General features: G+C 45.1%; 1 protein-coding gene across 1 annotated transcript; it reads right to left on the bottom strand.

The window, feature by feature from the left end:
* Positions 1-26419: 26419 nt before the first annotated feature.
* On the bottom strand, positions 26420-116087 carry Gxylt2 (glucoside xylosyltransferase 2). Its single transcript, XM_041643982.1, has 7 exons — positions 115680-116087; positions 88228-88417; positions 71055-71186; positions 41183-41434; positions 39939-40062; positions 32678-32850; positions 26420-26602 (listed from the first exon to the last, which is right to left on the bottom strand). The coding sequence occupies exons 1-7, from the start codon at positions 115958-115960 to the stop codon at positions 26420-26422; spliced, it is 1335 nt and encodes a 444-aa protein (XP_041499916.1). The 5' UTR covers positions 115961-116087.
* Between the last annotated feature and the right edge of the window lie 10358 nt (positions 116088-126445).

The raw sequence follows: 126445 nt of genomic DNA, 5'->3' as shown, positions 1-126445 counted from the left end.
ACCCAGGATTAGCAAGCATTTTACCAACCGAGCCCAGTATGCCTTTTCTTTTTTAAATATACAGTCTACTGACTTCTGTACTGGGGAAGGGGTGTGCCACAGCATACATGGAGAGGTCAGAGGACAACTTTTTTTCTCTTTACCCCTTCCATGGATGAAGCACAGACCCCTGAGTCTTCCTGGTAAATGCCTTTACCTGCTGGGGCCTCTCCCTGCTCCCTATGCATTTTCAAAACAAAGCAGACTTACTATTGCCTGCCTGAACCCAACTTTGATATTTGGTGAGAAGTGCTGACTACAACTGAGTGACCAAAAGCCTGGAAATCTAGAAACTGGATTTTTATCTCATCTCTTCTCCCTGTGTGAGCTTGGGCTAGTAACCTAAACTCAAGAAATTCCCAAGCCTCAGTGTATATATGTAAGCACCCCAGAGCCCTGCACATGCTGTGTAAGGCTCTACCACTGAGCTAAGTCCTCAACCCTTGAAGCCTCGCTTTTCTCATTGTAAGTAAGGTCAAGAAGATGGCTCATAGGTAAAGGCACTTCCTGCCAAGCTAGGCCCTAAGTTGATTTTCTGGGGCCTCGCATGGAAGGTGATAACTGACTCCCACAAGTTGTCCCCTGATACTTAGACATGCCCACTGCTCCAAAGACACAATGGAAAGGAAGGAAGGGAGGGAAAAAGGGAGGGAGGGAGGGCGGAAGGGAGGGAGGAGGGAAGGAAGGTGGCTATGAGGCAATCAACACATTGGCTATGATTCTAAAGTGTTCAGGCAGCTGCTGTTTTATTATCATGGGCATCAGTTCTTACAGGACAAGGAAGGAGAGGGCAGGAATCTGGGAGGGGCTCTTCAGCCCTGACCAAAGGAGACAAAGTATGTAAAAACAGTTCCTTGAACTCAGAACCTAACACATCTGACTATTACCAGCATGAGCTGTTTTATGCTTTTACTTTCAGCTTTTTTTATAATGTAGGACCAGCAAGCTGATGCTTGGAACAAGAGTTTGATCCATGGTACCCATGTGGCAGAAAGAGAGAAGCTAACTCCCTCTGGTTGTCCTCTGACTTCCACGACACACACGCACATACACATACAATAAAATAAAAACGATTGCTTATTCAACCTTCTTTTCCCAAGGCCCACCGACTACATTGTCAAGAAAGAAGGGAAGAAGCCTGTTGCTTGACTTGTCTGAGACAAGAGACAGAATCTGGACACAGCCATTACAAAGTTGATCTTAAACAAGCATTGCTCGAACACTTAACCCTAGGCTGTAGACGCAAGCAAAATACTCCCAAACCCAGAATAATACCCCTGACAATTTTGCCGACAAGTTGTCTCCATCTTTAGGCCACCACTGATCAGAACATGTGTCCAATCTCAAGAAGGTTTTGGGGGAGGATGATGTTGAAACCATTGGTCAGTCGTCCCTGCCATATGCCGTGTGTCCCTGCAGCTCTGAATGGACCGCTAACTCCACAATGAAATTTAACTTCTCCTTTCTGCCACCCTAACTACCATAGAGCTGAGTCTCTGACATCAAAGCATTCTGCGCTGTACAATACAGCTGCCATGAGCCACGGGCAGATATTTAAATCTAAGGAGTCAAACTCAATAAAATTTAAAATTCAGTTCCTGGATTCTTCAATAGAAACCAGTTCCTCAGGAGTTTCAAGCGCTCAGAACCAAAAGTGGCCAGTGGCTCTTGTATTCCACTGTTACAAGGTTACAGGGAGTTCTACTGGAACCTTACTCTGGAGAACAAGCCAGGTCGATTCCTGTCACGCTGCTTTGTCCCTTGTGTCCCTCTCGGTTTGGGTCAAATGGAACATATTTTTGTGGCTCTTCGGAATTCATGCAGCTCTTTCTTTTCTGTGTGCTGAAGATGGAACCCAAGGCCTCTGTCACGCTAGGCAAGCGCTTTCCTGCTGAAATCCACCCCCTCTATTTATTAACCTGCCGCCCCATTCCTTCCTCCTCCTCTCTCCCCTCCTTTCTCTCTCTCCTCTCTCCCTTTCTTCCCCCCTTTCTCCTTCCCTCTCCTGTCCTCATCTTCTCTCTCCAGTCTTCCTCTAGCTCCTTTTTCTCTCCCTCTTCTTTTCCTCCCTCTCTTCACTTCCTCCTCCCTTCCCTCTTTCTTCCTTCCCATCTCTTGTCTGCCTTTTCTCTCCCTTTCTTCCTTCTTCCTCTCTCCACTTGTCTCTTTTCCCCTTCTCATTTTCTCCTCCTCCCTCTTTTTCTCTCCCTTCTGCCCTCCTTCACCTGTCCTATTCTCTCTCTCTCCTTCTTTTCCCTTTTCTCCCCCAAGCACCTCGAATTTTTATGGACAAAATTGCACTCTGTAGACCAGGCTGGCCTGGAACTGGCTATGTAGCCCATACTGACTGCCAGCTCACTACCCCCCTGCCTTCTTAGCCTACTGAGTGTTGAGATTACAGATCTTGATTACCATGCCCAGCCGCCAGGGGCTAATTCTCCAGCTTTCTCCTTTAGGGTTTTCTGTTTAAAGCGCCTCCCCTGCAGTAGTTCACTGTGCAACCTTCCTCATACATACATTTCTAGTCTTGTGTTAAACTCCACTTCCCCCTGTTCCCTTAGGCTGGCCTTGCTGTGTGCACTTCTCTTCTGTCTTGTGTCCTATCTGGAGGTCAGGCTTGCAAAGAGAATAGAGGCAAAGAGGAGCCTGTGTTTCCTTTGGCTCCTACATCCTCCTGGTTTTCTTGACTTGCCAGCTTGCAAACTCCCTGGGAAGAAAGTAGGACCTAGATGTGACTGCCGGTCACAGAATTCCCCAAGATTCTTGGGATCTCGCCTATGTAAGATCTCTCTCTACATTGAATCGATGTGTGTGGTGGAGGGCAAGGGCTGTACCATAGAAGACCCTGGGGACTTCTACCTCGGGGGCTTGATGGCAGAAGTCAGTTGTCACTCATGAGAACATAGGTTAGACTATCCCAGCACTCAAGGAGGCCGAGGCAAGTGGATCTCTGAGTTCAAGACCAGCCTGATCTATGTAGTGAGAGTTCTAGGACAACCAGGACCACACAGAGAGAACCTGTCTCAAAAGTTAACTAAATAAATAATGGTGGGCCTGTAGGGAGTTCACTGAGAGGGCTCCTGTCCTCACCCGGGTCCCTCAGACTTCAACCCCCTTCCACTCCACAACTGATCCTGATCACGAGTCTGCCAGGCAGTGGTGGTGCATGCCTTTACTCCCAGCACTAGGGAGGCAGAGGCAGAAGCAGGCAAAGGATCTTTGAGTTCAAGGCCAGCCTGATCTATAGCGTGAGTTCCTGGACAGTCAAGGCTACACAGAGAAATCCTATCTTTTTTTTTTTTATTTAGATAAACTAAATAAATAATGCTAGGAAAAAATAATAAAATCTTAACCATAAAGAAATGATAAATGTTGCCAGGAGATAATGGTACACACACCTTTACTCTCAGTATTTTAATCCCAGGCAGAGCAGGCAGATCTCTGAGTTCGAGGCCAGCCTGGTCTATAGAGTGAATTCCCGGGCAGCTAGGGGTGTACAGAGAAACCCTGTCTCAAACAAACAAAAAAACACATAAAAAAGATAAATGTTGCCGGGCGATGATGGCGCACGCCTTTAATCCCAGCACTCGGGCGAGGCAGAGGCAGGCAGATCTCTGTGAGTTCGAGACCAGCCTGGTCTACAGAGCTAGTTCCAGGACAGGCTCCAAACCACAGAGAAATCCTGTCTCAAAAAACCAAAAAAAAAAAAAAGTTTGTGAAGATTGATAAGATTATGTTGATTTAACTATCATACAAAAGTCAGGTGCAGTGCCACAGGCCTTTAATCTCAATAATTGCGAGGAAGAGGCTGATGAATCTCTGAGTTCAAGGCCAGCCTGATCCAGTGAGTTTCTGGACAGCAAGATCTAAATAAAGGTTCCCTGTTTCTAAATAAATAAATAAAATGACATGATACATAGATTATACCCATAAATGCATACAATTTTTATATCCTTATGTGTCTGTTAAAAATGAACTAAAATTAAAATGCACTGTATAAAGTCTTAGAAGTCCTGTGATTTCTGTGAAAATTTGCCTTTGAGTCCTTACTTCTATCTCATAAATGATATGAAGACAGAGCTGAGATGGACAAAGCAGACTGATTACAATGTTCTAAATAAGTATGAAGGATACTTCACAAACCCACTGGATTTCCTGTCCTTCCCCCAGACTCTCAAAAGCTGACAGGTTTTAGTGAAAAGACAGGTATCTTAGGATCTGTTGTTGAAGACCCTAGGCTGTGCTCTGTGGTGTCATGACCACCATGGTCATCGCTGGTGCTCACATGTGGTTGCACGTTGAGAATCAATGGACAGACTGGAGAAAGGTCTGTCTTCATTCATCCTGACTGCCATTGTGGAAGTGGACTTCCAGAAGTTTGGAAAAACACAAAACAGGAGGTTGCTGGGAAAGGGCAGCTTTCTATGCAATCAGGACTTCCTCTCTACCCAGCCAGGCATTGCCCCAGTCCCGTCCCTCTTGCCCTTCCTTTTGCCTCTAATTTTCTCTCTGAATCACCCTCCCTGGCTCAGAAGTACACACCTTCATTCTAATTGGCTTGCTAAGGACAACTCAGTGCAGCTCAGTTACAAAGTATCTGATTGGTTGACTCAGGTCAAGCCTACGTACCACTCTACCTAGGCACCAGGCCTTGTATGCTTCTGGCTGTTGCTGGCAGCTAAAGCAGACAGGCCAGGGGTGGAAGTTCCCAGAGAAGGGAGGACGGTAGACTTGAGCACATCTGCAAGTGAGTTTCTACTTTGGATGTCTGAGAACAGCTGGCCTTCCTCAACGTGGGTGGGCCTCCTGCAGCCAGGCTACGGCCTCAATACAGCAAAGTCTTCCTCTTTCCCAAAATGAGAGCAAACATTTTCTATCTGATTGCTTCTGCAGGGGACCTGACTTGTTAAGTCACCCGGTAGATTTTAGGATGGGCAGCATCCATAATCATAAGAGCCAACATACTGACAATCCTTACAATAATTCTCAACCTTTCTTCTCCCTCTCCTTCTTGTCCTCTTACCCTTTCACCTCCACTTCCCCCACCCGTGTGTGTGTGTGTGTGTGTGTGTGTGTGTGTGTGTGTGTGTGTGAGAGAGAGAGAGAGAGAGAGAGAGAGAGAGAAAGTGTACAGCACATACTAGGCCCACACGTGTGGGTGTATAATCCCAGTGCTGGAAAAATGGATAGGAAGATGTTTGGGGCTCACTGGAATCACTGGGTTCAGGTTCAGTGAGAGGCTGTGTCTCCCATACACACACACACACACACACACACACACACACACACACTATTTCTGTTTCTTTGAAAATTCTCAGACATACACATGTAATCATACAGATACACATACACTGTCAGTAATATGATAAAATTGAATGCGCTGGTTTAGACAAAGATCTCAAATCTGACACCTAGGTTTAACTCTCAGGGTCTCACTTCCTGATTATGTGAGCTCAGGTAAATCATTAATGTCTAAAATGCCTGTTTCTTCAGCTTTGACCTGAAGCCAACACAGGTGACTTAACCAGTTAAGCAGGTGACTTGCCTCAGTGACTTTAACCTGGTGTTCTTATTTAGGCTAACTGATAAGAATATCTGTGATTTTGCTTCCTTTGTCTTTTGAATAATTTCAAATGCAAAGAGTTTCAGCACTAATACAAGAACACTTTCTCTGAGCTGCTTAAGACCAGGTGCTTGAGGTTACCACAGGCTCTTGAAACCTTACTGTAAATTCCTACCGCAAAGACAACTTATTACTATCCATTTTATCAAGAAATGAACACTGATATACCTCCATCCAACGTAGTCCTTCATAAAAATGGACCTTGCTCGGCATCATTCAGAAGTGCCTGGCAGGAATGCTGTGAAGAGATGCTGTCATCCCTTTCTACCCTATAGCATGGTAAAGCATCAAGTGTGTCCATCGTTGTGATGTTCACTTTAATGGTGACATCAAGAGAATGCAGCAGATTTTTCCTGCGTGCAATCCCCTTCCCTCACGCCCTGATTGTATATGTTTTCTATAAACTGCAGAGGCAATTTACTGCTAACTCATTGATGGAAATGTAGCCTTCTGCAGTTCTGGGGCAGGGAGAGGGCAGGTCTGTTCACTGCGGTGGAGCTGACTCCTCTGAAAGCTCTTGGGTCAATTTCAGTCCATTGTTCCTTTCAAATAAGGATTCTCTCTGCCTCTGTCTGTCTCTGTCCCTCTGTCTCTCATCTCATCTCATGTAGCTCAGGCTGGCCTCAAAACTCGTGAATGAGAAGATGGCCTGGAATTTCTGATTATTCTGACTCCTCCTCCAAAGCGTGGGAGCACACCACACGCCCTGGTTTGTGGGTTTCGTGAAAGCAAGCATTTCATCAACTGACCTTACCCCTCTTTGGAGTCTTTCCTGAAATTTGTTTTTAAGATTTATTTGTTATGAATACAGTGTTCTGCCTACGTGTATTTCTGCATGCCAGAAGAGAACACCAGATCTCATTCTAGATGGTTGTGAGCCACCATGCGGTTGCTGGGAATTGAACTCAGGACCTCTGGAACAGCAGCCAGTGCTCTTAACCTCTGAGTCATCTCTCCAGCCCCCTCTTTTGGTTCTTTTGGACAATCTTGTGTACCTCAAGCTGGCCTCAAACTTTATACATAGCCCAGGATAACCCTGAACCTCTGATCCTCCTATCTCTATCTTTTTCACAAGCATATTTTCTGCCTGGTTTGGAACCCCTCGCCCTTATTCTTTAAAGAAAAAACATTTAAATTAGTGTGTGTGTGTGAGAATGGTATGCATTGCCACTACACACCTTGGTGTTCAGAGCACTCTTGCAGGCATCAATTCTCTCCTTCCACCGTGTGAGCCCCGGGGTCAAACTCAGATCCTCAGGCTTGGCAGCAAGTGCCTTTACCAGATGAGTAATCGCACCAGCCCCACACTTAGCCTTAAAAGAACACTAGTTGGGGGCTGGGGATATGGTCAGTTGCTAAAACTGAACTGTCGTGGTTGCAGACATGGAAGAAAGGTTGGTGACTGATGTGTGAGAGAAAAGAGGAGACAGTGCAGCTAAGGCATGCCTGTGAAGCCATGCTGAAGAATTTAATTCTCAACTCTCATTGGACATAAAATGAAAAGTTTGTTTATTTAGGTGTGTGTGTATGTGTGTGTGTGTGTGTGTGTAGGAGGAGGAGGAGGAGGTGGCTGCTTGTTGATTCCTGGTTGCCCAGCCCAGAAATAATCACACAGAAACTGTATTAATTAAACACTGCTTGGCTCATTAGGTATAGCTTCTTATTGGCTAACTCTTACATATTAATTTAACCCATTTCTCTTAATCTGTGTATCGCCACAAGGCTGTGGCTTACCGGGAAAAGTACCAGGGTCTATCTTGGCCCCAGGATACATGGTTTCTCTCTGACTCTGCCTTTTTTCTTCCAACATGCTATTTAGTTTTCGCCACCTGCCTAAGTTCTGCCCTATCAACAGGCCAAGGCAGTTTCTTTATTCATTAATGGTAATCACAGTACATAGAGGGGATTTCCCACATCATGTGTGTGTGTTTGAATGAGTGCCTGCACCCAAGCATGCAAATGCAGAGGTCAGAACAGAGCCTGGTGTGTCTTCTTTTCTCGGCCTAGTCACTTGAGACAGGGTTTTTCAGCGAGCCACTGGGCTCAGGGGATACACCTACTCTCCCTCAGAGCAGGGATTACAACTATATGCAACCAAGTCTTCTGGCATGAGTGCTGAAGAATTCGATCTTAGGTCCTCGTAGTGGCAGAGCCAGGGATCTTACCCACTGAGCAGTTCCCAGCCTGCACGCTAGAAAGGGTTTTGTTCTGATTGGTGGGTTGTTTGTTTCTTTGTTTTAGATAAGATCTTACTGTGTAATCTGGTTGACTTTGAACTCATTGAGATCTGCTTGCCTTTGCTTTCTGAGTGCTGGGATTAAAAGACACGTGCCACCACGTCCAGTGACAGTGGAATGTTTTACACAATCAAATGACAGACAGTGATTTATGTTTGTCAAAATTTGCAGTATTAAACCAGGTGGTGGTACCTTTAATCCCAGCACTGGGAGGCAGAGGCAGGTGGATCTCTGTGAGTTCAAGGCCAGCCTTGTCTACAAAGTGAGTTCCAGGACAGCTAGGGCTGTTACACAGAGAAATCCTGTCTCAAGAAAAAAAAAAATCCCAGTGTTCTTATTGAATCTTCTTTTCCTGGACTCCCAAGAGAATATTCATCTTTTATTGTTGTTTTTGTTTTTGGGACAGGGTTTCTCTGTGTGACAACTCTGGCTGTTCTAGAACTCACTTTGTAGACCACAATGGCCTCAAACTCACAGAGATCCACCTGACTCTGCCTCCCGAGTGCTGGGATGAAGGGTGTGCAGCACCACTGCCGGGCTGAGAACACTCATTTTTCAGAGATGCCCAGGTCCTGACACTTCTAAAATCTGCCATTGGTCACACACCAGACTGATAATTCTCAAATTGCAGAGAGATATAGAATTGCTTGGAGAAGATTGAGGAAAGCAAACATTTTGAATCTTAACCCCCAAGATTCTCAGACAAAAGGCCTCAGAACTGAGTAGGATAGAGGATTTCCATTTCAGTAAGTGTCTACATCAGTGAGATGCTAGCTGTTTGAAATAATAATTTAAAAAAATCAAAGGTGTTATCCCTGGCAGATGATAAAACAAAGATTTGAGTAAGTGTTTTCCCTGGGGGCCAAAACTGTGGAACTGTGGGAAGAAAGATTAAGGTTAAGACAGAAAAGCAAGAAGGCCAATAAAGCACCCACTATCAAGGATGTTCCTATTGTTGGCTCTTTAGACTTCTTCCACTGGGGGACTCTGGGGTCAAATTGTGGAGCTGAAAATTCCATTAGCCACCTGCTGAGAGTCAGCCAGGGTATAGGCACACCCACTCCGGTCAGGCTATTTAGAAGAGTATTCCAGGAAATGTTCATATTTTGGCACCTTCAGCATGCCATAAAGCAAGCAGAACAGGTGTGGTGGCAGAGGCTAGCCTTCAGGCAGCCAGGGCTGGGAAGTGGAACAAGAAGTGCTTTGCCTGTGGCTCGTGTCTGTGTGTGCATGTGTGTGTTTGCGCGAGTGTGCGTGAGTGTGTGTGTGTGTATGTGTGTGTGTGTGTGTATGCTGTGGAGAACAGCACAGAGAGCCCAGTGATAGCTGTACACGCAGAAACTGTGAGATAGAGGGCAACTTTAGAAAGTTTCAATCCTTATGTACAACAAACCAACTCCTTTAATTCTTTTGCTTGCTTGTTTATTGTTTGTTTGCTTGGTTTTTCAAGACAGGGTTTGTCTGTGTAGTTCTGACTGTCCTGGACTGGACAGAACTCACTCTGTAAACCAAGCTGGCCTTGAACTTAGAGATCTACCTGCCTCTGCATCCTTGAGTGCTGGGATTAAAGTCGTGTGCTACCACCACCTCACCAATTCTTTCCCTTTTTTTTCAACCTATATTTTTATATAATGCCTGTATGTATGTGAATATCTTCTGAATATGTTGTACCTCTTAGTTCCCCCTGGAGTTACAAATGGTTGTGAGCTGTCATGCGGGTGCTGGGAATCAGAGCAGAGCCATCTCTCTGGCCTCCTAATTAAAACTTGACTTTAAACGTTTTCCCATTTGAACGCTTTTCAGTTTTGTTAACTGTTGCCTACAGTTTCACACATGTGCCAGTTTTTATGATTTTTTAAAAAACTGCTGCCGGGTCCCCGGTGGGCCATGTGACGGCAGGCAGCAGCGGGCTCTGGGAGCAGCCAGTCCCACTGGACAGAGATGACAGCTGTTAGTTCCCGGAGGTCCCTCCTGGTGCAGTTTCCCAGAGGCGAGCGGTTGAGCAGGCTGGTCCCGCCATGCGGGCGGGTGTGAGCAGGCTGTGGGTAGAAGGAAGACACATTGTACAGAATAGAATTGAATATTTATTGCTTAGAGGAAAGAGAGAGTGTGGAGAAAGAAGGAGAAGAGAAGAAAAAGGAAAGAGACAGAGAAGAGGGGATGCGGGGAGACACGTGTGCAAAGAGGGACAGTAAGAGATTCAAGATGGTGGGGAGGGGGGAGCAGGAGTCACTGGGAGTGGGCGTGGCTTGCCTCTTAAAGAGATAAAAACCATAACATTCCCATCTCTTTTTTATAATCAAAAGCAGGAGATTAGATACCACCGTTTGATGGAATTGGGGTGGTGAATTCTCCAGACTGCTTATTTGTGGGTGTCGTCATTTGGGGGGAGACCTGAGAGAAGGCTGGGTGCTGACCACATCCTGGCATAGCTGGTCTCTTTGCTTCTGACCGGTGTTTGTGGCATGAAAATGTCTGGTGTCTCTTATCCTGTTTAAAGTATTGGCAGAACAAAGAACAAAGTTAAATTAAGGGAAAAAAAATTTTTAGGATCAGGGAATTGAGGGGGGTGTGTCTGACCTGTTTAAGGTGGATCGGCTCCCTGGAACTCACAAGAATTCCTTGGGTTTGTGAAAACAGAAGTTTTAGACACATAATGACTGTGGCATAATTTTGTACAATGAAAAGTATTTTTAAGACTATGGAAGGCAGCATAAGAGAGAAAGTTTATTTGAAATTTGTTTGGTGAGGTAACCTGGGAAAACCTCCTAGCAATCAAACTGTCAGAAATCTTTGAGAAGGATAAGATTTTACTTGAGTTACTGATTAAAAAATGACAGAGAACTTACTTGGTTGGGACCCAGAGCTACTCTTTTTTGGATCCTCCATGGTCACTGAAGGTTGCACTTGACCTTTGCTGGTTAGCGCAGGGCCTGCCAGGCTCTAGAAGACCCTGTGGGCTAAGAAATCTGTAGGAAGACAGGCCTAACTTGACATGAGCAGCTAGGCTGTTGATTCCTGCAATTCTGTCCACATCTGGAGATCTTCAGTTTAGGTGAAAAGCAGGTTATCCCAATGGTCAGTGCTCAGCTGTCAAAGCGAACTGCAGAAGGACGTTGTCCTGTGTGCCTGTTTGTCTTCTGTCTTTGGAGAAAATAGAGAGCTTATTGCTAGGAGCCAACCTGTCTCTTTTTGTTATGAAAAGTTTTTAATAATTAAATATTTAAATATCACATTCCCTTGAAAGACCCTACAGGCCCCCTCCTCAAAACCCGCAGCTAGCATGCTCCCAGGGGAACGTCCTGTTTGCTTTAAAAAAAAAAATTCTCTGGATCAGCAGCCAGCCTGCTCCCTTAAGAACATCCCATGTGCCTGAGAGAGCAGGATATCTATGAGATAGAGATAGGAAGACTGCAAGGCAAGATGTCAATAAGATAGGACATCAACAAAGCAGGTTAGCTATAAGATAGGAACAGGATGACTGTTGCCAGGCATCCATGCTGAGAGAGGAAACCATTCATGCCCCCGCCTCATTCCGGTCGACCGATAACCATGCTTTTGCTTCTGTAAACTTGTTTTTGCTGTCCCCTATAAGAAGCCCGCCCTCCAGTTGGCAGGTGCGCAAGTCTTCCGAGAGATCTTGCCGCCCGCAGGTACCTGTGTCTACTCAATAAACCTCTTGCGAATTGCATCCGTGCAGTCTCGGCCTGTTCCTTGGCGTTGGGGAGGTCTCCTCCAGAAAAAAGGTCCTCATCGAGGGTCTTTCACCCTAGATCTCTGAGCAGTTGAGGGCTGTTTATTAGGTATAGGTACAGTATAGAATCTGTCTGGAAGGTTGGGTCTGAGCTTGACTGTACTGGCTCTTAACAGGTAAGATTTACACTCGTAAAAAGACAGAAAGAAGAAAAAGAAACTGCTTGTAATATAAGGTTAATGACAAAACTGACAATAGTAAAAAATAAGCTTAATATATTTTTAAGAGACTTAAAAGTACATACCAGTTTAAAATATGAGACTTATGATTTTGTAGTCTAAAATGAGATGTAATCAACAATTATTATACATAGAAAGTGAACAGGAATTGGGCAACGTGGATGCTTTTGATGGGCCCTATCAAAGGCACGACACTGTGCAAAACACATGTAACAAAGTTAACAAGAGGATTTTAGTGAAAACCTGGGGAAAAGGCAGGGTATACATAAGTAAAACTGGGAGCGCTTGGTCACCTGACCTGGCTCTCAGCCAAGATGGTGGTGACGTTACCTATATAATAAAGTTAACACTGGGGAACCTGGCAGGTAATACCTCAGTAAAGATGGTGGAATTTGGTCACTTGACCTGGCCCTCAGTCAAGATGGCGAAAAAGTCACCTGACCCCAACCAACACGGTGACAACCACCTGTTGTATGAAAAAAGTCACAATTTTGAGCTGTAAGGATTTTAACCCTAAAGAGAGCGACCTAAAGGCGTGATCTGCCCTGTTGCTGAGCTGCCATGCCATACCATAAGCCACAGAGCAGGGGCAAAAGGCTGGAACTGAAAAAACTGCACCATGCCACGGCTGGAATTGAAAAGCCGGCTGGAATTTAAAAAGCCAGGGAGCCGGTTGCTATCCAGAGCCAAAATCATGAAAACCCGCGAAAACAGCAGCACCCAAGGCCTATAACAGAACGTCTTCCAGGAAATAGGCAGGACTTGTGGACAAGGACCGCGAGTGGAGTGTTATGGCCTTGCTGGATCTGGTTGGATGACCCAGAAACCAGAAGGGCCAGGGGCCCGGCCCCTCTCTGAGCGGTGGTTACGATGAGAGAAGAGAAAAAGGAAAGAGAAAAAATGGGGAAAAAAAGGATAAAGAAGCTGGAGAACCCTGGGTCCCCAGTCGAATGCACCGTATGAGGGGTGTGCAGTGCTAACGTGTGGGTGGACTGACCCGGGAGTCAGTCCAAACACGATTCTGGTAAAGGAAAGCAACCATAGCAGAATGGGGAGACTCACCGATTGAAGCCAACCCAGTTCAGGATCCTGACCCTGGCAGAGGAGTTTTGGGTAGGAGCGCCTATCCAAATCCGACGGCACCAATTTTATGATTTTTTTAAAAAATGCTGATGGGTCCCCGGTGGGCCATGTGACGGCAGGCAGCAGTGGGCTCTGGGAGCAGCCAGTCCCACTACGAGCAGTCAGTCCCAGAGAGAGACGACAGCTGTCAGTTCCCAGAGGTCCTGCCTGGTGCAGTTTCCCAGCAGCGAGTGGTTGAGCAGGCTGGTCCCGCCATGCGGGTGGGTGTGAGCAGGCGGCAGGTAGAAGGAAGACACACTATACAGAATAGAATTGAATATTTATTACTTAGAGGAAAGAGAGAGTGTGGGGAAAGGAGAAGAGAAGGAGGAGGAAAGAGACAGAGAAGAGGGGATGCGGGGAGACATGTGCGCAAAGAGGGAACAGTAAGAGATTCAAGATGGTAGGGAGGGGGGAGCAGGAGTCACCGGGAGTGGGTGTGGCTTGCCTCTTAAAGAGACAAAAACCATAACACCAGTGCTATGTACAGATCATGGTGTCCCCCCAAAACCAACTAGGAGACTAAGTCCTATATTTAAAAGCAAAGAGCCTTTATTCTTACACAAGTTTGCAAATGCAGACTCTTCATGTGTCCAATGTTTTAGAGTAGAGAGCCCCAAGCTCAGTTAGGGTTGGGCTTTCATAGCAGCAAAGGTGGGGGTGAGGAATTTCTAAGGTTCAGGACCCCTGATTGGCTAACATTTGTCTAGGGGTGTCCTGGTTTAAAAAAAAAATGATGGGTGTGTGCTGGCAGGTGATCCTATCTACAATGGTTGGAATGTTAGGAATTTCCTTTGGATGGCTTGTTCCTGGGTGGTGCCTTGGGTGGCCTCAGTTTGTGGTCTTTTCTGGAACTAGGTATTGTCTTAGGGTAACCACTGAGACTTAGGCATCTTTTGAGCTTGTCATGGCTGGGTCCTACATCAGCAATAGCAAACCATTCGAGTGTTAGCTATTGCCTATATTACCACACATGTGCCAGCAATAGCAAACCACCAGAGGACCTGTTCTAATACTGATCAAGTTTCAAATACTTGGTATACCCAAAATGCTATAATTTTGTAATTTTTCTTTTAACTCTGTATTCTTGAAAAAATTCCTAATAAGAACTTAAATTGAAAATTCCAGTTTCTAAGGCGGTGAGAGGGCTCAGCATGTCAGGGCATTGCTTCCAAACCTGATTACCTAAATCAGATCCCTGGGGCCCACATAGTGGAAGGAAAAAACTGATTCCTACAAGTTGACCTGTTTTACACAAGTGTACTGTAATACGTCTGTGTGTGTGTGTGTGTGTGTGTGTGTGTGTGTTACACACAGATAAAAATAATTTGTAGAAGAATCCAATTTTCTAACATGTCATTTAACCCAACATGGCAATCCCAGAGAAGGGGAATGTTATGTGTTCAGTAAGAACAGTTGTTCTCACAAGTTCCTTTATAGTCACACTCTCCATATCCTAGATGACATACACACTACAGAAGTGAGGAAGATACATTGACACTCATGACTGCCTACAATTATAGGGGATGTCTAAACTGCTCTTGTCTAACAGATCTGGCTTATAACAAGATACCTCTGTTGTCTATTTGGTAATTCTAGATTACTGAATTATTGCTGGGGAGGTCTCTATGTGGCCAATGGTTCTTCACCATGCAGGGAAAATGAGTTTTTTAATTATTTAAAAACAAACACGAGAAGAATAATTTTCTTGGTGCTTTGGCCCAGCTTGGCAATGTCATTTTGTCATCTGGACATGGAGACAGTTTCTGCAGATGGAAAGATGCTATTGAAAGGACATGAAAATTTGATGGCTGGAATCCTAGAAGGATGTCCAATGGTTTTCAATAAAATATTCATGACAAAGGCATTGAAGAAAGAGATACATTTCCCTTGGCATCATTTGGGCCTTTGAATATACACAGATTTTTTGGGGGGATGGGGGTGGAAGACAGGTACCTTTTCACTTACCAAACCAATCCAAATTTATATTTTGTCTCTTTGTCTCTCTGCCTCTCTGTCTCTCTGTCTCTCTCTCTCTCTGTCTCTCTCTGTCTCTGTCTCTCTCTCTCTCTCTCTCTCTCACACACACACACACACACACACACACCTCCACACTAAATGAGCTATGTTTGCTGTCATTTATTATTTAAATAGTTAATGATGAAATAAATTGGTACCAGGAATAGGGTGGTTTTCAGGAAAAAGCCCTCCATACAGTCATACAGAACAGTCTGTGGAAAGAGTGAAAAATCAAGCAAGCAGAAAATAATTTAAAATGGTCTCTGCCTTAGTCTTATCTTCTTTTTAATTTAATTTTATTTTAAAAAGAAAACAAACTATCTTTTTTTTTTCATTTTACATACCAATCCTAGTTCCCACTCCCTTCCCTCCTCCCATTCTTTCCACCTAATCCCTCCCCACCCCCCACCCCCATCCAGTCCTCAGAGAGGGTAAGGCATATTGCTTTGGGGAAGATAGTTTTATCTTCTTATGGGTAAATAAATCCCTAAGAAATGAAACAACTCAATAAATTTTCAGTGAACAGGACTTTCTACTTCTGCACCACAAAGATATATGCCACCACTGCCCAACTTAGGTAAAACCGTTTTTAAGGGTAACCAAAATCAGTGTTCTGAAGCTTTGTTGATAGGACTGGGTCCCAGATGAGCATGTAGCCAAATAATTTATTTCTTCTATTAACTGTGATGAGGAGTGTGTGTGTTCATCATCGAAGTCCAGGACAGAGAACAGGATAGAACGGATTGTTCCTTTAAGGTGTGTCTACTGGGGAAGGTAGTTAATAAACTAAGTATGACATTAGTGTTGTATTGTTACCATTTCTTTCTTTTGCTTTTTTTTTTTAGACCAAATTATGTAGAACAAAGTATTCTGGAGCTCACAGACATCCACCTGCCTCTGCCTCCTGGGTGCTTGGATTAAAAGTGTGCATCACCACGCCTGGCTTACTGTCATTATTTCATTATTTCAATAGACAGACACGACAATGTTCAGGGTGACACATACAAATGAGTGTACAAGAAGGCCTGGCCATCCTTGGGGGATCACGGGAAGCTGTTAAAAAGAAACGCCTCTTTCATTAAGCTCTGAACAGGGAGGTAAAGGGGATGCTAGATGGAAAGGGCTTGGAGAGAAGAATGGAAGTTAGGGAAGAAGTGGGGAAAGAGCGCTGGGAGGAAACCTGGGGATGAATCGCACAGAGACTGCTTGGGATCTGAAAAGCGGCTTGGGCATTATTCTAAGAGTGAAAACAAGAGGTAAAGGAGCTTCCCAGGGAGGAGTGGGGCTGGGAGGAAATCAGAGCCAAAACAGGCAGGAGGGTGAAAATCTGGATCAGAGGACTTGGATGCAGGGAGTAATAATGTGTGGAAGAGTTGCAGGAAGATAAACAGAGGAAGCTAACTCAGTTGGTTGTTACTCAGGATCTTAATACAACTCTGTGTGTCTCACACACACACGCACTCACAAACACACACACACACACACACACACACACAGACACACACACACGGCATGGTCTCACTAGCTTCAAACTCAAGATCCTCTTACCTCAGCCTCTTGAGAGGCATGCTCTGTGGTGCTTGAACTAGAGTGTAAATTTTTTTTAAAATTTTTATTTTACTTTATGATTTTTTAAAATTCTATTTTAAAAACAATCTTCTTTTACATACCAATCTGAGTTCCCTCCCCCCCTCCTGCTTCCACCATCTCTTCCCCACCCTACCTCCCAAATACCCTTCAGAGAAAGTGAGGCCTCCCATGGGAAGTCAACAAAGTCTGTCATATCACCTGATGCAAGACCAATGCCCTCCTCTCTCTATCTATGCTGAAAAAGGTATAAAAAACATCCTAAGTGAGATAACTCAATCCCAGAAAGACGAAACGGTATGTACTCTTGCATAAAAGGGTATTTATATAAAGCAAAGAATAATCAGTCTATAGTCCACAACCCCAGAGAAGACAGGAAATAAGGAGAACCCTACGAGAGACTGCTGTGGTCTGTACCGTCACTTGTATTTTAAATAAACGCTGATTGACCAGTAGCCAGGCAGGAAGTAGAGGCGGGGCAATGAGAATTATGGGAAGAGGGAGGTTTCAGTCTGCAGTTGTCACCCAGACACACAGGAAGCCAGATACAGAGCAAGTGAGATGTGACTGCCTCAGTGAAAAAGGTAGCAAGCCACGTGGCTAACACAGACAAGTATTATCGGCAAATTATAAGTTATAAGAGTTAATAAGAAGCATGAGCTACTAGGCCAATCAGTTTATAATTAATGTAGACCTCTGTGTGTTTTCTTTGGGGTGAACAACTGTGAGACCGGGAGGGACAGAAACTGCGGCGAACTTCTCGACCAGCGAGGAAGAATGACCACCACACGAGGATTCTTCTCAGATCACGCTTTATTGGAGTGCCTCTTGGTTGATGGGGAGCAGGAAGCGAGATGGGCCGAGAGCGCTAAAGCAGCTACTTATATAGGGAGTAGGCACATGGGTCGCCCTGTGATTGGTTGCCACCATCAGCTGTCACCAGACTGCATCGGGATAGTTCCAAGGGCCCTTATCCACCACGCATGCGGGAAGCAGGGGACACGCAGCTCCCAACGGGACAGGATGTCAGCGCCATCTTGTAATAGCGATTCTGTCCGGCTCCCTGCAAGAAACCTCAGTCAACAAGAGACAGATATGGATCTCCCCAGAAGGGGAAGTAGAATGTATCTTTAACCATTATTGTTTATTGCTTTCTATCCTAGCATCTTTCTTTCTTTCCTTTTTCTTTCCCTCCTTCTTTCTCCTCTTCCCCTCTTTATTTGTGGATCAGAGGCTGGGGATCAAAACCAGGACCTTGAGCATGCTAGGCCAGTGTCCTACCCTGGGTTACACCCCCACCTTCAAGTAGCACTTTATTTAGTATAGTTTCCAAATCCTCCGAATAAGACCTTGGGAAGACATGTCAGACTTGTTCCATGGTCTGAACTTCCATCTCCTTCCTAACTATGTGGCATCATAAAGGAAACATATTCCGAAAAACATCCACTCGTTCAATAAACATCAAGAACCGCGTAGATATTGTCGTTGTTCTACCAGTCTGGGACCTCACACCTTTGCTTTCATCCCCTTAATATTTTAGCCTTACACTACCTTAATATTCACCGACTAAAATGAACTTAAAGACGCTTTCGTGAACTCTCGGATGATGAAAAGTGAGGTGTACACAAGTCAACATCCCATCCCACGCTCTGTAGGTCAGAGGCCTTGGCAGAGCAGCCTTTGTTTGGATTTGGGTTGGTACAATCCAACTGGGTTTATTGTATCACAAGTTCCTACTTCAGTACCCAGGTCCCTGGTTACAGCGTTAGTTAGTGTTTACATAGAAACCAAGTGTTTATCATGTGCCAAGTACTTAATGTACATTTCTTCAGTTATTCCTCAGAACATTACATAATAGGAGAGTCACCTCTTATTCTTTTAACACAAAGAGGCTGGTAAGGTGTAGAGAATTATGGTCTATCAGATGATGGTACCACAATTTAATTTTGAGGGGTTGGAGAAACAGCTCCCTGTTAAGAGCAGGTAGTGCTCTTGCAGAGGACTAAGCTTGGTTCCCAACAACTATACTGGGCTGCTCACAACAGCCTAGAGCTCGAGCTTCAGGGAGTCTGACTCCATCTTCTGGCCTCCTCAGGCACTGTACTCATGTGCACATACCCACAAACGTACACACACAAACACATAGTTAAACAGTTTTTGGTTTATTTTGTTTTGAGACAGGGTTTCTCTATATAACCCTGGCTGTCTAGAACTCACTCAGTAGACCAGGCTGGCCTTGAACTCAGAGATCTGACTGCCTCTGCCTCCTGAGTGCTGGAATCAAAGGCACATGTTACCATGGAAGCAGTGCCTGGTCTACAGAGCTAATTATAGGATAGCCAGGAATACACAGAGAACCCTGTCTAGGGTAGGGGTGGACACTTAAAATATTTAGTCAAATATGAGGGGAAAAATTCAGTAGATAAACTGAACACCTTGTGCTGATTTTAAAAAGAGATGATGGGTAAAATACTTCTATCAGCTTAAAACCTTTGAAGCATTTTGGTTTTTTGTATGTGCTATAGCCAAATAAGTCAAGCACAATTTTGTTAAACACAACAAGGGATTATGGAGAGATCATTCTCATATTCTTTAAACTCTGTTCATTATTCATTGGATAAAAAAGATGACTAAAGAAACAACTTGCTGGGTGGTGGTGGCGCACGCCTTCAATCCCAGCACTCCGGAGGCAGAGGCAGGCGGATCTCTGTGAGTTCGAGGCCGACCTGGTCTACAGAGCTAGTTCCAGGACAGGCTCTACAGCTGCTGAGAAATCCTGTCTCAAGAAACCAAACCAAACCAAACAAAAACTAAAAAAACCAAACAAAAACAACAATAACAACAAAAATCAAATAACTTCTGACACTATTATGCTTATAATGTAAAATTTTTAATGATTTTTAAAAAATAAACTATGCTACTTATTAAATACTCTTTACTAGTTATACATACTTAAGATACACTTTTGGGCTTAACATCTTATAAAGAAAAACATACATACATACATAATTCAAAAGTAATATCAAATAACACATATTTAAAGCTTTTAGTTTAAAAAAGGTAAAATGAGAGATGACATTTAAAAACATGAGATAGTTATTTCATCTTGGTACTTGTCTCCTATTTTACTCATTGTAATAATTTTTTTGTCTTTGGATTATTCTTTTTTTTGGATTATTCTTTTTTAAATGTATTTCTTTGCAAACAAAACGTACAACCATCAGCATTTTCCAATAAAAAAAATGCGCTCAAGGACTCCTTAGGAGCTCTGAACACGGACACGCTTTTTCAGTGACAACACAAGCATGTCAACCCAGAGAAGCAAAACTGCACCTGATTCTCGTATGTTCACACATGTAGTGACACACGAGTTTTCTGTTGAAGACTCAGGAGAATATTTCCAGTTTTGGCCTGTGAAAAACAAAAATGAGAACAAAGCGCCCTCTCATGTCCGAGAAATCTTGTCGGAGTTAGATGGCAGCAGGTTATTAAGAAAGGACCTAAGCGTTGACCATGTAGAATTCTTCAACTCACAGATACAGCCGAAGTTGGCGTCTCTTTTAAAAGGCATGTGATGGCCGGGCAGTGGTGGTGCATGCCTTTAATCCCAGCACTTAGGAGGCAGAGGCAGGCGGATCTCTGTGAGTTCGAGGCCAGCCTGGGCTACAAAAGGAGTTCCAGGACAGCCAAGGCTATACAGAGAAACCCTGTCTTGAAAAACCAAAACCAAAACCAAAAAAAAAAAAAGAGGCATGTGATGTGTGTGCATGGGGCATGAGTACATCCATGCATGTGTAGACTTTAAAAATGCCTGAAAGGTCCCATCTAGATGGACTTCTCTTCTGCCTACAACAGGGGTCCCCAAGTTCTGTCTCTTGATCTACTAAAGTCCAGGTTCTATACTACTCAGATATTTATATCAGAGACAGAAAGAGGAAGGCAAATATAAAAAAAGCAGCAAGAAGCCAGGCAGTGGTGGTGCATGCCTCCCAGCACTTGGGAGGCAGAGGCTGAGCCCAGCCTGGGCTACAAGAGCTAGTTCTAGGACAGGCTCCAAAGCTACAGAGAAACCCTGTCTCTAAAAAACAAAAACAAAAAGGTAGCAAGAAACAAAACCAGAAGAATTACTTTGCTCTGTTCTATGACACAATTACACCAGCAGTGAATTTCTGAACTTGATCATGAAACAATGTCCATTTTGGTTCATCAAACATATGGCATTCATTCTTTATGAGCAAATGCCAAATAATATTTACTATAATTCTACATTTGTGTCACAGGTGTCCTGTTCGCAGAGCAGGCTATGATTTTTAACTTACTGAGTGTTGTTCTTTTTAAAAAAATGCTCCAAGATCCCCGCGGCAGTAGGCAGCAGAAATGCTATAGGTCCCAAATGGTGGCAGCGGGCCATGTGGTGGCAGGCAGCGGGCTCTGGGAGCAGCCAGTCCCAGGCAGAGACAGCTGCTGGTACCAGAGCAATGGCTGGTTCCAGGCAGGGAGACACATGGCAGGCGGGCAGAAGACAGAAACATGGATAGACACGACATGCAGGGTGAGGTTGAATGTTTATTCAGGGGGTTGTGGAGGAGGAAGGGTGAAGGGGGGACGGGGGGGGGGAGAGAGAGAGAGAGAGAGAGAGAGAGAAGAGGAGAAAGAGATAGAGAAGGGGGGAAGAGAGAAGTGGGGAGAGAGGCAGAAGCAAAGCTGCCTCTCCGAGAGGAAGATGGAAAAGAGAACGAGCTCAGGCCGGAAGCTGAAGATCAGCCTGCCTCAGCTGATGGGGAGGGGAATGGGTGTGGCTTGTCTCTTAAAGGGACCAAAACTATAACATTCCCAGGTCTTCCTTATAATAAAAAGCACGTATGTCAAGGAAGCAGAAAAGGAAGGGCCCAAGATGGCGCGGGCAGGTCAGAGGTAATGAAAGTGGGCGCGTGGCTTGTCCCTTAAAGCGACAGGAAAGCACAACACTGAGTCACTCTCATGATAAGTCCCATAGCTCTTTGTTTGGAGCAGTTCTCTCTCTCTCTCTCTCTCTCTCTCTCTCTCTCTCTCTCTCTGTGTGTGTGTGTGTGTGTGTGTGTTGTGTGTGTGTGTGTGTGTGTGTGTGTGTGTGTGTGTGTGTGTATTGTTTTGTTTTTGAGAAAGGGTCTCACCATATAGTCCTGGCTGGTCTGGAACTCACTCTGTAGGCCAGACTGGCCTTAAACTCACAGAGATCCACCTGACTGTCTCTCAAGTGCTTGGATTAAAGACATGTGTTTTGAATTTTTAAAAATTGTAGGTGTGGGTATTTTGCTTGCATGTATGTCTGTGAAACGCGTGTATGCCGGGTGGACATTAGATCCTCCTGGAACTGGAGTTACAAGTGGTTGTAGACCACCACGTAGGTGGTAGAAATTAAAGCCAGGTCCTCTGGAAAGTGCTGTCAGTGCTCTGAACCATGGGGCCATCTCTCCAGTCCCATCTGTCTGGTCCCATTTTTGAGTGAGAAAGGCCTGGCTGACTTGGTACTTACCATGTAGTCCTGGCTGGCCTCTGAGATCAACCATCTTCCCAAACACTGGGATTACAGCCGTGAACCACCAGGCCCAGAGCTACTGCTAGGAGCTACAATTGATTGTTCATGGTTTGGTTTGTTTGCTTCTTTTTGTTTATGGGCACTACAAGTGCAGTTGTAGAACTGCTGGCCAGCCTCTGGGAGTGCATAAATGCCCATTTCAGAAGCAGACAGTGGAAGTGTAGACGGCTCACAGCAGAGCGCTGAATATGAGATCCTAATGTCAAGAAAGGTTGATGTGTAGAGTGTTGTGCCCCAAATGCTAAAATGTAATTGTCAAAGTTGAGGAGACACTCAAAGTGATTTTGTCCACAGCACTTGTTCAAGTATTAGAATTTTCATGTAAGTTACAATTGGAAATAAACAGCAAGAAGTAATGCCAGCCTTTCTACGAACCCTGACATTCAAACCCCACATGCCAAAAGCATGGTCACCACTTGCTATTCGAGAGGGCTCTGACGTTCTCCACAGAACCCATAGCTAAGAGAGAAGGCAGGAGAGGGGAGATGTGGTAGTCTGAGTGAGAACACCCCCATAAACTCATATTTGCATGGTTAGTCCCCAGTTGATGGAAGATGTGTCCTTGTTGGAGGAGGTGTGTCACTGCAGGTGGCCTTTGAGGTTTTGAAAGCTCACACTAGGTCCAGTCTCTCTTTCTGCCTGCTGCCCCAGGATCAGGATGTAAAGCTCTTAGCTACTGCTCCAGCGCCATTCCTGCCTGCTTCCCAACACGATGATAAGGGACTAACCCTCTAAATGTAAGCAAACCCACAATTAAATGCTTTCTTTTATGAGAGTTGCCTTGGTCAAGGTGTCTTTGCACAGCAATACAACTGTGACTAAAGACAAAAGGGGAGAGGAGGAGTAAAAAGGAAAAAAGGACAGACCTGGAGGTGAGAACCAGCCTTAGCTATCCCAGGTATGGATTTAGTGCGGCCTAAGGAGCAGAAAGGCAGCCTGTGACTTCCTAACACAGATCGATCACGTTTTAGAAGTTCATTGAATAAATATGTGTGGCCCTTGGATTTCAAAGGTGTTTGCCAGGAAATACCAAAAGCTGAGAAAGCCCCGCTTTGTATCTTAGTATGGATAATATTTACCACTTTTTGGTACAAAGAGTTGGAAGAGATTTTTTTTTTCTTAAATTCTCCACTAAAAACCTAAAATTTTCGAATACAGCATGGGAATTCCATGGTGAAGGAAAATCACTTTAGGTCTTAAAGTGTCACATGATCATAACTGGTCCTTCTAGAATGTTTTAAGATTCTATCATTGACCTTCGCTGGCAACAGTGTTACAGATTCAGCTGGCATCAAACAGAAGAGCATTTGTGAGTGGACCTGGTTTTCATAAAGTCAAAGGCATTGTTGTATTTTGTATTCAAAGACTTCTCCGAAGACCGGACCAAAGGTTTTTAGATCTGGTAACCAGTGAAAAATCTAAATAGCGCTCTTGGGTTCACTGAATGTTCTGAACAGACAAAAAGCAAGACTGGACTCGAAGCCAGTACTGTATGTGTATATTCTGGCTCTGTCACCAAAACCTAGTTTGTGGGTATTTACTGCGCGACCCACGTGCCCACAGCCGGAAAAAAAAAAAAAACCAAAATAAGTGTCACCAGCAGTGGTGAGGACACAGAACAAGAGTGGAAATGAGAGCTGTACATCCCAGGGTGGTTTCCCTGAGAACCAGGCTGTAGACCAGAGGGGAGAGTGGACGTAGCTTAGCATTCCAGCTCTGCCACTGTGATTACCATAGCTGCATCTTCCCCAACTGCCTTTGTAGCACAGGTTTTCTGCTATCTCCTCAGGACGAGCCATTTCAGCTGATACAGAGACGGAGATAACCTACTGGATTCTGATACACGGGCTACTACATCGCATTAGTAAAAATAATGCTTATTACTTTCCACTTTCTGTCTGCTTTCTGTGTAGGAGGAAGAGAACTCAGGATGTTTATTTTCAATTTCTTCCTCCCTGGGAAACAGGATTCATCTTACACAAACATGTGTTTTATAGAAATGTACTTCTATCAACTATGTCCCTTTTCCCTCCTACTTCGCGGACGTGAGAACAGGCCCCTCCTAGTTCCCTAGGCTGCCCGAGACATCAAAAAGGTTGTTTATGTAAAAGTCATTTGAGATAAATGAAACATTATGCAAAATGTCCCTACCCTGATAGCAACCTTAAGAGCAACTAGGGATTAAGTCAGATCCCTCTTGGGGATAGAATAAGAACTTCCTCTACTGTAGCTAGGTGATAGAATTGCAAAGCCTCTAAGCTAAGCGCTGGCTAATCACAGCGAAAAAGAAAAAAAAAAAAAAAAAAGGTAGAGACCTGAGACTGGCAGGAATTTGAATTTGCTTGCCTGTGAAATCATTTGAAATATTTACTTTGACCACATTAAATCTGAACCTGGAGCTGGGTGTGGGGGCACACACCTATCTATTCAGTACTTAGTTGGAAGTGGAGGCAGGCAGGTTGGGAAATCTTGTCTTAAAAATACAAAAGAAAACAAAGCAAAGGCTGGAGAGATAGTTCAGTGGTTAAGAGCACTTGTTGCTCTTGCAGAAGACCCACGCTCAGTGCCCAGCACCCATGTCAGGAGGCTCACCACTTGTAATTCCAGCTCAAAGGGATTTAATGCCCTCCTGCTCTGGTATCCACAGGCACCTGCACTTACATGCCCGTACACAGACACAGACACACAGTTAAAAATACAATTAAAACGACAACAAGGAAAGCCCCCCCAAAAGCCTGAACTTGTCCTTTGATTTCTACCCACTGCGCAGAAGTTCAGTCAAGTGCTCTTGTCCGTGGAGAAATACAAAATCAGACCTCTTTGCTAAAGAGATCCCTTGGGCTTTCTCTCCGAGGCTTTTGTTGCATAGAAATTTCTCCTTATTGCGCCCTCCTTGGAGCACGGCAATTCTTCTGGGATGCACTCTCAGACACACGCTTCATCTTGAAATGCTGCCCAATTAGCTGGTCTGAAAGCCTCTTCCAGACACAGCGGTGCTGTAATTATCTCGTCTGGCTTTTTAGTCTCCTACGTGAAACCTCAGCACAGAGGCTGGTCTTTACCGAGGTCGCACGTTTTAAATGTGTTACAATGGAAACACAGAAGTCAGGGAAGTCTTAGAGTCTGGAAAGAAATACATTATAATGGTGACAACCTTTTCCAGGGGTTGGTAGGATTACGTCTAATCTAATCTTGACTGTGGTTCACTGACCTTTATTGTCTCCAAGTTTGTCTGTCTCATAACATATTATTATTCTTTTAATTTTTAAAAGCTATTATTTTGTGCACACTGTTTGTGTGCCTATTGGCTGTGGAAGATAAAAGAGGGCGCTGGATCCCCTAGACCTGGAGTTAAGATGGTTGTGAGCCATTATGTGTGGGTACTAAAAATGAAATCCAGGTTCTCTGGAAAAGCATTCAGTGCCCCTGGAACTAGAATTCCAGACAGTTTTGAGCTGCCATGTGGGTGCTGGGAATTGAACCTGGATCCTCAAGGAGAGCAGTCAGTGCTCTTAACCACTGAGCCATCTCTCTAGCCCCCTATTGGTTTTTTTTTTTTTTTTTTGGTTTTTTGAGACAGGGTTTCTCTGTGGCTTTGGAGCCTGTCCTGGAACTAGCTCTTGTAAACCAGGCTAGCCTCGAACTCACAGAAATCCACCTGCCTCTGCCTCCCAAGTGCTGGGATTAAAGGCGTTCGCCACCACCGCCCAGCTACCCCTATTGTTATTTTTAATATTACGTTTCTTTATTTGTGGGTGTGAGTGTGGGCCCCACATGAAGGTCAGGATAACTTGAGTCAATCCTCTTCTTAGAATCCTCTCGATTCGAGGGAATCGGGAACACAGGCAATCAGGCATGGTGGCACATGCTGTTACCACTGAGCCATCCTGCCAGCCCCAACACACATTATTTCTTAATGGGGGTGAGAGAGTAAGTTGCATAGGAAGATTCTAAAAAATATCAGATAATTATCATCCTGTATACACTGACAGGGTCTCATATTTGAGGGCTAGGAAAAGTTCCCTTTTCTTTCTCAATCCAATGAGACAATGTTAAATTCATGATAATAACTTTTTTAAAAAAAGATAAATAGTATTTAAAAATAATAAAGAAAAGCACATTCCCTTTTAGAGATAAACAACTCAAGCACAATGTAACCAGGCATTTAAACCTCAGCAGTCACAGAGCACCAGTAAATATGCCCACACACAAATATCCGGGCAGCATATGATCCATGTCCTCAGTCACAGATGCCAGGCTGACTCAGAGCAAGGGGGGCACTCAGCTCATGGAGTTGGGGCCCATGTGGATGATGACGTGCTTCTCGTAAGCCCTTTTCATCGTTTTCTCAATCTGCTTCAGAAAGACCTGGGGGATCCGTCCACATAGCGTGTGCACTGTCTCCAAAAACTTCAGCTGGAGAGGGTAGTACATGGATTGGAACAGATTGTCTTGAAAGGGAAACTGAATGACAGAAAGAAAGAAAGAGCCTGTGATTCAAGTGCTGATTAAAACCACAAATCACTCTCAGTAAAACACACAACACAGTGCAAAGTGACTAAGTTTTGACCCAGTGGTGCAGCCCCATGGAATCATGTTAACTCTCTGGCCTCTCAGTTCTGTTTTCTCTCTTTCTTTGAAGTCGGGCTTCCTCTAGCTGAGAATGACCTTGACTTTGGAATCCTTCTACCTCCATCTCTAGTGTGTTGGGATTAAGGCATATACCATAGTGCCTAGTTTTCCAGTACTGGAAAACAAACCAAAAAAGATGATTTACTTGTGTTTTCCAAGGCTCTTCAAGTTTGAAGACAATGTAACAATATCTCCCACTAAGGGGAAGACTATATATATATATGATCACCCTTATTACATATATATTATATTTCATATATATATAAATTCCCCCTGATTAGAATGTATACAAGTCTAAAGCAGACAGTCATTTTGAAATCTACTACAACAAACACTGAATTTATTATTTTCAAAAGATTTATTTGTTTTCACTTTATGTGTATGCATGCAAGTATGTGCACTATGTGTATGCCTAGCACCCACAGAGGTCAGAAGAGGGTACTGGATCTCCTGGAACTAGAATTATGCCACCATATTCGAACCTGGGTCCTCTGCAAGATCAGCAAGTGCTCTTAGCCTATGAGCCATATCTCCAGCCCTTATTTATTTATTTATTTATTTATTATCTTTTTGCCATTCAAGAAACTTAATGGCATGTCTGTGGCGGCTACAGAAGGTCAAGAGTTCAGCCACTGCAAGTTAATGTATTGGCCATGAGCTTTCTTTCGCTATTCTAGGCACCAGGTTGGGATACGGCTCACTGGTGGAGCATCTGCTTAGGATTCCAAAGTCCTGAGTTTGAGCCATGGGACAGGGTCAGGCATGGAAGCTGGGGGGAAAAGGAACTAAGAGGCCAAATGTCAGTGATAATTTTGAGTTTTTTAAATTCACTGAGTATTGGACATTTGAAGATTTGTCTTGTTTTAATATCTCTTATTTTTTCATGTGATATATGAATGAGCAGCATTTTCCAAAATCAACCTTTTGGGATACTTAGAAACTAGCATGTGTCAAGCTTTATCACCATCCTATTGAAAGAGAAAGGGCCACGGTAGATCATGTCACAGTTTAACTTTTGCCAATGAAAAGCCTAAGGAACAGAAAGGTTAAAGGGCAGGCCCCTAGCCCCAGAGCAGAGTGGATGGGTATCGGCTTTCCTAGAACACATCTCCCACTCCTTCAAGGTCATCAGAAACGTTGTCTCAGTGCCGTGGATCAGCAAGGTGAAGAGGTAACTCGAGAATGGTCCACACCAGCTCAGGTTTGGGACAGCATTGCTTTCTCTCACAGCCCTCAGACAGCCAACCAGAAGTCCCATGAATTCTATCCGCACAGCCCCTTCTCCCTACCTTTCCACTTCCCCAAATGTCCCCGCTAGCTCAGCTCTTGCCTGTATGGCTGCTCTCAACCTCACAAATGGCCCCATGCCTCACTCTTGCAAGTCTGCAATTAGTTGACATAAGTCACCATAAATCACAGCTGTCACTTTCCTGCCCAGACTTCCCACTGCAGCCCAATTCTCGCCGCAAAAGCTCCAGGAGAGCTGGAACCCTGCTGCACCTGCTCCCCGCCCCCACACTAGCTCTCCACGATGGTTTGAGGTGACTATCCTCGTGTGCTCCGGGCACACCAACTTCATTCCACCTTGGAGAGTCTCCAGATTATGTCGGTAGCATCTTCCCTAGGAATGCCTCCATCCAACCGTGTTTCAGGCTGGCACGGGCCTTCCCTGGAAACCCGAAACATCCCTCTGTAGCCAGTTCTCTGCCCTCCCCATCCTGTTCCTCTTAGATAGGCTCTTTCTTTGATTGCGATGGGAATTTATTATATCATCTGGTTTTCTCTACTAGATCAGAGATTCTTGACCACAGACAGGGCTTGGTGTGTATGCAAGCTTCCATATTCCGGACAACTGGAATTATTCCTACATAAACTAGGCTTTGTAGATGACTGCTGAAAGAATTGCTAAAGAATATCTGCCTGGGAGCCGGGCGGTGGTGGCGCACGCCTTTAATCCCAGCACTTGGGAGGCAGAGGCAGGCGGATCTGTGTGAGTTCGAGACCAGCCTGGTTTACAAGAGCTAGTTCCAGGACAGGCTCCAAAGCCACAGAGAAACCCTGTCTCGAAAAAACAAAACAAACAAACAAACAAAAAAGAATATCTGCCTGATGACCTTTGGGAGGGCCATGATGGGAGCTGTTATTTCTGTCATCCATCACATGAACACATAGACACACAGGGTTAGGCTGTGTGCATACGAGAGAGAAGGAAGACAGCAAGCTAAGAAAAGAAACAGCTATGGAATGTTTGCAATTAAAACATCTACATACTACATGCAGCTGTCAGGTGTGTGATTAAAGTTTAAAGGCCATCATTTTTTTACTCTTCATAACTGTCTCATTAGGAAGCTTTATTTATATAAAAGTATTTATTAACACTTTAAAAAAGTGTGTGTGTGTGTGTGTGTGTGTTTGTGTGTGTGTATGTGCGCGCGCGCGAGCGTGCTTGCGCATGTCCATAGAGGCCAGATGAGGTTACTGAACCCCCTGCAGCTGGAGTTACAGGTGGTCATGAGCCAGCTCACATGAATGCTAGGAACAGAACTTGGGTCTTGAGGAAGAGCAAACGCTCTTAACCACTGAGCCATTTCTCCAGTCCCCAGAAGGTAACCTTCTTATCTTTATTTTATGATGAGGAAATCAAGCGAGGCTCAGTAAGGTAACAGCAGTTAATGACTAAACAGAGAGTAAGAGAAATGGGGTTTGAGCCCAGGTCTGCCCAGGCAGAGCGCCAGCTCTGATCCTTTATCTTACGCTGAGAACATCACAGCCCTGTAGAGAAAGGTAGGCATAGGGGAATGCCGCGTCACAATGGAGTGTCTTCCCTCCCGTGCTGATCTGGAGCCAGTGACTGCCCTGACGGAAATGCCTGAATGAAAACAGTCTTTTGAGGCCAAACTGCAGGACTCCACAGAGTGATTAGGCAGAACTGTTTAAGAAGCAAAGTCATTTGGCTGTCTTTCTGATCCCCTGTGAGAACAAACCAGATGAGTCATAACTTAGCCACGATTGCTCAACTCCAAAGCCGGGCCAGAACACAGGGAAAGTAGAGAGGGCTCCAATCAGCCCACACGGTTGCATGCTTCCTTGACTTCCACCCGTGCTAGGCATGGGTTTCCCCTGGAGGCAGTGTTCGAGTAACCAAGTGTGAGAATGTCACTGAGTGCATATCAGATGTGTAATTTAATCACTTGCCCTTTGAAAACTGAACAGCAAGAAACAGGAGAAGAGGTACTCGCTTAGATACATGTCAAGTGATCCCCTATGGGGAGGACAGTGCTGGGATTTCCCAAGCTGGAATTCTTTAGCAAAATGTTCATCTTGATACAGATGTGGTCCAGCTGGGGGATGGCTTAGTGAGTCACACAGATGCATTGCCAGCAGGGAGATGACTCCGTGGGTAAAGTGCTTTCTGCAAAGTGTGACATCCTATGTCTGGGTCCCCAGAACACGCAGAAAGCCTGGCATGGTAGCCTGTATCTGTGATCCCTGTGTTCTTACGGTAGGATGGGAGACGGAGATGGTAGACTCCCCAGAATCCCAGGGACCAGCTAGCCTGGCACATGAAGCAGTAAACCACTAAGAGCCCCTGCCTGCCCAGGCAGAGGTGAAGAACAACAGCCCGAATTACTCTCTGACCTCCACACATAGCTGTCGTATGTGCGTGTCTAAATCCTGGCACCAGGTTCCCAGATTTTCAAGAACAAATAAAGATATTTAATAAAGTATGTCTCAGGGGCTTGGCAAACGGTTCCTGTCAGGGTGGGAGGTAATCCTTTCGGCACTGTGCACCCTACAGTCATAACTAAGAACCCCTGCTGTCAGAATGCCAGTGTAGCCAGTGGCAGGATAAGAATGAAAAGGCACTGTGTTCTCCCACAACTCTGTTTGTGAATGCTGAAACACAAAGCTCCTACAGAGTCATCATGTTAAAAATTGTTTTGTTGTTGTTGTTTTTCTCTGCGTATCTTTGGCTGTCCTGGAACTTACTCTGTGGCCTAGGTTGACCTTGAACTCAGAGGGATCTGTCTGCCTCTTCCTCCCTAGTGCTGGGTTTAAAGGCATGCACTATGACTCGGTTATGTTGGAAAATTTTACTGATCCTTGCTCTGTCTTCGAGGGTCGGTTTAAGGAGAGCACCCCTTGTATGTACCTGCTATTGGTTTCCTATTAGCAATCGCAATCTCAAGGCAAAAGGTAATGAGCAACACGGAGCTTTCCAAGTTCACATAATCCTGAACTGCTCCTTCACATGTGTCCACCCTTCTCTTCAAGGAAGACAGAGTGGGCTCCATTACCTCCACGCCAACATTGTACATAAAATCATCGCTTATCCACGGGAGATACATATCTACATACTGGGTGGATACCTGAAACCATGATGAGTACCGAGCCCTACAGACCGGATACCCTGTGGTTATGACATGACGAGTAGGTGGGAAATATATACAGTGTGGCTACAGGTACAAAGACATGACTCACATTCCTGCATGACAGAGCAGGATGGCATCCAATCTCGTCATGTTCCTGGGAACAGCACACAATGTACAACTTATGAAGCACGGAATTCTGGAATTTTCCATGTAATATTTTTGGGTCATGGTCACACAGGGTGACTGAAACCATGCAAAGTGAAACCATGGGGCAGGGGCTTTACCTACTGAATGTGATCTTTGAGGCCAACCACATAAGGCTATAGGGCTTGCCTGGCAGACCTGGTGGGAGGGGCTGTTCTTTCAGGGTCAGCCTGCCAGAGGGAGTCACTCTGGGCAAGGGCTCAGACTTTCTGCGCTGGGCAGCCAGATTCACATGCAGCTCTGACTGCCTAGCCTGATGTTCACTTCTGAAGGCCTCCCTGTTCGGGTACCTTGGCTGGGGCACTTTCCTCTACTTGGATTTAGAACCTTCTGTTCCTAACCTTGTCCTCCAGCTCTCCATTCCTGGCTCACGGTTCATGAGGTACAGGAGTGTTTTCCTCAGGGCCTCTTGGCTATGACAAGATTCCTCCATCTAGGTTGTATCCACATGCCCCTAACAAATCTCCTTTGGTGCTAAAAATGGTAAGCATCTCTTTTTGATTGCATTATTAAGTCAATAAGAGATTGGTGGATTGGGAATATAGCTCAGTAGGCAAAGTGTTTGCTATGTAAGCTTAAAGACATGAGTTTGATCCCCAGCACCTACGTAAACTCTGTGTGTGTTGGTGTATACCTGTGATCACAGGACTGGGGAGTTACAGACTGGAGATCTCTGGGTTTACTAGGCAAGCCAGTGAGCTTTGGGTTCTGTCTCAAAATTAGAGGGGCCGGAGGACTGGTTCAGTAGTTAAGGGCACTGGGAATGTGGGCTCAATTCCCAGCATCCACATGGTGTCTCACAACCTTCTGTTATTCCAGTTCCAGGAGCTCCAAAACCCTTTTCTATCCTCCAAGGGTATCAGTCACACATGCGATACATGTATGCTGTCAAAACACCATAGACATAAAATAAAAATAGTTAAAAAAATAAGGTGGAAAGTGATTGAGGAAGGCATTCTGGTCTTCAGACGCACACTCACCCATACATACACATGCAACAGGCACAAACATGTACACATACATACACAAATGAAGGAAAAATAATAAAGGACCAATCGCTGCTTTCAGTGCAACAACTTCTAATTGACCAGCGTGAGACATGATTGCTTAAGAGCTTGGAGCCGGTAACCAGGCAACACACTTAGCTTAAACTAAATAAAACAATCTCACTTTTGTTACATTCTCTTTATCCTGAACTCTTACTCCATAGGATGACAAAAGGCACAGGAGTTCCCCCTGGGAGTGGCTGGCCTTCACAGTACCCACGGATCATAGCGCTTGAAGCACCGAATGCTGGCAAGCAAGTGTCCGCTTTGACGAGCACACTTACATCCCGGATTGCTTCATAGAGGGCTCGGAACGTGGGCTGCTTATCGTCATGGTAGACACCTCGGTTGCCGTGGAGAACAGACACACCTTCCCGCTCAGCCTCTTTGCAATTGCTCCCATACATGCAGTGATCAGGGCGGTAGTTCCACTGGCAGGGGAACACGTAGAGACACTCTGGTGGCGGAGGAAGAGATAGAGCTATGGTCAGTGCCCGCTGTCACCTGTAAGACTGGCGCTTAAAACGTAACATTTATAAGCCACACACTGCACAATTTCAATGCTTTGGAGTGTGGCTGTGAATCCCAGGTCAAATATTCCATGCCACACTTGCTTAAATTCTGAGATCAATGATGGCAGGGACACCCATTATTGATGATAGAGGAAGACAGAACAATACCTAAAATAGGAGTTAAACCAGGGCATCAAACAGCCTAGTGTTCTAGCTTGCTTTCTGTGGCTGTGATAAACACCATGACCAAAACCGGCTTGGAGAGGAAAGGGTTTGTTTCATGTCAACTTCCAGGAGCTCAAGGCAGGAACCTGGAGGCAGGCACTGAAGCGGAGGTCATGGAGGGGTGCTGCTTACTGGCTTGCTCCCTATAGCTTGCCTAGTTTGCTTTCCTAGATAAAGCTGGACCACTTGCACTATATAGGTGGCCTCACCCACAGTGGGCAGGGTCCTCCCACATCAATCATTAATCTAGAAAATGTCCCACAGAGGTGCCCATGGGTCAACATGATGGAGCTAATTCCTCAACTGTGATTTTTCCATAGGCAACTCTAATTTGTGTCAAACTGACAAAAATTAACCAGCACACTTGTATCTGAACCCCAACTTCTCACTTATGAACAGTGAAATCTGGAACCAGTCACTTCTTTACTGATTTTGATTATTAAAAATTTAAAATACTCCAGGCTGAGGATGAGAGGTTGCATAACCTTCATGAAGCCCTAGGTTAAATTCCTAGAACCTCAAGGTAAAAAATACATAGCAAATGTTAACACAAAGCGCCAAGCACACAGGACTGCCCAAGAGTATCAGCAATGATCATTTCTTTGGAAAGGTTTTGTGAGGAGGACAAACTCACAAGATAGGAGAGCGTAGATTAAGATAAAGAGTTCTCTTCAGATTAAAAACAACCCAAATATAAAACTTTCAGTGAGGCTCCACCTCCTGACGGCACCGCTTCCTTCCAAAACATGCTTGGGATTGACTGTCTAGACACAGGAGCCTAGATGGAGCATTTTATGTTCAAATCACAATACTGATGAACACCAGCACACAGTACTGATGTGGGATTCCCCTCTGTATGCTGTGAATATCATTGGTTAATAAAGGAACTGCTTTGGGCCTATAGCAGAGCTATGGGGGGAACAGAGCTAGACAGGGAAAGCTAAACTGAATGCTGGGAGAAAGAAAGACGGAGTCAGAGAGAAGCCATGTAGCCCACCAGAGACAGATGATGGTACTTTACCAGGTAAGCCATAGCCACATGGCAATACATAGATTAACAGAGATGGGTTAAATTAATATGTAAGAGTTAGCCAATAAGAAGCAAGAGCTAATGGGCCAAGCAGTGTTTTAAATAATATAGTTTCTGTGTGATTATTTCAGTTCTGGGCAGCTGGGATGAATAAGTGGTCTCTTACAACACAGTACACCTGTGATCAGTGTTTATGACAACTGTCCCTAGACATGCAGGATCATTCTTTACCATTTTGTGGGTCACAGATCTCTTTGAGAATCTAATGGAAGCTTTAGACCCCAAGTACGCAAAACTGCAACTGGGGGTGGGGGAGAGGGACACAGATCTAAAAGAACATTTGTTTATAAGTTCAGGGTCTTCATGTCTCCTAAATATCAGCTATGTACCCCAGCTGCCAAACCTCGAATACAAAATGGAACTCAGAAGAAATTCAATTCACACCTTAACAGAATTTCCTGGGATGAAAAATGCAAAATATTGCACAGGTAATCATAGAAAGCATTTGTCACCTGTGTCGCTGTAGGACAGTGGTATCCTGTTTTGACAATTTCATTTAAGTGCAGGCTTTAGTTAGGATGCAATTCTGCCAGAAACCGAAGCTTGGAAGAGCCCTCCAGGAAGAAAAGGTCTGATCATATTAGATTTTGAGAAACTGGAACGTGTTTTAGAAGAAGGTAAATCACCTTGGATTTGTTGAAGAAAAGATGTCTTCAATGGGGAAGGACTGTAGAGGAGAAGCTGTCATAAATACACTAGTCTGAAATGGTCAAGACATAGAAATCTGTGTTGGGTTGCAGATAACTAAGTAGCTCATAAAATGTGAGGTGAGGCAGAATCGGAGCCAGAAGTGGAGCAGCTCCCAGAATCTGGGGTGGGGACTAATTGGTGTCATCTTTTCGGCACTGCTGGCTGGATGAACCAGCCATGGATTCAGTTCTTAGGTTTTAGGATTTAGAAACCAGGGAATGGATGGTCTGACTGGTTTAGCAGGGAAACACTGGGGGGCAGGGCTCTTGGACACATGAAATGGGGAAAGAGCTATTTCATCCAGCAATGGAATCTGTTATCAAAAGAAAGGGCAATCAGCAGTAGGAAGATGAAGATAACAGATCTGGTCTGGGGGATAGCTTAGTTGGCGAAGTGCTTGCTGTATGAGCATGATGGCCTGATTTGGGCCCCAGAACACATGTGAAAATAGTCAGGCTTGGTAGCATCTTTGCATTCTGAAGCAGAGAAAGTAGATCCATGCTGTTCATGGACCAACCAGACTAGCCTATGGGGCAAGTTCCAGGCCAGTGAGATCCATGATTGTCCTCTGGCCTCTACATATAACACACATGTACACCTCCTCCTGTACACTCACCCCCACCCTCCAAATACATAGATGTGTCTGTTTATTTGCAGGTTAACTTTGTAAACTTAAACTGTCCGCTTTATGAGCAGGAGGAAGAGGAGCAGAAGGGCTAGGCAGGCATCACTGAGAGGCTGAAGACAGGCTACACAAAGGACCCTGTCCAAAAACAAGTAGATAAATTAAAAAAAAAATTCAAAACACCCTTTCTTGAAGCCCTTGGTCTTTGCTATTCTCTCTCTCAAAGTTATATTAAAAACTGGTTCCCTATGGGTGATATCCCTTAATGACTGATATCTTCAAGACCCACACAGTGCCAGGACTCCCTTGCAGCTCTGATGATTCATATCCAGTTGGTGCTGAAGATTACAGTATGGTTTGTGCCTGATCATTTTAACTTCACAGAAAGATGCGCTTGACACTCAATTGCTACCATCTACCAACGGAGCAGAGACCTTTGCAGCAGGACAGTTGTGTGTGGTTGTTGTGGTGGTGCACACCGGTAATCCCAGCACTCGGGAGGCGGGAACAGGAACATGAACTGACATGGTCTGTGTAGGGAGATGCTTATTTTCTCTGTGTGTGTGAGTGTGTGTGCGCACACACATGCTGAATGAGTGGAGTGAACTTTATGCCTTCCTAGACTGTAAGTATCTCGGTCTTGTCTCTTGCTGGAGACTGCTTTCTGTCCCTAATTCCCTTTTCCCTTAGTTCCCTTGCTGTGATTTTGTTTCTCTTCTGTTGACATCACTCTATTTTTTTGATTCTACCCATTCAACCAACTAACACTTCTGGCGCCTTGTACTGAAACAACAACAAAACCAAAACCATAAACCATGCCCATCTCACATGGACCCTACAATATTCATTCTTGTCTCTGTGCTTTACAGAAATCAGGGCTGGTGAGCTTCCCAGTTCACCGTGTCCAGAAGCGCACCTAATGTGAAGTAATTGATCTGATCACCCTCACAGCACAGTACTCAGGACTTCTTGAGGCTGACTGCTTTGTTGTGGTGTTCATTCAATGTAGCCAAATAGCCAAGGCCAGGGCCCTGGGAGGTCCTGGGAAGGATGAGAGTAAGAACCTAAAATAAGGCCTTCAAAGAGTGTGTGTGGCTATGGGCCCTACTACCTGTGTCCTCCGGAGATCCCGACTCCCTAGTAACATACATTCAGTACCTAGTCTGGCTATGTACGTTCCAGGGACAGGTTAGCTCTTCTCTGCCCCTTAGAGAACTATATATTTCTGTTCTGGTGGGATGCTCTGCCCAAAAAATTAAATCTAGTGTAACTTTGGAAAACACCCAAAGTCAACCTCTGGCTTCTACATGCATGCACCCACACACATGTATCCATGCTACATGAACACACGCACATGTGCATGCACACACACAAATGTGAGGTCAGCCTTTCATTCAAGGAGAAGCTGCTTTTTTCCACATACCAAGAAATGCTCTGTGGGACCAGCTGCCTGCACAGTCCCAAGGGGCTTCAGTTACCTCCACCTGAGTCAGTCTGCAACCGAGCCATGCAATTCCACACCCACACACATTTTACGATCTAATCATGGCAGGAAGTTTAACAACAGATTTTAGCTAATGACTTTTAAATACATATCAGAAAGTAGGTTACTGGCTACAAGAGACTCCCTTCCCTAACACCGCAGTCCTGTGCGGCAGGTTTTATGTGTGTGACTTCATCCATAGCAACCCAGTAAGCCACAACAATAAATGTATTTATCTCCTAGGTTGCTGCCAGTATTGTCACTCTCCTCTTTACAATGCTAAAGGTGACAAATCTTTAAAAACATACAGTTGGCTTTAGGTTGTGGAGAGTTCACATGCAAAATAAATGAGAGGAAAATGTATACGTGATGGCTGTCCTTAGCGGTTCATTAGAGAGAGCTAATGTTTAATACAGTGCCAAGGTAAGTGTAAAATGGGACCAAACAGCCACACAAAGGCCAGCAAATGACCTACCACTGACCCGAAACCTGAGCTCTTGATTGCTTACTAGGCTCTGCTCTGAACCAGGATGTAGAACATAATTATGTCATAGTATCTTCGGGTCAGTGGACCTCAGAAGGAGGCACCCAGGTCATCAAATCCAACTGGGTTTAACACCAATGAAAGGCAAGGCACACACCAGGCATCATTCCCACAGTCCATGCTGCTGGCCTTGCTGATCCCTGCAGAACCATGTGACTTTTCCCCTGGGAGGGTGGAACTGGCATGAAGTTAGCCTTTGTGGGTGGCTGGACCCATAACAGATATGAGTACATTGCTTTGACGCCTGGGGAGCGAAGTGACAATCTTCAAAAAGGAATAAACAGCATCAGAGGGAGGGGGTCCATGTCATCTGCATTCCCCACTGGGTCCCACATCATCAGTGAAAGAGGGTACATGTCACCTGCATTCTCTACTGGGTCCCATAGCATCAGTGGGAGGTACATATCACCTGCATTCCCCACTGGGTCCCGCAGCATCAGTGGGAGGAGGTTCATGTCACCTGCACTACCCACTGGGTCCCACAGCATCAACGGGAGAGGGAGGGGGCCCATGTCACTGGGTCCCACAGCATCAGTGGGAGAGGGAGGGGGTCCATGTCACCTGCATTCTCCCCTGGGTCCCACAGCATCAGTGGGAGGGGGTCCATGTCACCTGAATTCTCCCCTGGGTCCCACAGCATCAGTGGGAGGAGGTTCATGTCACCTGCATTCCCCACTGGGTACCACATCATCATTGGGAGGGGATTCATGTCACCTGCATTCCCCACTGGGTCCCACAGCATCAGTGGGAGAGTGAGGGCACATGTCACCTGCATTCCTCACTGGGTCCCACAACATCAGTGGGAGAGGGTAAGTGTATGTCACCTCCATTCCCCACCAGGTCCCCTCCTGTTGCAGTTACTGGGCTGAGCCTGCCAGCATTCCCACTCCTTGCTTCTGTGAGACACCATCTGCTGATTTAACAAGCAACCTTTGTTCTGATGCTATCTGCAGGGCCCCAGAATCCAAACTGACACCCCTTCATCTACAGAAAAGACATTTTCCGCTTAAGAAGAAAAACGAGGTGCAGACCACATACTGGAGGAGAGAAATGGATTGGAAGTTGCATGTAAAGAGCCAAGATGGGCTCTGCTCATCTAGCTAGCACTGGAAGTCTCTCCCCACAAACCCATGCTGGCTCGCTTGTTTTCTTTCCTAGGATTTGGTTCTTTTTAATCCAGAGACCTACAGCATCAGGTTTCGTAGCAGATGCTTTTCTTTTTTGTGGCCCATAACAAATGCTTTAAGGGTGACAAGCACCGCAGGCCACACCACTATCAACATGGCTCTCTACTTCAGGAAGGGAAGGACTGATAAGACAAGGACTACTTTATTTTCCCTAAAGATTCCTCTCAAAGGAAACCATTGTTTTCACTTTAATGAAATTAAATAACCTTTTAGCAAAGGGGAGGGGAGGGAAGAAGAACATTTTATTAGCTTTAGGGATTAATATGAAAACACAGACCAGGAAATTTCATCTCTCTGTGTACTAGTTATGATTCTATACTCTATGATAAAGACCATGATCAAAGGCAACTTGGAGGAAGGGGTAGTGGTGGAACAAGACTTTAGTCCCAGCAGGAGAATCTCTGTGAGTTCAAGACCAGCCTGGTCTACAGAGCAAGTTCTAGAACAGTCAACACTACACAGAAAAAAAAGCGACTTGGGGAGGAAAGGGTTCATTTTATCTTACGCTTCCTACATCAGTCATTAATTGATCAAGAAGATGCTGCATAGAGTTGCCTACACATAGAGTTGCCTAGAGGCCAATCTGAGGGAGTCATTTCCTCAATTGAAGTTCCCAGAGAATTCTTGCTTGTGTCAAGCTGACAAAAAGCCAACCAGGACACCCTGCCCCACTTGGTACCCTCTGACAAGTCACCAAGCTAACAATATATAACATTTTCTTTTGCTCTAGATAACAAAACCAAACCCTGGGGGATCCGAGATCTTATCCTAGGCCCTCTGCACTCTGGACAGGTGACTGAATTTTAAAGCTCAGGAGCCACCTCCCTTCCACTAGTAGTTGCTCCATGGTGAGGGTCTGGTGCTCACACGAAAATACTGTCATCTGGTCATCTGGTTCTGCGTCTTGCGTCACTTTACGCGGCACTTCTTGGAAGGATGGTGTGGCGGGACAGAAAAGGCTCTAAAACCAGAGTGCAGCGTTGGAGGCTTCAACATTTGGCCTTTTGTGTTAGTGGCTGAGGACCTGCCTCCGCAGATACCCGGGAGGCAGATGTAAGGGTGGGCCAGAGGAACACAAGCCTCTCTGTGCCCCATGGAGGTCCATCAATAGCAGCCTGTGTCTAGAATGTTCCCTATGAAATGAGGTGGGCGGACTCCTACACAGTGGCATTCTCCAAAGAGCGCTTACCTGGGTTGAAATAAAAAATAATATTTAATAAATCCTGGTCTCCCCACGTGATGGCATTCTTATACTTCTGGTACAGCGGGAGCAGCATGTCCTCCCAAGTCAGGCCTGTTGGAATCAGGCTGTTCTGGAAGAGAGGAAACCGTGAGAGCAGCTGCAGGAAAGCGAGAGTGCCTTGTCCAGTGAAAATGCTTTCCTGTCCTCCAAGATGCAACACACAGGACACACAGGTGTGGTCCTGCTACCCTGGGCACAGAACCAAGCAAAGCGAGGGCTGTGGGTAGATGCTTGTGGGGGTGGGTACCTATGGATGCAGAGTGGATCAGGAAGTAGAGAGGGCCCTTTGGTTTTCTTTTTTTTCTTTCTTTCTTTTTCTTTTTTTTAGTATTTATTATTTGAATGTGTATGTGTGTGTGTGTTTATTATGTATGTGCAATCATGTGTCGTGGGGTACATGTAGAGGTCAGGGGACAACTCCCTTTCTACCTTTATATAGGTTCTGGAGATGAAACTCAAGCCACCATGCTTGCATTGCCAGGTGGAATCCCCTTTACCTGCTCGGCTATTTCGTCAGCCTTGTCTTTCCAGAGGTGTATGAGAATGCCTGGTTGTGTGTGCGGCTATAGGCACACATGGGTCACAGCACACGTATGGGGATGAGATGGCAGCTTTCTTGTCTCTAGTCCTGCCTTTTCCACCTTGTTTGAGCAGGGTCTCTTTGCTGCTCAGGCCAGGCTAGCTGACCCATAACTTCCAGCATTGCTCCTGTCTGGACCTTTAGTGTTCTGGACTGCAGGCAACTGTGCTTCTGTGTCAGCTTTGCATGGATTTTAGGGAGCTCAGCTCCAGTCATCAGGCTTGCATCACACTTGTTTGACCCTCTGAGCCCTCTCTGTAATTCAGAAACATCATATAGTATTTCTGAATGGAGTCTATGAAGCTTCACAGTATATAGTTGCCTGGGCTTTTCCTAAGCAAAATTCCACATTTCCAATACTTTCCTCCCACCCATAAGCCAGATCAGCACAGACACACACCCAGCATGTCCCTACTGGAAATTCCGGGTCTTCTGTTTGTTTATTCGGTTCGTTTCTCAAGGGTTTCTCTGAGTAGCCTTGGCTGTCCTGGAACTCACCCTGTAGACCAGGTTGTCCTTGAACTCACAGTGCTGGGATTAAAAGTGTGAGCCACCACCACCTGACTTCTAACTCCACGTCTTTAGGTGGGATTTTCCAGCTCTTCCTTACCTTGAACTGTGTACTTCTGATGCGAGTTAAGTTCATGAGCATGACCCCTGAATTAACCCCTGTAGAGCCATAGAAAGGATGGCGGGCAAAGCGGCTGTACCAGCCAATCTTGGGGATTTCATGCTCTGGGGCCATGGCAGCAAGCTGGGTAGAGTTGAACTGTCTCAGAAGCTTCCAGATATCATCCACGGGCCTCAGAAAGAGGACATCCGTGTCCACGTAGAGAAGCGAGTCCACATCCTTTAAGATCGCCTGTGTGTACAAGGGGGCAGGGAAGCAAAGGGGACAAAACAAAAATAGGTCAGAAACAATGGAAATGACCCAACAGGAAAAAAAATGCTACTGATACTTACTGACCAATGCTGGATTCCACAAGAGGTACCACTATTAGCCCCCTTTCCTCCCTTCTGCTTTCACCGGAGGGTAAGTGTCAGTCAAGTGAAGACTTAACAGCAGATAAACCTGGCACTAGACTGGCCCAACAGCCCAACCCGGTCTAGTTGTAAATTGACTAGACTTTCAAAGAGATCAAACTGGAAACATCAACTCTTTTTTTTTTTGTTTGTTTGTTTGCTCGTTCTTCCTTCCTACAAGAAACCCACTTGTCTTTCCCTGTTAGTTCTTTGTTGGAACAATCAGGGATTGACAATTTGATACAGAGGATCTCCAGGCCTTCCCCTAGCTCAGGGGTGAGGGCTCTATTCTAGGAGACAGCTCTATATCTTTCTAAGATGGTGTTTTCAGCCTATAGCTTTGTTAGCAGATCTGGGCTTGACAAGCTTCCCCAGTAGAGGCCAGATGGTGCATACTTCTGGCTCTGTTGCAGCCAGTTGGCCCTGCTGCTGCATCCTAGGAGCAACAATGACAACTTGTACATGAACAAGAGTGGTTGTGATCTGCACCTCATGGAGGGGACATTGCAAGTGGAATTTCGTATCATTGTTGGATGCCAAAGAATAGTCTTGCTTTGAGTTTTAAAAAACCATAGGCTTCTATTTCCCACCAGGCTTGCTACACATCTTTCCAGTTAGTCTCCCCAGGTGAAGGACTGTCCCCTGCACCCCTACTTCAGCTTCCAGGGCTAAGCCCTGGAGTGTGAGACTTTAAAGCTTGAGTTAGCAGTAATGCCACTTACCTCATTTTGTCATTGTTTCCGAAACTTAGGAATAATTTAATCAAGGGAAGATTTAACTTTTCCTGAGTCCTCACTGTAACTGTACATGCTATGAACTAAACGTGTGTGGGGGTATATGTACAATTTTACATAGTAAAGCTCCGGCACCTAAATGGACAGCATATGGAGATATAGTTTTGGAGGACCACGAGGTTTACTGGGGTCATAAGGATGCCATCGTAACAGCACAAGTGCCCTTTTGACAGCAGGCCTCAGGAAGGGCCCTCCTCTCGCTGCCGCATTAGACACAGTGAGAAGGTGGCTGTGGTGCATGACAGGGAGAGAACATTTCCCCGACCCCACCCTGCTGGCATCTACGTCTCAGACATTTCCCAATCAAAACTGTGGGAACACATATTTCTGTTGTCTAAGGCAACCAGTCAGTTGTGTCTCGTACTCATCTGGATCCCCAGAACTTAACAATGTGAACATGTGTACCATATAATCCAGTTTCGTGGGGATTTCAGCCTGGAGGTATTTCAACACCTACTCAGCTAGCTCCAGTCTCTCTCTGTGCTCATCTATTGGAGGAACAGCTTTTATAAATCAGTGTATGAAATTAAAAATAACAGCTACCTACCATTAAAAAAATGTCCTCCTGACTCCCTGAAAAACTCAAAGATCTTGAGTTCATTCAGAATTGTGATTCTGCAATTGAGCTCATAAATCATTTTTTTTTAAAAACCTCTATCACACAGTTGGAAGTGGTGATAAATACCTTTAGTCCCAGCATTCTGGAAGCAGAAGCAGGGGGATCTCGGAGTCGGAGGCTAGCCTGGTCTACAGAGCTAGTTCAAAGACGGTCACAGCTACACTGAGAAATCCTGTCTCAAAACAAACAAACAATCAAAACTGCCACACATTCTCCTTGCTTTTCCTATTTCTATGAGAAGGTAAAGCTTGTCACGGGTTGGCACAGCCTGCAGTCGTCATTCAGAAATTTCCAATTCTAGTGTACTGTGGAGAAAGGGTAAAAAGCTTTCCACAAAACTATTAAGAAACATGTTGGGATACGAATTGTGGTATGTATAATTAGGACCATGGTGTCTTATGTACCCCCAAGGCCTTTCAGGGGCTTCATGTTCTGCTCATCCAGTTTTACGCGGGAAGGAAACCAGAACACACCTGCTTCTAGAAGATAGAAATGATGAACTACTCAGCTGAAGACAGGACCCAGGAGAGCTATCTGCCTCCCTCTCTGCTTTCCTAGAAACAGGACATAGACCATAGACACACAAAAACAGAGACCTTTTTCATCTTCCCCCACCAGTTCCTACCCAAGGAGAGGAGGCACATTCTCTTCCCCAGTCCTCATCAGCTCAGAAACTGAGACTCTGCAGACTTTGCTCAGCCAGCCTTTCCCCTACACGTCTTCTGGAAGCTTGCAGCTGCTTTTCTTTGTCTTGTCATTGCTTTGATATTTATTATTCTCAAAGGGCTGGCGGGATGGCGCAGTGGGTAAAGGCATTTTCTGGAAGCCTGATGACCGGAGTTCAATCCTAGAGACCCATAGAGTAGAAGAAGAGAACCAAGGCCCTGCAATTTGTCCTCTCATCACATTTGAGTTTTGACACTTGTACCTGTCCCCCCTCTCTCCTTTCCCTTTCCCTCTCCCTCTCTCTTTTCTCTCTATCTCTCTCTCTAGCCAAATAAATAATATGGTGGTTTGAGTGAGAATGGCTCAGATATTTGAAGCTTAGTCACCAGAGACTGGCGCTGCTTGAAAGGATTAGGAGTAGTAGGAGGCGTGGCCTTGGTGGAGGAAGTGTGTCACTGGGGGGTGGACTTTGAGGTTTCAAAACCCCATGCCAAGCCCAGTGTCTTTCTGCCTGAGGATCAGGATGTATCTCTCAGCTACTTCTCCAGCACCACGCCTGCCATGCCTACTGCCATGCTCCCAGCCCTGATGATCAGGGACTAAACCTCTGAACTGTAAGCAAATCTCCAATTATACGCTTTAGAAGAGCTGCTTTGGTCATAGTGGTCTCTTCACAGCAACAGAAGAGAGACTACGGCAAATATTGTAATGAAATTTCTGGTTCCCAGTTAGGTAATTAAGTAAGTCAGGCTCCTGCCCTGGTCACCTACCTGTGTGTTCTCCCATGTGGTGTCTGTGTCACGCACGTGCTGATAAACTTCCTTCTCTTATGACTCTCCTGTGTCAGAACTCTGACTCAACTACAGACTTAAGAGGATTAAGGGGGGAATTATGTTTTATCTCCCTCACAGGGAAGGAAAGCTGAAGAACAAAAAAGTATTCTAAGTTCATGCACTGAAGTGAGACAAATAAGGCGAGAATAAGGGTTGTTTGCCAGAAGCGTCTAAGGGAACACGACACTGCATAGTGTTGAGAAAAAAAACCAACTAATTTAAAATCTTAGAATTAGAATAAAGGGGGTTAAAGAGCAAAACTTGATAAGGCAAATTCTACCAACCTTATAATTAGCTATGCATCTCTAGAAATATACTAGCAAACTGAAGTTCATAACTAGGATGATTTCATTGTTTTTCCTGATCTTTAATCATGGATATATTAATACTTCTGAAATATAAAGTACAGTAATCAGCCCTCATCAAAACAAAACAAAGGAAAAAAAACAGATTGGAGGGAGGGCCAAGAAAGGAAAAGCTAAAGCAGAGGGGTGTTACACTGCGCAGGACTGTCAAGAGGGAGAGCTGATGTGCTGGGTGGGAATTCACACGCAGAGAGTTCTTCTCTATTCGATGGCGGCTTTAGCTTCTGACACAGATCTTACTACACAGGCCACGATGGCCTCCAACTTGAGCTTCTCTGGCTTCTGCCTCCCAAATGCAGCACTGTGCCCAGCCAGGATGAAGACGGTGTAATATGACATCTTACTACATCACATATCTGTTTACTGTTATAGACAAAACTACATTTCGTTTGTGCACTTTGGTTTTCGTGGAAATTCTAATAATTGATAACATTCCTCTCTTTTTTAAAAAAAAATCTTTAAAAAATTACATTCTGTTTATTTATTTAGTTGAGGAAAAGGAGAAAGACAGGTCAAAGGACAACTTGCTGAAGTCCTTCAACCATGAGATTCTGAGGACTGAACCAGGTCATCAGGCTTAGCAGCGCATGCCCCTACCATCTGTACCCCATGACAAGCCCTGCTCTTCCCTTCTAACAGTAAGTATTTATTTGATTCAAAAATATGGTTTGGCCTGGCGGTGGTGGTGGGGCGCACCTTTAATCCCAGCATTTGGGGGGGCAGAAGCAAGTGGATCTCTGTGAGTTGGAAGCCAGCCTGGTCAACAAGAGCTAGTTCCAGGACAGGCTTCAAACCGACACAGAGAAACCCAGTCTCAAAAAACCAATACACTCAATGTCCTTTATGGCTACAAACCAATTATGAGTGAGTACATCCCATGTTCATCTTTTGGGGTCTGGGATACCTCACTCAGAATAGTGTTTTCTATTTCCATCCATTTGCATGCAAAATTCAAGAAGTCATTGTTTTTTTACTGCTGAGTAGTACTCTAATATGTATATATTCCATACTTTCTTCATCCATTCTTCCATTGAAGAGCATCTAGGTTGTTTCCAGGTTCTGGCTATTACAAATAATGCTGCTATGAACATAGTTGAACAAATGCTTTTGTCATATGATAGGGCATCTCTTGGGTATATTCCCAAGAGTGGTATTCCTGGATCTTGGGGTAGGTTGATCCCAAATTTCCTGAGAAACCGCTACACTGATTTCCAAAGTGGTTGCACAAGTTTGCATTCCCACCAGTAATGGATGAGTGTGCCCCTTTCTCCACAATCTCTCCAGTAAAGGCTATCATTGGTGTTTTTGATTTTAGCCATTCTGACAGGTGTAAGGTGGTATCTCAAAGTTGTTTTAATTTGCATTTCCCTGATCGCCAAGGAGGTTGAGCATAACCTTGAGTGTCTTTTGGCCATTTGAAATTCTTCTGTTGAGAATTCTCTGTTCAGTTCAGTGCCCCATTTTTTAATTGGGTTAATTAGCATTTTAAAGTCTAGTTTCTTGAGTTCTTTATATATTTTGGAGATCAGACCTTTGTCTGTTGCAGGGTTGGTGAAGATCTTCTCCCAGTCAGCGGGTTGCCTTTTTGTCTTAGTGACAGTGTCCTTTGCTTTACAGAAGCTTCTCAGTTTCAGGAGGTCCCATTTATTCAATGTTGTCCTTAATGTCTGTGCTGTTGGGGACATACGTAGGAAGTGATCTCCTGTGCCCATATGTTGTAGAGTACTTCCCACTTTCTCTTCTATCAGGTTCAGTGTGTTTAGCCTGATATTGAGGCCTTTAATCCATTTGGACTTGAGTTTTGTGCATGGCGATAGATATGGATCTATTTTCGTTCTTCTACAGGTTGACAACCAGTTCTGCTAGCACCATTGAGCATATAATTTGTGATCCTAGAGAAGCTAAATAAGAAGGTGAACCCAAAGAAAATCATATAGTCATCCGCCTGGATATGGGAAGTAGACAAGATTGCCGGGCAAAAACTGGGAACTTGGGGGTGAGGTGGCATGGGGCTAAGGGGAAATGGGGTGAGAAACGTGAGAAGGGGAGGATGGGGGGAGCTTGGGGGAATGGGATGGTTGGGATAAAGGAAGGGTGGATACGGGAGCAGAGAAATATATATCCTAATTAAGGGAGCCATCTTAGGGTTGGCAAGAGACTTGACTCTAGAGGGGCTCTCTGGTGTCCAGGGAGATGTCCCCAGCTAGTACCTTGGGCAACTGAGGAGAGGGAACCTGAAACGACCCTATCCTATAGCCATACTGATGAATATCTCGCATATCACCTTAGAACCTTCATCTGGCGATGGATCGAGACAGAGACAGAGACCCAAATTGGAGTATCTGACTGAGCTCTTAAGATCCAAATGAGGAGCAGAAGGAGGAGAACATGAGCAAGGAAGTCAGGACCACGAGGGGTGCACCCCCCCCCCACTGTGACAGTGGAACTGATCTATTGGGAGCTCACCAAGGCCAGCGGGACTGGGACTGAATAAGCATGGGATGAAACCGGACTTTCTGAACATGGCGGACAATGAAGGCTGATGAGAAGCCAAGGACAATGGCACTAGGTTTCGATCCTAATACATGAACTGGCTTTGTGGGAGCCTAGCCTGTTTGGATGCTCACCTTCCTGGATAGAAGTGGGAGGACCTTGGACTTCCCACAGGGCAGGGAATCTGGACTGCTCTTAATTATCGAGAAGGAGGGGGAATGGAGTGGGGGGGAGGGAGAAAGGGGGAGGGGAGTGGGGGAGGGGGCGATATGTGGGAGGAGGGAAAGGGAAATGGGAAATGGGGAGGAGGTGGAAATTTTTTTTCTTTTTCAACAACTAAAAAAAAATAAACACCAAAAATAATATATAAAAAAACCAATACACACACACATATATACACATATATACACACATATATACATGTACACACATATATACACAAACATACACACACATATATACATATACAGACACATATATTTATACACACATACACACACATATATACACACACACATATACATACACACACACATATATGAAGACATATATTTTAAGAGTTAGAACTAAGGGACAATGAGGAAAAAGAATAAATTTAAGAATGGAGATAAAGTATCCTATTAGAATTTGGTTTCCTGCTTAATAACTCATGTTGAAATCTCCTCCCTCGGATGATAGTATTTCAAGGTGATAGGACCTTAAGATGATTCGGTCACCGGCAGAGATCTGAGTCTTTCCTGAGAGAAGATGATGAATGACAAAGCAAGTCCATCCTTCTCCCTTTCCCACTTCATGCTCTCTTGATGTTTCTGGATCTGCCAGATTATGATGTAGCCCTTGCCTTCACTGGAAGCTGAGCAGACATTAGTGCTAGGCTCTTGTGTTCCAAGGAACCGCTTGTTTATCCTGGCCACCCAGACCAAAATAATCACACAGAAACTGTATTAATTAAAGCACTGCTTGGCCCATTAGCTCTAGCTTCTTACTGACTAACTCTTACATCTTAATTTAACACATTTCTATTAATCTGTGTATCACCACAAGGCTGTGGCTTACCATGTCTATCTCGACCCCAGGACTACATGGCTTCTCTCTGCCTCTGCCTCTTTTCTCCCAGCATGCTATTTAGTTTTCCCCGCCTACCTAAGTTCTATCCTATCAACAGGCCAAGGCAGTTTCTTTATTCATTAATGGTAATCACAGCACACAGAGGGGATTCCCACATCACTCTTGCATTTCTGAACCTCCAGATTTATAAGCCAAAATAAACCTCTGTTTTGTTTGGCTTAGTTTTTGTGGTGCTGAGAATTGAACTTAAGGTCTCATGGGCAATAGTAGGCAAGAGCTCATCTGCCACTGTTCTTGTTAAGTTCCCCAGTCTATGCCATTCTGTTATAGCAACAGAAAATAAACTATGATAGGCTGCAAAGTCAGTTGAACATAATCTGAAAGAGGCAAAATAGGGTCATGTGAGTCAAATTCAGTCCAAAGCCTTATCATTTTTAACAATTTTGGCACAAAGGGACTTTCATGTGAGAACCCACAGTTTTGAAATCATTCCATCTTGACTAAAAGTCAGAGAGTTCAGACCTACCTGTCCTTGCTCCTCAAGAATGAACAGGAAGATGATTGATCAAGGGTGTGGCTCCTGGACGCCTTACTCTTCAAAGGCCAGCCAACAGAATGTTTGACTTAGGGCACGCCTACCAGGTGTTTTGAGGTGTAAGGAGGTAATTACCCTTGCTTGTTCTTTGTATCATGGAAGTCTTGTGCCCTCCCCTTTTGTTTGGGGCATATAAGGCCTGAGAGTAATAAACTCGGGGCCTTTTGCTTTGTGTTACACTATTCACTGGAAGCCCTCCCCACACTATCTTCTGTCTCTTGTCTAGTTCTTTCCCCAGTCCATACTTTTCTCCTCGGTGGGCCGGTCCTGATACTTTTAAAAGTTTGAAATTATTTGCCTAGTTCTTAAAAAGTATATCATTATCTTATGTTTATGAGTAGTTTGACTGCATATATGTAGGTACACCACATGTGTGCCTGGTGCCTGTGGAGGTCAGAGGACAGTGATAGATCTCCTGAAACTGTAGCTACATATGTGGTGAACCACCATGTATGTGCTGGGAATAGAATCTGGGCCCTTCAGAAAACCAGCAAGTACTCTTAGCCACTGAGGCGTCTCTCTAGCCCCATTTGTCTGGTTTAACAAATAAATTACTTTAGCCAGGCATAACTTTAATCCCAGAACTAGTGAGGCAGAGACAGGCTAATCTTCGGGAGTTTGAGTCCAGCCTGGTCTACATAGGGAGTCCAGGCCAGCTAGCCCTACACAGTGAGGCCCTGTCTCAGATTGTTTAAAGGTTTTTCAGCTATTTATTTATTTACTATTATTATTACTACTGCTATTTGGTGGTGGCAGTAGTAGCAGCAGCAGTAGCAGTAGGAGTAATAGTGTGTGTGTGTGTGTGTGTGTGTGTGTGTGTGTGTGTGTGTGTGAATGCATGTGCTGGATGTGTGGGTGCACTCATGCTACAGCACACATGTAGAAGTCAGAAGGCTATTTTCAGGAGTTCATTCTGTCACTCTGTGGGTCCCAGAATAGAATTCAGAGGGGTCAGCCTAGTGGCAGATGCATTTATTTACCACTGACACATCTTGCCAACACTGCTCACAGTTTCTTCAAAACGAAGAGCTCACAGAAACATCCAGATGTCTACCTTCCTGTAGGGCAAAGAGTGGTGTTCTTGGTAACAGACACTGGTAGTATTCTCATTTCAATGGAATAAATATTTATGGAAGTTCCCCTAGGTGCCAGGCATGGCTCAGTCAGACAAATATCTCTGCCTATAAGAGGCAGCAAGAAGATAAAATCACTGATTATATAGTGTGCAAACAGGTGAAAAACACCGGGGAGTTTACAGTGTGTGTTTATTTAAGGCAGGGTTTCACTACATAGCCCATAGTGGTCCCAAACTCACAAGACTCCAGCCTCCTGAGTTCTGAGGTAACAGGTGTGTGCTACTCCACACTCTGTGGGTCCCGGAATAGAATTCAGAGGGTCAGCCTAGTGGCAGATGCACCACAAGCTCGGTAGGAGCTTGTGACCGAAAACTGCACAGCTAGGAACAGGTTCACTTTGGGCACATAAGACAGGACAGGTATATGTCTGGCACACTAATAGCAAGAGACCACATGGCTGGACACTGCAGTGATGGGAAGGGCCCAAGGTGAAGAGAGAGGTGGCCAGGGCTGGCTGTTTAGGGCTGTTGACACTCTTGTTTGGACTCGGCAATGGTAGCCACTGGAGGGCTTTTCCCCGAGGGGCTCCATCCCTGTCAGATCATCTGCTGAGACCAGACTGTTAGAGGGCTTTTCCCCGAGGGGCTCCATCCCTGTCTGATCATCTGCTGAGGTTGATGAGATGTGGTTTGAGAGTGTACCGACTCTGGCGACTACAGCCCAGGGAGTGAGAAGTGGTCCAACCCTGAATGCCGCCTAAAGACAGGACCCACAGGGATGGCAGATGGACTGAGCGTGAAAAGTGAGAGAAAGTCAAGGATAGCTCCAGGGATTCTCGCTCAAGTGATGGAAAACCACAAAATCACCTCTTGACAGGGTAGGGGCGTGGGAATTGGAGAAATATAAGCAAAGACTATGAAGACTCATAGGAATAGTAAGACAGAAACCATAGAAGATATTGGGAGAGTATTCCAGGGATTACTGAGATCTTGAAATCTGCCCGCACAATTGTTTTTATCACTCTGAGACATTAAATTATTAGCATTCTGCTGCCTAGGTAGCGAAGGTACTCTAGATCACTGTATCCTATAGACCGCCCTTCCCCAGGTGACCTCATAGTTACCAAAAAAGTACATTTACATATCTTGACCACCTGTCAGGATGGCATGGACTTATCTTAATTTTCAGAAAACCACACAATCACCTCCTGAGTTGGGATGTGCAAATATGTTTGTCAATCTCCAAACTCTCTGACCGTCAGACAAGGTAGAAATGGGCCTGCATTTCCAGGCCTCCATGTAAACCGAGAGTGATCTGTATCGCCCTGTGGTTCCTCAGAGGCATCGGAGTTTGCAGGTGCCAAAGCTAAGTGCCATTCTCCCCACTCCTCTTCCTCCTCCTCATCTCACTCCCTAGTAGTGGCTAGCCTGGAACTCACTGCAGCAGGCTGGGTTTGAACTCCAACAGATCCTCCTGCCATGCAACACCATACCTGGCTTACTTTCTTTTCCTGCTGCAGAGGCAAAAATACCCTGACTGTGTAGGGCCCTGGTCTGCCCTTGTTCCTGGGGTGCATCTCGAGGACAGTTTCTGGTCAGCTGACAAAGCATTCTGTTAGTTCCTATGCTTTCCCTGCCCCGCCTGGTGATTAGCTGTAGGGCATTGACTCCATTGTTGATATGGTAATTTCCCACCTGCCTGGGCAGAGGTCCTTGTGCAGCAGTTAGGTAGATAAGGACTTCCCTAGTCTGACTAAACCAGTGTTTGGCTGATCTCCTTTCGAATGACCCTGGTCTCCTTGTGTGTTCTTTCAATCTCCAGGCCCTTGCCCGACGTGCAGACAAAGGCGAGCGAACTGTACCGAGGGTGTAACACAGAATCGGGTGTTACATGACCAAAGCAACTTAACAGAGAAATGGTTTATTCTGGCTTCCAGTTTGTCCCTCATGACAGGGAAGTCACAGTTGTGGGAGCTTGAAGCAGCAAGTCACACTGCATCCACAAAAACCAAACAGAACAAATAAATAAATAAATAAATAAATAAATAAAATAAAAAAGGGAAAAAAAAGAAAAAAAACCCAAACAGAAACAGTCATAGCTCATTGTCTCCTTCGTGGTCTAAGATCCCAGCCCCAGGGAAGGCTATCTCTGGTTTTTCCAATCAGTCAACATAATCAAGATAACAAACATCCCACAGGCATACCTAGTGATCTATCTCCTAGGTCATTCTGGATTCTGTTGACAACAGTAACCCTCACATTCACTATGACCCCTCCTCACCTGAAGGGACATAGCTAGCCAGCACTTGACTTCAATGGGAAGTGCCCAGGTTAAGCTGAGCATAGAGGTTTTCCGTATGCTCTTTGATAGGTAGATTATATGTCAAAAGGAACATGCAAGGACACCTCTCAGAGGGGAGAGAAACCTCACAGAAGGACCTCGAGTATAGTATATCCTGAGTTGGAGTTTTGGCACCCACTTTGAGGCCTCTGCTCCCCCATCTGTAAAAGCAGGTGTCACAGCACTAACTGATCACATGAGGTGCTCACATAGCAGCTAAATAATAAGCAACAACTTTGTTAGCAGAAACCTGTCCTTCTGGCTAAAATAACCAGTGCAATTAGTTATGACAGATGCCAAGCACAGAAAGCATTTTATGTCATCAGAGTCGAGAAAGAAGAAAGGAGGTTTGAGAACCTTTCTAATATCACAGTGCACAGGTTATCTTGGCTGGAAACAAGCACTGAGCCTTCTCACTGCTAACCTGTAAAAACAAAATATAAAGTGACTGCAATACTCATCTCTGGAGGCCTGCAATTCTGCTGGCATTGTCCTGAAGAGGACCATTGCTGGTAATGTTATAATGGGAAGAGTAATATTTACCAAAAGTACATTCTGATTGCTTTATGGAAATTAATGAACACTAGATGAGAGGCTTTTTTTCTTTCTTAAGAGAAGTAGGGTGTCACACAAAATCCATTTGTCCCCAGTGCTGCTCAGCCCACCCATTGCCCCAACTTGGATGGCTACTATCTGTGACCTCGCTCAGAAAAAAACGTGCTAAGGGTGCAGGAGAGATCGCTCAGCAGGCAAGAGTACTCTTGCTCTTCCAAAGAACCCAAGTTCAGTTTCCAGCATTCAAGTTGGGTGGTGCACAATCACCTGTAACTCCAGCCTCAGGGCATCTGAAGACCTTCCTGGACTCCGTGGGCACCTGCACACATGTGGCATTACCCACACAGACACACATACACATGTAAATAAATCTTTAAAAAAAAAGAAAAAGCGAGAGGAAGAAACATATGCTATGTGTTCAGTGGAGCCTAGTCACAGTCAGCCAGCCTGGTTATCGGGAACGGGCCGGCTCTCTGTCAGGTTTATCCTGCTCCAGCTGGGGAGTGATTGTCCCAGTACAACTGGGTACAAATGTTAGTGTGTGTGTCTGTTAAAAATCTGACTAGCTTAATTCAAAACAGCTGGATCAGCTCATGTCTCTTCCTCTCCACTTTCTGCCCAACACCAGCACCGCGATGGTCCCCCAGGAATCTGTGACATCCTTCGTAGCTGCCTCGTCTAACCCACTCCTCACAACAGCCACAGGGACTTTTAGCTTGCATGTGATTTCATGTTGACCCAGTGGGGCTTTCCAATGGCTGTATTTAATTACCAAGTATTTGGAAGTTACCAGATCTTTTTGCATCCACTTCTCATTTAATTCCCGTGTAGTCAGGGAACACACTGCATGACTTCAATTTACCAAGGCTTGTTTTATGGCCTAGCATATGGTCTATCTCTGCAAATGTTCCCTGTAGGTTTATAACACATGTTTGCTCAGCAGTTGATGGGTGGGGCGTTCCACCAGTTCTGTAGCCGTGCCTGAGGTCACTCAGTCAACAGTACTGCCGCGGTCTTCTCCATCCACACTGATGATAACCATGTGTGCTCCAGGGAGCCTCAGTTCCAGACACAGAGAAAGTGGGGCAGCACAATGAACCGTGATTTCACCCACAACACTAGGCCTGTTCCTTTGACCACTTCTGTCCCTTTTTTTGGTTTGAGAAGGAGCCCCAGTAGGATACCCTGATGTCCAATTTTGCAGCATTATTTGTTAAGGACTACTGTCTTAATTCGCTCCCTGTTGTTATGATAAAGATCATGACCGAAAGTAATCTTCTAGAGGAAAGGGTTTATTTGACTTACACTTCCAAGCGAGGGTCCATTATCAAGGGAAGTCAGGGCAACAAGCAGAAACCCAGAGGCAGGAACTGAAGCAGAAGCAATGAAGGAACATCGCCCACTGGCTTTGTTTTCTTATACACTCAGGATCACCTGCCCAGGGTGCCATGGCCCATAGGAAGCTGAGCCCTTCCACCTCAATCATCAATCAAGAAGATGTCCTACAGGCTTGTCCACAGGCCAGTGTGGAGCATTTTCTCAATTCAGGTTCCTCTTCCCAGGTAACTAGCTCGTGTTGATAAAAAGCAACCAAACACAATTCACAACAGCTTCCCTGGCCTCAGGTCTCAGCTCTGAAATAGCCCTTCTCAGAAAGCCCTTGTGGAGGCCCCCTCTTCTTTCCCTCCATACATCCTTCATCACATCCCATGAGTTCCTTTCTCCTACCCCTCTTCAACTTCAACAATGGCCTTTTCTTAGATTGCTTTCTCCCTCCATTAGAACAGAAGCCCATGGGAGCCAGACTGGAGGAGCGCCTGAAGTCCAGGCACTGGGGCAGTGCTCCTGCTAAACTGTCTCAGAGCCACTACAACTTTATTTATTTAAGATGCAAATGACAACTTCATCATTGCTTTTTATAAATTCATTTTATTTTACTTTATATACACATAAATTTATATATATGCACATATATGTTTTACGTAACAAGTAAAATACAATGAATATAGGTATTTTGCCTATATATATAAGTAAAATAAAATGAATATATATATATATATATATATATATATATATATATATATATATGTAATGCTGGATGCCCATGGACATCAGAGAAGGGCATTGGATCCATTGGACTGAAGTTAGAGATGGTTGTGAGCTGCCATGCAGTACTAGGGATCAAATCTGAGTCCTCTGGAAAATCAACCAGGGCTGTTAATGGCTGAGCCTTCTCTTCAGCCCCATCTCAATCTATTTTTATTATTTCCTTTGGTGTTTGCATGCACACACATATACCATGGCATGCATGTGGAGGTCAGAGGGCAACTTGCAGGAGCTGCTTCTTTCTTTCCAACATGTGGTTCCCAGAGGTCAAACTCATCAGGCCTGGCAGCAAGAGTTTACTCACTGAGCCATCTTGCGGGCCTCAATTTTGCTGTAAATATGCTTCAAGACAGATTATAGAACAGAGACAGGCTCAGTAATAGGAAGTATATAGGACTCAGAGTCTTGAAGGAAAGCTGCAGGTATACCTGCCGTACAGATACTGTTCTGGGGCATGGGCCTGTGCATGAACCCACCAGCCTCTGCTGACGGACAGCTGTGGCTCTAAGGACACCAGTGCATTCCCTTGTCTCTTCATTTAAAATGGTTTTGTTTTTTTACTGTTTTTTACTCGGTTGGTTGGTTTGGTTTGGTTTGGTTTTTGAGACAGGGCCCCAAACTTATAAAGATCTACCTGCTTTTGCTTCCCCAGTCCTGAGATTATAGGCATGTCATTTAAAATGTTTTGTTAGCATATATTACTTTTACATAACACTGGGTTTCATCATGATATTTTGTATATGTACCTAATATATTTAGATCATTTTCACCCTTAACCCTCTCCTGCTCACCCCCTCGCACTCCTGCCGATCCCTTACTCTTTCCAACCCGTTTCCCTTCTAGTTTGATGGCTTTTTGTTTCCGACCTAATGAGCCTCACTAGGGTGCTTTATAGGAGCATGGGTGAGGGCTTGTTTATGGGAGAATGCACCCTGAACATGGTCTACAGCTCCGAAAACATGTCTTTCCTTCCCCCACCAACCATTAACCAGTGTAAAGCCTCATGGGAGAGGTGATGGGACTCCATGAGAGGCCCAGTCTGTGCATCCTATCAGACTGCTGGGAGCTCAAGGGTACAGCAGCAGCATCGCACCTGGAAGCCAATGCTCCACACCGCTCCCAGTCCTTCCTCTCGCCTATGTTCTTTCCACACCTCACCTCCATTTTTTTCCCAACTAAAATACAGTTTTCTTTATCCAAATGTCATCTGAGGAGTTATTCAGAGATCATCCAAGGACAACAGGTGCCCATCCTATTCCCTCTTGGAAGCACCAGTCATTCCTGGAGCATATGCATCTTCAGGTCAAATACCTTGCCCAAGCTGACACAACCACCATTGCCAAGACAGGCACAGGTGCAGGGAGGGCCAGCCTCAGCTAAGCTACCCCCGCCTCCATCTGGGCTTTCCCTGGTGGAAGACCCCAGGGAGCGTGTCCCAAGCCTTCTGCCTGTGTCATTCCACAGAAAGCTCACTGGCTGCAGCTGGGATATGAGGATGACCCGGGCAGCTACAGAGAAAATAGTTATTGAGCAAAGACTGGAAGCTAGGCACACATATGCGACTGTTTGCACGGATGACTGACAACCTCTGTCACAGATGCAAGAGCCCAGCAGTTCAGCACATAAAATAACAATGGTCTAACTAAATAATTAAACTGATTACGACCATTTATATGGAAGATGCTATTCAATCAACTATCCCATAAAACTGGGAAAGAATAGACAGCTTTATTAACTTTTCGTCATCTAAAATAACTTTTGCTTTATGCCACGTGTTTAATATGGAGATCTGAGAGATCTCACTTCTTGGAAGAGTACCGGTTGATGAGTCTGAACTCAGGCCTCCGGTGTGGGAGTCTGGGTGTTTTCATGATTAAATGAAGCTATACAGATCAGGAGAACTGGTCACACAATGGTGACAAGTTCTAGTCTTAGCCTCCTGGACAAAGTGGTGACCGTCAATATTCTCCAGCCAACGTATTCTTTTACCCTAAGTATTCTGGAGAAGATTCTTTAAAACCACAGAAGTATCTCACTTTGATTAAATTTCCCAACCTCCATTTCAGCACTCACAGGTTAGACCTTCCTCCAGTAATTCTAACTGGGGCATTCAAAGATGACCTCTCACCCCAACTCCCGTTCCCACACACATTCCCATTCCATGTAGCCCAGGCTACATGGCAAGACCCTCTTGCCTCTGCTTCCCAAGTGCTAGGGTCACAAACATTCACTGTTATGCTATCATATGTCTTTTCCCTCATTCTTTCTACATGTATTAACTGCAACTCTCCTGTACGGAAGAATTATTATTTTTTGTGTTCATTTACCCACTCCATTATTTATTCTTATCAGCATGGAAATTATTTTACTGAAAGGGTGGCTGTAACACAGTATAGATGGCCCCTGACTTAGCAACAGTTTGACCTTATGATTGCACGGAAGCATTGCACATTCAGTAAAATCCCTGCTTTCCTATTTGTCTTGGGATCTGTCAAGTCACAGAGCCATCCTTGCTGGTGGTCCTTGGTGGCAGCAGCAAGCACAGTCTGGAAAACAGAGTGTCAGATATCCCAGATGAGGAAAGAATACCTGCATCTTCTAGTATTTTTAGTGAGCCCACTGAAGTGAACCCCACGTGTGGCATGTTTGTATGTGTGTGTGTGCCACACCTCTGTGGAGTGTCAGAGTTCAACTTTCAGGAGCCTGTTCTCTCTTTCCAGTAAGGGTTCCGGGGATTAAACTAAGATGATCAGTGTGTGGTCTGAATGAGAATAGTCCCCAACGCTCATATATTTGTTTTATTTTTATTTTTATTTATTTATTTATTTATTTATTTATTTTGGTTTTTCGAGACAGGGTTTCTCTGTGGTTTTGGAGCCTGTCCTGGAACTAGCTCTTGTAGACCAGGCTGGTCTTGAACTCACAAAGATCCGCCTGCCTCTGCCTCCCGAGTGCTGGGATTAAAGGCATGCGCCACCATTGCCCGGCCCCCAACGCTCATATATTTGAATGTTTGCTTCCCAGTTGGTGGACTATTTGGGAAGAATTAGGAGGTGTGGCCTTGTTAGAGGAGATGTGTCATGGGGTGGATCTGAGGTTTCCCTTTCTCTGCCTCCAACTTGCAGATGGAGATGTAGATCTCAGTTCCTGCTCCAGCACCATGCCTGCTGCCATGCTTCCTGCCACGGTAGTCACGGGCTCACCCTCTAAAACTGCAAGCAAGCAAGCAAGCTAACAATTACATGTTTCCTCCCTCCCTCCCTCCCTCCCTTCCTTCCTTCCTTCTTCCTTCCTTCTTTTCTTTTTTAAGGCAGGGCTTCTCTGTGTAATGGCCCTGGCTGTTCTGGAACAAATGCTTTCTCTTATAAGTTACCTTGGTCTCTCACAGCACTAGAACAGTGACTAAGACAATCAGCTTGCACAACAAGCGTTTTCACCCGCTAAGCCATCTCCCCGGGAACCCACTGTGTTTTCTAAAACACAGTCTCTCACTTGGCTTGGAACTGTTTATTCAGGTAGGCTGTCTGCCCAGTGAGCCCCAGGGATCACCTTGACTTCACTTTCAAACATACCTAGCTTTCTTATGTGGTTCTGTGGATTGAACTGTGGCGCCTACGCTTTACACAAGCTAAGCCATCTACCCAGCCCTCTTTCTATTTGAAAAAATAAATCCTTATTTCCTGGTACCACATGACACTCCAGACTCATCTTGTGCTTGCCTGCCTTCCTTCCTTCCTTCCTGCCTTCCTTCCTTCCTTCCTTTCTTTTCTTCCTTTTGGTTTTTCGAGACAGGGTTTCTCTGTGTAGCCTTGGTTGTCCTAGATCTTGCTTTGTAGACCAGGCTGGCCTCAAACTCATAGAGATCCTCCTGCCTCTGCCTCACAAGTGCTGTTATTAAAGACATGAGCCACCACCACCTGGCTGCATTTTGTGTTTTCTTACCCTAAGCCCTGGAATCAATCAGCTTCCCCAAGGAGCCCTATTGGAGAACAGTACTCAGAAGCCCAAACGTGGGTGTGAAGTATGCTCGTTTCCCACCACTTCTGACCTCTCAGTCAACAGAACTATGGGTATGTACCAACCACAGGTACGTATCTAAAATAGTCATATTTAATTTATATGTTAATTGTATATATGTATGTACACGTACACACACACACTCTCAGTGATTAAAGTCAGCTAGGCTGGCTTCACGTGTGTATGTATGTGTGTGCATGTACATGGGTATGTGTGCCTATATAAATTTATGTGCACTATGTATATGCAGTTGCCAGGGGTGGAGTTCAGAGGGTATCAGAGCACCCCAGAACAGGAATTACAGGCAGTTTAAGAAAGTTTAAGGGTGCTGGGCTGAATTTTGAGAAATAGATATGATCTCTGTACTTGACTTTGGAGGTAGAACAGTAGTGGCCACACATTGCCACCAAGTGACAGTATGAGGCAGGACATGTATACTCATTGACAGAAAGACAAGGACAAAGCAGTCTGACTGGACCAGGTTACTATCTGTCTGGAAAACACTGTTACCAGGAGAACTTGCTTGGGTTATATTAGGATTTGGTTCACAAGGCCACTGATGACCCTAAGCCATGTGATGAGAAAGGCATGCAGGAGGGGACACGGGCACAAGGGAGATGGACAAACAGGCTAGAAAAATATAACTCTTTTACCTGCTATCATTGGCACATTTATGTTTTGTGTTAATGTAAACATATCAAGACCCAGTCAGGCATGATATACATGCTTGTTATCCCAGAACTTGGGAGGCAGAAGCAGGGGGATCTCTGTGAGTTCTAGGCTAGCCTTAGCTACATAATGAATTCCAGGACAGCCAGGGCTATGTAGTGAGAGACTCTGTCTCATACAACAAAACAAGAAAAAAAATATCCAGACTCAGAGCACTGGTCTCAAAATGCCCACAACTTTAAGATGATTCTGGTGCATCCAAATGTCTTTGTGAGCAGAGGGTCTGCAGATGCTATGAAAAGGAAAACAACCTAAATTCTTTTCTTTTCTTTTTAAAATTTTATGTGTAAGGGCATTTTTCTGCATGTATATAGCTATATGCCACTATGTGCCTGGTACCCATGGAAACAGAAGAAGGCATCAGAATCCACAAAATTGAGTTACACATATTTTAAGCTGTGATTTGGGAGCTGGGAATGGAACTCAGGGTCTTTGGAAAAGCACCAAGCATTCTAAGCTACTGAGCCATCTCTCCGGTCCTCAACAAACTACATTCTTAACACACAAGTGCCTGTTGTCTGTTATAAAATTGTATGAACAACCCAACAGTTGACAGGGTAAGAAGTAGATATTGAGCTAGGCGTGGTTATATGTGTTTATAACCCTGGGCTTAGGGATGATCTCAAGTTCATTCAGGGTCATTATGAGTGACATAACAGATTCAAGGTCAGCCTGAGCTACAGTGAGGAAGTTCCTGTTTCCAAAACACCAAGGGAGCTGGGCAGTGGTGGTACACATTTTTAATCTCAGCACTTGGGAGGAGGCAGAGGCAAGTAGAACTCTGTGAGTTCAAGGCCAGCCTGGTCTACAGAGTGAGTTCCAGGTCAGCCAGGGTTACATAGAGAAACCCTGTCTCAAAAAACTAAAACAAAAACCAACCAACCAAACAAACAAAAAACACCAAGGGCCGCATTAACTCTGAGCGGCTATCGAAGTACACTAAAGAAGCATTAATGATTCATGTTACAAAGCCATTTGAATGGTTAAACAATATGAAACAAAACCCAATAGCTAAGCATGAGATGTAATCAGAGGTAAAGAATTTGCCAAGTACAGAGGATCTGGGTTTAATCCTTAATCCCCAACACTGCCAATGACAATGACGATACTACTGCTAATAATTTGTTCCTAACTAACACGTATCCTGCCATACCACATTCCACAGCCCCACAGCCCTCTCTCCTCTCTGCATAATGAAGCAACAGAATGGTTCAGTGTAGATATTATATTGTCTCCACATCTGTCCACATGTGGCATGGCCAGGAAGTCAGATCTCAATTCAATATGGCCTCTTCAGTCATTTTCATTTCTCTCAAAATTCTTCCTTTCTCCAAATTTGTAATGACTACTTAAAACTAACTCACACTGTAACGAACGAATGGAGTAGTAAATTTTTGCGACAGCATCCAATATGTAGCTTGAGCTATCCTGGAATTCATTATGTAGACCAGGCTGGCCTTGAACTCACAAGAGATCCACTTGTATCTGTCTGTCTCCTGAGTACTAGATTAAAGGTCAGGCACATAGTTAAGAGCCAATAAGTATTGTTGAATGAATGACAACTGTTTATATAAATAAACATATATACCTATGTCTATACACACTTACGGATATTTTAAATAACAATGAAGCCATAGTATCCATTTCCCTGATTTTACTTTCAGGTATTTTCCCTTTGTTTTATAAGTACAGAGAGTAAAGATCTCCCTATTGCTCAGGCTGGCTTCCAGTTTTCTATGTAGCTCAGAACGGTCCTGAATGAACTATGAGCCTCCTGCCTCAGCCTCCCCAGGGCTGGGATTACATGTGTGTAGAGCTTAAGAGGACAACACTGAGTGTCCCCTTTCATCACTCTCCATCCTAGATTTTGGAAATGGATTCTCACTGAGCCTGGAGCTTACCATTTCAGCTGGACCAGCAGGTCAGGGAACCCCTGGAATCTGCCAGTTTCTGCCCTCCCACCAGCAGGGAGGGAGCTGGGGCCCAACATCAAGTCTTCAGGCTTATGCAGCAAGCACTTTACCTACTGAGCCATCCACAGCCCCAGCAAATGTCTGTTCTTTACTAAATAGTGTTCCATCATTTAACTCTTTTGATTTGAGATTTTAAGGCTGTTCATTAAACTACGAAAGTGGGGCAGTAAAAGTTAAACCATAAATAAAGTTTTTACTGTTACCACTACTGTGCCCCTTCATGGAATTACAAATAGTATACATATTCATTTCCACGTAATGTTAAAGGGCAGGCTGCCAGCATCAGGGGTACGTTTTGCAGGGGTATATGGTAAAGTGGGCCCTTCTGATGTGGTCATCTTGACAGACAAGATTCAGATCACCTCTGCGTCAGGCAGCTCTATGATAGCTTTGTTCAAGACAGGCTCCCTAAAATCCTGCTTCGTCGAACTTTTGCTCGGCCTTTGATTTCATCATCTCAGCTGTGTTGGCCAACTGTTGGGTCTGCAGTCCACTCTCCACATGGCTTTCGTAACTGGAGGGAGGGATCGGGTTTCTCTGGCATGTTCTCAGAGAATGGCTGTCTCAGCTCTTCCATCTGTTCCCATGTTCCCAGTTGCTTCTGCCCTTATCAGGTGTTGCCTTTATAGCCAGCAAACCCACTCTTTCCTTATTGGTATTCCACGGGCCATGGCAACTGTTGTTTAGAGCAGAGCTGAATGTCTTAGTGAGATGGTGGCCCCCAGAGCACGTGCTCTCTGCCAGAGTTGCTGAAAAACTAATCACTGGGACACAAGGAACTGCAGGTCTGTTTAGAATAAAACTGAGTATAAAGGCTTCCCTCTGTCACTCGAGAACCAAACCCAACCATCATTTTCTTAATAGATGTTGGGTTGGAGGTTGGGGGCTTTAGTAAGTGTTTTATCTTTAAATCTGCTGTAAGTATTTGAAGCTATTGGTAAAGCCTCCCCATGCTCTTCCTAGGACAAAGTGGAGCCCAGGTGGGCCAGAAGCTAGGTGTACTCTCATTTCCTCCCCTGAAATTCTGGGTTTTCTGTGTGCCACCACACCAAACTCTGAATAAGACTATTCATCCATATGTCTTTCTGTCCACCATCCATCCATCTACCCACTCCTAATCCCCTCCTTCCTTCCAAACAGTATTAGGAACTGCTTCCTGTTAACAAAGATATGTATTACTCTAGGAAACCAAGGATCTCAGCACTGACCTTATATATCCATGAGGCAAGCAATAATCAACAACAAAACAAAACAAAAACTAAGTGAATTATATACAGTCTCCTCTGAGGGTAGCAGGATGGGGAAAAGCAAAGAGAGGCAATTAGAGCCCCACAGCCTCGCTACCTGGTAAGTTGAGCACACAGAGAATTCCGCAAAGCTCAGGGGCATCACCCAAGGGAGATATCCTGGGATGCTTTAGGAATGTTTCCTACAAATGCAGGAAGAAATGCTTCAGGAAACAGATCAAAATAACTATAGGATAGCAGAAGTTGGGCTCCTATATAGAACCTAAAGAAGAAATGATTAAAGTTGCTAAAACAGCAATGTTTTTATTTGCAAAAAGGATACAAATGGGCTCATGCCACAAATAATTAATATTATCATCAGCCTGAAGATCCTGAGAGACCTGGTGTGTGTAGCAAGCATTGGCTCTTTGGTCACCTACCACCATCATCTTTGCTGGTACGTCCAAAGATACCTCAGTTTTCTTATCTTTCCTTTCTTTTCTTTTCCCTCCCTCCCTTCCTTCTATTTCTTTCTTTCTTCCTTGTGTATAAGCATGATTGCCTGATTTCAAATCCCCAGGACCCATGTGAAAGGCGGATATGCTGTGCATGCATCTTGGACAGAAAGATGCTTGGGGCTTACTGGTCACTAGCTTAGTTCCTGGTCAGTGAAAGACAATACTTCAAAGGAAAAGGCCAACAGTTACAGAGCAGGACACCCAATGTCCTCTGTGTGTGTCCTCCACACATGTGCATCAGCAAGCACACTTGCACACATAGATCAGCATGAACACCTGCACACACACATACACATACTAAGGCTCCTTACTATGTGTGTCTGTGGGCACACACACCAATCAGAGAACAGTTTATGAGAGTCGGGTCTCCCTTCTATCGTGAAGGTTGAACTCGGGTCTTTGGACTCAGGAACAAGTACCTATACTTATCCAGCCATTTTGTCATTTCCTTGTCATGTTTAAATTCTCTTGTGCCATTCCAGCTTCTTTATGGTTGTTTTTGTGGCTTATCTTTCTCTATCATTTAATACCTATCCTTTCTGTCTATTTAAACCTCCTGTAGGTAACACATGATTCAACTACATTTGTCAACTCTGACAATCTTTGCTTTTAGAAAACACATATTTATTATGTATTTTATTATTATGTATTTATTATGTGTGTGTGTGTTTGTGAGAATAAGTGTGCAAGTAGAGGTCAAAGGACAACATATAAAAATTGGTTCTCTCCATATATCATGTGAATCCTAGGAAATGAACTCAGGTTATCTGGCTTGGTGGCAAGTAAGCCATCTTAATGATTCCATCCCTGCTTTTTGATTTTATTACTTTCTCCATTTACATTTAGTGTTATTTGTATAAGGAATTTATGCAAACCATTTTGATTTTCATTTTCATTTCCTCTTTTTGTTCCTTTTTTCATTTTAAAAAATTATTTATTTTGTTTTATGTGCCTTGATGTTTTGCCTACATGTATGTCTGTATGAGGGTGTCAGATCTTAGAGTTACAGACAAGAAGGAGCTGCCGTGTGGGTACTAGGAATTGAACCTGGGTCCTCTGGAAGAGCAGTCAGTGCTCTTAACCACTGAGCCATCTCTTCAGATCCCTCTTTCATTTTCTTATATTAAGTATTTTCTAATACAGAATTTTAATATTTTTCAAATTTTTTAGCGTTCAGTGGGATACCAGTTGCTCCACGATCTGATTCACTGAAAATCTGAGGCCAAGAGTGTTAAGCTCATTCTGACACTAACAGGGTACTGTTTATTTATTACTGGGTGCAGTGTGTGTGTCCTTCTGTTTGCATATGGAGGTCCTAGAATAACTCCAAGCTGTCAATTCTCTCCTTCCACCTTTGTGGAGTTTCAAGAATCAAACTCAAGTTACCAGACTTTGTCAACGAACCCTTACACACCTCCCCTTACTTAAGAAAGCTGTTAATTTTGTTGCTTGTGGATCTTAGCCTCTTCAAGACAATAACTGTAGAACTAAGAAATGCTGATGGCTTGCCCCGCCTAAGGAGGTACTCGCGGAGTCTTCTTAAACTTTGAATGAATTTTATTAAACATTTATTTATTTACTCCAGATAGTTTAGACAGTTATCTAGAACACAATGTGCACCAGTTCTGCTTGCTTCACTGGGATGCAATTTCCCAGAGTTCCCTGTCCTACCATTTTAGATGCCACTGCCCTCACTTTTTTTTTTTTTTTTTGAGATGGAATCTCTTTATGTAGCCCTGGCTGTCCTGGAACTCTCTATGAAGGGCAGGCTGGTCTCAGACTTAGAGAAATCCTCCTGCTTCTGCCCCCCAAGTGCTGGATGGCAAGTTCTTTAGATGTTGCTGCTGTTAAGCTTGTAGAATTTGGAATCAGGGGTCTTGAGCAACCTTTAGATTCCCCAAAGGAGGCTTGCAAGGATCTAGAGACTACAGATGGGCCCTGATGACAGCATGTGAGCCCCTGGATCTAGCTATGCTTAGAATTAGCCCTTTCAGCTGGTTGGTGATGGCACATGCCTTTAATCCCAGCACTCGGGAGACAGAGGCACACAGATCTCTGTGAGTTTGAGGCCAGCCTGGTTTACAAGAGCAAGTTCCAGGACAGGCTTTAAAAGCTACAGAGAAACCCTGTCTCAAATAAACCCCACACAAATAAACAAACAAACAAAAAAAATGGCCCTTTTATCTGGCCTCTGACTAACCAATAAAATAATTATTTGTTTGCTTAGCTAATATAACAGCTATTTTCTATGGTTGTGGTAAAATACCATAACCAAAAGCAATTTATGGTAGAAGAGTTTGTTTTGGCTTACAGTTCCAGAGAGGTAAGAATCTATTATGAAGGAGAAGTATTGCAGCGAGAGGTGGGCCATGGTAGCAGGAAAAAGAAGCGGAGAGCTCACATGCTCAATCAAAACAGAAAGCAGAATGACATACTTTCTCCAGGAAGGCCCTGCCATTTAACTCTCCCTAAATAGTGCCGCCAATTGGAGACCAAGTCTTCAAATATAGGAGCCTACTGGAGACATTTCTCACTCAAACTACTACAGTAGAGTTGGCATCTCCCACATGTAACCACGAGTTAGCATTGATATTCTGAATGTCAAGTCTTTCGTAGGATGTGAATAAGTGATAATACTGTAGAAAGTTTCTTCATAATTTATTCACATTTAACACAACCATTTTGCTAGCTAAGCTCATTTCAGTGCTTCTGTGGCTTCTGGTAGCTGGGTCAGATTGAAAATATCAGCCAAGGTGATTCCAATGTCCCTCTTAGTAAGGGTATTTAATATATTCTTATACATTTGTCAGTGTGTGTTCATAGTCAGTGAACTGGTTCCCAGGGTATCTCAATGTTAATTGCTAATGCTGAGGTGTGACATTGGTAATAACAGAGGTCTGGCCATGAGTTTAAAATGTTCAAACAAGTCTAATAAGACAGCCTTTCCATTAGCCTATACCTAACTCATTAGAACACCTGTGGTCACATAGATTTCTGCATATTAGAACCAGTTACAGGCCCCTTTAGCAAGCTGTAAATGGAAAATGGAAATGTTACATGCCTTCCAATGTGATATAGAAAACACAGGTAATATAAGATGTGTGCATATTTGGCATGGTACTGCTTTGAAATATTTTTTAAAAGGAGGCAAGTTACTGGGTGGTTTGGAGTCAGACTGTGCTTGGGACAAATCGCAGATGGGTCTGAGAGCAATTTCATCCTAACTCCTGCCATGAATGCAGATGCCTGCAGCAAGCGATGGCAGTGTGCACTGAAGTTTCCTGCAAACTCCACATCTGTGTTAAAGCTTCTGCAGACGGATGAGCAATTAGGATGTCTAGTTGTGGAGAGCTGGAACGCTGTATCAGAGCCAATATTATCTTGGGTCATCACTAGCATCCTTAATTGCTACTTACCACCCATCTCCGTATCTGGCCTAACCTCCATCTCTTTGACTATCAGCTGAAATCTTTGGCATGCTTAACTCGGCTATAACTAGCTTCCAACAATTCAAAGCTAAGGATATTTATTATCAGATACCATCTGAAACCCATCACAGGGACTTCCCTGCTGTACTGTAACCTGCCTGCTTGATGTCCCCACCAATGTTCCCACCTTGCTTTATGGCTGTGATTTGTTATGTGACTATAAGAATTTGTATAACTGCTTCCACAGTGGACGTCCCCATCCAGGGCATCCTGAGTTCATGGGGCATTGTCACAAACAGTTCGCTCAGAATAAAGTATCTCTTGTTCCCTCTGGCAGAAGAGCTTCAGTTTGCCTTAACACGGCACCACCAAAAGATATCAGATGCTGTTATAATTACAAGCATATCAATTAAGACTCGGTGGAATCCTTTCTCCCTGACTAAAACCCGACTAGCATGTTCCCACCACACTAGCTACTACTTATTTCTGAACAGTTTGCCCTCCAGTTTCCTCTGCTACATCCTAAATGTTCCTAGGATCCCCAGGCACCTCTATTCCTGAGGAGAGAATCCTTTGTGATTCAATGGCAGTGGGTGGTGAAATGTGCAGTTGTTAAAAATGTCGCGGTGTGTGTTCATTCAAGCCAATGAATGAACGCTTTTGCAGAATGGAGAGTTTCCTGGGAGAACTCAGCCAAGCCGCCTGTAGCACAGCTTCCCTGTAACAGTCCTGCCCCTTGGGCCATTATCCCCAGCAGCAGGAAAGTCAGTTGATCTCTTGGACTTCATAACCCAAGCATCGGTGAAATCTGAATTCCTCTAATGCTACATTAGAATCTGAAAGGCATGTGATGCAAAAATCTTTGCTCTGATGGTAAAATGTTAGTTGAGGGCTAGGGAGAAGGCTCAGAGGGCAAAAGTGTCCTTGCTGGGCAAGTATGAGAACTTGAGATCAAAACTCCAGGACCCACATAAAAAGCTAGGGGTGGTCATGCACACCCTGGAGGGTCTCACTGGCGTCCAGCCTGCCTCCAAACCGAGAGTCAGACCGTGTTCCAGGGAAGAAGGCTGAGGGCAATAGAGCAGGACACACAATGTTGTCTTCTGGCCCCTATACCTAGGCACCAAAATGCACACCTTCACACACATACACACACACACACACTTCCATACACCATACACACTCACTCTCACACACAGGGAAATACATACACACACACACACACACACACACACACACACACACACACACACATATATATATATATATTAGTTAAGAGGGGTCTCTACTGTGTGTCTGGTGTGATGCCAGCTGTAATAGTTATTTTCCTCATGGCTGTGACGAAACCCCTGACCAAAGCAACTGAAGGAAGGTAGGGTTTGTCTTGGCTCACAGTTTGAGGAGATACGTTCCATTGTAGTGAGACAGTCATGGCAGCAAGTAGCTGAAAACAAAGGGTCCCACTGCTTCTGCAGTCAGGAAGTGGAGTACAAGCAGAAAGCAGAGCCAGGCTAAAAACCCACCAGCTCCACCTCCTGTGCTCACTTCCTCTAGCACAGATCCACGCACTAGGTCCATGACCTTCTAAAATAGCATGTTCAGACCAAGAGTCCAAACACACAAGCCTATGGGGGCCGTTTCATCCAAGTCGCAGCGCTGATGGTGCAGAAGATGTCTAAATCTACAGTTCTAGCCCAGCCAGTCATTTGCTTGCATTACAGGGCTCCATTTTCTAGGCGCAGCCTTGGCAGCGCATCCGATTAGCTTCTGAGAGGGTGGTTTCATGGGAAATATGATTTAGTCTTTACTTCAACAACCCTGAAGATCAATCTCTCTCAACAACGCTCCCCAAAGCCATGCTCGTAATCTGCCATTATGCTGTAGGACTTGGGAAGAAGGTAAATGTCCTGTCAGCCACAATCTCTCTTTATTGTTTTTAAGAAGGGATGGTTCCCATTACCAGAAGCAGATAAGGGACACTAACACCCATTTGTCATTCAAAACCGACAGCTCACTTCCGCAGAGCGAATCATACTCATCCTGTAGTGAGCTTGGTTTGTTGTTGCTGTTTTAATGGGGTCATAGAGCCACAATGCAAGGGCAGGGGAAATTCAAATGGGGATAGGGTTGGGAGACAATTTCCCAGCAGTAACTTTGGCTTTCTAATACGTCCTTTTGCCTTAAATAGATTCTCACCTCAAATGATAATTGCTGTGTACATCACCATTCTAGAGGTTTTTAGCTCCACTCTCAGGCAGACATCCCTTACCCAGGTTTTCGTACAAATAACTCATCTCTCAAGACATAGACAGGTCTGCATGTGATAGAAATATGTCATTTCATCAAACAGCAACTGAGGCTTAGTAGTTAAAAGTGTATACTGCAATGTGTAGAATCAGAGTTTGGTTCCCAGCTCCCATTACCAGGGGGCTCACGACTGCCTGTAACTCCAGCTCCCGGGAATCCAACATCCTTGCCTAACCTCTGTGGGCACTCGCAAACATGTGGTATATACATACACAAATAAAAAAATAAAATAAATATGTAAGAACTAAAATAAATAAGTGGCGGCCCTAGGCTGCAGACCGGCAGCAGCCGCCCATCCAGGCCTTGCTCTTCTCCCTTGATGGAGGAAGGTCATTGGTTAAGTAATAAAGAAACTGTTTGGCCTCATAGGTTAAAACATAGGTGGGAGGAGTAAACAGAACAGAATGCTGGAAGGAAGAGGAAGCGAGCTCAGACGCCATGCTCCCCTCTCCCGGGCAGACACGATGCAGCCAGCTGCCAGGTCAGACATGCTGAATCTTTCCAGGTAAGACTCGTGCTACACAGATTACTAAATATGGGTTAGGCAAGGTTGTGAGAATTAGCCATTAAGAGGCTAGAACTAATGGGCCAAGCAGTGTTTAAAATCATACAATTTGTGTGTTGTTATTTTGGGTAAAGCGAGCCGGTGGCGGGAGCTGGGTGGCGGAATGCAACCTGCAGCTCCTACTACACTCCCTGATGTCTACGGTTGGAAATGCTAAGGCTATCATTCACCATTCAGTTTCCAAACAAACAGATGGGGAGGCACACCCACCTCGGGTAACCCTAGACTCTTCAATATCAAACGTCACACAACTTCTTCACCCAAACCGTTGGTCCTGAAGTTTTCCTCATCCCTATACAGTATCACCGTCCATTTCTGAGATGGAGCCACATGAGAAGTGTGTGGTCTGAATGGTTAGATATTGACTGCTTTACCTGAATCAACCAAAACCTGGCCGAAAGCCTTTGTACTTGCCTGGCCCCCCATTTCATCTCCAATAGGGGCTGGAAATCCATTTGTCAAATCACAAATGGATTTGTCCTCATTAAACACAAATGTTTGTCCCCATTAAAACGCAAACGGGGCCATCCAGTTTCCATACTAGATTGTGCAATGGCTTCCCGCCACCTTTAAACAGAGAGTAGACATCTCATGGGGCTCTCAGAGCTTCTATTTCCAGCCCCTGCAGATACCACAGGCCCTATCTCCCCCTCTGTTCTAGTCCATGGACCTTTATTTTGGGATACACACCTCTTCCCAGATCAGGGCCTCTGTACACACTAGTCTCTTGCCTAGATATCTCTCTCTTTCTCTCTCTCTCTCTCTCTCTCTCTCTCTCTCTCTCTCTCTTTCTCTCAGGACTCCCAAACTTTTGTCACCCAGTAACCTCACTTCATTTGTGTCTAGCCACAAATGGTCTCTAAGATCTCTTCCAGGACACAGTGGGATTGTACATAACATATATCCATGGCACTTTTTCTCTGCTTCAGTTCTGGTGAAGCCACAGACACAAAGTCCCTTGTCTAAGGTATGCTTTGGTTGCTCTCAGACCCAAAATCTTGAGGAAAGAGCCTTCAAGAGCCTTCTAGATCCTCTGTCTGCATGCAGCAGGCTGAGAACATCAATGCCAGAACTGAGGGGGGCACTTTCATTGCCCGCAGTAAGGGTCTCTACCACACCTTGGCTAATTTTACGATTTTCAAGGGGGAGTCTCCCCCAAGCAGCATCTTGATAACAGGGTTCCTACCGGAAGGAAGAGCCTCTGGGCGGCACAGGGTTTGAATAATTTCTTCCATTCTTGGGGGTTTCCAACGGAAAAGGTGATGGGGTAGATTCTGTGCTCAAACTTCTTTGTATATGAGTCGGGCCACTGACGCAACTGCAAAACATGGAGACACAGAAGGGTTAGGATTAGACACCGAGATGCACGGAGGACACCTGAGAGGCCTCTGGAGGGCACAGTGGAAATTATCCAGGCAACTCACACAGCGAGATTAGCTTCATCACTGCTCCTACAGGTCACCAAGTGAAGAGACATTTTCCTATAACACTGCTGGAATGAAAACAAACCACATCTGCTGAAGGCAGGGGAGTTGGGAGTCTGGTCCACAAACACTGCCCAAGGGAATGGATGACATGCCAAGAGGGCAGTTCAGAACACTTCAGAAGCTGGTTAACAGGAAGAGAGAACAAGGGCTTTCGTCACATTGGAGTTGTGGTAACAAAATCTGGAGAGACTCTAAATGTCAATTCATAAAGAGCTGGGAAAACAAAAATGATGATAGATATTCCATATATGGAATATGCAGAATAAAGAACTGTGTGTTTCTGTGTGATGCATACAAAAGCTATTATATGGTCCAGTGCAGGGTGCATGCCTGTAATCCCAGAATTAAAGAGGTTGAGGTAAGAGTGTGAACACAAATTTGAGGCTAGCCTGGGCTATGTGAGATCCTGTCTCAAAAAATTCTAATATGGCTCCATCAAATAGCAAAAATATACACATCTTTATTTCAAGGTTTACTTTTACATGAATGAGGGTTTTGCATGCAGGTATGTGTGTGTGTGTACTGTATGTGTACTGTGTGGTGTGCCTATTGCCTGCAGAGGCCAGAAGAGAGTGTTGGATACCTGGAACTAGAGCTACCATTGTGAGCCACCCGATATGGGTGCTGGAAACTGAACCTGAATCCTCTGCAAAAGCAGAAAGCGTCTTTAACTACTGGGCCATCTCTCCAGCCCCTAAGCACATGTGTTTTATATGTGGAGAAAAAAATCTAGACAGATAGCATCCTCTTATTAAAAGCACCACCTTTACAGGTGGTGCTTATGGATCTCATTTTCTGTTGATATTTCTATATTCTTCAGAACTTTTGTAGTGAATATGTTTTTTCTTTGTATATGTTAATGTTTTTAAAATTTATTCAATTTTAATCCAAGTACTTGGGAGGCAGAGGCAGGTGGATCTCTGTGAGTTCGAGGCCAGCCTGGTCTACAAGAGCTAGTTCCAGGACAGAGAAACCCTGTCTCGAAAAAGCAACAAAAAAAATTTATTCATTTAATGTGTGTCTCAGTGTTCTATTGCTGTGAAGAGACACCTCTTACAAAGGAAAACTTTTAATTGGGGCTGGCACACAGTTTCAGAGATTTAGTCCATTATCTTCAAACAGTGCACAGGCAGACATGGTGCTGGAGAAGGAGCTGAGAGTCCTGCATCTTGATCTGCAGGCAGTAGAAGCAACTGTCACACACTGGGCATAGCATGAGCATATATGAGACCTCAGAGCCCACCTCTACAGTGCCACACGTTCTTCAACAAGGCCACACCCACTCCAACAAAGCCACACTTCCCATGGGGGCCATTTTCTTTTAAACCACCACAATGTGTATGCAAGTTTTTCCCGCACCATCATATATGTATACACACCAGATGCACAGCTGGTATCTGCAGAAGACAGAAGAGGGCATCGTTCCCCTGTGTGATGATTTAGATAAAACAGCACAGTTCCCCGAGGGGCGCAGTGTGCCACGAGGGGCAGCAGGGTCCCACCACCCGAGGCCTCTGTGGGTCCCAGGTGGGTGGGAGGAGGCGGGTGAGAGACCCTGGGGGGTCAGTGGCTGGGCAGCCGGTCCCACGAGGAGCCATGGTGGGTGAGAGACAGAGATGGATAGGCATGCCATACCGAGTGAGTTTGGATATAGTTTATTCAGTAAAAGGGAAGGAAAGGGAACGGGGAGAGAGAGGAGGGGGGAGAGGAAAAGAGGCCTCAGTCACCTCTTCTGAAGAGAGATGGGGCAGCAAGAGCAGAGGTTGGAAGATGAAGGAAGATCAGCTTGTTGCTTGTTTAGGCAGAAGGGGAGTGGGCGGGGCTTGTCTCTTAAAGGGACAGGACAGACCATTACATTCCCATCTATTTATTTATTTATTTATTTATTTATTTATTATGTATACAATATTCTGTCTGCGTGTATGCCTGCAGGCCAGAAGAGGGCACCAGATCTCATTACAGATGGTTGTGAGCCACCATGTGGTTGCTGGGAATTGAACTCAGGACCTTTGGAAGAGCAGGCAATGCTCTTAACCTCTGAGCCATCTCTCCAGCCCCCCATCTCTTTTTTATAATAAAAAGGCAGGAGGTTAGGCACAACAGGTTAAAGGAATTGGAATGGCAGATTCTCAAAACTGCTTCCTGCTTATTTCTGAGTGTTGTCTTGGGGGGGGGACCTGAGAAAGCTGGGTGGTGGTCACATCCTGGGGTAGCTGGTCTCTTTGCTCCCATCTGGTGTTTGTGTTATGGAAATGTACAGTGTCTCTTAGACCTGTTTAAGGTATTGGCAAACATAGGACAAAGTTAAGTTTAGGGAAAAATTTTTTTAGGACCAGGGAATTGAGAGGGGTGTATCAGACCTGTTTAAAGTGGATCCTTCAACTTGGCTCCCTGAAACTCACAAGAATTTTTTGGGGTTGTGAAAACATAAGTTTTAAACAGCAGCATATTTATATCAGAATGACTGTGACAGATATTTTTGCATAATGAAAAGTATCTTTAAGACTATTAAAGGCAGCGTGAGAGAAAATTTTGTTAACTTGTAGGTTATTGAAATTTGTTTGGTGAGGCAGTCCTTTAAATGACAAAACCTCTCAGCTGTCAAACTACATCAGAGATCTTGAGAAGGATAAAATTTTACTTGAGTTATTGATTAAAAAATGACAGAGAACTTACTTAGTTGGCACCTATACCTAATTTTCAGGGTTCTCCACAGTTGCTGAGGGTCGTATTTGCCTTTTGCTCTTTAGTGCAGGGCCTGCTAGACTCCAGAAGATCCTCTGGGCTAAGAAATCTGTAGGAAGACAAGCCTACCTTGACCTGAGCAGTTAGACTGTCGATTCCAGCAATTCTGTCCATCACCCGGAGATCTTTTTTTTTTTTTGGTTTTTCGAGACAGGGTTTCTCTGTGGTTTTGGAGCCTGTCCTGGAACTAGCTCTTGTAGACCAGGCTGGTCTCGAACTCACAGAGATCCGCCTGCCTCTGCCTCCCAAGTGCTAGGATTAAAGGCGTGCGCCACCACCGCCCGACCCGGAGATCTTTAGTTTAGGCGAAAGGCACTTTTGCCCAGTGGTCAGCACTTGACAGTTGAAATGAATTGCGAATAGATGTTGTTTTATGACCATCTGTCTTCTGTCTTCTTTGGAGGAAGTAGAGTGCTGCTGCTAGGAGCCAACCTGTCTCTTTTTGTTATAAAAAGTCTTTTAATAATTAAGCATTTAAATGCTATATTCCTAGATTTCTGAGCAGCTGAGGGCTGTTTATGGAGTATAGATGAGCTATAACTACAGTATAGAATCTGATTGGAGAGCTGGGTCCAAGCTTGACTGTACTGGCTCTTAACTTAACAGGTAAGATTTACACTTGTAAAAAGACAGAAAGAAGAAAAAACTGTAATAGAAGCTTATTCGTAGAACTGAAAATAGTAGAGAACAGTTTAATATATTTTAAAGTAGGGTTGGATTATATATGCAGTAATGTATATTGTAAGCAACTTAAAACTACATACCAATTTAAAACATGAGACTTATTGGTTTATTAGTCTGGAATGTTATGTAATTGGCAGACGATTATAACAGTTAACAGTAAACACACACACACATACACAGTAAACAGGAATTGGGCGAAGTGGATGTTCTTGGTAGGTCCTACCAAAGGCATAACACTGTGCAAAACATACATGTAACAGAGTAAGCAAGAGGAATTTAGACACAAAAATGTAAGTAAATCAGGGGACCAGGCAGGGTATAACTCAGTAAAAATGGCAGGACTCAGTCACCTGACCTGGCCATCAATTAAGATGGCAGTAAGGTCACCTGACCTCAGTTAAGATGGTAGTAAGGTCACCTGACCTCAGTAAAAATGGTGGTGGTCACGTGTTGTATGGAGAAGCCACATTTTTTTGAGCCATGGGAGTTTTAAATATAATAACAAGAGAGACCTAGATGTGTGATCCACCCCATCACGCAATAAGCCACAGCTGGAAGCAAAGGCTGAACACCAGGCCAGTGGTAGCAGTGGCAGGGATAGAATAGAAGGAATGAGAGCGAGAGGAAAAGGGCATTTTCAGACAGGTGGGGAAGGGGCTGCCCAGTGAAAAAGAAAAAGCGGAGCTGGTGGGACACCAGCAGAGCATTTACAGGTGGGTGGCTGATAGTGTGAGGGTTTCCATAGCTGAAAATGTGAAAACCTGCAAAAACAGCCACACCACAAGGCCTGAAGAAGAACATCTTTTCTCTATAGACGGTGTTAATTAAGCTGACTGGCCCCCATCCAAGATACTCAGAAGCCAGATAGGACAGAGGCCTCTCTGAGCAGTCTCTCACAGTGGGGATCACTTATGAGTTGTCCAGAAAAAGAAAAAAAGAAAAGTGAAAGAAAAATCCGAGGGACCCCAGGTCCCAAAGTGTGGGCAGCACCCAGCTTTCTCAGGCTCCCCCCAAGACGATGCCCACAAATAAACAGAAAGCAGACTTGAGAATCTGCCATCCTAATTCCTTTAGCCTGTTGTCCCTAACCTCCTGCCTTTTTATTATGAGATTGGAATGTAATGGTCTGTCCTATCACTTTAAGAGACAAGCCCCACCCACTTCTGAAGCCCCACTCCCTTTCAGCCAAAACAAGCAGATCTTCCTTCAGCTTCCAACCTGCACTGTCTCTGTCCCATCTCTCTTCAGAAGAGGTGACTGAAGCCCCTTTTCTTCTCCCCCCTCCTCTCTCTCTCTGTTTCTCTCTCTCCCTCCCTCTTTCCTTTCTCCCCCTTCCCTTCCCTTTCCTTTTACTGAATAAACTATATCCAAACTCACTCTGCATGGCATGCCTATCCATCTCTGTCTCTCACCCGCTCCCTCCCACCTTCCTGGAATCCACAGAGGTGGGACCCTGCTGCCCCTTGTGGCCCACTGCACCCCTAGGGGAACTGTGCTGTTTTATCTAAATCATACAAATGACTGTGAGCGCCATGTGCATGAGAACAGAATTCAACTCTCTCTCTCTCTCTCTCTCTCTCTCTCTCTCTCTTTTAGGATTCAACTCTTAACTACTGAGCCATCACCTCTCCAGTCTCTGCATCTGTTGATTTAAAGACAAGTTTCTAATGGACCTTATTTTTTATAATACTTGTAGGTTTAGGAAAAAAGGGAGCAGAAGTAAACAATTACCATCCTGCCTCTCACCATCCCACACAATTTGTTAGCTCACATTGCTATGGCATGTTTGCTGCAACTGATGGGCAAATATTCGTTATTATTATTATTTTGTTTGTGTAGCCCTTGTTGTCCTGGAATTCACTCTGTAGACCAGGCTGGCCTCAAACTCAGAGATCCACTTGCCTTTGCTTCCCAAGTGCTGGGACTAAAGGCATGCACCACCACTGCCCAGTTATTATTATTAAAAAAAAAAAAACTTTCTTTTGAGACAGGGTCTCACTATGTAGTTCAAGTTGTTCTGGAACTAGCTATGTAAACCAGGTTGGCCTTGAACTCACAAGAGATCCACTTGCTGAGTGCAGGGATTAAAGGTGGGCACTACCATGCCTGGCTATATTTTTAACTGATGGGCCAATGTTAATTTTTAAATTTAAAGAAACAGTTATCTTATTTTCTGTATATGATTGCTTTGCTTGAATATATACATATATATGTACGTGTATATACACACACACATACACACACACACACACATATGGATACCACATGTGGGCATGGTATCATGGTGGTCAGAAGAGGGTGTCAAATCCTCTGAAACTGGAATTCTGGATGTCTGTAAGCCACTACTTGGGTTCTGGGAACTGAACCCACAAGAGGAAGAGATGCTCCTAACCACTGAGGCATCTCTCCAGCCCGGTGATTGGCATTAGTAACTAAAGTCTGTGCTGTCTATTAGGGTTCTTTGGTTTGAATACATGCATAAAGCCAGGTTCCCACAATCACAATGTCATACAGAGTAGTTTTACCAACCGAAAAATCCTTTGATCTACCCATGCACCATTCTTTTCTAAGCAATCACTGATCTTTTTGTTATCTCTTAGATTCCTGTTTGCTAGAAAATCCTGTCACTGGACTTACACAGGCCCATCTCTACATGCTGGCTTCTTTCACTTAGCAATATGTACTTAAGATTCTACACGCAAGGGGTTGGAAATATGGCTCAGTGCTTAAGAACATTGTCAGCTCTTCCAGAGGTCCCGAGTTCAAGTTCCAGCAACCACATGGTGGCTCACAGCCATCTATAATGGGATCTGATATCTTCATCTGGTATATAGGCTCTATGTGTAAATAGAGCACCATATATATAAAATAAAAAAATCTTTTAAAAAGGTTCTACATGCCTTTTTGTGTCTTGGCAACTCATTTATCCTTGTAAGACTTTAAAATGCTTTATTTGGTATTGGTGAATAATTTCGTATGAACAGTCACTGGCAGCTTATGGGTATGTCTGAATAACAGAATACAATGCATATCATAGAGCCAGAGTCAGCAAACGATGACCTCAAAAGACCAATACCCAGCCCACCACACCCAGGAAAGCAACGTGACATTTTAAGGTAGTCAAAGACATCATGTGAGGTAGTTGGTTCTTCTGTCTATGTATTGCTTTCATTGGTTGAATAAAGAAACTGCCTTGGCCTTTTGATAGGGCAGCCCTTAAGTGGGCAGAGTAGACAGAACAGAATGCTGAGAAGAAGGGCAGAGTGGCAGACGCCATGAAGCTCCTGCCTGAGACTGATGCTGGTTAGAATCTTTCCCGGTAAGCCACAACCTCGAGGTGTTACACAGATTGGTAGAAATGGGTTAGATCAGGATATGAGAATTGGCCAAGAAGAGGCTAGATATAATGGGCCAGGCAGTAATTTAATTAATACAATTTCTGTGTGGTTATTTCGGGGGTTAAGCTAGCCGGGTGGCCAAGAAGAAGAAGCAGCCCGCTTCTCCTCCTCCTACTACAATCATGGGGACAGAACATGGTTCAGTGGTGAAGAGTGCATGCACACTGCTCTGGCAGAGGACCTGAGTTCAGTTCTCAGCACCCCATCAAGTGGTTCGCCACCATGTGTTACTCCAGCTCTAGGGCGAACCTAATGAATCTGGCCTCCACAGGCAGCTTTAGTCACGTGTACATACTAACATACATACATACATACACACACATAATTAAAAATAAATCTTTTAAAAAATCAAAAGACTCATGCTTTGTGATAGATAAAAGTTACATGAAACTTGAATTTGTATCCCTAAATAGAATGCAACCCAGCCACACACACCCCTACACAAGCGTGCACATTGATTGTTATGGCCACTTAATGACAGGGGCGAATATAACTGTGATCCACAACATTAGCAAAGCAACAGTTGCTATAGCTGGTGTCTTACAGGAAAACTTTAAAAAGCTACCCACTGCTTTAGACGAAATTAATTATCGATGCATTGTTAGTAAAAGAAAGAGCACGGTGTATGATTTAATTTCTGATATTCATATGAAAAGGTATTGTTCTAGTTTGTTTTCTGTTTCTGTGATAAAGCACCATGCCCCCAAAAGCATTTTGGGAAGGAAAGAAAGTTTATTTCAATTTAAAGCTTACAGTCCACTGCGAAGGGAAGTCAGGGCAGGAACTTTGGTGGGGAACCTGGAGACAGGAACTGGTGTAGAGGCCATGGAGGAATCCTACTTAATGGCTTGCTCCTCTGTAGAATATTCCTTTACACTGTGTGACTATATGCCACTGTGACTGGTTTAATAAAAAAGCTAAATGGTCAGTGGCTAGGCAGGATTTTCGGGGCAGAGAAAAAGAAGGGTTGAGTAGGGAGTGGGGGAGGAAGCAGCATGGAACGTACATACACGAGATAAACGAGCCTTGAGGCAGCTCATCGACGAATAGAAATGCTAATTGAAGTTCCAAGAGTTACCTAAAAACAAGCCTAAGCTATTGGCTTTCATATTAATAAGGAGTCTACAAGTGGTTATTTGGGAACGGTTGGCAGTACACAGAAACTCTGCCTACAGTCCTCATGACTAGCTTAGCCTGCTTTCGTATACAATCCAGGACCTGCTCAGGAGTAGCATCACTTCCAGGGGACTGGGCCCTCCATTACCAATTAGCGGTAATGAAAATTCCCCACAGAGTTGCCTACAGGCCAGTCTGACATTTCCTCTTTCCAGATGATTCTAGCTTTTGTCAAATTGACAAACTAACCAGCACAGACATGCAATAGAAAAGTATGTCAAAATTGTTCTCCTGAGCACTACTGTGGTGGCGAGGCCTTTTTCATTTGTGGTTCACAAATCTATTGGTTATTTGTTTAAAATGTACACACATCTTTTCTGTTTGTTTTTTGTTTTCAACACAGGGTTTCTCTATGTAACACTACTGGATGTTTTTGGAACTCACTCTGTAGACCTGGCTGGCCTCAAACTCACTGAGATTCTTTCTGGGATCACTTTACTCTATCTTGAAGAACATCCTATAAAGTCTCCTTTAATGAAGACCTTCTGCAGTTAATTCTTTCATTCTCTGAGTGTAGTTTAACCAGGAGAGAATATCCAAGCTGATGTATTCTCTGCATTTTGAACCCATTGTGTCTTAGCTAGTATTTCTGTTGAGAAGTTAACTGCTATAACTATTGCTTCTAATAGGATAGTTAATTGGGAGGCTGTGGTGGCTTGAATGTGAATGTCCCCCAAAGACTCAGATGTTTAAATGCTCGGGCCCCAATTACTGGCATTGTTTGGGTAGGATTAGGAGGTGCAGCCTTGCTGGAGGAGGTGTGTGACTAGGTGTAGGCTTCGAGGGTTTAAAGCCACATTCTGTTCCGTTTTGCTTGGGGTTTAAGACATAAGTCCTCAGCATTCTGCTCCGGCCTGTGCTGCCATGCTCTCTTGCCACGATGGACTCGTACCCCTCTGGAACTGGAAACCCAAACAAACCTTTCCTTCTAATAAGCTGCCTTTTCATGGTGTTTTATCACAGCAAGGGAAAAGGAGTGAACACAGAGGTTAGGAGGCTTCATCAGTTCCCAATACCAGGTTTCTACCTAAGCAGCTGAGACCTGTGTTTGTCAAACAGCGCCATCCCAAGCTAATTAGAAACCAGCAGCTAACCTCCAGGAACTGCCTGCTACTTAAGCTCACCCAAAACTGCCAACAAAGCCCTCGCTAGGGACTTCCTCTGGAATGATCCAAATATGGCCACTGATCTGTGCTACACTTTGGCTGCTCACACTTCCTCCGTACAAGGCCTTCCTTCTGGCCGTCACCAGGGCTCAGAGCTACAGGCAGTCTGGAGCTGTTTGCTCATGAAGGTATGAACAGGTGCTTGGACACTGCAATGCACCTCTGTGCGTCAGGTCTTCTTTCCACCAGGGATTTTGGGGGTGGAGCTCAGGTCCTTAGGCTTATGTTCTTTTCTGTTTGGCTCTTCTTCCCCCTCAAAGTTCAGCCCTCCTGTCGTGAGTTTGTGCGTGTGTGTGTGTGTGTGTGTGTGCGCGCGCGCGCGCGCGCGCAGGACAAAGTTCCAGTCCGCCTTCTGAAGGCAGTTTCTCATGCTGTTGCTCTCCCTTTATTCCAGGGTTGTGAGCTTCTAGGTGATTCTGTCTTTGCTGCCATCTCACAGTAGGCGTTCTGGGCTAACAAATGTGAGCTACCCGGAGCCTTTTACCTGTATTCCCGGGATCAAACTCGGCTCATCTGGCTTGCTTAGCAAGCCCTTTAACAAGTTGAGCCGTCTCCCCAGCCCCAGGATACCTTTTAAAAGCAACTTCTGGAGCCTTTTGTTCTTTTTCTCTTAAAGAGAGGCTGCATGTAACACAACTTTTTTTAAAAATAAGAGGAACGCTCTAAGTATAGACGACCTAACCCATGGTGCAGCTGCTGAGGCTTGGCAATGGTGGTTGACTTTTTTTTTTTTTTTAATTGCATCCCGAGGTAAAAATACGTGGTTCTAAATATCCCAGGAAGTTATCATTGGAAAACTTTGAATATGCCTAAAATGTTCAGTTCTGGGTGACAGCAAAGGAAAGGGGTGACACCGCTCCCTCCCCCCAACCCAGCCTCAGCCAGCTGCAGGAACAAAATGTCCAATGAACAGCATACATTTCAGAGAATCTTTGCAGAGTGAAAGAACAAATCTACGATCAGACTGGCCCCGCATTGGTACTCTAAAAACATGCCCAGAAGAAGAATGGTTTGTCCTGAGACATGGATGACAAAAACGGAAGCAGAGGGGCCTTCTATCACCTACAGAGAGTCTCGGGTTTCAAATCTAAACCGTCACCATAATTATGGCATGGGAAAAAGGTAATACCACGTGTCGTGCCAAGCGCCTGATACCTGTGTTAGTCAGCCTGACTGTACTGCAATGAGATACCTGAGGTCGTCCACTGGTGTGGGAGGTCCTTCTGTCTATGCGTTTTATCGGTTAATGAATAAATCTTCCCTGGCCTGTGATAGGGTAGAGTTGAGTTAGGTGGGAGTTGGGAGATGCCGTGTAGCCCCCGCCAGAGACAGACATTGGGGACGGAACCCGGTAAATCACAGCCATGTGGTAATACACAGATTAATGGAGATGGGCTAGTTTAGGACGTAAGAGCTAGCCCATAAGAAGCCAGAGCTAACAGACCAAGTAGAGAGTTAATTAATACAGTTTCTGTGTGGTTATTTCAGGAGTCTGGGCAGCCAGGAAATGAACAAGCAGCCTCCTACTACAGTGGACTTAAAAAGAGGAAAGGTTCCTGGCCGGGTGGTGCAATCTTCAGTTCTAGCACTTGAAGGGCAGAGGCAGGCAGGCAGGCAGGCAGGCAGGCAGGCAGGAAACATGTCATCAGACTCTGTTTCAACCAAACCAAACTAAACCAACACCATAACCAAAAAGTCAAAATGAGGAAAAAAATTAGGTCCAGGCTTTGTTTGGTCAGTCCAGTTGCTATGGGACCTGTGACAAGGAAGCAGATCACAACAGCAATGCATACAGAAGAAATATATGAGATGGCTCAGTGGTTAGAGCACTGGCTCTGTTTCCAGAGGACCCAGGTTCAATTCCCAGCACTCACATGGTAGCTCACAACCATCTTTAACTCTGGTTCTAGGGAATCTGATGCCCTCTTCTGGCCTCTGTGGGAACTGCCTGCATGTGGTACACAGGCATACACGAAGGAAAATAACAACACACTTAAAATTAAATAAATCTTCTTTTAAAAGAGAAAACAGAAAGGTGATAGGGCCCTAATAGACAGTTACAAGCACTGAAAACCATAGGTTTAACTTTCCTGAGGTCCTCCACTTCCTAACAGCACCAAGGAGGCCCAAGAGTTTACCATGGCTTTGGGGGGACAGTCTAGATCCAAACCACAGCAACACTTACGGCAGCACCCTTCACTTCACAGAGACTTGAAGCCCCTCAAGAGTAAGTGTATCAGGGAAATCAACACACAGCAGAGCACTGTAAGATTTGAGCATGTCCCGGAGGAGGCTACTCCGAGATTGCAACTTGGCAGTCACTGTGGTTCATCTAACAGCCATCTATTACACACTCAGAATCCATGGGTCAGCAATTCAGACAAGTCACAGTAAGAACAGGGACTATGCTTCACCATCCTGGGGCCTCAGCCAGAAGCCTTAAAGGCCAGGTATGAACAGCCGGAGCAACTCTGTCCGTATGCCTGGTGCCCAAGGCAGTCTGTTGGCCGAGGCCTCTTCTGAGGGTCTCCTCACACAGACTACTCTGAACTTCTCTGGGAATGGTAGCAACTTCTAGGGACAGTACACCCCAAAGGGTCAAACAAGAGCTGTCTTTTTTCACGACCTAGCCTTAGATGTTATATGTCATTACACCTGTCATACTCCCTCCCTCATCTGAATGTATAGCTACATGTATGTGTGTGTATGCACAGAAGTAGTATTAACTGTTACCTTGTAACAAACGACCCAGAAAGTAACAGCTTAAGGCCATAAATGTTTCTCCCAAATAATTTGAGAAAACATTTTATTACAATTATTTATTTATTCATTTATTATATGTCTGTGCACATGCAAGCCATCTCAGGTGTGTGGAGGTCAGAGCACAACTTGTAGGAGTTGGTGCTCTCCTGTCATGGAGGTCTCAGGGACTGAACTCAGGCTGGAACGCTTGGTGGCAAACAGCCTCACCTACTTCCATCTTACCAACCACTTCATGTTTCTCCCTCTGTCGTCCTCCCTCTCTCCCCCTCCTTTACATCCTTCTGTGGTGTGTGTGTGCGTGTGTGTAGCAGGGAGGAAAGAACCCAGGACCTCATGCATGCTAGGCAATGCCCTGACAGAGTTGCATCCCCAGCCCCCTTTCTACTTTTTGTTCTGAGTCAGTCTTACTAAGTTGCTCAGGTTGGTCTTAAACTCACTTTGTACTCTAGGCAGGGCTTAGACTCATGATTCTCCTGCCTCAACCTCCCATATAGCTGAGATTACAGACCTGCACCACCAGAACAGGCTCAATCAACTCTTTTATTTATTTTATATGTATAAGAGGTTTTGCTTGCATGTATGTACAAGTAACACATGCATGCCTGTTGCCTGTAGAGTATAGAAAAGGGGACTGAAGCCCCCCAAAATTGGAGTTACATATGTTTGTGGTTCACTGTGTAGGTGCAACCTGGGTCCTCTACAAGAGAAGCAAGTGTTCTTTTCCTTTTTTGGTTTTTTGAAACAGGATTTCTCTGTGTAGCTCTGACTGTTCTAGAACTCTCTCTGTAGACCAGACTGGCCTCAAACTCACAGAAACCAGCCTGGCTTTGCCTTCTGAGTGCTGGGATTAAAGTCATGCACTACCATGGCCCAGGTGAGAAGCACTGTTTTTTGTTTTTAAGATTTATTTAGTTTATGTATCTGAATGTTCTTTCTGCATGTGTGCCTTTATGCCAGAAGGGGGAATCAGATCCCATTAGAGATGGTTGTGAGTCACCATGTGGTTGCTGGGAATTAAACTCAGGACCTCTGGAAGAGCAGCCAGTGCTCTTAACTGCTGAGCCATCTCTCCAGCCCCAGAAGCAAGTGTTCTTAACTTCTGAGCCGTATCTTCTGCCCACTCAAATAATTTCTTAAGGTCAGGAATGTATGAGCTGAGATGGTTCAGTCCTGGGCCCCTCCCTGACATTGGGGGTGAGATGTCTATGCTAATCTAAGGTTTAATGGGGCTTCTCTGAAGGCTGAGCCCGGAGGATCTGCCTCCAAGCTCATACATGAACATGGGTGTCTTGGTTAGGGATTTTTTTTTTAATTGCCGTGAATAGGCACCATGACCATGGCAACTCTTTACAAAGAAAACATTTAATTGAGGTGGTGGCTCACAGTTTCAGAGGTTCAGTCTATTATCATCATGACAGGGAGCATGCACGGTGTGCAGGCAGATATGGTGCTGGCTACATCTTGACCAGAAGGTAGCAGGAAGTAGCCTGAATGAAGCTTGAGAAAAAAGAGACCTCAAAACCCACCCTCACGGTGATACACTTCCTCCAACAAGAACATACCTACTCCAACAAGGCCATACCTCCTCATCATGTCACTTCCTTTGGGGGCCATTTTCTTTCAAACCACCACAATAGGCAAGAAGACTTCATACCTCATCTTATGAAGATCTCCATGGACTACACAGTCACAGCAGTGGGCTTCACCCAGAATTGGTAACCCAAGAGAGACAGTGAAATGCCTTTTTAAGTCTACTTCCATGGATGGTCTTTTTCCACTCCACCTGATGTTATTGGTGTACAGACCTACCCCAGGCCAGTACAGGAGGAGTGTATCCACAGATGTGAATACTCGGGAAGGTACAGTCGGCCATACAGATACGATCATACACATCTTCCTTCCCCCACGCAATCTCTAGCCAAATGTGCAGCCCCCAGGCTCAGCATCCAGGATGCAGATGGACTATAAGAGATTGAATAAAGTTCATCCATGGCCAGTTTTCTGCCATTCTTGTGTATGAACAGTTCTGAGGCCCTTGTAGTTGGATGGCCTGTGGCTACTTCTGGACAGTCGAAGAGATCCATGTCGGTGTTACACAAAAGGAGCAAAAGGCATGGTCCTGGTGTTCCAGTCTCTTTCCTAAAGTAGCATCCTGGGAACCCTGACTGGTCAACAATGCTCCAGCAGCTGCAGCTGTTTGAATGAGCGCTGTCATTGAGCTCCTGACCCAGAGCCAAGGCCATGTGGACCAGTTCGTCCCTGTGGGAGAGAAGCAGCGGGCATGCAAAGTCTTGAACTCTGCAGGAGCCATCACCTACAGACCACTGGAGCCATCCTGAACATCATTTTTCTAATAGCCTGGGCTAGTGTTGGGGACTACAGACCCTCAGACCCTGAATTTTCTGCAATCCCTTGCCTGCTGGAGTAAACAGCTTATTTTTCTGTGCTTGCAACTGCTCTGAGCACGAGACCCTCATGAGTTCCTGATGGCAGGGGAGTGGTTTCTGGTGGACTTGCAGCTGGAAAATCCCGAGAGCTAGGGTGTGACCATTGGTCAAGGAGAGCCTTTATAACCTGCCCTTGAACACAATAAAAGGGGCATTCTTGTTTCAAGGATGACCCGTGTTTGTGTGTGTGTGTGTGTGTGTGTGTATTTCAATCTCCAGCCCCTTGCCTGACTCGCGAACCGTCCGTGGTGTATAGGCGGAATGGTACAGGCTAGCCCCAAGTTGCAGATGCAGAAGAGGAGACATTCGAAGGTGAAAAGACTAGGCCAAGACTCTGGAACAAGTCAATAGTGAACCAAGTTTTGAATGTGAGTTCTTTGTCTAGTGGTTCAGGAAGGTGTACGGAATTGTGGTAAATGCCATGGAGACGGGAATCATTGAGTTTAACCTGGCATTTAGTGAGCAAACCAACAGAACTCCTTGAGTCGTGATTTTCTCAGTTTGCTATGCTTTGAGCTCACATCCAAGAAGTTCATGTGTCAGGAGCCCAGTCCTTAGTGTGGTCATGTTTAAAGGTAACATCGAAAGAAAGTATCTGATCTGGATTCCTGTCTGGCAATGTAATGTCTTTTTTCTGCTATGGTAGGACACTGTCTGTCCCACATCATCAGTCATAAGATCCTTGCAACTAAGATGATACTGGGACCGTATCTTGAACCTCCAGAGCTCTGAGTTAAATGAACCCTTTTCTCTTTAGAATGTTTCCTAGCCTCGGGTATTTTAATACAGTAACAACAACAAAAAAAAACCCTAAATTAGACAGGGTTACTTTCTGCAAAGAGTTGTGAAGATTAATGAGAAGAAATCACGAATCATCAGCTGACATAACCTACCATAATCTTTATGTTGTCATTGTCCTTTCCCTTATAACACCACTTAAGAGCAGCCAACTGGGAGTGTTCCAATCTTTTCATTCCCTTGTCCCCTGAGGCATTCCACAGGCATTGTTCCAATTGACTCCAAAGCTCTAAAACTACCCATTCCTGGCTTCTCTCGGTGGCATCTGGAGGTGACTTTTCCCTTAGGAAACATAACACATTCTCCAGTCTTCTGTTGTTAGTCTTTCTCTGCCCAATACATTGTTCTTGGCATTCCTCACAAGCTCCGCTAGCCTGATGACAGGACGAATCACTGTTGACTCAGTCAGCAGAAACAAAACAAAGCAGGTTCCCGCTCTGCCAGAATCCAAGACCTTGGTACAACATAAAACATCCAAGGAAAACAAAGCACAGCCTGCCGAGGTCGGGCAGGACCTCCACTGAGGGAACTGGTCTGTCTGTAGCTCTCCTGTGTGGGTTGAAACCCAGAGAGGCAAGAGCCAAGTAAACGGAGACCCAGCTGCATAACAAAATCTCCACAGTTGCCAAAAAGGGGGTGAGGGTGTTGAAGCACTAGCCCAGATCAAGGCTGACATGACCTCACGGTAGAGAATCCAGGAGAGCACAGCCCTGATCTGTATATGTACGTGTGTGCATATGAACAGGCATATGTGTGTCTACATACAGAAACATACACTGACCTCTGGGTAAAAAGGAAAACATGGCAGGACTCCCCCAAATCATTAGCTCTGACATCTCTCATATGAGACTGGAAGGTAGTGAGGACTCTGCCTTTATTTGGATTTCTCTCGTTGAGCCTGCTACTTGTTATTTAAAATTCTCTCCTCAATACATAAAAACAAGCTATTTGCCCCAGAAGGTAGGCAGTTCTAATAACCCAACACAGACTGAGTGAATGTCATATGCTCATATGCTTCCAATATGTTTAAGAGGAGGACATGATTGGCCCAGTTTTGAAAATTCTTGTGTGTGCTAGTGTGTGCAAACTTGGGCATACACTCACGCCCTGGAGCACATGGAGGTTGTTGGACAACCTTGGGTGCTGGTCTTCACCATGTATCCTGTTGGAGGCAGGGTCTGAGTTTTGCAGCTGCACAAGCCGAGTTAGCTGGCCCATGAGTTTCTGTAGATTCTCCTGTCTCTACTTTACATCTCAGCTTAGGAGTGCAGGGTTTTCAGACACATGCCACCGTGGGTTATGGACACCCAAACATAGGTTCAGACACATGCCACCGTGGGTTATGGACACCCAAACATAGGTTCAGACACATGCCACCATGGGTTATGGACACCCAAACATAGGTTCAGACACATGCCACCGTGGGTTATGGACACCCAAACATAGGTTCAGACACATGCCACCGTGGGTTATGGACACCCAAACATAGGTTCTCATGCTTGCTCAGCAAGTGCTTTCGAAACTGAGCCCATCTCTGAATCACACACAAACAAAGCAATGCCCCAAGCCAAGGATCCAAGGTCTTCCAACAACTGAGCGCGCAGCCAGCTCCAGCTGTGATCTGCATGGTCAGCTCACCCAGTGTGGTCTAACCGCCCTCCCATAAACACTGTGTCTCCATTTACCCTGCTTCACCTGCTTATCGAACTCGGGCTGAAGCGCATTTTCCGTGAAGATGTGAAAGCACATCTTCCTGTGGCTGAAGAGAACGGCTGACTTGAGCATGACCAGTGTCTCCTCCAACCGGTTGCCGCAGGCCACCACAGCCAGGTGAATCCAGAGCTCAGGTGGCACGGAGTGCAAGTTCCTAGCTTCCCCAGGCCTCCTAGAAAGAAGAAAAACATGCTGAACTTAAAAAAAAAAAAAAATTAAAAAAAAAACCCACACTGAATGGTTGGAACATTTCAAAACATGAACAGGCACAATCTGTTATATTTTATAAAGTGATAAGCATTTTGACAATTCTTCCTGCTTGTAGAAAAATACCATTTATTCCCATATTTATCCTGGCCATAATGAGATGAGTCACTGTTTGGATGGCTATAGGTGTCTGGGGCTTTTTCTGCCAGCACTCAGCTGTCTAGTGCCTGCTGGCTGCCTACAGGACTGTGTTTGGAAATATCATTTCCAAACTCCGACAGCTGACTGGGGGCTGTGGGGTTCCCACTAGCACAGGGCCATGGAAATTAGATTTGATGCAATTTGAACAAGAGAAGGGTGAGTCGTGGCTTTCCCATGTGAACCTCGAAATATGATACTCCCCTCATCTGGAGGTTTTTAGGTTGCAGTGGAATGCGTGACTGCTGGATGGAAGGAAAGCTGCGTAATTGCAAGAGGTGATGGAAGCAAACAACCTACACGCCCCCACGCCCACCGTGTCCCAGGGTGGCCTTGAAGAAACAGGTGTTAATCCTGTCTGGTCAAGGAGCGGTGAGGTGGTGGGTAGGAGACTCGTCTTAGTGAGAAGCAGGCAGCGGGGAAGTGCGCGAACCTGCGAACATCAAGGTATCCAATCCCGAATGAACAGCTGGGAGGAGAAATGGGATCCAGGAGTCTAGGATCATCATCCAGCTATTTCCTAGGAATAAAGATTGGTCCCAGCCAGGGAGCTGAAGCCAAGCCTCAAAAGCACCACTGAGAAACATTTGCAGGCAAGCTGGAAGAAGTAGGGCTGAAAAAGGTGCCCGGAGACAAATGAATGCAATTTACTCGCACGAAAGATTTGGAGAGCAGGGGAACTTGGATGTCAAACACCACCTTCCTTCCAAAAACCTTCCAGTTCACTCTGCGGCCTTCTCCGCCCTTCCCCCCCTCCCCCCCACGCTCTGGTGTGCTTGCAGGCTCATTCCAGATTGCTTTCACCAAGAGGGAAGTTGAAGCTGTGGGTGGAGCATCCTGGACAGTGTCCCAGTTTGATTACTTAAGAGCAAGCTTGGCAGAAGCGTGGCCTGGTGGCCCAGCCCAGGCTAGATGCAGCTGGTTCTCGGATTTCACTAACTTTGGGAGTCACGAGGAAAGATGGTATCTTTATGAATCGCTCACTTCTCTCCAGTCCCCCTATTCTTTTCAGATGTGGCCACTGACTTCTCTCCCCTGTCACCATGACAGAGAGCCCCGTGGGAGGTCTGTTCATCTCAGCTTTACCTGTAGTCCCCAACCTAATGTTCTGTCCTCACTGGTGTCGGGGTGCGGGTGGAGTTCCAAGATGCCGGTCTTGTTAGTTTTCCAATTAGAATCAGGTGAGGCTTACCTGCCTTCAAGATCAAACACAAACTACGTCTCAACTGCCACCAATACACACTCACACTTCTGTCCCCATCTGTGGCTTTATTTCAGTCCACACAGTGTATTTCTAGGTGCACTGGCTGGTTTCGTGTGTCGATTTGACACAAGCTAGAGTCATCAGAGAGGAAGGCACCTCACTTGAGGAAATGCCTCCATGAGATCCAGCTGTAAGACCTTTCTCAATTAGTGATCCCTGAGGGAGGGCCTGGTGGGTGGTACCATCCCTGGTTGGTGGTCCTGGGTTCTGTAGGAAAGTAGTCTGAGCAAGCCAGGGGAAGCAAGCCAGTAAGTAGCACACCTGGCCTCTGCATCAGCTCCTGCCTCCAGGATCCTGCCCAGTTTGAGTTCCTATCCCGACTTCCTTCAGTGTTGAGCAGCAATGTAGAACTGTAAGCCAAATGAACCCTTTCCCCTCTGCAACTTGCATTTTGGTCATGGTGTTTTGTCGTAGCCATAGAAACCTAACTAAACCATTTGGACTTGACACATGAACATTCATTCATTTCACTCATTCTAATTTCTCTCCAAAGTGTTCTCTCTTTACTAAACACCACCCACTCCTTTATGGACAATTCTTTACTGAAGGCCCATTATGTGTGAGAGAGTATTCTAGAACAGAGCTGAACCAAGCAAAGATGAAGAAGTCACTCCAGAGGACAAGGGAAGAAGAGAAATAACACTGAAAAGGTGACGGGGCTCTGTAACATGAGGGCCTGCTGCTTGTTGGGGTTTCTGTCCTGCCCAGTTCCCACATCTGGTAAGCCCCCAAAGAAAATCACACACAGGTCTACATAAGTTATAAACTGATTGGCCCATTAGCTCAGGTTTCTTATTAGCTCTTGTAGCTTATATTAACACATTATTCTTATCTATGTTAGCCACAAGGCTCAGTATCTTTTTCAGCAGGGCAGGTCACATCCTGCTTCTTTGGTGGTCTGGACAGGAATGGGCTTCCTCCTTCTCAGAATTCTTCTGTTCTCATTGCCCCGCCTCTACTTCCTGTCTGGTCGACCCACCTATACTTCCTGCCTGGCCAATCAGCATTTATTTAAAACATGATTGACAGAATACAGACAATTCTCCCATACCAGGGCTCAGCTTGTGAAGGGCTTGCTCTGAAAGCAGGAGAACCTCAATTTGATCCCCAGAACCTGGCTAAGAAAAGCTAGGCACAGTGTTGCCCACTTGTGATGCCACCACTAAGGAGGCAAGACAGGTGGTCCCTGGAGGCTCAACAGTCAGCCAACCTAGGCCATTTATTGAGTTCCAGATAAGGAAGAAACAGTCTCAGGGGGAAAAAAAATTGGATGGAGTCTAAGCAACAACACCCAAGCTTGTCTTCTGGCCTCCACACATATACACATGTCCCCAAACACACATGTCCCCATACACACATGAACACACCCATGGGGGCGGGGGACAATCTCTAAGTACCTTGCAGAAAAAGTCAAAAGTGGGGACTGGAGAGATACAATTCTCCCAACACCCACAGGCGGTAGTGAACAACTGTCTCTAACTCCAAGATCTGACACCCTCACACAGACATACACGCAGGCCAAGCACCAATGCACATAAAATAAAAATATTTTTTAGGTGAAAAAGGTTGTAACAGAATACTGCTGACAGGGTGGGATCTCATCCACAGTGGGTGACTGTGCAGTGTGACACCAGGCAAGTTAAGACAGGCCACCCTGACAAGAAATCCATCAGAGGCTTCGGACAGTGGGGACAGAGCATCTCTAGGGGACAGTGGCAGAGGAGAAACTAAGTCCGTATGAGCCTGGAAACCATGAGGACCCCGCCTCTCGGGACTCACACACCCACAGGTCTTCCTCATGGAGGAGGCATGCCCACGATTAAAACCAGTTCTCAATTAGCTAACTTATGTGGATGGGAGGAGAGACCATGTGATTTAAATATATGGTTAAGGACCGGCCAAAAGGCCCATAACACTCTGAGCCTCCGAGATGTTTCTTCCAGCAGAAGTTCCTTGTAGCCACAGCCGAGAACCCCAGTTTGAGTCCCTGGAACGACATGGCGCAAGGAGTGAACCAACCCCTAAACTCCTGCAAGCTGTCCTCTTATCACCACATGCACACACACTCTTGCACATGCATGTATACAAACAAGTATTAAAAACGCTATAAGACTCAATGTGATCAGTTGGTTAAAATCTGCCCTATATTTGGGAATACGGGTGTGTTGCAAAGGTAATGACAAATGGGGCTGGAATGTAGTGCAGTGGTAAAGCACCTGCCTGGCATGCAAGAGACCTTCCATTCCAACCTCAGAACGGAAAAAGGGATACCTTCCCCACCCCAAACAGAAGGAGTCCACCATGCTCATCTTCACCCAGAGACAATAAGTCTAAACCTCAGTAAGCTGGTACAAACAAATTTAAATAAATTTAAATTTTTGCTGACTGGGGAAGATGGAAAAATAAATAAAAGGATGTCCCTGATGAGCTCTCAAGGGTTGGGGCAGGGAACAGACAGCTTGGGTCCTGAACAGTAGACACTGGCCCAAACCCTCAAGAGGTATTTGTCAAGTTAGCACACCCCCTGTTCTTCCACATGGACTCCCCCATGAATAACCTGCAGAAACTCTTGCGTGTTTGCACAACCCCATCCAAGAGCATGCAGAACAGTTCTGCGTAGAAAACAAGCCAATAACCATGCAAAAAAGATCACCAATATATTGCCATGGTGAGCGCGCGGATTACCATAAAGCAGGGAAAAGGAATAACCTAGAACAGCAGGCTCTGACACGGTCCTAGGAGGAAGTGAAGAAGTCTGTGTGGATTGTAACAGGATAGTCACAGTCAGATTTCAACACAAGAAGGAGTGTTGTCATAGCATAATGGTGCTGATTCCTGGGGCTTTAAACGCGGTTCTGGGGGTTAAATAAACACCAGACTTACTCTCGTCCATTTTCATACAGGATCCTTATTCTCTAATGCTCTTGGTCCTATTGAAACCTTTTAGTATCTAAAAATACTGCCATGTAAATATGCAAAAGAAAATCCATTATCATGTGTATGCTGATCATGCTGATCAGTGTGATACCATTTTGTATGTTTATTTGTTTTTTACTTAAATCCCCTTAAATAAGAGAAAGAAGGAGTATTGTATCTTATTTGCTGATGTATATGGAGTAAAAGTAAATTATACCAACAATTTAATATAGAACGGTAGCTACTTTCAGAGGCTAACTAAAAGTTGTATTTCATTTCTTTCATTGATGAATTCATTTTTTATTTAAGTGAATGTGTGAGTGTGTGTGTGTGTGTGTGTGTGTGTGTGTGTATACATGCCAGCAAAGGCCAGAAGAGAGTGTTGATCCTCTGGAGCTGGGGTTGCAGGCAGATAAGGTTGAGCCACATTATCGTGAACTGAACTCAGGCCTTCTGTAAGAACAGCATACACACACTCTCAAAGGTGGAGCCATCTCTCCAGTCCCAAAAGTTGCTATTCTTTTTTTTTTTTTTTTTTTTTTTTGATTTTTCGAGACAGGGTTTCTCCGTAGCTTTTGGGTTGCTATTCTTAAGCTGAGTGTTGAGCACACAGAAATTCATTTCATTATCTGTATCTGTGTATGTGCCTTCCAAACTGATGGACAAATACTTTCTCTCACTGAGGAAAGTATGTAGACCAGGGATGTGCTCAGTGGTGGAGAGCTGAGCTAGCATGCTGAGGCTCTGGCCCCCACCCTTAAAACCAAATCCAATTGCCGGGCGATGGTGGCACACGCCTTTAATCCCAGCACTCGGGAGGCAGAGGTGGGTGGATCTCTGTGAGTTCGAGGCCAGCCTGGTCTAGAGAGCTAGTTCCAGGACAGGCTCCAAAGCCACAGAGAAACCCTGTCTCGAAAAACCACAAAAAAAAAAAAAAAAAAAAAAAAAAAAAAAAAAAAAAAAAAAAAAAACCAAATCCAAAAGAAGGGAAGGAGGGAAGGAAAGCTCCCGCTTCCCAAGGCAGAGCAAACCGTCTCTTCGCTTCTCTGCAGGCTCCAGTGCTTTGGCCGTACAGAAAACAAGGGCCTAGGCATGCATAATTCATGGTATCTGGTAACAGGTAATGAAAAGCCACTTCTGCTGCCAGGTCCAGCACCAGTGGTTGGGATTTAGCGAGACCTTCGCTGGCCCCACTGCTCCCTCTCACGTTACAGTACAAACCTCAGGCTCTGGGTCACAGGCAGCTGTGGTGCGCTGTCACATGAATAACGAAGATTGGGGGGTGCAGCAACGGTGTGCCTTTCACCAGCTCCCACCTACAGCACACTCGGCACCTCTCAAATGTCCCCCAAATCGGCAAGGATCTGAGGAGCTCTGTCCAGGAAACTGGAACTTCTTAACCCCTCAGGGCTCTGGACTTGGCCAGACGTAGGGTGGTAACTCGGCTCTGGCTTATTTTATAAAAAGCAACTGGAGTAGACATTTGCTGCTCGGAATGTAGGGGAATCTGCTGTGTGGATGTGGATGTGTGCACCAAGTGCACGTGCACAAAGGCGCACTGTTCGCAGGGACATGTGCACATGGGTGAGTGGTATGTATGGAGGCCAGAGGTCATCCTCAGCACTGTTGCTCTGAGACAGGAACTATCACTGGCCTGGGACTCACCTATCAGGCTGGGCTGACTGGCCAGGAGCTCAGGGGTCTGCCTCCCAGTGCTGAAACCACAGGGGTACTGCATCACCATGCCTGTCCTGGGGTTTGAACCCGGGTCCTGCTTACAAGGCAAGCACTGTACCAGCTGAGCTATGTCTCCAGCCAGTTTGTTTATTGAGATGAGCTCTCTTGTTGCCCAGGCTGGCCCAGAGTTTATTATGTAGCTAAGACTAGTCTTCAACTTCTGATGCTCTGATGCCCAATTGCTGGGATTATGGACACAGCTACCACACTCTGCCTTGATTCATCCTTTGAAATACCCACTGAGTCACCTCTTTCCTGGTCATCTTCTCCCACAACTCTGACTCATATCTCCCATCATGCCTCTAGCTGTGACTGGAAGAAACAGTCTATACCGCAGATGGTGGGAGACTGTTGTTTGTTATCAGGTAAATACACACACAGAGAGAGAGAAGAAAGAGAAAGAGAGACACAGAGAGAGATTCTGATGCCACAGTCTTGGAGGAGCCCCTGAAGGTTGCTTACCAACACACATATATCACACACATTTTCCCACCTACAGTTCCAGGCCAGGATGCGCTCAATGACCTTTTACCTTTGGCCCTATGCTGGTAACACCTGCCCTACATCAGCTCTTGCTTAGTGTTCCCTTCTCTTGCCTTGATGAAACCCTAGGAGTGTAACATGAGGACCAGCTTGCTTGTTGGGGTTTCTGTCCTGCCCAGTACCCCACAGCTGGCAAACCCCAAAGAAATTCACACAGAGAGTCTGCTTTAATTATAAAGTGATTGGCCCAAAAAAAGAGGGGGAAGTGGTGTGGGAGAATTATCTGTACTCTGTCAATCATGTTTTAAATAAATGCTGATTGGCCAGGCAGGAAGCATAGGCAGGAAAACCAGACAGGAAGTAGAGGCGGGGCAGGGAGAACAGGAGGATTCTGGGAAGAAGGAAGCTCTTCCCCCAGTCCTGCCCAGACCACCAAAGAAGCAACATGTGATCTGCCCCTGCTGTAAAAGGTACTGAGCCACATGGCTAACATAGATCAGAATAATGGGTTAATATAAGCTACAAGAGCTAATAAGTAGCCTGAGCTAATGGGCCAATCAGTTTATAATTAATGCAGACTCTCTGTGTGATTTTCTTTGGGGCTTGCCAGCTATGGGGTACCGGGCAGGACGGAAACCCCAACGAGCAAGCCGGCCCTCATGTTACATGGGAGGGCACCACTTTCTCCTGGTACCTATCCCACCTAGGAGAGGAAGCAGGATGCTCCTGGCTTCTCTTGGTCATCACTAGACACAGGCATGTGCCTTCATCCAGAGGGTGAAGGGCACTGAGAACTCCCCTGCGCTTCCCCTCTCATCCCCTCTTGGTTTCATCCATCTACTTCCATGTCACTCCTCACCCACTGAGGCTTAGTTCCAGGTCACAGCATTTCTGCGCAGCTAGGTGCCCAACATCATTGTTGAGGACTCAGCCCCAACTCAGTAGGGGCCTCCAGCCTCCTGATCCTGCAGCTCTGTGCCCTCCACAAGCTCACCTTCATCTTCTCCCTGAGACATCCAACACAGATTCTGTCCTCCAGCCTGTCATTTATCTTCTACCATGGATCTGAGCTCCTTCTCCCATCAGCTGATGATTACATATTTCATTGTGTTTTACACCACATATTTAACATTATATATCATAGAAGACGGTAAAAATAGACTTTTATCCTTAGGAAAAAGATGAAAATAATGTACATTCGAAGCTAAAAACCATACAATGCAATCTATTAAAATATGAGGGCTGGCAAGAAGGCTCAAGCTCGATGACCTGAATTTGATCCCTGGGACCCACATAGTAGAAGAAAAAATGAACTCCTTCACATAGGTACCACGATGTACATGCACTGTGCCTCCCAAATAAGTACTTAAAATATTAAAAATGATATAAATTATATAAAATATTAAAGTTATCAGATGAAAATTTCTATGCATTTTTTACTTTTTCATGTTGTAATTAGGTCTTTATTCAATTGAACACACTTTTTTTCAGCTGCTTGATAGCATGTCTGTGTGTATATGTGTGTGTGTGTGTGGTTTATACATATGAGACGGTCTCACTTTTGTAGCCCTGTCTGTCCTGGAACTTACTATGTAGACCAGGCTAGCCTCACACTCATAAAGATCCACCTGCTTCTGCCTCCTGAGAGCTGGGATTAGAGCATGTGCTAGCATGTCTAGCATGCATATAATTTTAATTGCTATTTCTATTTGATTCTTTCATTTTTCTTGTTCATTTTTAAGGCTGTATAACCATTGTTTTTAATGGCTATCTACTATTCTACCCAAAGAAATACCATTACCTACAATCATTTTTCTCATTGATTCTTTCTAACTATTATATTATTTCAAAAGCTTGTGCCAAGGAGCTGTAGCCAGTATATTTTTCTTCTTCTGCACTATTTCTTTAGACTGTGTTCTTATAAATGGAACCACTGGTTAATGTCAACCCTCTTATTAAGAAAGTCTTAGTTTTGCTAGCTTCTCAAATCTACCCAAGGCCTTCCTGAGAAAATGGGCCATGGGAAAATAAATAAAACAAACAGGACGGAGCCGCTTGTGAAATGGAATCATGGAGTTGGGGCTCACATAACTGCTTCCCCATCTACCAGGGATGAAGGACGGTGTACTGCGGGTCACCATGGCACAGGCTCTCCATTCCCAGCCCTTTTCTAGCAATGTCAATGGCGAAGTCTCAGTCTTGTGTGGTTATGCCTTGAACACTATTCTAATATTGCTTGATCCTTCTTCAGTAGATATGGGACCCTCAGCAGTACCTCGGAGGGAAGAGGACTCAGCGGAAAACCAGCAACAGCATTTTGTTCTCTGTCAATCATCACCTACCTGTGTGATTACAGTCATTCCCAGTACTGGCATGGGTTTTGTTCTTTGGCTTTTTATTTGTTTATTTTTTCTTCAAGATAGAGTTTCTCTGAGTAGCCCTGACTGTCCTGGAACTCAATTTGTAGACCAGGCTGGCCTTGAACTCACAGAGATCTCCTGCCTCTACCTTTGCCTCCCGCACTACCAATGCCTGGTGTCATGGGGGTATCTTTACATAAAGAAAAGAAAAAAGAAAGGAAGATAGGAAGGAAGGAAGGAAGGAAGGAAGGAAGGAAGGAAGGAAAGACAGACAGATCCAGGAGGCTGAGGCAGGAGGATCATGAGTTTGAGGTACAGTGAGTTCAGTCCAATTTGGACGACACAGAGAAACCCTGTCTCTAGATACAGTTCAGTGGTATATTGCTAAGCTGGCACATGCAGAATGCTGGATTTGATCCCCAGCACCACAAAGATAAACAAAGATACTTAGAGAATCGGAGCCCTCCAGCACAGCTGGTGGCATTATAAACTATGATAGACACCCTAGAAAACTGGCAGTTCCTGAAAATTCTAAATATAGGGCACACCACCCGACTCAGCACTTTCGCTCAAAGCTATGTACAAGAATTGAAAACATGTGTCTACACACAATCTGTACACAAATGTCTACACCAGCAATAACCATGATCACCAAGCCCTCCCTAAATATCCTTCAAGAGACAAATGTTTAAGTAAAATGTGCTGAGCTACACAATGAAATATTATTTCACAATAAAAAGGAATGAGTACCAATATACACTAGAACATGTCTGGAAACAGACAACAGCAAAATGTGAGGATAACTCCGTGGGTATAGTTTCTTTCAGGGTGGTGAACATTTTCTGTAATTAAACAGGGCTGGTGGTTGCACAATTTTATAAATAAACTAAAAATCATGACAGCATATACGTGTCTAAAAGTACTGGGATTAAACTGCAGCACTGCTGTTATTAATAAACAGATGCACTCAGATTTATCACATAGATTTTTGTAGGAAAAAACTGAAAGCAGGCCATGGTAATACAGCAATAACAAATGTGGCCTGAGCGAGCCTGGAAGTCGCTGCCCCCATCCTCCGGCTCCAGCCTCCCCACATTCACATGAAAAATGATCCTTAGAACCCCAGAGGCAGCTCAGAGGGGAGCCAAGGCTCCCACACCTCCCTGCCTGCTGTCTGAGACAAGCGGCTCCTTAATCGCTTCGAAGTCTCGAGTGTGCGACTTAATTAAACTTCCATTTCTGGAGTGTATAAATAATGGAGAGCGGCATTTATGTGTAGTGCTGTTTACTCTGTAGTCTATTACTAAGAAACACACTGAATTATTAAAGCGGGTAATTGGTTCTGCTCGGCCCCTCTTCCCTGCTGCCTCCTGTCACCCCCTTTTATCAGAGTGCCCCTTAACTGGCAAGCAGAATTAACTCAGGCAAGCTTGATGCTGTGATAGGGCCAGGGGAAGCAGCACACAAGACCACACTTTTTAGACTGTCAGCAAGGAGCCTTACTAGGGGAAGGAAGGGCAGAAGTGCCCTGTAGAAGATCAAGTCTGAGAAGCTGATTACACTCACCATAGGCAAGAGAAATCTGGAAATGTTTCTCTACGGTGACGCTTCGCTGAACCCATTTGGCTATCTGAGTGTGAGAGAAGGATGTGAAGGAACCAGAGTGGCGGGCGAGGAAATGGAGACACTAAATACGGCCTCTGGGAAGACAATCAGCTGATGTGGAATTCCATCCAAGTCACATGTGGGCAATGACAGTCACAAACACTCTTGAAAATCCATAGATTTTACTTGTGTATGTGTACGTGTGTGTGTTCATATATGGAGAGACCGGAGGACCACCTCAAAATGTCATTCTTCCTTAGGAGCCATCTTGGTCTTTGAGACAGGGTCTCTCACTGGAATATGGAGCTTGCCAAGACAGCTAGGCCGGCCAGCAAATGAGAGCCAGGGATCTGCCTGTCTCCCTCCCCAGAGCTCAGATTTCAAGTGTGTGTTTCTCACCCAGCTGCTGGGGATGGACCGCAGGTCTTCTTCCTTATGTAGCTCGGACTTTACTGACAGAGCTGTGCCCTCAGCCCTAATCCACAGGGTTTAGAAACATGAATGAACACCAAACACTTTCCCACTGAAGCTGTGACCAGACCTTGACGTGGAAGGCAGACACGACACCGAGAACTTTACTTAGACTTTTAAATCACTTTTAATGACCCGTGGTTTGGAGTCAAATCAAGAATCATTAGTCTTTCAAGACAACCAGGCTGACGGCTTGCCTTGGAGTCATGGTAGAATATGAATAATGTCAAAGGCATGCCAGAAGCCTGCCATGGGGGGGGCTCAATAAAATTATTTGATGAATGCATTAATTATGAGCAGCACATTTTAAATTTGGTTCATGGTATCTGAAACATGGCTGAGTGCCTAAACAAAGTCTAGGACTAATGCAGTGTAGGTGTCTGATGTCTGAAGTGAATAGCCACGTCCGTGTGGGGATATGTGTGCATTTGCTTTCTACATCTCTGCACACGTACACATGCCATGTGATTAGTGAGTGTCACAGCAAGCAACCAGACCTAGGGAACACACTTAAGAGGCCAAGTTTCCCTGCCCACTTCTTGGTGGTTTAACCCAACAGAAATAATTCTCTTATGCTGCCAAGCGATATAATAAAGGTATAGGTAGGGCCAAGCTTCCTACAAAGGGTAAGGTGTAATGGTCTGTCCTATCCCTTTAAGAGACAAGCCCCATCCACTTCCCCCTCCACCACTGAGGCAGGCAGATCTTCCTTCCACTTGCAGTCTGAGCTCTTTCCTTTCTGTCTCTCTCTCAAACAGGTAGCTGCTGCTGTGCCTCCTTCCCCCCATTCTCTCTCTCTCTTTCTCTATCTGCCTCTCTCTGCTCTTTCCCCTCTCCCCTTTCCCTTCCATAACCCACTAAATAAATATCCAACCTCACTCTGCATGACGTGCCTATCCATCTCAGTCTCTCACCTGCCACGTGGCTCCCTGCCTGGGACCTGGCTGCCTTCGTGGCACACCGTGGTCTCGTGCCTGCTGCCCACTGCTGCCACTTGGGGACCTGCAGCATTTCTACCACTGTTCCCCTCTGGGATCTGTAGAGTTTTATTTTTACCATTACATAAGGAGAAGACTGTTTCGTAGTCTCTCTCTAGCTTCTGAGTTCCCAGCAATGCTCAGAGTTCCTAAAGGCATGGCCACAACACTCCAACTGTCACTGTACCTGGTACATTTCCCCATATAGCTCTTTGGTTTTGAGTCTCTTCCCTCCCTCGATTCTTTCTCTCCTCCTTTTTTATTTTGTTTTAATTAATGTACATAATGCCTTTGGAGATAGGCTTGTTATGTAGGCCAGGCTGTCTCCAAACCCATAATCCTCCTGTCTCAGCTTCCCACGTGTTGGGATTACAGGCATGTAGCAGTGCACCCAGTCTATGTATGTCACTTGTCCTTTCTTCTCCTAAGGACACCAACCCTTGGGCTTCTTCCAAGTCTAACTTCTTCTCGATATCCTTAGCTAATGGAATCTGTAAAGCCCTTTCCAAATGATAAGCTCACATTCTGCAGCAGGTCTAGGTGGCAGAGGTCATACTTCTGATCATTATGCTAAACATGCTACACAAGTGAGTTAGAAAGAGCACTTTTGACTAATAAAGCTCCCACCCAGGGCCCCTGGGGTAGGCTGGACTCCAGTCCTGGACTCACAGCCTTCCCGGGTACCCCTATGTAGGGCATCATTCCTACAACACACCTATCCAATGCCCTGCCATTATCTAACATCTTTCTTTCTTTCTCTTTCTATTTCAGAATTCCATGCTGGTCCTTGACTGACACTAATTTCATTTTTTTTTTTTTTGCCTTGGAATTGTTCCTGACACAGGAGATTTGATTTCTCAAACCTCCCTTCTGTTCAAATTAGGATGTTGTTTGGATTCTTGAAATATGAACCAGCAGAGTGAGTTGGAAATAAATGGCACTTGACATGGGAGGGAGGAGGATCAGAGGTTATGTAGAACCAGAAAATGTTTATCTCAGCCCCTGAAAAAGAATAAGAGTCACCGCCTTCAGTGAGAGGTGGAGGATAAATTGCCTCTCCAGGAACTTCCCATCCTCCTATGCCTCAGGTCAATAACCAGATTTTCATATTTACGGTCATTTATAAACTTCTAGTTTAGGGGGGTTGTTCTTGCTCTAAGCTGAAACACTCTGTCCTGGAGGGAGTGTATGAAGACCCAAAATGTAGGGGCTGGAGAGACGGCTCAATGGTTCAGACACTAGCTGCTCTTCCAGAGAACTAGGGTTCAGTTCCTAGCTTTCACATGGCAGTAACTCCAGTTCCACAAGATCTGATGCCCTTTTCTGGCCTGTGTAGGCATAAATACCCATACATGCAGACAAAACACCCATACACATTAAAGATTAAATTTAAAAAACCCCACTAAGTATGTGAACAATTAGTTCACGCTCAGGAAGTCCCTGAAACTTAGCAGATTCACAACGTGCCTCCTCCCTCAAGGTCACCTAAGCAGTCGGGACTTCTGAGAAGCAGGGACTCTCCTTCCAGTCAAGCTGCCAGCAAGCTGTCCAACGAATCCCAGGGTTCTAGCTTTTGAGGGTTGTCACAATGCTGAAGTGGGCTTTTGGTAACACAGCTGCCTTTGAGTCCCCCATGTTCCCAGGTGGACTTTAGTGGTAACCTTACTTTGTTCTGTCATAGTTTTCTATCTGGGGTCAGTAGACATTTGTTCTTCTCCCCAAAGGGTATCACATAACAATAACACACATATCTATTACAGAAAGCTTCGGAAACCCAGACAAGCACAAGAGGAACGGTCACAATCCGGTTTCATAATCACTATTACATTTTTTATATTATTTTTTAAGATTTATGTATTTATTATGTATACAATTGTGCCTACAGGTCAGAAGAGGGCACCAGATCTCATTACAGATGGCTGTGAGCGACCATGTGGTTGCTGGGAATTGAACTCAGGACCTCTGGAAGAGCAACCAGTGCTCTTAACCGCTGAGCCATCTCTCTAGCCCCTCACTGTTACGTTTTGGTTTTTAAGAACGATATACAATATATGTAAGGGTGTGAATACATGCACATTTTATTTTTTATAACAAGATTTTAACCATTTATTTTGCGTGTGTGCACGCACATGTGCACATGCAGGTACGTGTATGTCACAGCCCACATGTGGAGCTCAGAGGAAAAAGCACCTTTATCCACTCATCTGTCTCACTGATCCTACAATTTTTTTAAGCTGAAAAGGGACGGCTTTTTTTTTTAACTGACTTTATATAAGTATACATTTCAATTAAAAGAAAAGGAAGAGACTGTATCAAAGAGATCTTTTCCAAAGGTATTCTCAGTAGTGATAAAGGGTTCAGAATATGGGATTTGTCCCCAAGAACAGCATGTGTTTAGCAGTTTTGATCTTGGAGGCCCATAGACATGGTATAATTTCTACCTTTTGGCTGTACTATCTAGGCAAAAGCTTTTACCACCTCTACCCTGGGGCTTTCTATCTGTAAAACAGACACTTGGGTGACACTGGATGTCTGCTGGCCTTTGTCATCCTTAGGAGTTTCAGATAATAGAACCTCATTTATACTTTAGGGGAACTGCTCTTCAGTTTTCAGTCCCCGAGGTTTGGATCGAAGCCTCTTAAGTTGCAGGCACAGGTCCCAGGTGTGGCTGTCAGGGAGTGCAGATATGCCTGGGACCCAAGGGCACATGCCTGGATCGATGGCAACTGTTCCACTGGGGGAAAGCACCTGAGAATGTCACTCACACAAAGCTGAAGGGCAGGGGAAGGATGGTCCTGGTCACACCTGTAACTGGGCCTTTGTCTCCTTTGCAGTGGCAGAGTTTGTGTTCATGATGAAGTGATACTGGGGATGGGGAGGGGTCTGGGAACCTACTGCTTGCTATGGAAGCTGTTCTGGGTCAGCCAGAGACAGGAGTGACCTGTCAGGTGATGGTGGAGATTAAATGAAGTGACCCTACAACAAATTTCGTACCTGTCATAGTTTGCTTCAGATGTCAACTCTGGGAGGAGGGAATCTGAACTAAAGAATCAGTTCCTTTGGACTGACCCATAGTCATGACTGTGGGGGCACTTTCTTGATTAATAATTGATATGGTGGGCCCACTCCCTGCCCACTGTGATGGGGTCACTCCTGGGCCTGTGGCCTTGGGGTTGTATAAGAGAGCCGGCCAAGCAAACTACAAAGCATTTCTTTTTGGCCTCTGTATCAGTTCCTCCCTCCAGGACCTACCTTGGCTTCCCTTGATGGTGGATGTGACCTATAAACTAAATAAACTCTTTTCTCCCTTGGTTTGGTCAGTGTTTTATCATGCAGAAGAAAGCTAACTACAATAGTACCATACATGACTGGTGTTCTCTCTCCATTTGTCTCTCTCTGTCTCTCCCATTCACTCTAGTGCTGGGATTACAGGCATGTACCGCATGCCTGGCTTGGTTCTGTGCATAAAGTAAGGATGAAGTAGTCATTATCATCATTGTGGAGACCCAAAAATGTGAGCCTATTTCCACATTGACCAAAGGTCAGAGAGTTGGAACCTTACCTTTATCCCTTCAAGGTTATTGTCTGTTTCTACCTCAAAGGTCCAACCCAGACTTAGAGCAAAGACTTCTGCTCTCCCCAGGTATTGTCAACAGAAGTGGCTAATATCCAGACCCTGCATTTCAGGAAGAGAGAAGTAGATATGTTTCTACCTCAAACAAAAGTCTAAGGATCCAACTAAGGTTCTAATTCCCCTAAGGAGATAACATTGGATTCCACCAATAGAATGGTTTGCCCACAGAATGTTTTGGTCTAGGGTGTGAATATGACTTGTTTTGTCCTAGCAACAGAATGTTTAATTATGGATGTAGGACCCGACATTCAATTGGTGTGTTCATCTCCTTGTATCATGTTAATGCAGTTTTTTTTTTATCTTACTTCTACCTTTTGGGATCAGGGCATTTTAAGCAATAAGAAATTAAATGTGGGCAACTTCAGTATTCACTGGAACTCCCTCCTGATACTATTCTATGTTTCTCTTTTATTATTTTTGCATCTTCATACTCTTTTCTTATGTTTCTGATCCCCATGTCCCTACCATGGCAAGTGGTATTTTTGTCAAGGATGGTCCCCGACACATCAGGATTATAATTAAATATTATCTTTATCAGACATTCTCGTGTTTCTCTAAATATGTTGTATTCGTGTCCAAATCAGGCTGGGAGACAGTTCAGCATACAAGCTCTAATTTGTTGTAAAGCAAATTAAAGGGCAGGCGTGCTTCATAAAATTCTCAGAAAATGACCCGGGTTTCCATTAACCCCTTCTCTCTGTCGATAAAAAATTGATTACTTGAATGTGTATAACTTTAGGGTCACTAGTCTGACAACGTTAAGAACTTGATGTTCTCAGAAAAATGAGAGGAAAGAAATAGAGCACAAAGGCCTGTGTCACATCACAGCCACGGACCCTGAGGAGATATATCAGGGACAAAATTCTGCATGGAGGCTCCCAAGGACACTGCTTAATTCTCAGTAAAGTAGCCCACACCCTACTTTCTTAAGATTAAACCAACTGATTCTGTGTCCTTGAAGAGACATCAAAGTTCTAGTTGGCCAGGATACCAGATCTGAAACTCTCCAGGAGTCAGTATGAAGGGTTCTGTCTCCTCCACTCTATCAGACATCAGTCAAGAGACAGGGCCTTGTGACCATTCATACACATGGAAGGCAAGTCTCAGTGTCCTCAAGTCTGAACTCTTCCCCCTTCAAAAGAGTCTGCTCGAATGTGCCTCTGAGCCTCACTAGCGCCCTCAGTTCCTTGTGCCACACGACCTATGCTGGTACTTCATGCTCTACGCTGTCGCTTGGTGCCCTATGCTGTCGCTTGATGCCCTATGCTGGTACTTCATGCTCTATGCTGTCGCTTGGTGCCCTATGCTGTCGCTTGATGCCCTATGCTGGTACTTCATGTCCTATGCTGGTACTTTGTGCCCTATGTTGGCACTTCGTGTCCTAGGCTGGTACTTCATGTTCTATGCTGATACTTCGTGCCTTATTCTGGCACTTCACTTGCATAATCTCATTTTACCAGTGAGCCTGTGAGAAAGCCAAGGTTTCCTTAAGATTGATGTATTCAAAATCACACAGGAGGCATCTGGGTTCAGTTATGGCTTAACTCCCTACAACTGGTGGGCAGGGATAGTGCCCTAGGACAACAAAATACTCTGAGGAGGGCTGTGAGTGAGCCCTGTACCAGATGCTCTACATCAATCCTTATCTGACTTCTCCAGACTTCAGTTCCTGAATCCACAGATTCAGAAGTCAAGAAAACAACTATTTCCCAGGCCATAGTTTTCAGAACTTCATAACCTGAAATTAGCTAAACGCTGGGAAGTATTCTAGAAAAATAGAAAATGAACTTTATCATCAATAAAATTTTCATCTTTTGTTTAATTTTTACATTGGGATGAAATACAGGTACAGGCACTATAAAATTATGTCTATTTATTTCATTATAGATGAAAACATAAAGGTTCTTTGGAAAAATAAAACAGTGATCAAGTTTTCTCCCAGACAAGTTTGCCTGTGTATGTGTGTGGAGGAGTGAATTTCCCCAGTGTTGACTGCACTTAGTAAAGGTGGTAAGAACAGGTGCTGCGAGTCCAAGTTAGCTGTGTTTATTTTGGGGTAAGTTATTGACACACAACCCAAACCAGATCCAGAGAACAGGGGTGTTTACTAGGTTCTGGAAACTAGAAAGGTTGGGACAGAGCTGTGGGTGGAAGAGAGAGATGACCTTGGAACCACAGTTGCTCCCTCCTCATCCCGGTGCAGTGCCTCTGGCCGCAGTGTTGCCTCTCATCTCCACCCCATGTGGGTTCCTGTACCCTCTCAATGCAGTCCAGATTTCTCAGTGGGTCAGAGGTTACCTACCTATAAATCGCCTACAGCTTAGTATGCAATCAAGCATACAAAGTGGCTGCCGTGGCATAGCAGATTCTTACTTCCTGTGTACCCTGAAACCATTCCCTTTTGTCCTGAAACCACTCCTCTTTGCTCCATCAATGACTCCAAGATTTTGATTAGGAAAACCTAGTTCAGATAAGATGACTCCAGATGTAAATAGGAGAGATTGCAGCTCTAGCAGGTGTCATAGGAGGAGCCGAGGCTGGATGAATCTCTCTGTTGATTCTGAGGCTTGCCAGTGTTCTCCAAGTACTCAATACTAATCTATGATGGTTAATACTGACTGTAAACATGACAGGAGCTAGGGTCATCATGGAACAAACATCTGTGTATATCCGTAATGGAGTTTCTAGCCTAACTGAAGGGCAAAGAGCCACCCTAAGTGTGGGCGGCACCATTCCACTGTCTGCAGTCCTGGACTGCATCAAGAGGAGAAAGTGAGCTGAGCATCAGCATTCAGCTCTCTGCTTCCTGACTGGAGCTGCTATGTGATCATCTGTCTCCGTCTCCTGCTACAGTGACTTCACCACCATGATGGACTGTACCCTCAAACTGTGAGCCAAATGAAACACTCACTCTAGTTGCTTGTCACAACAATGAAAAAGCTAACCAATATAGCCCCTTCTTCTTTTCCTTTCTCTACTGCCCCTCATGAAGCTTTTGTCCTACAGCTGATTTCCTCAGGAGCACCTGGGGCTGTTCCCCTAGTTAGATCTAGAAGATGGAGTCCTCTGTCCAATGTTGTAAGTTGATCCTTTTGGGCAAAGTAGCTGTAGCAAGAGAAATAAAGGGATTGGTGTGCTTGGTCCTGGATACACAAAGCTTACACTTCAGAAAGAATGGGCTGCCATCTGAGCTTACCTCATCTGTGGAGTGTGGCTCACACAATAATTGCGGAGGTACTGAGGAAATGGAAATCAAATGCTATGATAGTTTGGATGAAAACAGTCACTATCTCATAGGAATGGGCACTATTGGGACATGTGGCCTTGATGAAGTAGGTGTGGCATTGTTGGAGGAAATGTGTCACAGGGTGGGGGATGGAGCTTTGAGGTTTCAGAAACTCAAGCCAGGCCTAGTGTGACTCATTCTCTTTCTGCTGCCTGCAGATCCAGATGTTGAACTCACAGCTGCTTCTCCAGGACCATGTCTGCCTACATGCCACCATGCTTCTCGCCATGATGATAATGGACTAAACCTCTGAACTGTAAGTCAAGCCCAATTAAATGCTTTCCTTTATAAGAGTTGCCATGGTCAGGGTGCCTCTTCACAGCAATAGAAACCCTAACTAAGACAGACGCCAAGAACAACATCTACCATACACGCTCCCCCAGGGGGCGTAAGTAGTCTCAACGGATGAGACTTGCTTAGCTTACATCAACTAGCTGATCTGACCTGAATCTGATCCTCCATTTCTTCCTACTCCCTTCCTCCAAATTACAGGCAATCAAACAAAGACAATGGGATGAGAGAGAAACTCCATCCACTGGAGCTCCTGGGAAATCAAAGCACCCCTCTCCTTTATATGAGAGAGAAGGAGGCAAGGACGATTCACACAAGTTAGAGCTGGAGACATCAGCAGGAACCCATGTTTAGCTAAACGTAAACATTGATGATTATATATGAAAAGACTTAAGAAGTATGAAAATCTGCAGGTAAGTATAAACACATAATATATATTTTGCTCTTTCAGCTTGAAGGCATCTAAGAAATAGCATCCCAAGATTAGCGAGCATGCCTAGTGTCCAGCTCTTAGTTACAAGTACTATTCCTGCCCCCTCCCCCAACACACACAAGTTACCATAGTGCCAGAGAGTAAAGTACCCAATTCCCAACTGCAGATAAAACCAGGCTTGTCTGTGGCTCAGTGGGAGAGCGCTTGTGCATTATATGTGAGATCCCAGGCTTGAGTGACCACCTGACACAAAGCCAAACCAAAAATTCACACAGAGGACATGCAGTCAAGGACAGGATGAGCTCCTAGTGGACAAAATGGGAACAGTTTTAGCAACAGAACAGCCATATGAAGGCCCAACCCAAAGAAAGCATAGAGAGTCTTGTGCCCAGACTGAGAGGAACAGGGGAGTAAGTGACCAATGGAAGAGACACCAATCTCCTGCAGGAGGACCCCAAGTAAGCCATGGCAACACTCGGCCTTCCAGGATCAGAGCAAACTCCACACACCTCACCTGTGGGTCATGTTTCCTTCCTGTATGCAGAACAGGAAGGGAGACAGGACAGGGCGACCACCCAGCAAGTGCCACCTCAGTCAGGTGACCAGGCCCAAGTTAGTAGGCTTTTGTTGTTGTTGCTGCCGTTTTTTTGTCTTTGTAACCTTGGCTGGCCTAGAGCTGTCTATATAGAAAAGGCTGCCCTTAAACACATAGAGATCTGCCTGCCTTTGCCTTGTCAGTGCTGGGAATAAAGGTGCGCACCGCCTCATCCAGCCTGTTGTGAATCTTGTAGACAGAGCACACATGAGAAACGCTATAGTGCAGATGGTTTTTCTTCTAGAGCCCCATAATCTGGGACTATAATATTTTACGTGAGTAAAATTTTTCAAGTATTCTGATAAGAAGAGCTTCCCAAATAACCAACCAGTGTTCTTCCCAGGTGGCAAATGCCTTAAATGCCTGTGGCAAAACCTAAAAGCAAGCCCCACCCAAACCTGTCAGAAATAGGCAGTCTAAGAAACGACTGCAGTGTCCAGCTTTAAAAGATGACAACATACAACAAAGTCTGCTGAATGGGACCCTGGAACAGGGACTCTAAATGGACATTAATAAGAATGTCTCAATATGACTTCATCAACACAGTTGAACCCCAGCAGTGGAAGATCTTATAAGTTGCAGAAGCTGGGTACTAGCTGGGACAAGGTGGACCCTGCCGCTGTTCTCTAGTTCGGTCCATAAATACTCACGGAGTAGCCACCATGAGGTTATCTCTGCCTTAGCGCTCAGGCTAAGTGATTAATGATGCAGGCAGTGCACCTGGGATAGGAGGAGTAAATCAAACCCAGTGCTCGCACAGCTTTGGATGCAACGAAAACAGACTATGGACCAGGATGAGCTAGGAGATCTAGAGGGATGGGAAGTGTCCATGCACATCTTGGAAGGCGTCTTTGTTAATAGGACATTGGAACGTAGACCCGAAAGTGAGGCCCCTTGCTAGATGAGGATGTGGAGAGGAACACAGTTGATGGAGGAGGGTCTGTGTGTTACTTTCATTGGTTAATAAAGAAATTGCCTTGGCCCTTTGTTAGGACAGAAAAAATTAGGTAGGCAGAGAAAACAGAACAGGATGCTGGGTAGAAGGCAGTGAGAGAGACACCATGGAGCCAGCCGCCAGGTCAGACATCTTCCCCGGTAAGTCACCTCGTGGTGCTACACAGATTATTAGAAACAGGTTAATCAAGATGTGAGAATTAGCCAATAAGAAGCTGACTAATGGGCCAGGTAGTGTTTAAATGAATACAATTTGTGTGTTGTTATTTCGGGTGTTAAGCTAGCCGTACGGGAGCCGGGCAGGACGAAAAGCAGGCCTGCCTGCAGCTCATCACTACAAATGGCGCCGACAGCTCCTTCTACATGCAGTCCAGTGACTGAGGGAGAATAGAAAGAGATGAGGGCAGGGCTTAGAGAAACTGAGATGGGCAAGGGCTCATAGTTGATTTATTTATATGGGGACATGCACATGTGTGGAGGTGAGAGGACAACTTTGGGGGTTCCCATCTTGCCAAGGCAGGCTCTCGCTTGTTTCTTATGGTTTGCTGCATAAACTAGGTTAGCTAGTCCTCAACTTTCTGGGCAATTCTGTCTCCACCTCTCATCTCACTCCAGGATAGCTAGAAATGCATTTTATGTGAATCATGAAGATCTAATTTAGGTCATGAACCTTACAAGGAACATGCTTTTATAGGTTGATGAATCTCTCCCACCCAAGAATTTTATTCTTAGTGTGATGGGAACACACACACACACACACACACACACACACACACACACTGGACAGCTTTAAACTGGCATAGTGACCTGCTTTGGTCTAACTTGTTCAAGATTATTTCAACAGCTATATGGAAAACGAACTATGGAGGGCGCTAGAGTAGACCCACTCAAACCAGAGTAGGCTTCTGCAGTGGTCCAAAGGATGGTGGTAGAGATGGTGGGAAGCATGTTTTGTGGCCGAGCTAATAGGACTAACTTGAGTGGGAGTGGGTATGTGTCAGACAACAAAGCTGAGTTCTAGGGTCCACAAGATGTCACATTCGGCAAAGGCACTTGCAACCAAGCTGGACAAATGGAGTTCAATTCCTGAGACCCACATGGTAGGAGGAAATACCAGTCTGGAAAGTTGTCCTTGAGCTATCTAACACGTGTGCTCTAGACCACATGCACACAAATACACACACACACACACACACACACACACTCGCATGTGCTTACAAATGATTAGAAAATGAGCTGGGAAGAGAATCAAGACGCAAGCTACATAACATCATACATGTTGCTCAAATCCTTGAGGTCATGACTGTCCTCTAAGGCCAGCATCTAATTCTGAGAGGGCGACAGATAGATTCTGCTACATGACATCATCCCTGTTTATTGAGACCTTTGTTCAGGCACGAACCCTCTGACTAGACTCATCTCGAAGATCAAAGGGAACCGCAGGAAACTGGTGAGGAGCAAGGATGTGTTTCCTTTCACTGGGGTGGCTGGGGAGGTGGCCAAGTGCAACCAGCAGCTTCTCCATTGTCTCCTCTCCCTTCAAATCCCAGGAGGGCAGAGACTCCATTCTCCCCTGCACAGCAAGTGCCTAGTGGTCTGTGTGCCAGAAACATTTGCCCAACAACTGTGGAGTATATTGACAGAGGCATATCACGGGACCAGGAGGGAGCCCAAGTCCTTTTCAGAAACCACATTTTAGGAGCTGGCAAGAGAGTCAGCCAGCAAGGAGCTTGCCACTGAACCCGACAGCTTGAGTTCATGGTGGAAGGAGAGAACCAGCTACTACAAGCTGTCCTCTGACCTCTGACCCCTGCACGTGCACAATGTGACAAGCTCAAGCACATACACACACAAAATAAATAGCTGCAGCATTTTTTTTTCTGAAAAAAAGTCCTATTTTAAGAGAAAACAGGCTACCCCCAGAAGACAAAGAATAGAGTTCAAGGAGGGTTCTGAGTCTGAGCAATCAGTGAGACGGTGCAGGGAATGTGGAATTGATCTCGCAAGTTACAGCACGTGACAGTGACGGGTGCAATCTTGCTGATGAGTGTATGTGCTCATCACAGGATCATCACGTCAGAGCTGGGAGAGATCTCAGGAAACTTTGGATCATCTGCTCATTTCTTTATAGATGAAGAAAAGACGAAGGATGACCTTGGGAGTGTCCTCTCTTTCCACCAGGTGTATAAGCCAGTCTAGCTAGCCCTTAAGTTTCTGGGGGATTCTCCTTTCTTGGCCTCCCATCCCAATATATAAGAGCTGGGATTATAGAAGTTACCGTGTGCAGCTGGACCTGAGCTCTGCAGATCCAAAATCGGGTGCTCACACCGGCACGCCAAGTGCTCGGCTCAGCGACCCAACACTCAGCCCTATTTCTTTTTTATATTGCTGATCCCTAGCTACATTAAACTTCCTTTTCCATGTGAAGGCTCAAAGAGTTTTCTGAAGCAAAATGGAAATATAGTCTTCGAAAGTCTGAAATCTATTCACAAGGAAAACACTTATTTTAGAATTTAGCTTCATTTTTTAAAAAATTTCTTAGCAAAGTTCTTATCATTCACTGAAGATTGGGTAGCTCACCATGTTCCCTTTTTCATTTGGCTGCCAGGAAGCTTATAACTAAATTTAGCACTTAACTCCTTCAGTAATAGTGGTCTTGATTTTTAGCAAACAGTACTTATTACTCCCCTCCATGACCCTCTTATACAGCTATTTTAATGACTTTATTGCATATGTACCTTTTTAAAATATTTATTTATTTATTATGTATACAATGTTCTGTCTGTGTGTATGCCTGCAGGCCAGAAGAGGGCACCAGATCCCATTACAGATGGTTGTGAGCCACCATGTGGTTGCTGGGAATTGAACTCAAGACCTTTGGAGGAGCAGGCAATGCTCTTAACCTCTGAGCCATCTCCCCAGCCCCACATATGTATTTTTTACTGTAGTCACCTCAAATTCTTTTTGGAAGCCAGCCAGGTACAAACCACCAATAAACCAAAACAGAAGGCGAATTTCATCTTGTTGGGCTCTACAGTGATGGTTACTTCCAGGATGATGTCCACTTTGAGATCGCATCCGTGACTTGAAAGCCCAGACCGTCCCTCATGGGAAGTCACCACAGGACAGATTGCATACAAATGGCTAGTTCTAAAATTGTAGGGTCTGCCTGCTAACCAGGCAAGCCCATGGAAAATGTGCTGAAAATGAAAACAAGATGTGTAAGGCGAAGGCCTCCTCCCCCACACTGACATGGCAGAACTGCACTTACAGCAGGGCCCTCAGGGGGCCAGCCTGGGCACTGAGTGGTCAGCAGGTGGCCGGCTGGGTCCCATCCACCCTCAAGTTTCCTGCTCACTACAACCACAAATCTGACCCTCACCACGAAGGAGACATGAGATCACGCAGCCTCTATCTCCTCTGGATTCTGGCCACGTAAAAAGATTAAGCCACAAGGTTTTCTCTTCCCTCCCTAGATGAAATTCCTTCTTAACCACAAAAATTTCACCCAGGCAGAGTTTGAAAAAGCAATAAAGGAGTCGGTGGGGATCTTGCCCGCCGGCTCCCTTTTCTCTTTGAACCTTGCGTTACCCTTGGTGTGGAGGCAGCAAAAGAAAGAAAGCAGCCCCCGGAAAATGTCCGACTGTTTATGCATTTGAATCCGAGATGCCTGGTGGCAGTTTCTTCGCACTTTTCAGAGTTTGTGAATTAGCTCTTTATTCCTCTGGCATTGGACATCATTTCTGTGATCATCGAGGAGATATGTTCAAAAGAAAAATGGTTTCCAGGATCCTGTTGCCTGAGGCAATATACCTTCTCTCTAGGGCCCATTGGGATTCTATTCATGATCTCCTGCGAGTCAGAGCCAATTTGTTCAGATCGTGACAAGAGGATGCTGCCCCAGTGTTCCTTACACCTTGAAGGATGAGACACATCCAAGAATCCATGATGCTTCTTTAGAAAAGCTTCCATGCAGTGATAACTGCAGGCAAGACTGTGGCCTGGCAGCGGGTTCTCACCAGCCACAGGCTGCCTTGGTCTTCAGCCTCGTCTAACTCTTACCTGCAAGTCCTGCACAAACAACCCTTCTGATTCAGAGTCTCTAAAACTCAGATAACACTCATGGGCGCGTCACGGAGCAGCTCTGCCACTCTGAAGGGTCCTCAAAGCAAAGCTGAGGGCTGAGGAGATGGCTCCATTGATGACGTGCGGGCAGGCCCAAGCATGAAGACCTGGGCTCAGATCCCCAGCTTCTGTAATTGCAGCTCTGGGGAGGTGGAGACAGGAGGCTCCCTAGAGTTGGCCAGCAGCCAAATCTTCAAGCTCCTGGTTCCGTGAAAGACCATGTCTCAAAATAAGATAAAATAATAAAAAAGATGGGGAGAATTGAGAGAGACACTGGATGTCCACTCTGGTCTTCATATGCACAAACATGTATGTACACGTGCAAAGGAGGGAGGAGAAAACACACATTACTGACTCTGCTCCCAGGTTTTACGATTCTGGAGGGCTAGCTGGGGTCTGAGAACCTACATTTAAAACAAGTTTTCATGATGCTGTAAAGGGACCACTGTATGGATTGCAGTGTGCGTATAATTATTAATAGCTATCTTTACACGGTGCAGTTCACACTGTTTATGTTAAGTGATGCCAGCTTTTATCATAATGAACTTGTAGCTTAACTCTGAAACAACCTAGTGTAAATAAGAAACCCCAGCAAACTGGAGGGGAAAAAAAATCCTACTAACTATGCAATAAAAATAGCCTGATTTTTTAAAAGTGGATTGTCAGCACTCAAGAAGGGTTCTAAGAACTTTAAGGGCTTCCACGGGAAGTGGCAAGATGCCTCCGAGGGTAAAGGTGCCTACTGCCAAACCTGAGGACCTGAATTCCTTTTCGAGCACATACCGAGTGGAAAGATAAAACCACTTCTGAACAAGGACTTCTGACCTCCACGCATGCCTCCCTCAACATGCACACACAAAATAAACAATCAAAGTAATAAAAAAGTAATAAAAATTAAGAGATTGCTAGGGTACTATCTCCCCTGACATAGCCATGTGCATTTATATTGCAAGTAGAGAAAAGCTGACCCAGCTCCTTCTTAAGGTTTCATGTTTCTCTTAACTACAGTTAAAAGAAAAAAAAAGCGCCCAGACTTCGTCATTATGGTAAAAAAAGAATTCTTCAACTTGTTTCAAGCAATTAAGGAGCCAGCGAATGCGGTCGTTGCAAGGCAGTTAGAAACAGCAGCTCAGAAAGAGCAGAGGAAACAGACCAACTACAAGACTCAGGGACTGTTCAAAACCGTCCCCACAACAAAGGAGAAGAACGCGAATCCCTAACCTGAGGGCATCCGGTAACACCAAGACCAAAGATAAAAAAGCTGCGATGAAAGGCAGCCGCGTGGACCGCCTCGTGTGGGGAGAGGGCAGGGTCGAAGGTTAAGATGGTTTCCCAGCGGGAGCCTTTGGTGGTCCTGCAGCTCCAACAGAGATCAGGAAACCCCCAGTCTGCCTCTTCCCGGTGCCACGCACCACTCTGTCCAAGAACAAAACTTCTTTCTAATCAATTTGAGCCAGACGCCCGCTCCACGGGCAGCACGCGGGTACCAGAGCTTGCACAGAACGCAAGCCAGTCCTGGCTCAACACCCAACTTTTCCAACTCCATCAAGATCTGAATTCTCCCGTGAAACAAGAGAATGAGCTCCAGTTGCCTGGCGATGGCTTTTGAAAAATTAAACAAAGAGCACATGTTTGCAAGAATGCAACCAGACGCCTCGCCCTGACACTTGCGACCCGAAATCTACAAGCCACTCTCCCTGACACTCCTTCATGGAGGGGCATGGGTGTCACCAGGGTGGTCTGCGTGTCTCGCGGGGTGGAAAGAGGTTAAGAGTGGGTGAAACTTGGAATCCGCTTCTCCCATCCATCCAGCCCCAAGCCGCCCTTGAACTTGGCACCGGTGCGGTTAGCGAGACGCTCGTCCCCAGATGGGAGGGATCCAGGCTGCCACGACTCACCTCGCCAACTTCTCGCGGCTGGCGGCGCGCGGCCGGCCGGCTCGGGGGCGCGGACGCGGGGGCCGGCGCCTAGGGGAGCGTCGGCCGGCGACCCGGGGGAAGGCGTGCGGCTCCGGAGGGCGCGTGGGGACCGGCGCGTGGCGACGCTGAGAGGCAGCCTCGGGAAGCGCGGGGAACCCAGGGGGCTCCGGGTCGCGGCGGGTGCGCAAGGACAGCAGCGCCAGCAGCAGCACGGCCAGCGCCAGGAGAAGCAGCGCTGCCGCCTTACTGCGGAGCTTCATGGTGCGGCGCGGCGGCCCCGGGGCGGCGGGGACCCTCTGCGCATCGCGGCCCCGTGACGGCGGCGGCGCGCAGCGTCCAGGCTGGCTCGCCCGGGACTGGGGTCTAGGCTGGCGGCTGCGGAGGAGGACTGGGAGGAGGTGGAGGGGGAGGAGATGAGAAGCAGGGGGAGGGCTGGGAGGAGGCCCGTGAGGACTCGGGTGGAGCAGCCCTCCCTACCGTAGTGTGTGGAGTAGCGGCTCTGCAGCCCACCACCGGCTGCCAGGAGCGTAGACCTCAGGTAGCGCAGGCTCGCCACACCTTCATTCATTCACTTCATTCATTCAGCGAGTACTCATACTCACCCACGCACTCAGATTCACTCTCCAGTTCACCCAGTCATCCTCAAACTGTCTCTTCCCCCATTCAAGCCTGTATCCACTCACTGAGGACTCCCTCTCCTATCCACTCACTCGTTGTCCCACCGGCTCCCTCACTGTGCACACTCACCCCTTCCACCCACAACTCCACCCAGTTCCCTCATGCGTTTGTTTATTCTGTACATGTTTCCATCATTGCTTTCATCCATCTAGCCTGCAGGCTTGGGCACCAACCCAGTCCCTCTTGACCCAGGGCAGAATTTTTGGCACTAATGAATAACTGCTGGATATAACCTCTCTGGATCCATGTACTCTACCGCGACTGTGGAATGGTTTGCAAGGTTTACATTTGAAACCTGACAGTCCCTGGCTTGGTGAACCTGAGATAAGCACCGAGCTTTCCCAAGCTTGCAAAATGAGAACGATAAGGGTGCTACACGAGGCCTCTCTGAGCATTAAGTTAAATAATCCTTTCAAACAGAGCTGCACAGTATGGGGCTCAAAATGGAATTCGTGGCAACGACTACAACAAAACAGTCTATCCTCCAGACACACGTGCACATTTTGTTTTCCTTCTGGCATAGAGTTAAGATAGAGTAATAACTTCACCATCAAACGTGAGAATGGGCTCTTCAGAGATCTCGTCATTGGCAATCAGCAGATCCAGGTCAGAGCTGCACAGCTGTCTTCCTAGGCATTCCAGTCAGGATCTGAAGCATCAGGACATCCTTTTCCATTCTGCACGAACCGACAGGAGGCATTCTCTTAACTCCCTCTGTGACACATGTGTTGGACAAAAAAAAACACTTGGGATCACATTGTCCCTGGGCGTCTAGAAGACTGTTGTCTTATAACTCATCTAAAATTTAATTACATTATAAATCATTACATTAGCGTCTGATTATAAGTCTTTGGGGACCCATTGTACTTAAAGTTCTAGCAGTAAGGCTATCTAATAAATGAGAAGCTCTTACCAAGCGAGCATCTAAAATATAGCCGGGGTGCCGTTGGACATCTATATGGCAAACCTGGAAAGACAGGAAGACGTTCAAACAATGCACTGGTTCTCCCTGGCTTTGTGAGGAGCGCAGGTGTCATAAATCCCACTGCGAAGTGTCTAGACTTGTGGGAAGGGTGCTTTGGGTGGTCACAGTAATTAGCAGGTTCTCTTGGCATGTTGCTGACACTGCAGCGGGGATCAGGACACTTGGCAGAGTAAAATATTGACCAGGGCCAACTCCAGACCTGACATTTGACTTTTAGATTCAGAAATGCTGTTAATTTGGAGTATGGCCCCATAGTGAAGAAAGCTCCCCTGAATCTGCCTAGGTGTTTTCCCACTTCCTTAAGAATGTTGCAGACAGCAAAGACCCAGGAAGGCAAAGTAGGTCAAAGTAATACATCACAGTGTGGCCAGGGTCTGGGCAGCGAACACAAAGAAAGAACTTGGAACCGATAGACTGAATCAAACAGAGGGCTGGTTTTGGGGAATCCTCTGATGGATATGTGTGCATGATTGTTTATGTGGGGGTGCACATGTGTATGCACTTGCAGATGTGTGTACAGGTACATGTGTGTGTGTGCCTGTGGATGGCAGAAAACACTTGGGATGTGGTTCTTTAGGCACTTTCTGCCTCTGTTTGGGGAAGCAGGATCTCACATGGGCCTGGAGCTCACCTAATAGGTTAGGCTGGTTAGGCAGCAAGCCCTAGTGACCTCCCTGTCTCCATCCCCAATGCTGAGTTTATTAAGAGTGTACCAACACTCTTCAAGGAAGGGAGGAAAGTCCTCTGCTTTTTTTTTAATGTGCACTCCAGCCTTTGTATGACCAAGGCAACTTATAAAAGAACACATTTAAAACTATAATTAATTATACTTTTAGAGGGTTGTAGTCCATGATAGCAGAGTAAATGCTTGTTGGTTCCTCTCTCAGCCTCCCAAATCTATTTCTCCTTCTGGAATATTGACACCTATAGCTCCTGGTTGCTCCTGACAGAAATTAGACCCATTCTCTTTCCCTCGCTTTCTAGATGAATTTCTATAGCCTCATAAGAAGAGGCTCCAACACATAGTCGGGTAAACTCTCGTTTCTACATTTTTGTTTGTGTTTTTGAGACAAGGTCTCACTATGTTACTTCAGCTGGCCTGGAACTTGCCACGTAGACCAGGCTGTTCTCAGATTCACAGACATCCTCCCTCTTCAGTCTCCTGAGTACTTCCCTTAAAGACGTGGGCCACGATGCCTAGCTACAATGCATATTTAATTTCACAATTTCTGCATGTTGGGAATGAGGTTCGTTGGCCACGGTGTGCTGTCCAATCAAAAGGTTCAGCTGGGGAAGTGTGGCAGATGGAAGGATCAAGTTTCTCTTGTCAACTGTACTTGACTGGCTGGTGACCAGAGACCTCCCTCAGGTCCTTGCCAGGGGACTTCCTCTTTCTGTCAAGACAGGGTCACAAGATAAGCCAGATAGACCCTCCTAACAAAATTTAAAACTACAGGCTTTTTCCGACCTCATCTCAGAGATGAAAAATCCCATTCATTGCTTTGCCACCTTTCTGTTTGTTCAATCCAATGCACACCCGTAGGGAGGCAATTACATGGGGTCTGAATGTCGGGAGGAGGAGACAGCTGGAACTCTCTCGAGACCTTACCTTCCTACTCTCACCCCCCCATTCAAGAAAATAATTATTTTTGTTGGTTGCCCCTCCCAAACCTAACCGGTAGCTGTGTAGAACCTTCCACAGAAACCATTACCAGGCAGGAACAGCCAACCCTTAACTAACAAACTCTGGAGGCTCTGTGGGACAGTAATGAGAACGAAAACCCTCAAGGGGGATAGTTATAGGGACTTCACAGTTTCGTGAGGTGTTCTCTGGGAAAAGTTGCCACTTCCAACTCTTCACAGCAAGTATTGGAGTAAAAGCTCCTCCCACTTCTGTCAGGGGGCAAGACGCTAAACCATTTTGAAGCCCACCAGGCCTTCCTAAGAAGGCCTCCCTTCAAGAGAGCTTCCAGAAAGCCTAATTGGAGTGTAACAGAACACTACCAACCTTGGGAAGGGAAACATCTAACTTCAGCCCCTTCCCGTTAGTTCATTCTACTTAAGACTGGTGTGGGGCACTGAGGAGCTCTTGTGATGTCCCCTGCTGAGTGCCACAGACAGCAGAGACTTTGCAAGACTGACGCCTGATCTCAGCACTGCTGAATGCTCCTTTCCTTCGCACCTTGTCAGTACCTCCCCAAAGCCACCTGACCTCAGTTCCTTACACCCAGGACAGAATTCTTGACATTCAGCAGCAACAAAAACATCCTAAGACACATGAAAAGGCAGAAGACGAAGAGTGAAGAGATAATACCTGTACCAAATGAGTTTCAGATTTGCCGCTGGTGTGACACCATTGATGGGATTGCCAGTTAGGAACTTCAAACAAGAGTTCTTCATATACTAAAAGCTCTAGTAAGAAGGGCAAGACAACACATAGGAACAGATGTGATAAAAAAAAAAAAAAGAGGGAAATTCTAAGAACCAAGAAGAGGTGCTAGTGATTAGAAAAATAAAGCCACTGAACACTTATGAAGATTTTTTTTCCAGACAGGGTCTCATTTCCTCATGTCCAGGATGGTTTTGAGCTTACCATGTAGCCAAAGATGAATCCTCCTTAGGGCTGGAATTACAGACATGTGTAAAATAAAGGTAGCCAAAATCTTAACAGATGGGGGCATAGTTCCTAAGTCCCACCCCATCTGAGGAGTTACTGGTGGCTGGTGGCTAGTGGCTATAGGGAAAGGGAGAGTCACTTTTGTTCAAAGTCATAGGCCCTGAGAGGCTACCCATGCTCCAACAGATGATCCCCGTGCACGTAGGAGCATCACTAAGGACATACAGCAGGTGTTAACTAAAGAGAGAGAGTGTGAGTTGGAAGGGGAAAACAGAGGGGCTGGGGAGAAATCAAAGGGAAAGAAATGGGGGTGCATGAATCCAAACATACTATTTGCATGTATGAATATTAAATGAGATATTTAATAAGAAATTTAATGAAATATGTAATATCCCTCCAAATCCATGTACATTAAGAGAATAAAAGAACACCATCAATTTTATGATTACAGATTTGATAGCCTGAATAAAATGGACAAGTTTCTTTAGAACTCATCAGCTCTTCTTCAAGAACAAACAGAAAATCTTGGTAGGTTTATAGCCATTAAAGAAGTTCAATAGAAGAAGAAGAGGAGGAGGAGGAGGAGGAGGAGGAGGAGGAGGAGGAGGAGGAGGAGGTGTTGAATCAGTAACAGCCTTCTACAGAAAGAAGTGCGCATCCCAGACGGATTCTCTGGTAAGTTCTATCAAACATATGTGAAGAATTTATATCAGTGATCCTCCAGAAGACAGAGTCAGAGGGAAAACATGTTAGCTCATTCTATGAGGCTGGCATTGCCTTGCTCACCATATCAAAGATCTTGCAAGAAAAGAACTCATGAACCTAGATGAAAAACCACTCAGCAAATGTTAAGAACTCAAATTCAACAAAGCATGAAAAAAAAAAATCCATATGCTATGACCCAGTGAGACCTGCAGTTGCGCAAAGGTGGTTCACATTAAAAACCCAGATAATATCGTCCATTGTATCAACAGACAAAGGGAAACTCATGGAATCATGTGAACAGAAAGAGCTTTGACAACATCCACTACCAATTCATAACAATAACTCTCAGAAAACTAGCAACAGAGAAAACCCCCTCGGTCTGGAAAAAAAACAGTTGTCACATACATTTTAAATTTTTATTTTTTATTTTTACATTCCAATGCCAGTTCCCCCTCCCTCCCCTCCTCCTGCACTCCCCACCTTCCCATCCACCCCACCCCCATCTGCTTCTCAGAGAGGGTAAGGCCTCCCCTGTGAAGTCAATTAAGTCTGTCTCATCACCTCATTGAGGCAGGACCAAGGCCCTCCCACTTCCTGCTCCTATCCCCATGGTTTCTAGGCTGAGTAAGGTATCTCTCCATCGAGAATGGGCTCCACAAAGTCAGTCCATGCATTAGAGTTAGATTCTGGTCCCACTTCTAGAGGATACCTCATCCAAGGAAGTCTAAGTGGCCTTGAATAGTATGATGAGTTTTTCTTTCTTTCTTTCTTTGAAGAGATACAACACTAAAGACTGATCCAGGGTAAACATTCACAGATTAACTGGACTTCCTTAAAGGAAAAACTGATCTGTGAAACAACATAAAAGGAATGAGACACAGACTGAGGAATTGTTTGCAAAGGACTCATCTTATACAAAGAGCACTTAGCACTCAACAATAAAAAGAAGACTGCCCTTTCAAACACATAAGCCAAAGATCTGAACAGATGTCTCAACGATGAAGACAGACAGATGTCAAACGAGCATGTTAAAAAAGATATTTGGTGGGGCTGGAAAGATGGCTCAGAGGTTAAGAGCACTAACTGCTCTTCCATAGGACTCAGGTTCAATTCCCAGCACCCACATGGCAGCTTACAATTGTTTGTAACTCCAGTTCCAGGGGACCTGGCACCCTCGTAGAGACATAAATACATACAGGCAGTAATAATAAATAAATCATTTTTAAAAAGGTATTTGGTATCAGGAAATTTCACATTAAAATGAGAAAGTGCCATGCCCCTGTTCGAATGTCTAGGGACTATAACACTGTCACCACCAGATGCTGAGGCCATGGAGCAACACACACTCTCTAACAGCCTTTTTGAAAGACAGCTAGACAATTCTTAGGAAGATAAATGTAGGCTTATGACACAATTAAAAGCAACACCCATGGTGGTTTGAATAAGAAAAGCCCCCTCCCTCCCCACCACATCAGCTCATATTTAAATGCTAGGTTCCCAGTTAGTGGAGTGTTTAGGAAGGACTAGAGGTGTGACCTTGTTGGAGGAGCTGCATCACTTGGGGTTCGCTCTGAGGTTTCAAAAGCCCACTCCAGGCCTAGTCTCACCCTCTCTCTGCCAGCAATTTTCAGATCAGATATGAGCGCTCAGCTACTGCTCCAGCACCATGCCTGCCTGCCCGCTGCCATGACCCCACCATGAGAATCACGAACTGATCCTGTGAAACTGTAAGCAAGTCTCCAATTAAATGTCTCATTTTATAAGTAGCCTTGGTCATGGTGCCTCTTCACAAGACTAGAACAGTAACCAAGACAACACTCCCAAATATTTACCCAAGTAAGAAACAAAAATGTACATACGGATACTTAAAGAAATGTTATCCATTTTTTTCTCCCAAACTGGAGAAATACTTTCTCCAATAATTTCTTCAGTAGGTTGGATTAATAAATAAATAATGAGATGTGAAGACAATGTAATATTATTAACTAAGAATAAATCAATGGTTAATGCACAAATAAAACCTGTTTGGGGAACCTTACATCCATACTAAGTGTGAAAGAAGCCTGGGAAGGTTTTATCATGTATAACACGCTGTCGAAAAGGTAAATCCGTATCGACAGCATAAGGACAGAGAGCTGCAGTTAAGCAGTCAACTGAGAATTCTTAGGGTACTGGAGTCAGCTGCATGTCACCAATAATAATCCAGATGGTGCCACTGTGTCATAGGAGCTACATGTCGTTATACTGATGTTCACACTCACAGAATGCAAAGTAGATGGTAGACATGACGGAAAGCAAGGAGGGTGGGTGATGGTGACATGGCAAGGAGCGATCCTCGGTTTGGGGAAGTAGAGACAGGCAGAAGCCTGGGCTCACTCTGCAAACAGTCTAATGTACTCGGTGAGTCCTGGGCTGATAGAAACCCTGTCTCAAAAAAGAAAGTGGATAACTCCTGAGGAATGATTCCCTAGGTTGACCTGTGGCCTGCACAGGCATGCACACATATAAGCACCCTTAGAACAAACACACACACACACACACACACACACACACACACACACACACACAGAGAGAGAGAGAGAGAGAGAGAGAGAGAGAGAGAGAGAGAGAGAGGATAGTAAGGCTGTATGGAAAGCCTGGGACCATGAATTCTGAAGTCTTCTTTTTTTTTAATGTCCTGATGCTGACCCAACAATTTGAGTTGGAAATTAAACTTAACAGACATTTAAAATTTATCTTTGCTTTTTGAGACAGCATCTTGGTATGTAACTGAGGCTGGCTTTGCATTTACAACTGTCTTTTCTCCCACTTTTCTGAGTACTAGGATTGTAGGCCTGAGCGTCCCTGCCTGCCAGCCTTTTCCATTTATAAGGTGATTACCTCAGGCGTCTCACTGCAGCGGAGGCAAACTGTTCATCTGTTCCCGCACAAACACCGTCCAACCTACCTTTGCCACATCAGTTTGAGATATCACCTGTCAGGTCGTAATACTCCTGGGTGTTGTTTAGAATCTTTCCAGGCTTTCTTTTCCATTCTGTTTACATGTCTCCTGTGTATGAGTGAAAAGCTATTTTTCTAGCTTCTACAGTGTGTTTACACACTCCAAACGGTGAGTCTGACCACACTTTCTATTTTTTCACATGAATTTAGAACTAGTTTGCCTCGTAAATTTCCGAATGATGCATTGCCATTGAGGCTACTCTATAAACTAATTTATGAGGAGTTAACATTTCCATTATGATGAGCTACCCAAGACAATAGCGTGTCTCTTGTTTGCTCAAATTGCATTTGGTATCTCTCAATGGTGCATAAACTCCTTCCGATATGCATGACTGAGCTTGGTGGGAACGAGGCAAGTCACTGATGCCCCAAACCCAGAAAGTTAACAATCAGAAGGAGTCCTCAGTGCTGAAGACAAACATGTCTGAGGATTAGATAGCTGAGGTCCCAAGGTATCAGGGCATTTAATTAAGACACAATCCCCTCGAAGAATTGCACTTTGGTAGGAACATGACAAAGAGTCTCCCTCACAGAAGCTGCCAACTATGTTCCTCAGAAGAGAGAGAAGGCAGCAGAGAGTTGAAAATTCCCAATAACCCTCATGTGGGTTGACCTTCCACAGGAAAGAAGTTTCAGGTAGAAATTTTAGATCAAAACAGTCTCAAATAGGCAGTTCCTCCAGTTTCCAAAAGCAAGAACTAATTTTTTTTCATATGTAATTAGATATTGCTAATTAGATATCCTGAGGTGGAATCATTCTGAATGTACAGTAAGACTTAAAGCCAATGACTGGTGTCTTACCCATGAAAGAAGGAGGGAGGCTGGGGGGCGGGGAGTAGTGCTCATGCTTTTAATCCCAGCACTCAGAAAGCAGAGATGGGCAAATCTCTGTGAGTTTGAGGCCAGCCTGATCTATAAGAGCTAGTTCCAGGACAGTTAAGGTTTTTACACAGAGAAATGTCTCAAAAGAGGGAGGGGGGAGACTAGGAAGTGTAGTTCAGTAGTTGGCTCTTATGTAGTGTGTCAAAGATGTACAAGACTCTGTACTTCATCCTCAGGAACACAAAGATATACATAGAAGAAGAATGTGAGTGGGCACGGAGAAGCACACACACACACACACACACACACACACACACAAAGAGCGCCATGTGAAGATGGAAGCCGATTTGGCTCACAGTGTCACAATTTTAACAATGCCATGGCAACCAGAAACTGGAAGAAGTGAGGAGGATTCTTTCCCAAAGGCTTGCAAGGCAAGATTGCCCCTACTGGCAGTATGACTTCAGTTTTCCTAAACTCTGAAGTTACCCAGATGTAATTTGCTGTGGACACCCTAGACAACAAATGCACCAGCTTTCTAAGAATTCGCACTGATAAAATTCAAAGAACTTGGTTTTATAACCCCAGACCAGAAAACAGAGGAGGAAATACGTTATGACAAGCAAAAGTTAGCACAAAGAACAAGCTGCAGAGAATACTTGGCTAGCATTGTACAGGCATAGTGATGGTCAGTGTGGGATCTAAGGCAAGTATATACAATAGTCCCAAAGAAATAAGAATCTTGGGAGATGGCTTAGTCAGTAAAATGCCTGCCATGTAAGTACAAGGGTGGCTCACAAGCATCAGAAACTCTAGTTCCAGGGGACTCAACACCCCCTACAAGCTTCCATGGGTTCCAGGCACACACATAGGGCACATATATGTAGGTAAAACATGCACACATGATTAAAAAGAAAGGAAGGATAGGAAGGAAGACAAGAAAGATTGAAGGAAGAAAGGACAGAAAAAAGAAAAAGAGAGAGAGACAGGGAGACACACACACACACACACACAGAGAGAGAGAGAGAGAGAGAGAGAGAGAGAGAGAGAGAGAGCAAGCCCTGAGTCTGATACCAGCATCACAAGCAAATAAGAACTATAAGACATGGTCTTGCTTTCCTTGCCACGCCACTGTGGTCAAACCCCTCACCAGAAGCGACCTATATGAGGAAGAATATGTTTTAGCTCAGAGTTAAATGCAGTCCATCACAGGTGATGTGGGATGTCCTTCTGTATATGTATTGTTCTTATTGGTTGATGAATAAAGTTGTTTTGGACAATGGTTTGTCATAGTAAAGCCAGGCAGGAAGTTTGAGCAGAGATATATAGAGTGAGCAGAGTCAAAGAGATGCCATGAAGCCATTGAAAAAGAAAGATGAACATTACCAGTAAGCCACAGCCTTGTAGTGACACATAGGTCAATAGAAATGGGTTAATTTGAGATGTAAGAGCTAGCTAGGAATACACCTGAGCCATTGGACAAACACTTTATAATTGATACAAGCCTCTGTGTGTTTCTTTGAGACTGAACAGCTGTTGCACCAGGTGGGATAGAAACTCCATCTACAGAGGGCAAGGCATGGTGGCAAGTGGCTGAGGTGGATGGTCAAATTGAACTTGCAGTCAGGAAGCAGGCAGACGTGAATGCTGGTGCAGAACCCATGAGTGTGCCCAACCCATGAGATAGCACTGTATGTATCCTCCCTTTTCAGTTAATTCTCTCTGGAATCTCGCAAACATACCCAGAGAGATATTTCTCTTAGGTAATTCTAAATTAAACCATGGTGGCCATCAAAATTAATCTTCACAGAGAGTCCAGGTAAAGAAAAGCAACACAATAAGATCTTGTATAGCCATATGGATATATATATATATATATATATATATATATATATATATATATATATATATAATCTATCCATTTATCTCTCCAATTAG

Source organism: Microtus oregoni, unplaced genomic scaffold, assembly GCF_018167655.1.
Source record: "Microtus oregoni isolate MIOR12 unplaced genomic scaffold, Mior012 000002F_ref0000024, whole genome shotgun sequence".
Taxonomy (NCBI): Eukaryota; Metazoa; Chordata; class Mammalia; order Rodentia; family Cricetidae; genus Microtus; species Microtus oregoni.
Note: the sequence above shows the minus strand (reverse complement) of the source record. Positions and strands in the feature narration are given on the sequence as shown.

Coding starts and splice junctions, on each gene's coding strand:
- Gxylt2 (XM_041643982.1), bottom strand. CDS start 115,960: ATGAAGCTCCGCAGTAAGGCGGCAGCGCTGCTTCTCCTGGCGCTGGCC. Junction 88,418..115,679: donor AGCCGCGAGAAGTTGGCGAG/GTGAGTCGTGGC, acceptor TCTTCTTTCTAG/GAGGCCTGGGGAAGCTAGGA. Junction 41,435..71,054: donor CCCAGAGGCTCTTCCTTCCG/GTAGGAACCCTG, acceptor TTGTACACACAG/GCGATCTTAAAGGATGTGGA.